This window comes from Phascolarctos cinereus, unplaced genomic scaffold (assembly GCF_003287225.1).
Source record: "Phascolarctos cinereus isolate Bilbo 61053 unplaced genomic scaffold, phaCin_HiC Scaffold_3;HRSCAF=262, whole genome shotgun sequence".
NCBI classification, from domain to species: Eukaryota; Metazoa; Chordata; class Mammalia; order Diprotodontia; family Phascolarctidae; genus Phascolarctos; species Phascolarctos cinereus.
In genome coordinates, this window is record NW_027555736.1 from 190,575,566 (window position 1) to 190,719,744 (window position 144,179).

General features: G+C 39.9%; 2 protein-coding genes and 1 long non-coding RNA gene across 11 annotated transcripts; 2 read left to right on the top strand and 1 right to left on the bottom strand.

Annotated features, from left to right (window-relative positions):
• Positions 1-1,136: 1,136 nt before the first annotated feature.
• Positions 1,137-4,522, bottom strand: LOC110223656 (uncharacterized). Its single transcript, XR_013485110.1, has 2 exons — positions 3,777-4,522; positions 1,137-1,941 (listed from the first exon to the last, which is right to left on the bottom strand). It is a non-coding gene; the product is annotated as an uncharacterized LOC110223656 (long non-coding RNA).
• Positions 4,523-17,438: 12,916 nt separating this feature from the next.
• Positions 17,439-37,661, top strand: BLOC1S6 (biogenesis of lysosomal organelles complex 1 subunit 6). Its single transcript, XM_021009290.2, has 5 exons — positions 17,439-17,709; positions 25,584-25,725; positions 29,694-29,781; positions 33,908-33,994; positions 34,754-37,661. The coding sequence occupies exons 1-5, from the start codon at positions 17,610-17,612 to the stop codon at positions 34,871-34,873; spliced, it is 537 nt and encodes a 178-aa protein (XP_020864949.1). The 5' UTR covers positions 17,439-17,609; the 3' UTR covers positions 34,874-37,661.
• A 607-nt stretch (positions 37,662-38,268) lies between these two features.
• On the top strand, positions 38,269-109,916 carry SQOR (sulfide quinone oxidoreductase). Of its 9 annotated transcripts, none has more exons than XM_078151392.1 (11): positions 38,269-38,401; positions 77,699-77,745; positions 85,280-85,530; positions 92,689-92,859; positions 93,733-93,786; positions 101,048-101,242; positions 103,063-103,272; positions 105,046-105,229; positions 108,105-108,172; positions 108,377-108,555; positions 109,279-109,916. In XM_078151392.1, the coding sequence occupies exons 3-11, from the start codon at positions 85,297-85,299 to the stop codon at positions 109,334-109,336; spliced, it is 1,353 nt and encodes a 450-aa protein (XP_078007518.1). In that variant the 5' UTR covers positions 38,269-38,401; positions 77,699-77,745; positions 85,280-85,296; the 3' UTR covers positions 109,337-109,916. The 9 variants fall into 9 exon arrangements, with proteins under 9 accessions (XP_078007518.1, XP_020864945.1, XP_020864944.1 ...); XM_078151391.1 differs by lacking the exon at positions 38,269-38,401 and adding an exon at positions 48,476-48,597; XM_021009286.2 differs by lacking the exon at positions 77,699-77,745.
• Positions 109,917-144,179: the final 34,263 nt, after the last annotated feature.

The window sequence follows — 144,179 nt, forward strand, 5'->3', positions numbered from 1 at the left end:
TATGTGTGAAGAGGCTTTATAAGTTAATTACAATGTGAATCTTTTTTTTTTTGAGCTGCCTCCAAGGAAACAGAGAGAGAATTTGAGAAGCCAGACATTTGATCCCCTCTTTCAGCTAGTCACGTACCCTAGTGCTACTGGAGAAACCCAGAAGTCTGCCGCGTGATCATATAGGTGTATGTATGTGTGTATACCTGTATACATGATCGTATGCATGATCACATCAGTGTCGGGAAGGGAAGAAACATCTGTATAGTGTCTGCTATATGTTAGGCACTGTGGTAAATGCTTTACAAATATCATTTCATTTGCTTTTCACAACAACCCTTGGAAGTAGGTGCTGTTAGTATCCTCATTTTTACAGCTGAGGAAACTGAGGTAGACACTCTCCCAGGATCTCACAGCCAGTAAGTGGAGGCCAGATCTGATCTCAGGTCTTGCTGACTCCAGGCCCAGTGACTTTTAGTTCTGATTATGAATGGGGAGGATCAAGAGTTACATGGTACCTCTGAGCTGAGTTGAGTGACATTTAGTCAGTCAGTCAGTGAGTATTTATTAAAGGTCTGCTATGTGCCAGGCATTGTGTTAAGCTCTAGGGATACAAAGAAAGGCAAAAGGCAAAAGATATTTCCTGCTCTCAAGGAATTCACTGTCTGATGGGGGAGACAACAAGCAAACAACTATGTGCAAACAAGATAACACAAGATAAACTGGTGCTAAGTCAGGGAGGGAAGGTACTAGCAGTGAAGGGAATCAGGAAAGGCTTCTTGTAGAAGGTGAGGTTTTATGCGGGGCTTGAAGGAACTCGGAGAAGCCAAGAGATAGAGATGAGGAAGAAGAGAGTTCCAGATATCAGACACAGTCAGTAAAGATATTCAGATGGAGTGTCTTGTGTGAGAAATAGTATGGAGGCCAGCGTCCCTGGCATTTAAAGAATATTTGTGGAGAAATCCCTATGTGTTTTAACAATAGAGTATACAGAAGTATGACATAGGCCTTGATCTTGAAGAGCTCACATCCCAAATAATCACAGAACATGATCACATGGCATGTGATCAAATAAGAGAATACAATAGTTACATAAGGCATAATAGCTGTTCAGAGAAGGAATAGTATGAGCTAAGAATATTTGTTAAAAAAAAAAGGTTTTATTATTCCCTTTTTAAAATATCAGTCATTTACCAATATATGTGCCCCCACTAAAACAAAAAACAAACAAAATGTAACATTAATTGCCTAGCCTCCATTGCCTAAAAGCCAGGTATATTACATTTCACTCCCCACCCCCTCATTTCCTGTCCCATCTCAGATTCAGAGTTGGGGGGGGGGTCTAGGCTCTCTATCATTGGCTTTAGTCCCAGAGTTGGGGGGGGTCTAGGCTCTCTATCATTGGCTTTAGTCCCAGAGTTGGGGGGGGTCTAGGCTCTCTATCATTGGCTTAGTCCCCCGATGGTGTTCCCTTAATTGTAGGAGGGGGTTTCCCTTGTACCCCAGTTCCATTTGACTTAACAGCCAGATTAGCTTTCACTAAGGAATATTCACGTCAAAGGTACAGTAACATCTACAAAGATACTCCCCAATATGTGAAACATAATCTCCTTCCTCTATCATCAGCATCACTTCATATTCTGGAGAGGGGAGCCTTGGAGGATGCGGATGACAGCTTCTCTCAGTTCCTTTATAGTACAGTCCCAAGTTCCAAGTCCAAAAGCCCCCTTGGGCTTGAGTCCCAGGCACCTTGGGTTCTCAAGGCTTCCCTGCTAGGTTGGCTGGCTGCAAAATACAGCCTGGAATCCTGTCTCTGAGGTCACCATGAGTCGATGATTCAGGCTCCCAGTGGGGAGTCTACCTTCTGCACTTGACACTGAGGACAAACGAAACTGAAGAAGGCAAATATCCCAAGCCAGTTTCTCAGGGCAAACCTTCACCCCTTCTGGAAACCTAGCAAGAAATGAACACACAGTAAAGAGCAGTCTGGCAGTTTTAAAGACACAGCCTATTCTGACTATGCAGCCAACTGAAGGAGGGTACTCCCATACAAGTGGTAGTGGAATAAAGAATATCTTCTCCCAGAAGCTGGTGCTTCCATTTTAGGTGACTTGAGTATGTTCCGGCTTGTTATACCCCATTTGAAATATGACATCTCTGGCAAATAGGCAGGGGTAGGTACATTTTTTTTTTTGTCTAGGCAATGGGGTTAAGTGACTTGCCCAGGGTCACATAGCTAGTAAGTGTTATGTGTCTGAGTCTGAATTTGAACTCAGGTCCTCCTCAATCCAGGGCCAGTGCTCTATCTATTGCACCACCTAGCTGCCCCATAGGTAGGTACATTTTGAACATGATCCTTGTCCCTAGTTCTGAACAGTTCTCTGGGGAGGCATAAGCAGTATCTTTTCACTTGCTTCCTTTAGTTTCATATAGTAAAGTCTCAAAATGGCCAGTGATGCACAATTATATACAATCCCACATGTAAATATGTAAATCACAATTATACACATATACAAAGTTTTGCAGATTCAACAAAATAAGGAACATTTCACAAAGCTTACCAAATATTTCTGCTTGTTCAACTTTAGTCTTACAGAGCTTTTCTCAACTCATAAATGAAAGAAAGAACAAAGACAAAGAAAACTGGCTTCTCCTCTTGGACAGAAACCTAGTCCACACTGAGCTTTCCAAACATGGAGCTCGATCTGCAGGGATTTGGAACCTGGCATCAACTAAGTGTTACCTCCATTTCACAAGAGAAAATGGTTCTAGGAAGAAACTCTTCCGTGATTCCCTCTGTGCATAAGGCCATCCAAACGAGGTCTGATAAGTGTCCCTTTCAATACATGGCACATTGGAATTGTCCAGGGATCCCATTATACCATAAGTGATTCCCATAGACATCTAGGCAAATTTATTTTGGGTCCTTATTCCAAAGGGCAGATGAAATTCCCTCACAGATCCCTGATAGTATAGGAGTAAGCCAACTGGAATCATCTACTCAAATAGACATGAAGACTAGTGGGTCCAATTAGAGAAGAAACTAAGAATGCCAGCTACCTATGGATTTTACAGGCATTCTTACCCTTACAAGTTGTAGGGCATTTTGCTCTCACAAAAGGCAGTCTCGGTGCTGTTTAAATGCAAAAAAACAATATGAACATTTCTAATAGATAGTAGCAATCCACTGATTCCAGATTTGTCACATTAAACTTAATAACAATACTTTATATATGATTCAATAACATTTCAATAATACAGAAAGTATTAGTATTTAGACAATCAACTAATCAATAAATGAAAAGTTTACAAAATTAAATCAATAGATCTGAAAATACACACTGAGAAAAAAAATCAACCATCGATTTACAGCCAAAAAAATATAAAATGCCAATTTCTTTAAGATCAAAAAGACTTAAGGTACCTAAAATTAAAAGTCCTGGGCAGAGAATCTTTCTAGGGGGCTACAAAAATGTGAGGGACCCAATTTTATCTCAGACAAACCCTGACATGTAACAATTATTACTCTGGCCTTCACTGCCTGAAGGCCAAGTATGTTACATTCCCCTCCCACACCCGATCCCAGGTTCTCAGGTACCTTAAGGGAGTTTTGTTTTGGGAGGGGTCTAGGTTCTCTACCACTGGCTTTAGCCTCCTCTGATGGTGATCCCTCAATTGTAAGAGGGGGCTCCCTTGTACCCCAATTTTATTTAACTTATTAACAGCTAGATTGGCTTTTACAAAGGAACGTTCACTTCAAAGGTATAATGACAAATATACAAACATACTCCCCAACATGAAGGGCATAATCCCCCCACTCTACCATCAGTACCACTTCACGCTCTAGAGAAGACAGTCTTGGAGGATGAGGTTCACAGCTTATCTCAGTTTCTATTTTGCATAATCCCAAGTTCCAAGTCCAAAGTTCCCCTTGAGTCCCAGGCACCTTGGGTTCTCAGGGCTTCCCTGCCAGGTTGGCTGGCTGCAAAATCCAGCCTGGAATCCTGTCTCTGTGGTCACCATGAGTCAATGATTCAGGGTCCAGTGGGGAGTCTACCTTCTGCACCTGAAACTGAGAAGGAAAAATGAAACAGAACAAGGCAAACACAACTGAGCCCATTCCTTAGGACCACAGGAGAACAAGGGAAGGGAGCCCTTCTCCCTTCACCAATTCAGTTTGTGGCACCTGCACTGTGGGTGAACCTCACCTTCTCTGGACAACCAGCAGGATAAGAGCACATAGGAAAGAGAGCCCAGGAAAGACAGTGAGACTTTCCCAGTCTGGCAGTTTTACAGACAGTCTGTTCTGGCTAGATAGCCAGTCAAAAGAGGATACTCCCACACAAGTGGAAGAGGAATGAAGAATGTCTTCTCTCAGAAGCTAGTCCCTCTATCTTAAGTGATCTGGGCATGCTCCAACACTCTGTAACATAAAAGACAACAACCTGCCCCTTCCCCAACAACAACAACAGCAATAACTAGGAGCTCACTTAAACAAAACTAGTTCAGCAAAATTCACCAACAAAAGCAATGATCTCCCACAATAAGTTAAGTATTTTGTAGTTGCAGTCCCCCATGGAAGTGTTTTATCGTCTATCCTTTGGAACCAAGACTGCTCATTGCATTTGAGCTGACATCTTTTGGTGATGTTTTCATTTATGTTACCGTAGTCACTGTGATATTGTTTCCTGGTTCTGACTTCTTTAGGATTCACATAGGCCTTAGATGTTTTTCTGAATAGTTTTTTGAATACTGTAATGAATTCATCATTCTTTAAGAGCAAAATATTATCCCATTACATTCACATATCCACAATATTTTCAGCAATTCCGCAACCGACGTGCAATAACTTTATTTAATTTGCCACTACAAAATGTGCTACTATGACTATTTTGATATATGTGGGATCTTTCTATTTATGTCTTTGACCTCCTTGAGAATTAGATTTTTAGAACAAAGGGTATGAAGAGTTTACTGGATTTTCTTGTATAATTCCAAATTTTTTTAAAAAAAGTATTTTATTTTAAATATTAATATTTATAGAAAAAGAGAAAAACAAAACCATTTTAATGAATATGTGTAGTCAAGCAAAATAAATTCCTACACTGGCAATGTCCAGAACTGTGTTTTACTCTACATTTTGAGTCCATCACCTCTCGGTCAGGAGGTAGATAACATGCTGCATCATCTGTTCTTTGGAATCATGTTTCATCAGAATTTTCAAGTCTTTCAAAGTTGTCTCTATGTTGTTATTGTATAATCATTCTCCTGGTTCTGTTTACTTCACTCTGCATTAGTTCATACAAGTCTTCCCAGCTTCTCTGAAATCACTCCTTTTGTTATTTCTCCTGGCACAATATTTTATTACATTCATATGCCAAAATTTTTCAGCCATTCCCTAACTGATGGACAGGCTCCATCCCTCCCTGCCCTCCCCACTAAAGATGACGGAATCAATTCTCAGCTCTTTCAATAGTGTATTACTGATTCTATATTCCTACAGGTTCTCCAATATTTGCTATTTCTGATCTCAATATTTTTGCCAATGGAATGCTTTCATAGGATTTAGAGTTGGAAGAGGCCTTAAAGATCATCTAGTCCAATAATTTCATCTTAGAGGTAGAGAACCTGAGATCCAGAGATATTTAGAAAGTTCTATAAATAGTAAGTAGCAAAGGGAGTATTTGAACCAAGGACTTTAAATAAATAAATAATGCTTTTTTCAGCTATACTACAAAACTTCAAGAAGGGAGACAGGATCTATATATTGAAAGATGGGTAAAATTATCATTAAATTATTTGACAAATAGCTCCCAGTTCCTTAATCCTTCAAACAAAGATCCATAATTTCTTCATTCTACTTGGTTGATGTATGTTAATTATTAACCACTTATTCATTTCCAGTCTCCAGTCCCAAATCTCTTCTTCCCTCTCCATGGAAAGAAAAAATAAATATGTTTTTGAAACTCCTCATTTTGGGCAACCTATTAATGTGAAATTTACTGAGTTCCATTCCTTGATGATATTTCCAGAGTAGCACCGATCATCATAATAGAAACATGAACCCTTAGTTTGTCCAACCCAATTTTGTAGTTTTTCTGCCCAGGAAGTAATATTAGAATATGAAATATTACAGATGAAAGAGACCTTAGAGAAGACTTCATCCAAAGCCCTCATATTACATCAAAAGAGAATAAACAGGACCTCAAAAGGGATGGTTAATTAATGCTATTTTGCTTTCTGATTTTTCTCAATATGAAAAGGAGAATTGATTAAACTTTCCTACCCACTTACTTCCTACTGTTAGCAACAAATATCTTTTTATTTTATTATCATTTTTTTTTGAGCAAGGCAATGGGGTAAAGTGACTTGCCCAGGGTCACACAGCTAGTAAGTGTCAAAGGCCAGATTTGAACTCAGGTCTTCCTAAATCCAGGGCCAGTGCTTTATCTACTGCACTATCCAGGTGCCCCTAGCAAATGTCTTTTTAAATGAGAGGTTTGTGACAAATCAGTGCCAATGCTAGGAAAGGAAAAGTACAGTCCAAGAACAAAATCAGATTTATGAAAGGATGTTCTTTGCAGTCAATTGAGACATCAGGAGGGATGAAAATGGATGATGCTGTCAGTTTTCAGGTCTATGTCTAAAGTTTGGTCTCCATTAGCTGTCTGCGTAACTGCTTGAAATTGCAGATCAGCTCGTAGGACTGCTGGTGAAGAAAAGGAAGCCAGCAACAAAGATGGCTCCTTAGCTTCCCCTTTTTATACAGAAAGGTCCAATTTCTGATGTGTGTTTTATAAATTTGCCTTTGATCCAGGGGGTTGTAGAACAGAGGTTGGTAGGAAAGCAAGGTATTTTATGTTACTTTTGCTCCCAGATCTTTGAATACTGTAACTGGTTGAAGGGTTAAGAAAGAAAGGCTGGCTTATCCCAGGGTTGCCTTTGTCAATTTATTGGGTCTGTTCTCACAGAGAGAGGCTCTTATTGCCTCTGAGAAACTTCCCCAGTGAACAGAGGCTCACCCTCCTACATAGGCAACTATTAGTTTCTAGGGACTTCGTAACAAAACAAAGAACAAATGTCCTTTTAGGTTTGTTTACGATCTGAATTTATAACTTAACTATTAACTTTTGAGTCACTCTCTAGACTCTAAAAAGTTGGGGCTGTTAAGCTAGGATCATGAATAGATTTTAGTGAATCTGTGAATTTGGCTGGATTGAAATTATTTTTTTTTCATCAACCTCTAATTGAATTCCTTCAGCTATGAATATAGGTAACAAAACATTATTCTGAGAAGGGATACATAGGCTTTATCACACTGCCAAAAAAAGTTCCATGTCACACAAAACAGTTAAGAATACTTTTTCTGAAGCATTCAATGGTGGGTAGGGGTGGGGAGTGGTAAACAAGTGAACTCTTAATCTGGGTTTTTGTTTAATGCCTCATACATAGGGGGTGTGTTACACATCAAAATTAGGTGGGCCTAAACATAAAGGGAAAACTAACATGCTGGACAACAGAATCTCCATCCAAAGACATCTTGGCTGGCCAGAATAAGCAAAATCTAATAAAAGATGAAATTTAATAAGATTAAAGACTGAAACTGGGTTTTAAAAAATCCAGTTATACAAATACAGGCTAGAGAAGACATGCCCAGATCACATGGAAATTGCCTGTGAGTTTTAGTGGACTGCAACCACAATATGAATAAACAGTGAGATATGGTAGTACCCCCTCCCCCAACTGATGTTAGAATGCATAAGTAGAAGCAATATCCATGCGCAAGTACTGTTTCATTGCTACAGGGATTAATTTTCTCTAGGAAACAAAGCTGTCCCTGGGACCTGACTGACCTCTGCCTCACTTGAAGTAGCTTCCTGGTGACCTAACAGCATAAAAATTCCCACCCAAATGGATTCAACATCACTCTGACTTGGTAGATATCTGAAGACCACTCAAATTGATCATAACTTGTCCTATTGACCCGACATCTTTCCACATGAAGATGGGGGAGGGAAGGGGGTCTACATCCAGAGAAGTTAAATGCCATTATATCCTTGTTATTGGTCTTGTTGTGTTAGGGCAAAGTAAAGTACCATTATTAACTTATCAATGACTTGTGAGTGGCTTCATTTTGTCCCAACATGAAATTTGATCTAACAGGGTGCTGGTGTTAGGCTTACCCCTAAGAGTCGAGAATAAGGAGATGATTGTCTTTGATGCCTTTTACCCCAGTCAGACCACATCTAAATAACCTTGTATTCAGTTCTGCATACTACATTTTTTTGGAGACTAGGTCTCCCTATCTAGTCCAGGTTGGAAATGCAGCCACCACTACTGGGGCTAATCTCATTATTTATTGCTATAGAAGCTTTGACTAACTTCATTTCTGGCCTGGCACAAGAAGCCTGGTGCCTTCCTGCTCCTGGGGCTTCCTATATTAGTGCTGGATGTAGTGTTGACACACAGTCAACTTAGCTTAGATGTCCTGGGCTTATGCAATCTACCATCCTCAGCCTCCCCAAGTAGCAGGGATCTTACAGGCATGCACCACCATATGGCTAGATACCATATTTTAATAAGTATGTTCAGAAGATGTTAAGTAGATTAGAAACTGTACCCTTAAGAGAATCAATTGAAGTAACAGAGGATGCTTAGTTTGGAAAAGAGATGACATAATTATCTTCAAGTCTTATTAGTAAGATTATCTTGGGGAAGAGTGATTAGGTATATTCTGCTTGACCCTATGGGTAAAACTAGGAGTGCATAATATTTAGAATGATCCAAAAATGGGATGAGCAAAAGGCAGGTAATTACTTGTAAGTAATGAATCACTGAATGAATCAACAAGCATCTATTAAGTGCCCATTATGTGCCAGGCACTGATCTGGGTACCAGGAATACAAAGACAAAAGCAAAACAGTCCCTACCCTCAAGGAGCTTATATTTTAATAGGGGAGACAACATATACAAATGCAAGTATATATGAGATAGATACCACATAGGTACAAGCTAACCTGAGTAGAGGGAGAAGGGGACAATCAGGAAAGGCTTCCTGGAGAAGATAGCACTGAGATGAGTCTTAAGGAAACCAGGAATTGAAAGGTGGAGGTAAAGACAGAGAGCATTTCAGGTATGTAGGCTAGCTAGTACAAAGGCATGGAGATTGAAGATGGACTATACTGTGTGACAAAGGCCAATACAGCTGGCCCATAGAGTATATGGAAGAAGAAGGCTGCTAAGGTACAAAGAGGCCAGGTTGTGAAGAGGTATTTTTTATTGTAACAAATATGCATAGTCAAAACAAATTCCTTTATAGGCCATGTCCAAAAAATATATGTCTTAATCTAAATTCTGAGTCTATCACTCTGTCAAGAGGTGGGCACCATGTTTTTGTTATGAGTCTTCTGGAATGTTGGTTGGTCACTGAGTTGATCAGAGTTCTTAAATATGAAGAGCTTTCAATGTCAAGTAGAAGATTTTATATTTGATCCTATTGAGATTCCCCTCCAGTGAGCCACTGGAGTTTACTGAGTAAGTAGGTGAGTGACATGATAGATTGGAGTAGGGAGAGACTTGAGACAGGGAAACCAATCATGAAGCTATTTTGGTATTTCAGGCAAAAGGTGATGAGGGCATGAGTTAGAAGAATAGTTTTGTGAATAGAAAGAAAGGGATAAATGCTAAAGACATGTTATGGAGATAGAAAGGACAAGGTTTGGCACCTGATTGGATATGCAGGATCTGTGAGTAAAAAGTTGAAGATGACAATGAAGATGAAAACCTGGGTGACTAGAAGGATAGTGAAACCTTCTGATAGGATTCCTAGTTATCAGGGTTTCCCCTCCTCTTACCAGGCTTAGTTTTTTCCCTGAAATCTGACAAAGCTGTCTGAGACTTGATTGGCCTAGGGCGACTAAGGCTAAGATATGGCTTCCTGGTGGACTCCGGCCACATTGAAGTGGATTTCTTATTGCTTAAGAAAATAAAAAGGTCTACCCACATGGAGTTGGGGCCATTTAGACTTGGAGGATATCCCAAGACTGTGTGAGTTGCCAGTGTCTTCCCTACTGTGTTTCCATATGGAGGCAAAGGGCATTCGTGTCTATCTAAGCTAAGCACTACAGCGTCCTTGCTAAATATCCTTTCTATGATATGGCTAAGGAAATCTCCTTTGCTTAATCATTTAATGACTTACAAGTGCCCCATTTTATTCCACTTAAAATAACAGTTTGTCAGCTTGAGTCAGGCACACCCATTATATATTAAAACAGTAATAGGGAAATTCAGAGGCAGGGCAGACTTTTGAGGAAAGACATCAAGTTCTGCTTAAGATATGCTGCATTTGAGATAACTTTGGGACATTTGATTTGGAATGTACAATAGGTAGGTAGTGATGTAGACTACATCTCAAGAGAAAAATGGACTAGATATTTTGATCTTGAATCATTTGCAGAGAGATGAAAACTGACCCATGGGAGTTGATTAGAGGTCAAGAAATAAAAAGAGAAGAAGGTCCTAGAAAACTAACAAGGAGACTGAGAAAAATGGTAAGCCAGTTTGGAGAAGAATGAAGAGAGCAGCATCAGGAAAACCCAGAAAAGAAATCATATGTTATATGATTTCAAAGGTCAATGATATCAGATGATGCAGAGGTCAAGAGGACTGAGAAAAGGCCATTAGATTTAACAGGTAAAATCTTATCACAGGTTGTTTTTTGACTAATTGCTGAGGACAGACAATTAGCTTGTCTCTTTTTAACCCCTTTTGCTCCTTGGCAAAAAGGAACCAGGAAGTAAATTGTCAGGCAGTTAAATGGGAAATGGCAGCTGTGTTAAACTCCAAGTGAGCTCTAATTGCCCTTGTAATCTCACCTAACATGCCTTTTGCTTCTGTTTCTCAGCTTCTAGAATTCTCTAGCTAGTCCCCTCTGCTGCCTGTGACGAGTACAGGGGATAAGGGAGTAATAACGCCTTGACTTCCCATCAGTCTGTTATGGCAACTCACTTTTTTGTCCCTCCAAGTGGGTAGACAAGATTGATCCTAGTGCTCATCTCCACCCCAGCATCATTTTCCCACATTAAGTTAAATGTCATTACTGCTTGGGAATTCTGAGTAGGATCGGTTGGTTAGACACCAGAATTTCCTGAACGTCACATTATTGTGGCAGCACCAAGGGAACAGTAAACTGAGGTAGGCTCCAGTTTGTATGCCTGATTCTCCCTACCTCATCCTCATCTCTCACTCTTTTACCCCTCTCCGTTCTCTTGACTACTCTCCTGATTTACAAAATAAAGGAAAGCAAAATATGGCCACTTTTAAAGGATTTAGATGAAAAGTACTTACAAAAAAAGATAACCCCACACAAATAAGATATGTAGTCCCTTGTGTCCTGTTGGCTGACCTGGCTCCAGGTGGCAACTTTTAAATTATAAGAGGATAGGAAATTCAGAGGATCAGGAAAAAAGCTGCTATCACTTCATATACAAATGGTGACTGAACTTTTTAACCAATACATAGGGAACTAGGCCAATGGAGGAATGCTGAGTAGTACCTTCTTCAGGGCCTTCTTGAATAGGAGGCATGCAGATGGGAAGGGTAATAGTGAGGGTGTGAAGGTAGTGCTTTTTTACCTACTTCTGACTGGCTGAGACTTTAGCACAGGTTATGAAAGGAAGGACAAAGGTATAATGCTATGTCAAGGTTAAATTCAACAAATATTTATTGAGCGCTTAGCGTGTGCAACACACTGAACGAGGTGACGGGAACCCAGAGACAAAACTGAAAACTTCCCTGACTTGAGGAGCTTCTTTTTCATGCGCCTTCACATCTCCTTTTCTCACAGTGCATCTCACTACCTGGGTACTTAAAACATTTATGGACTGAGTGAGATTCACACATTTTTAGGACATGTTCCTGCGTTGGTGTACTGTCATCCCAAATAGCTCCTGTCACCAGAAGGGACGGGATTTCATGGAATTCTTAGTTTACCACTCTCGGTTGTGCCTCAGCCACTTTAATACCCAGTCTCTAAAAGTTTAACCAGATCTTTTGAAACTGTTCTGTTTAATCAAGAATTCTTAGTGGGGTAGGGGTGGAACAAATCTTCAGAAATCCCAATGATAATTTTATAGAGCTATAGTAAACTACTCATTACAATTCTAATATTTTGCTACCTCCCCCCCATTTTGGAATTCATTTATGGCTTGTTCAATTTCTTTTCTGAGGGTGGACTTTTAAAATTCTTTATTTCTTATTCCGTTAGTCTGGGTATTTTATAGTTTTACAAATATTACTCCATTTAATTTGTCATGTTGTTGGCATATAATTGGGTAAAATATTTCTAATAATTCCCTTTATTTCTTCATCTATTGTTAATTTTCCTTTTTGATAATTTGGTCAGTCTCTCTCTTTCCCTTTTCCTTCCTCCCTCTCAAATTAGCTAATAGTTTGTCTATTTTATTAGTCTTTAAAAAAAAAAGTAGCTCCTACTTTTATTTCTGAAGTCACTGGGGTTTTTTTATCTTTGTTTTTTTAATTTTCTTTCTTCTTTGATTCAGCGCATACAAACTCTGGAGCTAATCTCCCAAACCTCCCTTCTAACTAGAAGGTCAGGTTCCCAGAATAAGTTTCATACTTGTCCCTCAGATCTGAGGGCAGCCTTGAGGGGTTGGAGGCAGAGTGTTTAGTTCTATAGCTCAGGAACTCCCCACAGTGATTTCCCCCATGATTATCACTTGGTATCAACCAGTCAGGCAGACAATTAGCTTTTAGAAAGGGCTATTTTTTAATGGCACTATAATAAGAATAGTAGGCACAAAACATTCCCCTAAAAGTCTGTGACAATTTCCTATCAGTACATACAAATTTCAAGGGAAAGAGGGCTCAAAGTTGCAGGGCACATAGTAAAGAGCTAACTCACATTCTGAAAGTCCTTTTGCTAGAGTCTTCACAATGTTCCCCTTAGGAATGGTGTAGTTTTCCTGGTTTTTGTTTTTCCTTGCTGGACTCATTGTTTAGCTTTGAAAATGTGACCAGTCTATCTATGGATTCTGATGCAGAAAATGTCACCAGGTGCTAATGTTCCAGAAAGACGGTAGTACGCTTAATCCTCTAACCTGCCAGAGTTTACAAGTTCCTTCTCTAACCAGGGGGAGGGTGGAGAAGGGAATGAGGTACTCCCTCTCTCTACAAGCAGTTCATTTTCAGAATTAGACTGGAATACTTCCTCCTGACCCATTCATATTTCTTGGGTTCTGAACAAGCTCCTGGTTTTATACAGTCCCCAAATGATGAAGGGGTCTTAAGTCCATTGCATATAAGAATCAGTTGAAGACATCAGGTATGTTTCACCTGAAGAAGAGAAGGATATGTTAGCTGTCTTTTAAGTATTTAAAGGGCTGTCATATGGAAGAAAGATTAGATTTGTTATCTTTGGCCCCTGAAAGCAGACCCAGGAACACTGGGTGGAAGTTGTGAAAAAGGCTTGATGTCAGGAAAACTTCCTAACAATTGGAACAACAATAAAAGTGGAATGAGCTGTCTCAAGAGGTGGTGAGTTCCTTCTTCTTGGATAACCACCTGTAAGCTATGTTAGAATTGGATTCCTTTCATGTATGTGTATGTATGGATGGAGAGTTTCTTCCAACTCTCAAATTCTTAGAGAAAAATAATCCTAACTTGCCTGGAGGAGGAATAAGGGGGGGAAGGAAAGGGACAACGGGAGAAGAAAGGATAAGATATTGCTACTACCGCCTATAAGAATATGATAGTAGTTACTACTACTCAAGTTCTCTGCTAATGTGTAGTATGAGCCTTCTGTGTTATAGTAATTCTCACGTGTAGGAAATAAATATCTGTCCCACACTTGCAGAAAAAAAGGGTACAAAATTAGAGAATAGTCACAAGTGAAGCAAATTACACTTCTGAAGACAGATCGTAAAGGGGGGATTAAAAAGAAAAAAGTTAAGAACCAGAGATTGGGCCTAACTTGGTGAAGAAGTGGGAACAGACCACTTAAATTACTAATTTACTAGTGTTGAACACATTCCTTTTCTTTCTCTACTCCTTTCTTCCTTGTAAAGAGGGAGAAAAAAGGAGAGAAAAAAAAGTTATTGATGCAATCTAGCCACTGCCCCCAGCCCCAATCTAGACACTACCCCCACCCCCAGTATCCCAACTTCCTCATATGCTTTACTAGAATAGAGGTGTGCCCATGTTTTCAACCACATCATCCATTTAGCCTGAGACAGGACCACAATAGCCAACCAATCAGAAAGCGTCACCAACAGGACACTGACCAGGATGTTTGACCATTAAATCACAGCCTAAGTGGATGCCTGTACAGTAATAGCAAAGGAATGTCCTAAGGTGAACTTATGAAGTAGAGAAGCTTATCATAACACCATTATTATACATAAATACCCCCCAAAGTGGGCTTTTCTGTATGAACTATGGGCAGCTCATGCATAGTTCCACCAAGACTAAGTCCCTCCCATATCAATAAACTCCTATATTTTAATATTCATATATTCTGTAATGATGTAATTGCACCTTTTGCCCTATACAAATCTCTACCTTGCCTTGATAACCTGCTGATTCCTTCTTGGAGCTTAGCTCACTTTCTGAGAGGTGTAATTCTCAATAAATGCCTTTGCTTGGGTTGGAGATGGTCTGAGTCTGTGGAGTCTTTTGAGACGACCCCACAACACACCTTGAACCTCAACAGTTATAATGGAGAGAAATACAAAGTTAACCATCAGAACAATAAATGCAAGTAAGATGAAGTCATCCACAAAGTAGAAGAGTTTTAGTATGATGATTAGAAAGCTGAATCTAACAGCATGTTATTTATGTTTTAAGAAACACTTGAAACATAAAGATCCAGAGTAAAATGAGAGATTGGAGCAAAATTTATTATACTTTTGGCAAATGTTTAAAAGTAGGGGTACCTATCATGATCTAGTAAAATAAATAATACTGAAATGAGATAAGCAGGGAAACTATTATGATTAAAAGCAAAGCATCTGAATACTTGAAGGAAAGGGATAAATTTTTTTTTTTGGGGGGAGGTTAGGCAATGGAGTTAAATGACTTGCCCAGGGTCACATAGCTAGTAAGTGTTATGTGTCTGAGGCCGATTTGAACTCAGGTCTTCCTGAATCCAGGCCCAGTGCTCTAACCACTGCACCACCTAGCTGCAGGAAAGGGATAAATTACAGGGGAAAAAAGGAAGCAAAACTATAACTGTAAGGATACTTCAATATGCCCCTTTAAGACACAGATAAATGTAAAAGAGAAAAGCATAATGAATCAATAAAAACATACACAGAAGACAGCCAAAGGCAGTTCAGAAAGATAGGCTGCACAGCATTGAAACTACCATATAAAATTCAAAATATACTTTATGAAGCCAAGCTGTACATACTGGAGATTCATGGTTTCTTATGCTGTCCTTTTTTCCATTCTTTGTATGAGGGAAATATTTATGTCTATCTCACAACAAATAAAAAGGAAAAATTACAAAAATAAGGGGGTTGGAGCTGATGAACCTGAATTTCCCTTCCTGTGTTAAATCTTTGATTCTTATGATTTTATGACTTTATAGGTAGTTTGGCATAAAGGAAAGAACATTGAATATCACTGAGTCTTGGATTTATATGTGCTATAAGGCTATGATCAAGTCATTTAGCCTTACAGTTTCCTTATCTACAAAATGGGGATAATCATGCCTATACTACTTACCTATTTACACTGATATGAGGAAATGTGCTATTATGTCTCATTGCTTGGGTAGGCTCTGACAATCTTCAATGGATGTGTGAATACTTCAATGTGGGTATTTCCTTCATTAGTGTAGGTTGTAACTGTCTCTTCCTCCTCCTTGTCTACCCCTAACTCTGGGTTTTGTGATGGTAAAAAGCTTGGGATAACTGAGATTGATATGTGAATTTTGGGTAAGTAAATGAACTAGTATATGAAATTGTAATGGATATGACTTTTGGATAAGTCATGTAACCTCTGGGTCCTTCTATATTCATTCAAAATAATTTCATAAATTTAACAAAATTAAAGTGTTGAAAATCAAATCATTTGAACAGTTTAAAAATAATTTTTCCTTAAAGTAAGAATAGGGAAGAAATGAGGGTATAGGTATGTGTGTGTAAATTGGGAGGAGGGGCAAGGTATAATTACAAAGAAAAAAAAACTTCACCTATGTTTAAACACAAGTATTTATCTAGTCCATGGCACTTTACCTACATAACAATGAGTTATCTGCTAAGTGTTGTGGGCCATAAACAGTAAAGGTTCAAATAATACCCATAGCAAATATGGCACACGTTCATAATTAAGTTCTAAACTATGTGATTAAAGATTTAGTGTTTGTTGACTAAATGTTCCAGGGGTGGGGAACCTGAGGCCTTGAGGCCACATGTGGTCTTCTAGCTGTCTGGCCTTTTGACTGAGTCCCAAGTTTAACAAAACAAATTCTTTTATAAACGGGATTTATTTTGTGAAGTTTGGATTCAGTCAAAAGGCCAAGCTTGAGGACCCAGAGGGCTACCTGGAAGCCTCAGGTTGTACCACCCCTGCCTTAGGAGATCAAAGAAAGACCTGGATCAACTTGGGCTACAGCAGTCTCAAGAGAGATGGCAGGACGAGTATTTTTAGCAAACAACACTCATTTTAAGAGTCAGAATACTGGTTTAAGTGACTTATCTAAAAGCCACATATGTATTTACTGGTATAGCTTGGCCTCGACCTTTGTTCCCAGTGTAAAGTTTTTTCCCATTAATCTATACTGCTGGGATTTCCTCAAGGTCCATCTGGAAGCAGAAGTCACCGAAACCTACAATCACTGTATCTATGAAATGACAATTGTCTTAGATTTCCAATACTGTTGGGTGAGGCTACCCAGAACCTCTGCAAACGATGCCTTAAATTACTTATGTAAAGAAGGGCTAACCACGGATATTGAGTTCACCTCAGAGTTCGTCTGATTGCATCTACACATTTTACTCGTTAGGAAGCTAAGGCTCACTCAAGTCTGCAGCTGTACTACAAGCCCTGCCCTCCAGGAGCTAATGGCCGGCTGGGCTTTGCCAGGGTCTGGGGAATAACGGGCCTTTACGACCTCATAACGGAAGAGCGGAGGTAGCGTTTTCTCTCTTCTAGGGAACCGGAACGCAAATGAGCAGCGGAAGCATCGGTCTCCACTCTTAGGCGGACTTTAAGATAAGCTTCCGATTAAAATCCGCCGTTAAACGGTTCCTCCGTCCGCTTCGGGCCAGAACCAAACGTTCCCCTTCTCACAGAGCACCCACCCTGCGGCCAGGCAACGAACGAATGAAGCCACCGAAGTCACGTGGCCCCAGGACTTCCGGCCGGCCGAGAACAAAGCTGCGGCGCCTAGGCCGCCTTCCGGACCCTTCCTTCCACGTGACCAGCGCTTCCGTTCCGTAGTTTCCCGGTGCTACAGGAGTCCGTGTCCGGGCTGGCGGGAGGGTTACGGTGGTGCCTCCAGCTGTCACCGGCGGGGCGTGGCCTGACCATCCCCTCACTCTCCTTTCCTCTACGGTGTCCGGGGCCTGCGTCTTCTACTCCCCGCCACGCCGACAGTCATGAGTCTTCCTGAGCAGCAGCCGGCGCAGCTGCCCCCGCAGGACCTGGCCCCGCTGGAGCCGCCGTCCCTCGGCCCGGGCTTGGGGCCGCCCGCAGTGAGTACGTAAGGCGGAGTGGAGCGGGGGGCAGGTGGGCCTGCAGGGCGCGGCTCTGGGGGTCCGAGGCCTGGGCTCCCCGAGGCCCGCGTGGTGTGTGGGCAGAGGGCGCAGCATCGCCCAGCTTCCGAGCGGGAAGGGATCTCGTTCTACCCCTCATTTTACGATTGAGGAAACTGAGGCCCAGAAATGACTTGCGTGAGGTCACGCGGGTAATGAGCCCCAAAGACGGGATTGAAGCCCAGATCCTCCGACTCCAGAGTCACTGCTCTCTCTGCTACAGGGTCTGCAGGTTTGCCTCCCTCACTCCTGCTGGGGTGCTTGTGAATTCTGCTGGAGAAAGCCACCGTGCGGTGACATTTTTCCTTGATGAGGGACCTGAGCTCTGAAGATCACTTTGGCGTCTTCACATGTATCCTCTGGCCCGAGCCAAGCTTACTGTGTCTGAATCTACAGCTAAACTAAACACTTCTCATCCCCCCCCCAAACAACAACAACAAAAATCCCAACCCAAAAAAACCAAAAACAACTCCAAACTCAACAAATTTATTTTGTCTAATACCAGTTAGGCTTCATTGTTGTTTGACAAGTCTTTTTAATTTTAGATTTTATTTTTTCATTATGAGCTTAACAAACAGACACAAACATGGATAATTCCATATATTCTGCAAAGAACCGAGAAAGAAGATTGAACATGAAACCAATCTCTATCAAGTGCAACTTTTTAAAAAAGCATACTTAATATTAAGATTGACATGAGAGCACCACTACTACCTTGCTTGTCTGAGTCCCCTTCTGAACTTTCCTTTGCTCTCTTTTGCAGTTTGTTTGTTTTTAGACATTATTTACTCACTGAGAGTCTCTTTTTTACAGCACTATCAACTACACATCCGTATCTCAGAAGAACTACAACTACTCCCTCCCCCAAGCTCTCCCTTATTTTTACCAAGATGGTCAAGCAAAACAAGTTCATTTATTTGTTTCTTTCCTGATTGATTCTCTCATGCTTCCCACAGCAACTATTCCAAAGTTCCTCTTTCCTCAAATCCATTATGTCACTCCTTCCCTCTTCCCTCATTGGAAGACCTTGCATCTTACTTTCCTAAGAAAACAGGTCATTTATCTTGAATTGTTTTCTCTCCTACTCTGCCCATCCACCATCCTCCATTCTCTCCTCCTCTTCTCCATTCTCTGACAAAGGGTGGCTTTTCTTGCCAACTCTTCTGCTTTTTCACTTGATCTCCCTCCAGTCTCCTCTGGGAGTTTGCCACTTTGATGTTTCTCTCCTCTTTTTTTCTCTCCTTTTGCACTGGCTTCTCTACTATCTTCAAGTATGCATAAGTCCCCCATTCTTAACTGTTCACTTGACCTTGCCATCCCTCCAAGCCTTTTAAAAAATTTTTATTAATTTATTTTGATTTATCAATAATCGATTCTATGTGCTTTTGAGTTTAAAATTTTTCTCCCCCTCCCTCCCCACCACCTTCCCCAAGCACACAATCTGATATAGGCTATACATTTACATTCCTATTAAACATTTTCACATTAGTGCTGTTGAAGTAAAAGTTAAAACCAATAGGAAGAACCATCAGAAAGAGGGAACAAAACTCAACAGAAGAGAACAAAAAATAGCAATTCAGCTTTCATAGTTCTTTCTTTGGATGTGGATAGCATTTTCCATCACCAGGCCTCTGGAGTTGTCTTGGATCCTTGTATTGCTGGGAAGGGTTAAGTTTATCAGTATTAGTCACTGCACAACATAGCTGTTATTGTGTACACATTCTCTTGGTTCTTCTCATTTCACTCAGCATCAGACCATACAAGTCTTTCCAGGTTTTTCTGAAGGCAGCCTGTTCATCATTTCTTATAGCACAATAGTATTCCATTACATTCATATACCACAACTTGCTCAGCCATTCCCTGGTTGATGTACATCATCTCAATTTCCAATTCTTTGCCACCACAAAAAGAGCTGCTATGAATATTGTTGTACATGTGGGTCCTTTTCCCATTTGTTAGATCTCTTTGGGATATAGCCCTAGAACTGCTGTTGCTGGGTCAAAGGATATGCACGTTTTTATAGCCCTTTGGACATAGTTCCAAACTGTTCTCCAAAATGGTTGAATCATTTCACAACTCCACCAACAATGCACTAGTGTTCCAATTTTCCCATAACTTCTCCAGCATTTATCATTTTCCTGTTTTGTCATGTTGGCCAATCTGATAGGTGTGATGTGGTACCTCAGAGTTGTTTTGATTTGCATTTCTCTAATCAATAACAATTTAGAGCATTTTTTCATATGACTATAGATGGCTTTAATTTCTTCATCTGAGAACTGCCTGTTCGTATCTTTGACCATTTATCAATTGGGGAGTGGGCTTTTTTTTTTCAAACAGCCAGACTCCTAGAAGGAATAGCAGAAGCTCCATCTCTAGTTCCTTACTACCAACTCACCTTTTAACCCTTTCTGACTCCATTACTCTGTTCAAAATGATTCCTTTAAGGCTACTAACAGGCTCTTAACTGCTAAATCCAATTGTTTTTACCTTTTGTAGCTTTTTCCCCTGTTGACTGATCCTTCTTCTTAGATATATTCTCTCTTCTCTTGGCTTTCTTGATGTAGTTCTTGATTTTCTCTAAGCTGTCTGACCTTTGCAGGATCATCATCGTCATCATCATCAATCATCTGTATCCTGCCCACTAAACATAGATGTCCCCCAAAACAGTGTCCTAGGTTCTTTTTATAGGTGATTTCAAATTCTTAATCCCTAACCTCTCTCCCAAGTTTCATTTGTGTGTTTCCAGCTTTCTCTTTAATACTTCTCTATATCCAGCTGTCACCTCAAATTTAACATGACCAAAACCAAATCATTCATTTACCCCTCTCCTGCTGTTGCAGAAATCTGTCCTTTCTTCTGATTTTTCTCTTAAAATACTACCATCATTCTCCCAGTCATCTGGACTCAAAACCTTAGCATCATCTCTGAACCATGGTTTATAGCTTCTGTTTTCACTGTATTGTCTTTGGTATGCCTCACTTTCTGTTTTCACTGTCATCAACCTAATCCAGCCCTTTATTGCCTCTTGCAAGGACTTTAAGTCTCTTTCCCTTTCTATCTATCCCACACATTTAACATCTAATAATTCTAAAGCATAACCCTGGTAATTTTGCCCACCTCCTCATAAACTTGGTTCTCCACAGGCAAATTTGGATCATGTCCAAATTCCATAGCTTAGCATTTAAGATTCTTCACAATAATCTTGTCTCAGCCCATCTTTGTTAGACTTCTTTGCTGTGATTGTTTTACTTGTAGCCTGGGCTCCAGGCCAACTGGACTGCTCTCTCCTTTCTAAACACAGCTAGGCTTTTCCAGTTATTACTACTTTTGCTTTCATGTTCCCTTTACTTGGAATGGTTTAACTGCTGAAACCATTTGTTGTTGTTTCAGTGGTGTGTAACTCTTCATTATCCCATTTGGAGTTTTCTTGGCAAAGATACTGGAATGATTTTCCATTTTCTTCTCTAGCTCATTTTACAGATGAGGAAATTGAGGCAAATGGTGTTAAATACCTGACCCAGAGTCACACAGCTAGTAAGTGTCTGAGGATGGATTTGAATGAAAGAAAAGGAGTTTTCCTGACTGCTGGCCTGGCACTAATCCAGAGTGCTACCAACCATAGTCATATCTTAATACTCTCATTAAATGACATCATAGAATCATAGATTGAGAGATGAAAGGGCCTTCAGAGATAATTTTTTCCAGCTTTTTCATTTTTCCAGATGAGGAAACTGAGAACCAGGTTGTTAAATAGCTTCCTAAAGGTCATGCAGGTAGTAAGTAGCAGATTTGGAATTTGAGTATCTGTCCTCTAATTCCAAATCCAATGCTTTCCCCCCAACTCCCTCCTTAGCAAAGTGATCATCCTGAGCTGCCACCAGGTTGTTAAATAGCTTCCTAAAGGTCATGCAAGTAGTAAGTAGCAGATTTGGAATTTGAGTATCTGTCCGCTAATTCCAAATCCAATGCTTTCCCCCCAACTCCCTCCTTAGCAAAGTGATCATCCTGAGCTGCCCTAGGACTTTTTGGAGGTCTTATGACACATAGTATAGTCTGACTTCTTACTTTGCCTATTTGAGTGTTTGTTTCTTAAGCTAAATTATAAACATCTTGAGGGCATGGATTAGGTTTTCATTTATTTATCTTTTGACCTTCATAGTGCCTTGTAGTAGGAACTCAGTAAACATGTGAATGAATGATTCCTTTGGGGTATGCTAAAGTGGTTAAGGTTTAGGTAAAAATTTGAAGACTTAGATTGGAAAATGAATATATGGGATACGTATATATGTATGCATATATATATATGAATGAAGGTACATGAATTATTATTCAAAATTGTTAGAAGGACAATAATTGAAGCATCTTAAATTGAGATTAGCATGGCTTGACGTAAGAAGCACTGGCTTTGGAGTTAGGAGACCTGACTTTTGTCTGAGCTTTTTTACTTAACTGCATGTGTAAATTCAGGCAAGTCACACATAATGTTAGCTGAATATTTATATGTTATTTACATGTGCCAGGCATTTCACAAAGATGACTATCTCATTTTATCCTCACAATAACTTTGGGAGGTATGTGCTATTATTATCCTCATTTTTCACTTGGGTAAATTGAGGCGGACAGGTTAAATGACTTGCCCCTAGTGTCAGAGGCTGGATGTGTAATGTTATTGACATGAATCCCCCCTCTGACTCATCCTTATCTTGTCCCTTAGGACTCTTCTCCATGTCCCTCTGTTAACCTTTCACATGGGGTCTAGCCCATGTGCTTGGAGCTTTCCTCTTAAATCTCTTGATATTATTTGATTAAAGATTATCGGTTTAAAATGTTTATCAGTATAGTATTAACTGTAAAGTTATTATCAAAGTACATACCCCAATATTCTTCCATAAACTGATTCTTTTATATTCCAACACCTCTTCTAGCTTTGAAATCCTATGATTCTATGACTTTCCACCTGGCATACTTCAAGATTTTAAAAACTTAAATTTAAAACATTTATTAGATTTATTAGATGCTTACTGTGTGCAAAGACTATAACTTCAAAAGGGCAAGTCTACTACACCTTGCTTAAATTTTTGGCATCTTCTTCCTCCAACAGTGTTCTGTATACAGTTCTTGGGCTTAACAAATTTTTTGAATTTTGTCAAATTTACTAAAAATAGTTAACATATAGTGCCTGTTATAAAAGAGTTTTATATGTCCTAATAGGAAAGATAAAACAGGAATATAAATTAGAATGTAATTAGTGCACAGGGCAAGTACCTTCAAAGTGTAATAAGAGGTTCAATAAAGGAGAAATGGTTTTCTGCTGAGGGTGTTAGGGAAGGCCTTTTGGAACTTGACTGGGCACCTAAGCTCGATGTGGAAGGATTTCTGTGGAAAGGGGGAAAAGAAAAAGAAAGGATAGGAGTATATTCTAGGTATGAAGGGTTGTATGAGCAAAAAGGCAAGGGGCATAAGTTCAGAGCCATTAAGTAGTGGTCTAATTTGGCTGGAACAGAGAATGATTTGAAAGGGAGTGGTGAGAGATCAGGTTGGAAAGATAAGTTGGAGTCATTGTGAAGGGGCCTTGAATGCCAGATTAAAGTATTTGGATTTTATTGTTAAGCCAGGGGTATTAAATTTTTTATTGGTTTCCCACATATCCATATGTGTGAAGGATTCACAAATTTAATATTCAGTTTCTATTACAGCTGTTAATTAATTTAAGCCTACTAGCATGACATCTAGTGGTAATCAGTTGTGCAATATTATCTGTTGACCAGTGGTCAAGCCTCAATTTTCAGGTGTGCTTACTTGCTAAATAATTAGGTGAACTTTCCCGTGAAAAACCCCAAATGGGTTGTACCTCAGGGGTAGGTAGGCCACATTTGGCCTGTAGACTCCATTTCGTATACCTAAGTAGTTAACAATCTTGTGTTTTTAAGGTTTTAAACCAGCTCTAGAGGTTTTTGAGCAGGGATGTGACATTGACCAGAGTTGTACATTGAATATAGATTAGTTTAGTGGACTCAATATTGACTGTTAGAAAGAGCAGGTCCTGGAGGTAGGGAGGGAAGAATAAGCATTTATATAGCACCTATTATGTGCCAGGCCTTGTGCTAAGCACTTTGTAAATATTGTCTCATTTCATCTTCACAACAAACCTTCAAAGTAAGTGTTTTTAAGATCCACGTTTTATAGTTTAGGAAACTGAGGCAAACAGAAGTGACGTGACTTGCCCAACGTAAGTAAGCTAGTAAGCTATCTAAGCTAGTAAGTATCTGAGTTCTGATTTGAACTCAGGTTTTCCTGCCTCCAGTTAGCTATTGAACTATTAAACTAGTCCTCACAAAAGGTAATATTGGCTTGAACTATGGCGATAACTCTGGAAATGGAAAAGAGAAGGCAGATGGTAGAGACAACATTCAGAGAATATATAGGGTCTGACCATTGGTTGGCTGAAGGAGAAGATGACTGATGGTTGGAGCGGGGGTGATAAGGGTATTAACCACTAACAGAAATAGGAAAGTTAGGAAGGCAGTTTGGGGGGAGAAGATAATGAGTTCTCTTGTAGACATGCAGTATTGGATGTGCTTATGCAAGTAGTGATTTGTAGACATTTGGAATGATTTTCAGTGTGTTATTTAGGAATAATTGTTCTATACTATTTCTGTAAGATTTGTGAGTTGCTACAGATTTTTTCCCCAGTCTTCATATGCTTGAATAACTATCATATGTATAATATACCTAGTACTTTTTTTTTAAGGTAATTGGGGTTAAGTGACTTGCCTAGGGTCACACAGCTAGTAAGTGTCAGGTGTTTGGTCTGAGGCTGGATTTGAACTCAAGTCCTCCTGACTTCAGGGCCAGTGCTCTATCCACTGCACCATCTAGCTGCCCCATACCTAGCACTTTTCTAGGCACTTTGGTGATTACCCCTCCCCCCCAATAACACATGGTTCTATGCCCCAGAAAATATTTATAATCTAGTTAGAGAAATGGGGAAACTAGGTGGCACAGAGTGCTGGGCCTGAAGCCAGGAAGACTCATCTTCCTAAGTTCAAATCCAGCCTCAGACACTTACTAGCTGTGTAAACCCTGGGCAAGTCACTTAACCCTGTTTGCCTCAGTTTTCTCATCTGTAAAATGAGCTGGAGAAGGAAATGGCAAACCACTCCATTATCTTTGCCAAGAAAACCCCAAATGGGGTCATGAAAAGAGACATAGCTGAAATGACTGAACAACAGAATAACAGATGGAGAAATAAGAGTAATACAGGGCAGTTCACTGAATGCTGTATTTTTATGATGGCTTTCATTTGATGGAAACAAGAATTTAAAATATGTTAAAAATCCAAAGGAAAGAATTCTGATATTTTCTCACTTATTCAGCTTTACACTGTCAACCACCTTCTCTTTGATTCTAAGCTAAAGAAGACAGTGAGGTCCTGTGGAAAGAACACTGTCTTTGGAGTAAGAGGACTGGGTTCAGATTCTTTCTCTGATTGTACTATTAGGATCTTGGGCAGGTCACTTAACTTCCCTGGACCTATTTCCTTATTTGTGAAATAGATGACCTTTGAAAGTACTTTTTAGCTCTAGATATATGAAATCTAAACACTTGAAAATGCTTTCTAAAATTAGATTTTTGTTTAAGTATCTGGTCATGCTGTAGTCAAGTAAACAAGCAGTTATTAAGTGCTGAAGAAAGAAATACGTTTACTTTACATTGGGCTTAGCTTAAATTTTAACCATAATATTTTGTTCTGGTGGAATATTTAAGACTTAGCAACAGTCTCAGCAGTTTTTCAATATTTTTCTGCTTGGGGCATAGGTTCAGGTGATGCTTCTCCAGATGAAGGACTAATAGAAGACTTGACTGTTGAAAATAAAGCTCTGGAGCAACTAGCACAAGGATTACTTTCTCATTATTTGCCAGACTTGGAGAGATCAAAGCAAGCCCTTCAGGAACTCACGTAAGCAAACCAGAAATTGTTATGAGCTCATTTCTTCATCCAGGCACCATGCTTTATTTACTGAGAACACTTGAATAAAAATCAGGAGATTTGGGTTTGGTATAATATTCAGGAAGCCACTTTTAAGTCTGAATCTGTTTCCTCATCTGTAAAATGGGGATAATACCTCTCTTGTTTGCTCCACAAAATTATTGTGAAGATCAGATAACATGTGAAAATGCTTTGTAAATTGTAAAGTGTTATTTTGCCTCTACAGTTCTGTCTAGCATACAGTAACATGGCTGCTTTTGATGTAATCTTTAGGATGTATTTTATAGCATTTAGTTTTGATTATTTCTAATAATTTAACAAGTAGAAGTGGTAATAGCAGAGTAATTTATAACTTAACTGCAAGAAATTAATGTCTTTAGGCTTTTTTTCTTCGTGTTTTGGGCAGTTGTCTCTAAATCACAAGTGGAACCTGGAATTGTAGTTGTCATTATTTTATGAAATAATGAATTTGCTTATCTAATAGCAATTTTTGCATATGCATTTGTTTTAGAATAGAATTAAAGAAAATGCCCCATAACACCTTTACTTGAGAAGACAGATATTTCTAACAATTCAATAAATTGTGGCTGTTGGTGAGTCATTTCAGTAGTGTCCGATTCTTCCATGAATCCATCTGGGGTCTTCTTGGCAAAGATACTGGAGCGGTTTGCCATTTCCTTCTTCAGCCTATTTTACAGATGAGCAATTGGCAAATAGGGTTAAGTGACTTACTTACCCAGGGTCACTCAGCTAAGGTCTGCACCACCTACCTGCCCACATTCAATAAATATCTTGCTTGAAAAAAAAAAGAGAGTGTGGGCATTATCTAGACACATATGGCTGAGGACAATAACTCTTACATAGAAATCAGACTTAGTCGCTGTTTCTTCAGGGGGATAAAAAGGAGCCTGAAGCCTCTATACTCCCTGTTTTTCAGAGTGAGAAGCTAAATATATTGAAGGACTGCTGCAAGCAAATGATTTACACTAAAACTCAGTTCAGAAGTGGCAGTTTATCAGTGGTCAGAATTGTCAACGTCTATTCCTGTAATTCCATTAGCCAGTGTTTTTGTAGGCTTTATACTTGAGTAATGATCAACTGTGAGTCAATAAGGAGCAAAACTTAATAAAGTAGGACTTTTATGACTAAATATTACAGTTAACAAACTAGTGAATCTATTTCCCCAGTAACACAGTGTGGTTTTGATCCTCTAACAATGGTTTTCAATAGAATTTTGGAGTTAGGTATCCTTAGGTGATTAGTTCATTATATTGAATGTGGGTATAGAGGGAGAGTATGTGTTGGCCAGAGGGGCCTGGCTGTTGTGGTTTTTTTTTTTGTGCAAAGTCAAAGAAAATGCTTTTTGTGATTCTAAGTAGCCCTTCTATTTCAGTGGGGGTATTGATCTGCTTATTTTCAGCTCACAGACTTAAAGGAGCCCAGAATGTGTTTGAACTTGGAAAGAGTAATGAAAAGGTCTCTTTATATTGTTGAAAGTGGATCACGGGCATATGTTTGTAGCATTTTTGTTGTGTCTGAGGGTTCATTGTTAACCTTCTCTAACGCTTATAATGTTTATAATAACCTCACTCTTTTTTCTGGGTGCCCCAAATACTCTTTAAACAGCCAAACCATATAATTTGCTGAATAAGTTACTTTGTTTCTTGAGAGTTAAGAAGCAGTGCAGAGAATGCTGTACTTAAAATTTTCTGTGTCTTCATGGATTTCATTACTGATAATTGTGTTGTAGAAACAGCACTGGATCAGAAATGGGAAGTTTGGGGGTTTAATCTTGGCCCTGCCACTCACTGTGTGAGTTTGCACAAGTCGGGGAAACCTTTTGGGCCTCAGTTCCTTCATCTATGGAATGAATCCGAACTTCTTTCATCTTTACAATTCCGTGATACTGAGTAGCCCTTGTGGCTTAGTGGAGGCTGCAAATCTATTTATTTTGTAACTCACAAAGGGTGAAGGGTCCCAGAAAAAAATGTGAGCATATTAGTACTTAGCAGAACTCTACTTGCTTACAGGCATTTATGCTCAGCCTTATGTCTTCATTCCTGGAGGGGACATCAGTTACTACTTCTGGAAGCAGGTTATTCAGTGTGACTCATGTTGAAGAACCTAGTTATGGCATATTTAAAATGAAAATTTAAAGATTGATTCTTACCATCTTAATGATTCTATAATTTTTCACTATGAACTTTATTGATGGTTTAGGCAGTTTCACTGTTAATTTATGGTCAGCCATAATAATTTTTTCAAATAATTTTTTATTTTTTCCCCAGTTACATGTAAAGACTATTTTTACATTTTTTTTTTTAATTTTGAGTTCCAAATTTTTTCTCTTCCTCCCTCATCTTCTCCTCCCTAAGACAGTAAGCAATTTTATATAGGTTATGCATGTTCAATCATGCAAAACATATTGCCATATATAATAATTTTAAAAAGCTCCCAAAAGTACTATATTACTTTAATATTGTTTTTTAATTTCATAAATTACTGATTTCTGTCTTCAGGTTTATTGTTGAAATCTGTAGGGCAAGATACTGTGTTTTGGAGACTTCTCTTCTAATTGTTTCTCACAATCAGTCTAGTAACTCAGGCTGCTGAGTAAGCCATCTTATTGGGTTGTGCCATAATCCCCTTCTGGCTTCTGAACAGGTTTTTCCTCTTCCGAGGTCAGTAAGTGGAGCAGATTGTAGGGGATCAGGTGAGCTTTTGGACTGTTGTGATATGCTGGCTACATAGGAGAACAGACAATTTGTAAACCTGTATTCAATCTCATCTTTTCCATTTCTTTTTTTTCCACATTGTTGTATATTTAATACAGGTTTGTAAGTAAGCATCCTATTAATGATCAGGTGGCTAATCAGATTGAATGAGTGCCTTGCAGGTACTTCCCTTGATGTCTTGGCCCAGGGTGAGAGATCCCTGGAGATAAGCACAGGAGTCTGTTGAGTGTTATTGCAATTACTGGAGGCTTATTTGCTCCTGCTTTTTGTTTCTTTGACATATTCTTTGACAAAGCATCTTTTTTGGTGAAAGAAAGGGGGAAAAAATGGAGTGACTGAAGCATGTTTTGTCCTCTTTGTCTCTGGAAATTTTAAAGACTACGTTGCACAACCAGATGTCCACAGGGCCCTTGGGCTCTTTATGATGTTTGACCCAGGTTGCAAAGTGTAGTGAGGTCATGTGAAAGGGAGTTTGGACACTGATTTGTTTGTTTTACCAGATAGATTTAGAATCACCATATTTGAGAGATCTAAGAGGCTTAGAGATATTGTCTAGTCTGATTCTTCCCTTTGTCCCCCCCTTTTTTTTAATAGTTAAGGAAACTGAAGGCCCAAGAAGTGATTTTTTCAGGGTCACTTGGCTAAATAGTGGTAGAATCAAGAACTCTTGGTTCCTTGTCTAGGGCTTCTCCCCCTCTACCAGACTGCTTCTCTTCTGTGACTTTTAGCTTTAACTTCTTCTAATACCATAAATTTTCCATACTTAAAGTAGGAAATTTCCCTGTATTTTCATTCACAGGATGTTGTATTAACAGAAGTGTGTAAAGCACTTAGATTAGAATCTTGAGGAAGAAGGCTCAAAAATGCATTTTCTTTTTGATTCTGAGTTGATAGAAGGTAATGATGAACTAACTTTAAATGATTAAATTGACTTTAATGGTGTCTGAAAGCTGGAGTTTGTCAAGAATAAGGGGATAGTTGACTATCAACTGCTTTCTGTGATTTTGTAAAAGATTTTACTGACAAAGTAAACCTGGAAAAGATTAGATTCTCTCTAGACTTGTTCTCATACTCTTCCAGCTTAATTTCAAGCTCATAGTAATAACCAATATTGAAGTGTTCAATTGAGATATAGAATTTTAGGTGGTTGTATTTAAATCCAGGATGTGTAAACCTCATCTCCACTATTTGCTTTTGTTTCAGACAGAACCAAGTGGTATTACTAGATACATTAGAGCAAGAGATTTCAAAATTCAAAGAATGTCATTCTATTTTGGATATTAATGCTTTGGTAAGTCTGTTCTAGTGTATGTGTTTTAATAATGTTACATTTTAATGTTAGCTGAAATTAATTTCTCCAGTGTAATATTGTTTAGATGCAGTCTCCAAATTTTTCTCTACCTTTTAAAAATTCAGAAGTAGAATTTTAACAAAAACTCTTAAATGAGAATACAACTAGGTTTTTTTATCTGACAAAGAAACTCTTTCAAAATATTAACTGTCAGAGATGATAGTTTCTTTGGTAACTTAAAAGCAGATCTTTCTAACAGTTAGGGCCACGTGAGGAGGTAGTGAGTTCCTCTTGGAGGTATTCAGAGAAAACTGAATTATTTCTCTGATGAATGTGTCACACATAGTGTGAGTCTATCTCCAGTACAGAGTTGGACTAGATAGATCTTGAGGTCTCTTCAGCCTGAAAGTCTAAGATTCTGTGAATAACAACTTGTTTTTGAATGGGTCAAATGCATTCGTTTGCTTACTCTCAACATACATATAAAAGAGAACTTGGGGAGGGGGGGATTTGGGGAGAGAATATCTTGTAGCCGCCTTTTTTCTACCTCGGAAGGAAAGACCGTATATAAGGTGTCCCAAAAGTCTTAGTGCCTATTTAAGCTTTAATAGCTTTAGTACCTTAAAATTGCACTAAGGCTTTTGGGACACGCTGTATAAAATCGACTGCTGATTACATTTTTCAATACAAGCAATCAAAGTCAAACTTTACACCAAAAGAAGTGTATAATTCTTTGGTGAGAGGAGCTATGATTATATTTCTGGGAAGCTTCAGTAAACCTAACCATCCATTCACATATGAAGAAATAAGGAACTTGTGTCTGCCGTTTTGCCACCCCTAGAAAAAAGTCCCATGAAGATTTGACTGCAATGTCCATGAAAGAAGGATTTTTTTAAAAGAGAATTTGGGACTAGAAAATTATACCTTTGGACTGATTAAAGTATGACATCATGATGCCGTAGGAGGTCAGGAAACAAGATTCCAGCTCAGGTTCATTTAGTACTTAACTGTGACTTCAGATAAACCACTAATGCTCCCAGGGCGATAGTTTCCTCTTTTGATGAATGAAGGGTTGAACTAAGTGGTTTTTCAGAACCCTTCCAGCTAAAAAATTTTAATACACAATATATGCAATTGACATTATGTACAGTGCACAATATAGTAGACTTTCATAGAAGGAAAGAAGAAGGAGTAGTCAACTCTCATTCGGAACAACAGTTTCAGGAATTCAAGAAGAGGAATAAGTGAGAGCACCCCATGTAGAGGCTCCGTCCTGGGTGGGTGGGGGGTTCCAATATCTTCGTTACCTTCCGACTGTAAAAATTTCTGATTCTGTTATTTAAAGGCATTATCTATCTGATACCAGCCCACCTTCTCAGACTTAATTTGTTTTACTCTCCCTTTATGTACTCTGTGTTCCAGCCAAATTGGCTTACTAGCTGTTCCCCACATTGGCATCCCATTTCTGCACCTTCATGCTGGGCAGCCTTCCTGTGTATACATTGTATACATTTCTTTATCTCTGCCTCTTAGAATCCTTAGCTTCCTCAAAGGCTCACCTCAGCTGGAGCGCTACCTCTTACTTATTTGGTAATGCTTTCTCAAATTCCCTTATATTTACTTATTTGTGTACTTGTGTTTTCCTTATTTCCCACTCCCCAGATAACCACTTAGAATGAAAAGTTCTTGAAGAACAAGGATTGTTTTGTGTCTTTGAATCCTCAGAGCCTAGATCAGTGCTTTGTACCTAGTGGGTGTTTAACAAATGTTTTTTGAATTTTCATTTAAATTGGTTAATTTAACTAATAGAGTAGCCCTCTCGACACTTATCACCTCCCAGTTTGCTTTGAATATTTCTAAAGATATTTTATTTTGAAATATATTTACATATGCTTGTTGTATTCAGCAGTTGCATTCAGTAGACATTTGGTGTATAGTAGGACAAGCCCGGAAGTTTTATATCCCCTCCGAAAAACAAATAGTAGATGTAGTGAAGTGGTAGATAGAATATAGTTCCCTGGACCTGAAGGAATAAGAGGGAAGTCATTCTCTTTTAGATCTTTTTGTTCAGTGGTTCGTGTTACAGCCTTACATACAACCTTTGACGAGAAACATGAAAGACCTTTGGCTCTCAGCTAAGAACTGAAAACTAGAAGGCTGAGATCTGTTTGCACACAGAATTACAGTATGTCATTAGTTCATATGGCCTGAAGAAGAATCTCTTTTACAGTATCCCCAAGAAGTGATCCACTTCTGAGAGCTCAGTGTTAGGAAGTTTTTCTGCACATCTGTCCCGTATCTGTTTGGAATGTTGACCCTTTGTGCTCCTGATTCTGCCCTCCAGGGCCAAGTAGACAGATGTCATTCTTCTACAGTACTTGAAGATAGCTATCAAGCTTCCTCAGTTCTAGAGCAGTCCTTGGGGCATGATCTTGAGCCTCTTCATTGTCCTGGAAGATTCTCCCTCCCTCTTATCATAGTTTTTCTAAAACGTGTCATCCAGAGCAGAACACTTGTTCCACTTGTGGTCTCACCAGGGCAGAGTGTATTGGGACTGTCGCTTCTTTTGTTCTTAATATCATGCCTTTCTTAACATAGCCTACGATTGCTTTAGCCTTTTTGGCCACCGTATCAGTTTGTGCACTGTGGACTCTAATATATTCAACTTGCAGTTCACTAGACCCTATTAAGTGTTTTCCAAATGAGTTGTTATCTAGCCAAGCCCTTTCTGTTTAGTAATGTGAATTTTTTTTTAAATCAAGTAAGTGTAAGTCTCCACATTTAGATTTTAATTTCATTTGATTAGATTCAAACTATTGTTTTAGGTTATCGAAATATTTTTGCTCTTGACATTCAGTGTGTTTGTTATCCCTCCTAATGTTTCACTTGCAGTTTTGATAATCATGCTGTTTATGCAGTATTGTGCTCTCGAAATAGTGTTGGCTCTGGAGTCAGAAATCCTTCTAATCTTTCCTCTGCTTGCTGTCTATATGACACCTTGGGCAAATCACTTAACCCTTTTGGGCCTCAGTTTTCTCATCTGGACAATAAGTGGGTTGGACTAGAGGACGTCTTAAGTCCCTTTAAGCTTTAAATCTGTGATCCTATTCCATTATCCGAATCATTGATTAAAATGTTAAATAATACAAGCCTGTCTACATCTCTGGGGCACTCCACCAGAGAAAGTTCTTTCCAGGTTTACATTGAGCCATTAATGTCAGCTCTGGGTGCAGACACACACGTAGACAAAGAACATTAAGCCGACAATTACTGAGATCTGATTTGAATACAAGATTAGAAGGTTAAGATTGCTGTTTCTGACTCTTGTTAGTTTGGACTATTTTCTTGACTGCTAATTCTTTCCTTCTCTTCTTTATCCTTTATCCTTTCTGAGGGAGAATTGTGCTTTTTCAACTACTTAGACCTATATTACTTCCTGTTCTCCTCTAACTCGGGATCCTGCTTTTTAGGAAGTCCATCCATCCTAAGATGTTGGAGGCTGTCCAGGAAGAAGCCTTTCCATGGGCATACTCAGCTCCTTGGTTATACCTCAGGAATAAGATTGGCAGATGTAGAAAGGGCTAGTCTTATTCCAACTTCGTGTTTCTTGGGTTATTGAACAGTGGTTCATAAGACCCAGGCAGCATTGTTCAAGGTCCATAACTTAGTTCTTCTTGTCAGGCTCTTAAATTAACTTTTGAGACTCTTCACTTACAGCTAGTACAGTGTAAGCATGGATTTAAAAAAGCTTTTAACTCCTTCTGAAGCTAACTAGTAGCAACTGAGCGGTCTTATTGCAACTTTAGGCCCGTATAGGATACCTATTTGTCCAATGACTAATTGTATAGCAGATTTTTGATAAAGAAATGTTGTCTTTCCATTATATAGTAGGTATTATCTGTTTGTACCAATGTCATCACTTTTCTCCCTCCTCCCACCAATGGTTTTTAAAGTATTGCATGTAGATTTTAAATGTAATTTGTAGAGAATAATTAAAATATGAAGATAATGGATCATAAAGCTGGTCCAATTTAGGAAGAATTGTTAAGGGTTGGGACCACAAATTTGTTTGGCTATTCCAGTGAATTTTTAACTTGAATCATAATTTAGTTTTTCCTGTTTTAAGTTTACAGAAGCTAAATACTATCACAACAAGTTAGTGAATATAAGAAAAGAGATGCTGATGCTTCATGAAAAGACATCAAAGTTGAAAGTGAGTTGAATAACATTTAAATAATATTTTAATTAATAGAGCAGGTTTAATGCTTTGTTTTCCTTTTTTGATGGCTGCTAATAATGAGCTTTTAGACAATGATCCTTTTTTTACATTTACATTTTGAATGAACTGAAAGTGTTATTTTTATTTATGTAATATCCCATAAAATTTATTGATGCTATATTAATGTATTTTTTAAAGTAATAAACCTTTTAGGTATGAATTACTAGATATGTACACTAATAATGTTGATAGGTTTTGGAAGAGATCTTGTTCTCTGATTATGAAACTTCTAAGTATTCCATTTAATTGAGATATTGAAAGTAGCAATTCCTTTGAGATAGAGAATCTTTATAAGATAGGCTGTTGGAATTTATTTAAGATTACATAAAACAACTGAATTTATGTAAAAAATGAAATCTAAATGTGGAGAAACAACATGGTATGGAGACTTCCCTATCTTGCTATCAGGAAGACCTGTTAGTGCCATTGGATTCCCTCTCTGACACATACTGTCTTGGTAACCCTGAACAGGTTTCTCAGTGTCTAAGATGATTGGGTTTCAGAGCAGGTGCTGACTTCTCATGAGGGGTTTCTTACACAGATGAAATCAAAGGTCTAGATTCATGCCCCCCTCATCCCCCTGCCCCCCAAAAAAGCCAGCCTCATAATAATTTATTGCTGTGGCTGTTTAGTGAGGTATATAAACCTTGGTGCTTGGTATAGTTCCTTGATTTTGTTTCTTTTTTGACTTAGAAAAGAGCACTTAAGCTCCAGCAAAAGAGACAGAAAGAAGAGTTGGAACGGGAACAGCAACGAGAAAAAGAATTTGAAAGAGAGAAACAGTTAACTGCTAAACCAGCTAAAAGGACATAAAAAGCAATTAGCAGTCATCTTGTCAATGTACATATATTTATTTTTATATGCATATATGTATGAGTGTGTACATACTTTTTTTCTTTCCTCTATTCCCTATTCTTTGGATTTAAGAGAGCTTGATTGGTAGGGTCAGTTTGATGTAGTGCCTTATGCCATTGTTCAGAATTCTAATATGCTTTGCACTCATTGAATTGCCATGTTTTCTTTCTAGCCATTTAGGATGCCATGTTTTTCTTTGGTTATGAAAATGTGAATTTATTTTAATTTCATATGATATTTAACTTTTTTTTAACTTAGCTTTTCTTATACTTTTAAAAATCAACTGGATTTTTGCCTTGGTACATCTATTGATGAATGGTTGCTTTTCATTCATTTGACACATATTAAAAGCACTTATTTTATACAGTGCCCTTGGGGTTGAAAGAATAGTCCTGTTACTGAACATGTACAAAATTTTAAATTTGTTTCTTGTTTATTGGAGTGCCATGCTCTTTTTTTGAGCCATATAATGACGACTTTTGATTCTCTGCCCCATGATCAAATTGAGACAGCCTCTTCTGTTGCTTTTGTTAAGAAAGAACTCTAGGGATGTTATCACACCAACTGCCTAACAATACATGCCATTGACATGAAGTACATTGTATAAAACCTACATTAGTGTGTAGGAAATTTTTCATGGGAAAATTTGACACAGTAAATAATGGCATAGTTTTAGTGGCATCTTTGACCTAGAAAAATGAGCAAAAGAGAAAATTGTTTTTATAGAATGGAGACCACTTAGTTTTTCTTTTCCCGCCATTTTTGGACCTTATATCCTTAAAGACATCAACATCTTAATGTGCTTTAAATTGGACTGCTTGATCTGTAAGCTGGATTATAGGGCTTATGTACATCCATTTTATTTTGCCAGGACATAAAATAGTGTAATTTTCCAAAGGCTCTGAGGGCTATGACCATTGGCCCTTCTTTACTTGAATATTTATGATATTTAGTAATGATTTTCAAACACTGAAATGATAATCAAGTAGATAGGGTTATTTAAGCCCCGTTTCTTGATTTGCCAGTGTGGTCTCTAGCTCTGTCTTGTGATTTCATGTGTCTCATTAGTGGTTACCTTATCATCCCATGCTTTGCTTCATTTATAAAATGAAAATAATATGTTGCTTACCCATTTTATAGTGATATTAATGGATCAGAGAAGGTTGGTAAAGAAAGTACTTTGAGATCTTCTAAGAAAGACACCCACCATTGTGAAACTTAGTTTTTTTAGAAATTTTAAAAATACACACAGGAAGATATTATGTGAGGGAAATTATAGTTTCACTCTCTAAAATCCAGTGTGCATATCCCCCTTTTAATGTTAAGGGGTATTTAACAATTGTCTAATCTCTATCATACAGAGAATAAGCAGAAAACTAGGAGGGTATAGGGTATATGATGAGAATGTATATCTTTTCTAATTCACATTACAATTTGCAGGTGTCTTTTTATTAAGCTAGAATCTACTTTTGATCACATATCAGGCTAATACTCAAGGATAGGAAAAAATTTGATTTTGGAAGAATACAAAGAAACAGGTCCATTAATAGACTTTGATTATTTTTCTTCTCAAGTGAATGACTAATCATAGTACACACCTATGTGACTTTGATTTTAGACTTATGAATGTTAGTTTCACATGGCCAAATGTTGAGATCTATACACTGAAATTGCCCAGGCAGGATTTGGATAAATTAAAGATTCAAAGGAATAATGTCACGTAAATTTCTGTGTATAGTTTGGTCTAATTTGGTAGAGTTGATAAAGTCTTAAGTTATTGAGCTAGTTTAAAATTATTACATGTCCCATTGTTGTGTGATCAGTTCTATCACCTAATTTTTTTTTAAAGAAAGGCTGTAAGACTGAGCCCTTGGGGGCAGCTAGGTGGCACAGAGGATAGAGCACCAGCCCTGGGAGTCAGGAGGACTTGAGTTCAAATTCGGTCTCAGATACTTGACACTTGGTAGCTGTGTGACCCTGGGCAAATCACTTAATCCCATTACCTAGCAAAAACCTCCCCCAAAAAACAAGGGAAAAAAAGACTGAACCCTTAACAGGTAGTAAATATCTTGAGAATTCTGGGATATATGAGTTAATTCATTTAATTAGCAATATTAAAGTAAATGATGAGTTATATGTATGGCAAGGTACTTAACGGCTTAATTTTTTTGCATTTTAATAACTTAAAAGTAGCAAGTTGGAAAGCTAATATATAAGTAACCAACAATTTTTAGGTCAGCTTATAAATTTTAAAAATGCAGTTATTTAGTAATTAAAACATAGCTTACAGATTTAACTTTTTCAAAATTTTATATAGCTCTTGAAGTGTATATAAGAATGTAAGTGTATAAGAAATTGAAAGTTACTAACAGAAATTCATTTGGTACTGTATTGAGCACAAAACCAATAAAGAAGCAGTGAATAGCTTGGTCCTTAGGATCTCTCCATATTGTACTTTAAAAAGAAATCACTGCCTTTATTTCAAAACTATTATGTATGTATTGAGGATTATTTTGTTTTAACTTGTGAAATTTTAAAAATATTGATTTTGTAGCTGGTCTCATATAGTTTATATGGACATTGAATGTAATTCAAGTTGTGAAGGTACTGAGATTTTTCTGAAAAATGTTGTCAAAAGTTATTCCAGGTGTACTGTACATTTCTTCATACGTTAGTCTGGTTTTTGAGCTTGTAAAACAAGGAATATTTTTTACATGTTTAATAAAAAGTGGCTTATGAAATTTTATGATGTGCTCTTTGTCAAGTATACTTTGACCCAGCAGTTCTCACCAACTGCAGTCGCTCAGACATTATCTAATTCTCATGTCCATACCCCTCCCTGCTTTTCTCTCCTTAGCTTTTTCCATTCATCAGTCTTCTAAGTATATACAAGTTTTACTTAACTATTCATAAATTGTTTTTCAAGAGGGTCATAGGGTATTCTGTGAAACAAAATGATTTTGGTTCCACCAAAAGTTTCTGCCAGAAATATTTGGGGACTTTTACTTATGAAGATTAGCAGCTGCTACCTGGCCTGAAACACTTGAAGTCTAGGGGTTGTGGCAACAATGGTGGCTTCTTACCTTGTTCTGCACAACTTGATGGCAAATATAATCAATCTGATGAATTTGTGATATGTTACCCATCCCCTCAGACCATAAATATATCCACAGTATTTAGAAATGTAGCGAAGTTGGAATTGACTAAACACACATGTATAGGGGTTCACCATAATCCTAGACTTGAATTTCACCAGCCAATGGGAAGAGATATGCAAATGATCGGCAGTGATGAGGTAAGCTTTTAGCATCATAATCAAATATTTATTGAGCTGCTGGTATGTCCAAGACACTATGCTATATAGTCTTGGGGATGGGGGGAATACGAAAAGTAAAAGATGATACAAGAACTGGGGGTTCCTGTCCTCCCCAAACTTAAATCTATTTGAGGAGACTTGAAATGTATATGTGAAAAAATAACTACGATGTAAGTACCAAATGAGTGGTATGTTACAATTATAAAAATTACAGTTCTATATGTTAATTTGGACATTCTTAGGAAATGCTATTATGGTCAGATCAGTGCTCCCAGGCCACCTCTGCCCTATCACTTTAGCAAGTGGCAAAATGAGCCCTTTGTGTTATTTTTTTGTAACTTTGTGTTATTTTTTGGTGTGATAGCATTTTCTGAGATTCAGGGACTAAAGCAGATCCTAGTGGCTCTGAAGGAACTACTCTCCAACTGAGATCAAGATGCTGGATTTGAGTTAGAAGCCATATGTGCAATTTACATTATAATGTCCATCAACTTTATGCAAAATAAATAGCTTGACAGCGATGCTGATGGGATGGGGAGGCCATGGAGCAATCCCAATAGATCACTTTAGGAGACTATTCTGAATATGGGATGGCAGTAGGAATGGCTCTATCCTTCAACCCAGTGCTTGGGAATAGGCTCATTACAAACTTAGTAAATAGGGTATGACAATGGCTTATCAGGCTTATAATAGGTGACTTTTGCTGCCATCTGCTGACTATCTAGTGTCTCTACTATACTTGTTATATTTGTAATTTGTAGTTTGTTCTATTAGAACTGGGCACAGTGGGATTTTCATCATTCAACAGATTTTCTTTGTGGTCTGAACTTTAAAAACAACAACCCAACCCACATCTTGTTTGGAATTATTTATTTTGAAGAGTATGGAAAAGTTTTTATTTTTTTATTTTTTTGATAGGCAGTAGGGTTAAGTGACTTGCCCAGGGTCACACAGTGGAAAGGTTTTTAAAGCAATCTCTTGTCTGAATTTGAGCTTCTCTGATGTGCTAGAATTGAAGTTCTTTTCATAAGCTTTCTTGTTAGCTGTTAATTCGTTCCTCTAGTATTAACAAAACTTTCCCCTATACTTGGGCTACTTTTAATCTACCTTCTTGAACTTCCCCAAATGGGCAGTTGACTGGAACTGAGCAGTTGATTCTCTAGAAATGACTGGAGCAAAAATATCCCAGAACTTACCAATGACTTGACTTGCCCTCAGGCCTGACTTCACTTGCAGATGTATACTTAGCCTTGTGCCAAGTCTCAGTTATTGTTAGGTCACTAGTTCCAAAGCCACATCCATGTCTAGACCTGCCCTATGCCTGATCTCTAGGGTTGAGCCACCATCATAATCTACTTCTCTATCCTGGACTGTGACTTTCAAATTCTAGGTTATGATACTGTTATGATACTGCTCTGAGACAGCACTCTGTATGCATGTAACCAGAGCCAAATAGTGACTTTGTCCCTTCCCCAAAGTAACTCCCGCAAATTCTTTTTGCAGGGAGCTGAAATCAAGTAAGCCTAGCGATTTATTATGTGAGGTTTTAATTTTAGCTAAGAGCCTTCATTGTCATTTCAGAAAATGACAGTTCTCTTTAGAGTTAATAAGCATCAAATGACAAAATTCCAAACTCAGTTATTGGTCTTGATTTCTAGAGATCTCCCCTACTTTTGCTCGGTATTGCAAACCAAAGAGTGAGCATAATAATGATATACAGCTATTATTATATAGTGCCTTTTATGCTACAAATGCAATTTACATACATCTGGTCCTCACAACAACCCTATTAGGTAGATTTGGACCAGCCAAATCCCTATACTGATTGATATAAAGAACTCATGTTGAGAAACTTAACTAGCAGAGCAGATCAGCACCTCCTCTGCAACTTGAAGTCTTGTAGAATCGTGTGGGTCACTGAGAGGTTAAGAGACTGGTGCCCGGTGCCACACAGCCAGTATGTGACAAAGAAAGGATTTGAATTCTGGTCTTCCTGGCTTGGAGGCTAGTTTTTTTTTTTTTGAGGCAATCAGGATTAAGTGACTTGCCCAGGGTCACACAACTATTAAGTGTCTGAAGTCACATTTGAATTCAGGTCCTCCAAGGTCAGTGCTGTATCCACTTTGTCACCTAGCTGCCCCCTGGAGGCTAGTTTCCTATCCAGTAACCCATACTAGATGATACAAGTAATACCCTTATTTTACAGAAGAGGTAATTGATTTAAAAGGTCATGACAAGGTCATCCAGCCATTGAGTGGCAGAGGGGTTTGAACCTAGCTCTTCCAAATCTAGTATTCTTATCAATCAACCATTCTGAGAGCTGTAACAGTTACCTTTGAGCTTGGAGACTGGTCATTGTAACTTTTCCCCTCCAGTCTTCACTACATTTTTTTCAAGGGGATGTCAGCACAGTTGTGATGCTTTAAGAACCAGAGAATCATTAAACTCATTTTGCTAGGATACAGAGAACATCAAAAAAGATCAATTTTATGTATTATCAGACATTAAAGATATTAATGAAGATGACTAATTACACAGCATAATGTGCTGATATCATAAAGGGCTAAGTTATGCAATACAGACAATTGGAGAATAGAATTGCTTACAAATATGGTATTTTCATATAAAAAGAGCCAAGTAGATTTTAATGTTGTACTGCCATCTAGTGTCTTTGTCTAGTACCTCTCTGAGGCTCTATAATTTAGAGTATGACCCTGGTCTTCTTTCCTTCATGACCCCGAGATGTTGGTGCACAAACTGATTGTCACTACAATGGTAAGGTGCTTAAACAAATTTTCTATATAGCCTGAATTTTTACTTAGAACAGTAGGTTGGAAATAACTGAAGCATGTGGAAAAGTTTCTCAAAAGTCTAACATCTGAATCCTCATTAAACTACGTGCCCCCTGCTGACCCCCACAAATAAGTGCATGTCTAGAATGCATTCCTCCTCAATTCTGCCCCTCGGGGTCCTTAGCTTCTTTCAAACCATCTAATGTACCACCTGTTCAGGGGAACTTTTCCTGATCCCTCCAGTTGCTAGTGCTTTCTTCCGCTTCAAATTATCTTGTTTTCACTAATCTGGGGAGATGTTGCATCCCGTCAGGGCAGGCTGTTTTGTCTTTGCATCTCAGTGCCTAACACTATGTGCAGCGCCTTGCACGTAGTAGATGCTTTAAAGATAGGGAACCAGAGAAGTTTTTTGAGCAAGAGAATGATATGGTCAGATCTGTGTTTTAGGAATACCAATTTGGCAGCTGGTCTCAGAGAACAGACTGAAGAGGGGGAAGAGAATAGAAGCACTGACTTTTGAGAACAGTTTTAGCACAGTGGTAAATGCAGAAGTCAAATCCTAAAGAGTCAAATAAGTGGGAGGTCAGGAAGTAGATAGGGAGGGGCACTGAATCTACAGACTAATGCAAGAAATTTGGAAGTGGATAATAAGAAAGGTGGGGTAGTAACTCCTTAAGGGGATACTAGAGTCAAGGAGGGGCAGTTAGGTGGCACAGTGGATAGAACACTGGTCTTGGAGGACTCAGCTTCCTGAGTTCAAATCTGGCCTCAGATACTTACTAGCTGTGTGACCCTGGGTAAGTCATGTAACTGTTTGCCTCAGTTTCCTTATCTGTAAAATGAGCTAGAAAAGGAAATGGCAAACCCCTCCAGTACCTTGGCCAAGAAAATGACTGAAATGACTCAACAATAAACAACAACAAAAGAGTCAAAGAAAGTTAGGATTTAAGTAAGGACCTTAAAGGTGTGACAGGTTCTACCCGCTCATTTTACAGATGAGAAAACTGAGGGTCAGAGAGTTTCTGACTTGCTCAATGACATACAGCTAATAAAAGAGCTAGGATATTTTTTTTTTAGGCAATGGGTTTAAATGACTTGCTCTGGGTCAGACAACTAGTAAGTGTCATGTTCTGAGACTGGATTTGAACTCACATACATCCTCCCGACTCCAAGGCCAGAGAGCTATCCACTGCACCACCTAGCTGCCCCTAAGAGCTAGGATTTGAACTCATGTTCTCTTACTCCAAATCCAAAGCCCATAGATAGGAGGTGGGGAGGGAGAATCTCAGGACTAGGGCTTCAAAACATTTGAAATCATAATATAATTTGATCACTGTATTTTAAAAAATTACTCTAGTGTTTCCCAGAACTATCAAAACCAACAAATTTAAAATTCAGCTCACCCAAGGACAACATCGATTTCAAAACCAAAGATTAGGAAAAAAATTAATCAAGCTGCCAGAATTAGAGGCTGATTTTGCAATCCCAACTCTGTTGTATTTATTTCAGTTATGCTAGGAATCACTAGTGACAGGTCAGACCAACCCAGAGGGCAACTCTGAGATTTGCTCTGAATGTAGCCTGTAGGGTGATGTATACTTTTTGAACTATTGGACTGTGGAGGATGGGAAGAGAAGAGGAGAAGAGAGGAGCAATGGTTGCTATCCCTGAAAGTCCTTCCTAGTAGCCTGATACTGGAGAATCTGCAGCTATGTGGAGGTAGCTGAAGACCGCTCACAAGATCCTTTATTGGGTAAAGCTCTTAAGCCGATAAGCATTTACAGTTATCCCTTACACGTTGTGACTTTCCCTACAGAGGTTTCAACATACTGTGGGTTGGCATAAGAAATTAAATGGGGATTCTTGGGGAGTTTTACGGAATTTGCCGATGACACAAGCAGGCCAGCAGATGACACAGAAAAGTTCTTTTTCATATAGTAATTTTCACTTAATATTGACCTACATGTAGCCTATGACCAAATCCTTAACCCAAATTTTACAATAAGGTACTATAAATACCCCATTAAAAAAAAAGAAAGAAAAAATTCAGACTTCTCTGGTACGAAGGGAGGGCCAAAAAATTTTACATTTGGTTTTTCCAGATCATGGGGGTGCCATACCCTTAACTCTCGACATGTGGAAGGGACAACTATATTAAGTAATCTATGTGCAGGCCAGGGACTGTATTAAATGTGAGAGATACAAAAAAAAAAGCAAAACATCTCTTACCCTCAAGGAGCTTATATTCAAGTGGTGGAAGATAACATGTGAATAACTATATACAGACAAGATACTAAGAGTAATCTTAAAAAGAAGAGACTGGGGTAGCAGTGGGGAGGATGGAACCAGGAAACCTCCAGAAGGTAGGATTTGAGCTGAATCTTGAAGGAAACCTGGAGGACAGGTGGTGGAGATGAAGAAGAAGAGTTTCAGATATGGGGGACAGCCAATGAAAATGCATGGAGTTGGGAGATACATTGTCATGTGTAAGGGACAGCAGGAAGGTCAGTGTCACTGGATTACAGAGACTGTGGAGGGAGTAATGTGTAAGAAAGGTAGAAAGGTGCCAGGGGAAGGCTTTAAAAGCCAGAGAAAGGGGTAGCTAGGTGGCGCAGTGAATAGAGTTATGGCCTTGGAGTCAGGAGGACCTGAATTCAAATCCAGCCTCAGACACTTAACACTTACTAGCTGTGTGACCCTTGGCACGTCACTTAACCCTGATCGCCTCACCAAAAAGCAAACAAACAAACAAAAAAAGCAAAAGCCATAGAAAGATATACAAAGGGTATAGATTCTGGCCAATGTCTTTAGCCCATCTCACCATCCTTGGATGAAGCCTTTATTCTGCCACTGAAGACAGAGGAAAAGGAGGAAGCATCCCTATTAACACTGAGTTTGAGGATGATTGACAGTCATACACTGTGGTTATACTTTAGATATAACCTTTAAAAGCAAGAGCAGACACAAAAATGAAGAGAACAGAATTGAGAGGAGCCTCACAAATTGGATTCTGTTACCTGGAGGGGGCAGCTAGGTAGATAGAGCAGTAGGCCTAGAGTCAAGAAGATCCAAGTTCAAATTCAGCCTCAGACACTTATAAATTGTGTGACCCTGGGCAAATCACTTAATCCTGTTTGCCTCAATTTCCTCATCTGCAAAATGAGCCTGAGAAGGAAATGACAAACCATTCCAGTATCTTTGCCAAGAAAATCCCAAATGGGATGAGGAAGAGTCAGACACAACTGAAAAATGACTGAACAGCACCATCACCTAGAGGGAAAGCCTGTGGATCTTTGAAGCCTTTCTGTGGAACTATGAAACAGTCCGTAGGTCCTGAGATGGCTGAGGCTGGAGGCAGTGGTAGAGCAGCCAGGAACCAGCTTGGAGTTTCAGAATGAGTCTGTATCAGTGACAGGAGGAGTTCCTGGACCACACTGAGTTCTCTGAGATTCTTGCAAAGGAGAGGACTAGTTCCTGGATGCCAAGTATAAAGGTTATAAGGTTAAGCAGGAGCTAAGGATTATCAAGAAGCAGCCACGAGTTGAAGAAGCAAAGTCAGACTTTGCCCATTCGATAATCCTGTCAGACAAGGAGGTAGACTGTATAGGTCCAAGAAGGTTGAATCTAGTAACCACAGGTGCTTTCTTTTTGCAGGGTAACTCAACCCTACAGTACTGTTACTATTGTTATCACTACTACTACTACTGCTGCTAGCATTTATGTTGTTCTTTAAAGTTTGCAAAATGCTTTAAAATTGTCTCATTCATGATCACAACTCGGGGAGGTCTCCCTGTCTTACAGACAATGAAACTGAAGGAAAGGTTAAATGACTTGTCCAGGGTCATACAGCTAGTATGTATCAGAGGCTGGATTCGAACTTAGGTTTTCCTGACTCCAGGCCCAGCACTTTATCCGTTGTGGTATAGTTCCTCAGGAAAGCTGAGGCCCATTTGGAGAAAGAAAGCAAGGAATGATTTGAATGTTCATGGGCTTGGGTTGTTACTCCTTTCTGTTTTGAGGTTTTTGGCTGGGTTTGATAAATTTTGATACATTGTAAGCCTGAGTGCTTGAATGGGAGCAGAAAGTCTTTTTGTGCTTTTCTGGAGATGTGGAGTATTTTGGAGTGGGGTACTTAGAACTGGGGGAGTCAGAAGAGGTGTTTTTTTTTAAGGATGTAGCATTGGAGCTGAGCCTTCGTTGAAGGGAGTTGCAAGGGGTTCCCACAGGTAAGGAGGGCAAACATCCTAGATTAAGAGGTGGGGATGGGGCAGAGATGGAGAAGGAATATCCCATCTAGAGAAAACCAGATAGTCCGGTTTGGCTTCAGGGAAGCGTATACAGTGTGTGAGGGACAGTGGCGTGTACTTGGTCTGCACAGATGGATTGTAGGCTAATTGCAAAGGGATTTAACTGCCAGAAAGAATTCACTTTATCCTAAAGGCAATAGGGAGTACCTGAAGCTTCTAGAACAGAGGAGCGACTGGCACTCCCAGGGACGTGGCATCATGACACTGCATCCCTGGCCATCCTTTCCACTACTGCTCTTCTAGTTCCTGGAGTCTGACTACCACTTACCACCATTGCCATTTCCAGATTCTCCCTCTCTTTAACTTCTACTCAGCAACTTCTCATTTAGATTCATGCCAGCAAATTTATCCCTCGATTCAGATCCTAGTGGCAATTACATGCCCATTACATTCTCCTTTCTCTGAGTGTTCAGTACTTGGCTAATAGTATTTATTCCTAGCCTTATTATCGCCTTTATACTAAGAGACTTCAACATATCATAAAAGTGTTCTTTCAAACACCCTAACCTTTCAGCTTACTAATCTATTAAACTCCCAGGACTTACTTCTCTGCTGCACCTAGACCATGGACAGGAGATGGTCACAATCTTGACTTTATCATTGCCCTTTAGGGTTCTATTCCAGGATAAAGAACTCTGAAATTCCTCTTATGTCATCATAATCCCCTTTCATTCCGTCTTTCTCTGTGCCTCTCGGCTCCTAAACTGATTCTTTACCCTCACCTTGACTGATGTCTAATTCTCTTTGGCTCAGTACTTTTCGAGGTCTCTAGGAAATCTTCCTTCCTATCCTTTAGTACTTTCTAAATACCAAGGTATTTGCAGCTTATCCCTTTCCAGTCTTAATTCTTTTAGTCAATAAGTCCCCGCTCCTCTAACCTCTTGCCTTCTTCCTTGTTCACCCTAGTGCTAAAGTATTCTTACTATCCTGCCTGTTACCTACTCAGGGGGGAGCAGGAAAGGGAATGAAGAATTTATATAGTACCTACTATGTGCCAAGAACCTTGCTAAGTGCTTTACAAATATTATTTCATGTATCGTTGACAACAACTCTTCAAAGTAAGTGCTGTTATTATCCTCACTTTACAGTTGAAGAAACTGGGGCACATCGGCTTGCCTTGTCAGGTCACGTGACTTCCTCTAGTCACACAGCTAGAGAGTGTTTGAGGCTTGATTTCAATCCAGGTCCAACACCCTATTTCACATGCTTCTGTTTTCAGCTGGAGAAAGTCACTTAACTTTGCTGACTGGGTCGGGGTGCAAATTTTTATTATCTCAATTCAACTGCCCTCACTGCAGCTGGTGGGGTGGAGGGTATGACTTTTACTCCTCTTTAATTGATTTTCTTTTCCATTTACCACAACAGCAATTCTAAACCTTTTCTCTCCTACAGCTTTTTTCATTGTATCTCCCCCCCCATATTTTCATTTGAAGGCCATTCATAGTTAGGTGTCCCTTTTCCTCCCTGCCTGCTTGTCTCACAACCCTTGATATCATCCCCAGTATTATCTTCTTTTATTTAGTCTTTTTTTTGGGGGGGGTTGTCTTTTGGCTAGGCAATGGGGTTAAGTGACTTGCCCAGGGTCACACAGCTAGTAAGTGTCAAGTAGTTGGTCTGAGGTCACATTTGAACTCAGTTCCTCCTGACTTCAGGGCCGGTGCTCTATCCACTGCGCCACCTAGCTGCCCCTATTTAGTCTTGTCTTGTATTCTTTCCCCTAGCAATCCACTCTACTGGTACTTTGATTCTAACCCTGCCACTCTTCTCTAATAGATTGTCCCCACTTATTATTCACTCCCTCCTACTAATTATCTTCAGTCTGTCTCTTGATACCTTCCCAGTTGCCTACAAACAACCCCAATGAGAGCTGATTGGGAGAGAGATGGAAAGAGGGAGAAGGTGTGGAAGAGAGAGGGAGAGAAAGAGAGGGGGAGAGAGAGAGAGAGAGAGAGAGAGAGAAGAGAGAGAGAGAGAGAGAGAGAGAGAGAGAGAGAGAGAGAGAGAGAGAGAGAGAGAGAGAGAAGAGAGAAGAGAAAGAAAGGCCCAGGACAGAACCCTGGGTACAGTCACACATAAGGGTTGGGACATGGATGATAAACCCTCAAAGGAAACAGAAAGACTGCTGACAGATAGTAAGGGAACCGTGACAAAATAATATCATGAAAACTTAGAGAAAGGATCCAGAAAGAAAGGCTGTAATCAGTAATGTCAAATGCTTCAGAGAGGTCAGTGAGGCTGACAGTGGAGATGAAGCCAATGGATTTAGCAATAGAGAGATCATTAGTAACCACGGAGAGAGAAGTTTCAGTGGAATGATGAGGATGGAAGCCAGACTGAAAGCAGAGGCAAAAAGTGGAAACAGCTTTTCTAGGGTTTTGCCTGTAAAGAGATGAAGAGCTGTGCCGTAATAGCTGGGAGGTAGGGGGGGGATAGTGTAGGATCAAGTGAAAGTTTTTGGTTTTAATAGAGGATGTTTGTAGGCAGTAGAGAAAGAATCCGGGGATAAGCAGAGACATAGTTGATTCCTGCCCACAACCTCTCCTCCCCTGCTTATTAAGAACAACCATTATTAAAAAAAAAAAAAAAGCACCCCCCCCAACCTGCCCCAAACAAAAATAACGAAAACCTGTTATTGAATCAGGCACTGTGCTAAGCTCTGGGTATACTAAAAGAGGCACCAGGCGGGCCACGGGAATGGGTAGGACATCAATAGGGTTGTCTGCAAACGAAAAACGGCTAGGACCTCAGAGTGATATCGTTCACTCGCTTTCCACCTCTACTGAGTTTTGGTTTCATGTCCGAGTCTTGTCAACATTACTCAATACCATAGCCTTCTTACTTCTCTTAGCAATTTGAGCCCTACTGCTAGGGAAGGAGAGGGCCAGTGTGTGTTTCCAGGAGGCTGTGGCTTTGGGGGTTACACAGCTGCAGGCTGAGACCTTGGGCTCACCCGGACCCTCAGAGAAAAAGGTATTTGTCTTTCGGGTCATCCCGATGACCCATTTAGCGCCCGGGGGCGTTTGAGTGCCGCGGTCCAGCGTCGGTAAGAACTTCTAGGGTGAGGTGGCGTGGCTCAGAGCTAGGATCTTTCCTCCCAGCCCCCGCCCCCAGGTTCCTGAGGCTGGGCTGGGCTGGGAAGGGCAGGACTGTGTAGGGATTGACGTCGGGTTTTGGCAGACGAACAGGCGGGGCTCGGTGCTCGATGCAGCCCTGGCCCTGACAAGGCGACACCCTGTTGCTCTGCAAACTATCTACCCCTCTCCCCTGGTAAGATGCACCGGGTCGGCGACCGCTAACTCGGAGGGAAATTTGGCAGGGGGATTCTACACTCTCCAGGAAGACGGATCTCATCCCTTCGGGCTGGGCTGTCATCCCAACTCCGCCCCCTTCCCACTAGAGCCAAAGCCCTGGGGATTCGAACTGTGTTTTTATTCCCCCTCTGAGGGGCCACTCAGTTTGCCTGGGCGGGAGCTTGGGACGGAGGAGCAGGTGTTTCATTTAGGTACCGGTTAAACTTGATTTCTTTTCTCCAGAGTGCTTAGCTATTGCTGGTCTCTTATCTTTACCCTTCTTTGGGGAGCTTCTGACCTGGGCAGAGTGCTGAGAACAGGGATTTGGGCTGAAGCATTTATGCTATTCTGTTGCGGTTTGTGTTTACAAGCTTTCTGTGCTGGCTTTAAGTTTTAAACAGGCAGAGAGCAAGGACCGTGTTCCTCAGGCTCAGTAGTGTTAATTACACAAACTGTAAGAAGCGCAACACTTCTCCCTGATAATCTAGAGGTCTGATGCTGTAATATAAGAGTCAAGAGTTCCTGGAGTTCCAACAGGGTAGAGTTGCAGACTCATATAGAACAGTGTGTTGGTAGCAGTTGGGAAAAATAGCAGCATGTGTGTGTGTGTGTGTATGAATGTATGTGGGGGGCGAGTGAGGGTAAGGGTGGGGTCAGCTGCATCTTGGTGTAGTGGAGAGAGCTTTGGATGCCTCAAATACTTCCCAGTCTTGTGACTTTGAGCAAGATACCTAACTTCCCCCAGCCTCCGTTTTCTTCATCAGTAAAATGGGGATGATAATAGTCTACCTCATTAGGTCCTTGCAAAGATAAATGAGATAATATACATAAAACATCTTGCAAATCTGAAAATGCTGTATAAATAAATGTTAGCTGTTATTTTTGAAAGTACAAGGAGCCTGGCTAGGTACTGGAAAGATAGAATTAGCAACTTTTTGGACTCTTTCTGTTTGCTCTCCATATTGGTTGCCTAATTTGAGATTGGCCATCCCTGAATGAGTGGAAGGTGATCTTGGCTGTACTCTGGTAGCAAGAGACAGCTCATGGACTTAGAGTCAGTAGGGAAATGTCTTTGAATTCTACACACTTCCTCCATGATCAAGAGCAAATCATTCAACCTCTTTGCTCCTCCTTCTTTATCTGTAAAATGAACATAATATTTATAGTGGGTTTATGGTGCATTCAGTTGTTTCAGTCATGTCTGACTCTTCATGACTCACTTTGTGTTTTTTTTTTGAGGCAATCAGGGTGAACTGACTTGCCCAAGGTCACACAGCTAGTAAATGTCTGAGGAGAGCTTTGAACTTGGAAAGAAGATGACTCTTTTTGACTCCAGGCCTGGGCACCACTGCAATACCCAGCTGCCACAATGTTTCATAACCTAAAAAAAAAAAATCTAAATCTGTTTACAATGGAGTAAGTATCTTCTGGTAAGAAAATTCCCTCTATCAGTGCAGTTCAACAACTGTTCTGAAGCTTAAAGTCTTTTTAAAAAATTTATTTCCCCTCAATTACATGTTAAAACAATTTTTAAAATAAAGTTTTGAGTTCCAGAGGGTCCAGAATACTAAGAGGTTCACTGCTTTGCTCAGGATCACACAGCCAGTAAGCGGCAGAGGCCTGACAGCCAGAGTTCTCCAGTCCATCTAGCCTCAGAGAGGGCTTATATTTCAGATATAACTAACTGTGCCCACCAACTGAGCAGAAACTTTTAGATCCAGCAGTTGGTCCTATTAAGCAATCTATACCTCTTTCCTTCTTTCTCTCTAAATAATTCTAAATAGAGAAAAGAACCAACTGGAAGCATTTGTGTTTTGAGAGGGAATGGTTGCTTTTAGCTGCTTAAAAACAAAACAAAACAAAACAAAGCTGAAAAGACTAGTGGCTTGGGAGCTGACAGCTTTAATTTTGTGTTGCTTTTTTTGGGAGGGGACAGGGAGGGTCCCTGAGAGGCATAATGTGGTGGAGTGGATCTAAGATCTGCCTTGAAGCCAGGAAGACCTCTATTCAAATCTTGTCTCTGTCATGTATTCACTGTGTGACCCTGGGCAAGTCATTTAACTTTCCAATGTCCTAGGCAACTCTTCTCATAATATAAATGAAGGTGATGACCTGCATTGGCAGAGGAAGTTTCATCATCCAGCGGCACCCTGTGCCATAAAATCACAGGATCAATCCCTTTCTATAGTCCTAACAAATGTTTAAATAGAAGTGGGAGTCCAGAGGGCTGCAGCTGAGCTGGGTCACATGTAGGATGATCTAGAGAGTCTGACAGGGGGAAAAAAACAACGTGTTGATAGAAAACCCACATTCCATGCTAGGACTATTTCCCGCTTCTATCTTGTGTTTTTAAGCTAGTTAATCCTATGAGTTATAACACAGGAAGTGGCTTCTAAGGCATGAGGCCAGGCTCATGACACAGGGTTTTGGTGTCCATGGTGTTTCAGCATCCCCTTCCCTTTTTCAATGAACTCTTCTTTAATCCCAAATCTCTTTCCTCCCCATAAACTCCTTCAGGTAGCAATAGAAGTGGGACTGGGCTGCAGATGGGAATGAAACCAGGGTTCTCTCTGCTATTCTTTATTTTTCTCCTTTTAAGTTCATTGGGCTCTAAAGCTTGCATAATCCAAGGAATGTTGGCAGGGGAAGGAGAGAAAGCATTTGGGAAGAAGAAAAAACAAGAGTTCAGTTAGCACCTCCTGTAGTGGTGAAATTTGCGAAAGTGGCCTAAAGTGGGGGGAAAGGAACTGGAGAAAGAGATCATTGCTCAAGATAAGTGTCTGCAATGTGCAGAGCACCGGCCCTGAAGTCAGGAAGACCTAAGTTTAAATCTGACCTCAGACATTTTCTGGTTGTGTGACCTTGGGCAAGTCACTTAACCCCAATTGCCTCAAAATTTAAAAGAGAAAGTATCCGGAGGTGATTCTCAAATGAGAGGTTCTCACTTATTTCAGACCAATCAACAAGTATTTATTAAATGCTTTCTATGTGCCAAGTAAGGGGCAGCTAGGTGGTGCAGTGTATAGATTGACAGGCCTGGAGTCAGGAAGACTTCTCCGTAAGAAACTTTTGTTCCTGGTTGCTTGTTATTCAGCCATGTCTACCTCTTCGGGACCCCATTTGGGGTTTTCCTGGCAAAGATACTGGAGTGGTTTTCCATTTCCTTCTCCAGCTCATTTTACAGGTGAGGAAACTGAGGCAAACAGGGTAAAGTGACTTGCCCAGGGTCACACAACCAGGAAATGTCTGGGGTCAGATTTGAACTTAGGTCTTCCTGATTCCATCTAGCTGCCAAGGAGCGTTTGGGATAGCTTTAATTGTTAAAAAGGTTTTTACTTATCCTGAGCCTAAATCAAACTCATTCTATCCTTAAGGGCCAAGCAGAAAAAGTCTAATCCATCTTCCACAGGACAGCTGTGTGCTGAGGCCTCTAGAGATAGCTTTCTATGTCCTGTTTTTGGTTTCCAAGCAACTTTAACAGAATAGCTCCTGTTGTCTCCAGGGACAAATACTGAGCTCTAGCCTGGATCTTATTTAAGTTTTATATAATCATTTTCTACCAGGGAGAGTCTTTATGCAAGTAACTTGACTGGCTCCAAGAGCAGCAAGCATTTATGTTTTAAGTGAGTGATGTTTTATCATGGCATTTAGAGAGCAGGGAGAGACCTTGAAGATCATCTGGTCCAGCCCCCTTCATTTATAAGATGTGTAAACTGAGGCTCAGAGGAGGTGAGTGAATTCCCATGAAGCAGGAGAGAAGGGGACTTGAACTCCATCTGCTGACTTACCAGGCAATGAGGTACAATAGTGGAAAGTGTACTGGATTTGGAGTCAGAGAACAGGGGGAGGGTGGAGAGGGTGGCTCTACTACTTGTATGACCTGAGGGAAGTCATTTAGCCTTTCTTGGTCTCAGTTTCTCATCTGCAAGATGAGGGAGATGGATGAAATGACCTCTAAAGTTCCAGTTTAAATCTATAATAATAAATAGCACTTATATAGTACTTTAATAATAAATAGCACATATGTAGTGCTTTAAGGTTTGCAAAGTGCTTTACAAATATTTTATTCTTGCAACTATTATTATCTCCATTTCACAGATGAGAAAACTGAGGCAGAGACAGACGTTAAGTGAATTGCTCAAGGTTGCATAGCTAATCAGAGTCTTAGGCTGAATTTGAATTCAGGTCTTCTAATTCCACATCTGGTGCTCTATCCACTGGGCTGTCTAGCTGCCTATAATCTAGGATCCTGGGCCTTCAGATCTTCTTTTCACTGTTATGCTACTTGCCTAGATTATTGCATCAGCCTCCTAATTATTATCACTACCTCATCCTTCACTATACCAGCCCATCCTACTGTTGTTAAAGTAATATTATTTAAGGAGAGAACTGACCATGTAACTCCCCTACTCAATTAACTTCAGTGTCTACCTTATTACCTCTAGGATAAAAGATAAACTTCCCTATTTAAATATAAAAACCCTACACAGCCTGATTCCAACTCACCTTTCCAGCCTCAGTAGACATTATTCCTTCTCCTATCCTCTAGAGCCATCCAAACCGCCTTGCTTTCTGTTCATCGCCCAGGATACTCCATCTCCCATTTTTCTGCCTATGTGTTGGACATCCTCCATATTGGAATATACTCTATCCTTACTTCCATCTCAAGAGTCTCCCTCTTTTGTTAGGATGCAACTCATAAGTACCATATTCTGCATGAATTTCCTGATCTTCCCAACAACTGGTGCCCTCTTTCCAAAACTACCTTGTAATTTAAGTGCTTTGCATATATTATTTATTTTTATTCATTTTATATTTGTGCTGCATCTGTTTTTATATGTACTTGTTATCTTCCCCATTAGAATTTAAGTTCTTTCCAAATAGGGATTATTTAATCCTTTGTACTTCTATCTCCAGTGCCTGGCACATAGTAAACACTTGATAAATAATTTTTGATTGATTTGATTGACATGGACTCCCCAGACCATCAGGGGACATAATCACTGGGCTTTAAGCCTAAGGTTTACTTTGTCATAAAATCATAGGGCTGGAAGGGACCATTTAGTCTGACCCCCTTATTTAACAGACAAGACAACTGAGCTGCAGAGAAATGAGATTGTTTGTCTATCTTAATGGGTGATGGAAAAGCTGAGACTAGAATTCAGACCCTCTGTCAATCCATCACACCATACTGCTTCTTATTGGGATTGAGAGCAGATATGTTCATGCCAAAGGATTATGCTTTTTACCCAACTAGACTGGGAGAAGATTTGGTTTTCCAGGGGTTTGAGGTGGAAATGTAGAAGCTCCCTGTGTTCCTTCATGGCTAGCACAGTTCTCAGCTCCTTAGACAGAAACAAATCCCCAGGAAACACTGGTGGGTGAGAAAAATGTTTCAATGGTCAAAATTTCTTAGAACATTTTGCTGGGATCTCTCCTTGGTACTTAACTTGCTCTCCCATCTGTCACAGTTATTTTTGTACTTGGTCTTTCTCCACCAGTTTGTATACTCCTTGATGGTAGGAACTATGCCCTCTATTTTTGTTTCACTTGCATCTAAAGACAGTGCTTTGTATATAGTTCTCAAAAGGAAAACTTTTCTCATTATGCTTAAGCCATTAAAGTTTGGACTCCTGAAATCTGTACATGCAGCTAATTGAAGACAGGTTATCTGAAACCATCATTTTTCAAGCTTTGCTCTCAGGACTCTCTTACACTTAAAAATCATTGAGGACTCCAAAGAGCTTTTTCATTTATATGGGTTATAGCTATTAAATTTTACCATATCAGAATTTAAAGTTGATAAAATTTAAAAACATTTATTAGTTCATTTAAAATAATATTAAAGTCACATATGCTAATGTAAATAATACATTTTTATGAAAAAATTATATTTTCTAAAATAAAAATAACTTAGTAAGAAGAGAGTGGTATTAATTTTATATATTTTTCAAATCTTCTTGATGTCTGGCTTAATAGAAGATAACTAGATTCTCATATTTGCTTCTGCATATTTTGGTTGAAGTATATGAAGAAAATCTGTCTTCACACAGACAAGGAAAAGGAATATTTTAAGAGGCAAATAATTTCTTGGTATTATTGTGAAAATAGTTTTGATCTTGAAGACCCATGAAAAGGTAACAGAGCCTCTCAAGTATCCTTGGGCTAAACTTTGGGAACTGTTCTTCCAGACAAATCACGTAAAACTTCATTGCATCCTTGTCTCATTATGCCTCCATTTATTTTTGATCCTAGACATTGAATTCTTGGAAATAATTTGACTTTTCTAACTGTCCAACTCTCTGTCTATACTTTGCTTGTTAATAATAGCACAGTTCAGCCAAGGATCTAAAAGAATTCTTGTCCCCTTAAAGGGGAGATAAACATTAGGATGCCCATTTTATAGGTGGAGGAAAACCAAGGTCCAGACTAGGAAATACTTTGTCACTTCAGTAAAATTAACTTTATACCAGAACTTTTGATTCCAGATTTCTCCCTTTTTTTTCTGTACATTTATCTGTAAAATGAGGGAGCTTGACTAGATAGCTTCTGAGCTTACTTCCAGTTCCAAATTTGTAGTCTTTTCCCTTTATCTGTGTTCCCCAGGCCAGTTATACATATGCTCTGATATTTGTAGGAACTGAAAGGGAATTTATAAGAAAATCCTTACTAGTTGGGCTGAAATGTGGCATCTGAAAGGATGGGACTGAATAATTTCTTCTGTACGTTAAATTGGAAGGGAAAACATCCAAGATGTTTTTTAAACTGAAACAGAATGAAGGCAAATATTTGCAAATTTATGGTAAAGAACACATCTTTATATATTTGAGTGACCCAATTAATTGCCTAATTTTTCCTTTTTTCTTGATTGAGGTTGGGGGAATTTTATTGTCTGAAATTTTGTTTTTTGTCCATTTCTTATTTATTGCATTGATTAACAATATTAGCCATTTTTTGGGCAACACTTGAACTTTAAAAAAACACCAAAAAACAACCCCCCAAATAATGCTTCCTCTCCAGTTAATTTACATAGCTCTTTGAGGTTTACAAAGAAGTTTTCTCCTAAGAAATAGGTTATTATCTCCATTTTATATATGAGAAAAATTGAGGCTCATAGTGCTGAAATAAGTGAATTTGCATTGGGATCATCCAGCTAGTAAGTATGGGAGTTGGGGATGGACTCCTGGTCTTTAGATTCCAAGACCAGAGCTTTTTTTGCACTACATCAAGTTGAAGGAACAGATGCCTATGAAGGAGTGTTTGGGATAGTGAATTTCTCATTGGGAAATGGGAGGCCTGAAAGAGAGCAACGATGGATAGAGTATGGGGCCTGGAGTAAGGAAGACCTGGGTTAAAATCCAGCCTCAGACAAGACACTTCCTAGCTGTGTGACCTTGTTTGCCTCAGTTTCCTTATCTGTAAGATGAGCTGAAAAAGGAAATGACAAACCACTCCAGTATCTTTGCCAAGAAAACCCCAAATGGGGTCATGAGGAGTCGGTCGGGCATAATTGAAATGACTGAACAACAACAAAGAACAAATGATTTATTGTACGTACATACATACATGTATGCACATGTGTACACATATGTACATATACACACATACATATGTGCATATCTATAGTGACTTTACTGTCCTTCGGAAAACCATTGCCCACAAGGGCTCATAATATGGAAGGGAATGAAGGAATCAGAGATCTTCAAATCTGGTTCCCCACCCCCACTCCCAGATCACCATCCAAAACATTCAGGCTTTTTGGTCTTTGGCTGTTGCTTTAATCTTGTTCTCTTACTAGAGCAGTCACCTCCAAGATTAATGTTTAAACAAATGTTCAACGTTTAAAATTCTCTGTGGCAGAAATCTGCCATATTCTCCCACAGGGCTGAGTAAAAGAGAAAACTGTGAGATTGCTCCATTTAAAAAGCTGTGGAGTGATCCAGTGGCTAAACATATAAGACATTGATACCATTAGTCACGAAGAGGCAATGATACCATTAGTCACAAAGGTGGATTGCCAAAAGACAGGGAGTAGCGTGGTGAATTCCTGAATTACAACATATTCTTGATTTCCATGACCCAGCACTTTTCTCATCTCATACCCTGGTGTAGGACCTTTAGTATATATTGAGTAATCAAAATTCTTCCTTCCTGTTCAGTAAAACCATTTATGTGGCCTGGATAATTACCAGGACTCTTCCTTCTCCTTTACTGTAGATCCAGGGCTGGTAGGGACTCCAGGGGACATTTAGTCCAATCTATCGTTTTTGATGGTCAGGGAGTGCTGCCCTGTGAGCCAACTTGGCATCAGGTCCTATTGATTCTTCAAAATGTAGCTCATTTATTTCTTCCTCAACATTTTTACTATCATCATCTTTGTTCAGGCTTCTCTGACCTCACTCACACTTGGACTACTGTGACATTCTCTCTAACTCTATTCTCCCCCAACCTCTCATTCTTCCTGCACACGTATCATGTTAATATTTCTGGAATGTCAATTTCATCCTGTCTCAGCCCTGCTCAGGAATCTCTATTGGTTCCCCAATGCCTCCAGATTAAATGAGATATGTAATGGACTGTGCAAGTCTTAAAGTACTATGTAAATGTTTATTGTTGTTGTTATTACAGAATAGAGTCTAAAATCTTTCGTTTGACATTCAAGGCCCTTCACAATATGGTCATATCATACCTATCCAGTCTTTTTGTCTCACCCCTCCCTAACACATTCTCTTTTTTCCAGTTGGGTCTGTTTTCATGAACAGACACTGCTCTTTCTACCCAGATCCCCTGACTGACACTTAAAATGATAATACTTCAATCCTCCAGTGTATCTATGACCTTGTCTGTCCCCTCTAGATCACAAATTATCCAAGCCTTCCCATCCTGTGCTATTCTTGTCCACGTCCTCCCATTAGTTCATCACAAAGAGTCTGCTCAAAGATTCTGTGTTAGGGGACTTTTTGGTGTTCTCTTGGTATTGCAGGGATCACAATAGGGAACTTGAGTTGTCTAATCGTCATCCCTTGTTTAACAATTTTTTCCCCTTTTTTATTCTAGTAGAGATACCATGGTAAGATTACAGGGGCTGGTGTCCTATACCATACTCTGTTCTGTTCCTAGTCATTTGTGCCAGATTCAGTGCTAAAGAAGCCCAACTTTCAATTAGGGAGATTAGGCTCCCCATTCTTTTATTCACTGGCTTGATGACAAATCTCCATCCTTAGGGTCCTTAGGGCACTGATAATTATAGTAAAAGTTGTGGCTCATACGTGCAGGAAAGTGATGGGAAAGGGAAGTAAAAAGGTTCTCAGGGAACCAACATGAATCAGGTATGGGGGAAGGTAAACAAATGCTAAGTGCAGAAAGAATCACAGTGTGCATTAACAGAATAATTTAAACAAGATTCAGTAACATAACTACTGTTATAGTTTGCTGGGAGGTCAGTACAGTTGTGTCATCAGGACATAAAACAGTTTAAAAGGCTGCTAATTAGTCACTTTATATTTTACCTTGCTTGGGCACTATTTGATCAACTCTTCTGGTAAAATGGACCGAGCCCCTCTCCTATCACTGGTCATTTTTTCTAAGGACATTAGAGTAGCTGTCAGGTATTTCTTTCTTGTCTCTAGCCTGCTCCTGTTAATGCCCAAGCAATAGCCAATAACTCCTTTGGATGCGATTGCTGCCATCATGTTAGTGGAGAACTCATAAGGTTAGTAGGTACCCTGTGAAGAATCACAAAGAGGCAAAGGCCCTCAGGGGCCCCCAGCAAAAACTTGCTTGGTTAAGTTCCCTGGCACCAGCCGCCATATGGGCCGGCTCACCAGGACACCAGGATGGAGAAGTATGCTGCCCTTCTTTACCCCTTTACTGGAGTCACATCTTGTCATCTGGAGAGCCATAGGCAGGACAGTGCCAGCTAGAAATTGCCTGTTCTTTTAACACACGCAGTACCTTACCCTCTGTTGCTGTCACATATGTGTGTGTATGTATATATACATACATATACACATACACATATTTACAAATATGGCTATAAGCGGGCTCCTCCTAAACTTCAATGTGATTGACTGGTGCCAGGCAGGGGCCAAGCACCTGGTCCAAGAATTAGTCCCTATAGGACAGTTCATCCAAGTTATACGATTATTATGAGCCTGATGAACATCAGTAAACATGAACATTTATCATACAAAGAAGAACAGGAAATGAGGACTGCATAGGAAACTCTGAATCTTTATAATGTTCATCTTATTTTTTAGAATATTTCAAGTTTGACATGATAGTTTCCATGCTTCCTTGCCTGTCTATGTCTTCTTCTGAGCTTCCTAATTTTCTACTCTGCATGTTTTAAAAATGATTCATTGGTTCCCTTAATTCTGACTCCATTTTCTTTATTTTCTTCTTCTTCTTTTTTTTGGTATCACTATTACTATACATCTCTACTTCCATAGCTACCCTCATATAAGTTTTCCTTCATAGCAAATAAATATAATTAACCTTTTTTCCCTAACTTTTGCAGCCTTTTCCCCCAACCTCCTCCCCTTAGTGAACTCCATGTTCCAATCAAACTAGACTAAGAATTTTGAGATTTTGTCCTACACGTTTCCTCCTCTCTGCTTGCATAGGTGATGCCCATATTTTGAACAAACTCTTTCTTCCTTTCCACCTGTTTAAATCTTTTCCCAATCTAGTTCCAGTGAAGGTGCTACTTCTTCCAGGAAGCCTTCCCTGATCCCACACCAGTGGAAACTGACCTCTTCTTTCTCAGAATCTCCTAGAACACCTTTTCTTGATCTCTGCTTGGCTTATCTTAACATACTACCTTGTTTCATGCTTATTTATGTCCATATTATATCTTCTTTCCTTCTATGGTAGCATTATAAGCTCCTTGGAGGCAGGGACTGTGTCCAAAGGATCATAGATCTAGAGCAAAAGGGACCTCAGAAGTCTTCCAGACCAACTTTCCTATTTTATAGATAAGGAAACTGGAGCTCAGAAAGGTCAAGTGATTTGTCCAGCATCACACAGCTAGTAAGTGTCAGAAGTATGACTCAAATTCAGGTCCTGTGGTTCTGAGTTCAATCCTATTTCCAGCTTAATTTTTGTATTTTTGTTGTCAGTACAATGCGTGGTATAAAGCAGGCAGTATAATAAATGTTGGGGGAATTGATGAAACTTTGATTTTTCACTAGTTTACAAGAAAACAGCACCCTTTGGACCACACAGAATTTGAAGTCCCTTATTGGTACCATCTTGTCCTTGCTATTGTTAACAGTCGGAGAATTTGGCCTCCTCCTGTATTATGGCTGAACTCTGATGAGCTGGCACATAGGACAAATATCAAAGCTTTGTCAATTTCAACAAAGTTTGATTAGATATGCTAACATCTCCTAATGAGGATATCATCCATTAAGCACACCATTAATATAATGATCAACATGAACATAATCTAATTTCCTGATGGTTATCAGCCAGCTAATTAGCTGGTACTAATTAAGCTTGATAATGACATGTCTCAGCAGACATTGGGTTGAGCTTTCTTTCATAAGCAGTACCAGACATGTGAATCCTTCACTTTGCAAGCATCTCCATCATCTAGTTGAAGCATTCAGTGAATCATAACAGCAGCTGACAATTTCTCTAGGACTTTAACATTTCCAAAGCACTTTATGTTTATCTTCTCATTTCAGGCGCCCAACAATCCAGTGAAGTAGGTTCAACAGTTACAAGTATTACTTATCCATTTTTTTAAAAAGTCAGCAACAAACATGTGTTAAGTGGAAAACCAAAAAAAGAAAACCAAATATATAATTCCTGCCCTTAAGGAGCTCACAGTTTAAAGGAATGACAGCATGCAGACAGCTATTTACAGTATATAGAAGATATATACAGGGCTGGGAAGGGACCTGGAAAGTCCTCCTATAGCTAAGTTTTGAAAGAAACCAGAAAATGTAGCAGGTGGAGTTAAAGAGAGAGAGAGAGCATTCCAGGCATGGGAGACAGCCAATATTAAGAGATGGAGTGTTGTGTTTGAGGGACAGCGTGAAGGCCAATGTTCCTGACTCATAGAGTATGTGCAGGAAAGTCAAATATAAGAAGAACTGGAATGGTAGCAAGGGGCCCAGTAGTGAAGGACTTTAAAAGTCAGAAAGTAGAATTTATATTTGATTCTAGAGGTAATAGGGAGCTACTATAATTTATTAGAGTTTATTTTTTGGGGGATAACTAGTTAGTTGATACAGTGGATAGTGTGGGCCTGGAGTCAGGAAGACCCATGTGAAAATCTGGCCTAGATACTTTTTAGCTGTGTGACTCTGGGCAAGTCACTTAACCTCTGTTTACTTCAGTTTCCTCATCTATAAAATGGGGATACTAAAACTCCTTACTTTCCAGAGTTGTTGCAAGAGATCAAATGAGATGATAATTATAAAGCACTTAACACAGTGCCTGGCACGTAGTAGGTGCTTAATAAATGCCTATTTCCTTCCTTCCTGATCCCAAATCCAACAGTCTTTCTTTTCCACTACATTGTCTCTGCTCAGTGGAGATTATAATCTGTTTCTAGGTAAAGATATGTGTAAAGGGGACAGTAATTTCAAATGACAGAAAAACTGGGAAAAAAGAAAAGTAATTGTTTTGAATCCAAGGTTAGAGAGGAAGTATGGCATTGTGGCTAGAGAACAACCAGCCTTGAGTAAGGGTTCGAGTCCCTCCTGTGATGCACACTGGCTGAGGGACCCTGAGTGTCAACCTTCAGTCCTTCCCCTCCCCCCTCAACCCCCGCCAAGGCTCTGAAAGTATAAATGTGGAGTCATAGACCAGACTTGGTAGAGGGAATCTCCACACTGGAAGTTCTCTTCATAAATGAAATCTTAATTCCAAGACAAACCTGGAAATTCTAAATCAATCAATCAAACAAACAAGCAAAACCCCTAACCAAACAAAAATAAAACCCAAGCCAAAGCAAGGTTAGAAATGTGAAAACTATTCAAGGCAGGCAAAACATTTACCCAAAGCTCCTAAAACTTTAGTTTTCCCTCCTATAGTGGTTTACTCCCAGTGGTTCTCCCTGACAGGAGGACCTGGCTATGATGGAGAAGGCAGGCTGTACTGCTAGAATTTATGGTGCTTCCTTCCATCTCCTTTTTCAGCATTTTAATCTTTGAATACAACATCGTACTATTGTTAATTTTTTGGACATTAATGTAAAAGGAAGCTGGGCATGGTCTGTTGGACTTGGTGTCAGAAAACCTGGGTTCAAATCCAAGCTCCCACACTTAATTGTGTAACCGTGAGTGAGTCAGCTTCCTCATCTACAGTATGGGAATAATGATACCTCTTGTGCCTTCCCCACAAGGTTATTGTGAGGCTTCAATGAGATGATTAAAGCTTCATGTTGCAAACCTTTAAAATGCTCTATAAAAGTCAGCTATTACTCCAATGAAATATTTCTAACTTGCTAGAAAGTTAAAAAAAATTGACAAAAAGAAATGCAGAACCAGAGTTATTTGGATTTTATTTTTTGCTGTCTTGAGTCTTGTATTTTAAGGACCAAAACCCCTCTCTCCAAAGACTGTCCGGCTTGAAAATTGAAGTCACTGGGAACATATAAAGCTCTTTCACATCTGATTCCAGTGTATACACCTAGGCTGGTGACCCATTACACTTCCTAACATAACTCTGTTTCAGTCAGACTAGCCTATTGGCTATTCCCAGCATATAACATCCCATCTTCTGCCGTCCAGCCTTGGCCTGGGAATGCTTTCCCCTCTTCCCTCTGCCTCTTGGAACCTTTTTTCTTGTTGTTCAGTTGTTTTCAGTTATGTCTAACTCTTGTGACCCCATCTGAGGTTTTCTTGGCAAAGATCCTAGAGTGGTTTGCCATCTCCTTCTTCAATGGATTAAGGAAACAGAGGTTAAGCGACTTGCCCAAGATCTTGTTTTTCGGTCATTTCAGTCATGTCATGATCCCATTTGCAGTTTTATTGATAAAGATACTGGAGTGGTTTGTCATTTCCTTCTCTAGCTCATTTTATTGATGAGGAAACTGAAGCAAACAGGGTTGAGTGACTCCTCTAAGGTCGAACAGAGAGTTAGTATATGAGGCTGGTTTTGAGCTCAGGTCTTTTGACTCCAGGCCAGCATTCTATCTACTTTATAGCTCAGCTTAAGGGCCATCTGTTAGAAGATACTTTCGCTGTTATTGTTGTTATAGTGTTGTCCTTCATAATTACTTTGTGTTTATTTTGTAAATATTTAAAAAAATGTGTTCATGCCCCTTCCCCAAGTAGAATGTAACCTTCTTGTGGATTGGGACTTGATTTTTAATTTTTTGTCACCATTTCAGTACCTAGAACAGTACCTGATGCACTGATGCTTAATACATATTTTTTTAGTTGATTCAAATTGAAAATAGAAATTCACTTCTTACAGGCAAGGGGATATTTTGTAGAGACTTTTTATTTCTAAGAAGTAGTAGTGTGAGGTAGTGGCTAGAATGGTAGCCTCAGAGCCAGGAAAAGCTGGATTCAAATAAGGGGTGTCCTTGTCAGTTGGACCAGTTTGGGAGAACCAATTGTGAAGTTTTTAGTGGGAACATTTACAGCTCCATAATGGGCAAGTCATGGGCTTGATTTATTCTCTGGTTTGTTGTCTAAAGTAGATTTAAGGTGGTGTATAATGCAGATTAAACTGAAAAGTAGATGTACAATTTTTCTTGGAAGAGTCATAGTTAAACATTGACCAGCACAGCTCTAGTTCAAGTTCCATTTCTGACACATACTGGTTATAGGACTGACTCTGGGTAAGACATGACTGAAATGACCAAAAAACAAAATCCTGGGCAAGTCACTTAACCTCTGTTTGCCTTAATCCATTGAAGAAGGAAATGGCAAAACACTTCCGGATGATGGGTAATTCTCTTAAGCCTCTAATTTTCAGAGAAAGTGAGAATTACATTGGTAGAGAGCATTTCCTCACCTGAAAGTTCCAACAGAAATGAAATTCCAGGCCCAGACTTTACCCTATTTATTTACAATGAATTGTTTGAAAGTACTTGAACTGAGAGTTGGAAAATCTGAGTTCTAGCCCTGGCCTCTTCATCTGCTACTGGCTGAGTGATCTTGGGCCAGTCACTTTTTTTTTTTTTGTCCAGACAATCGGGATTAAGTGACTTGCCCAGAGTCACACAACTAGTAAGTGTCAAGTGTCTGAGGCCAGATTTGAACTCAGGTCCTTCTGACTCCAGGGCTGGTGCTCTATCCACTGAGCCAACTACTTGTGCCTGGCCAGTCACTTTCTGATACTGTTTTCTTCACATGTAAAACAGGGACCATGCTACTTGCTCAACCTATCTCAAATGTTAGTGAGAATCAATCAAGATAATTCAATCTTTTGAATGTTTTTAAGTGTTATACAAATAAGAGGTACTGTTTTATTTTATTTTTTAAAATTTTTATTAATTTATTTTGATTTATCAACAATCACTTCCATAAGCTTTTGAGTTTAAAATTTTTCTCCCCGTCCCTTCCCACTTCTCTCCCTAAGACGGTGTGCAATCCTATTAGGAGGTACTGTTTTAGAAGAGTTTGTGGGGTATTCAAGGAAGACTAGCACATCTGGTATGAGGGCTTGCTGAACTTTTTTTCAGGGCTGCTCATCTACCTTTGGTGCCTAACTGACACTCAACTCTCACCTGTGATTCTTTTTTTTTTATGATGTGATGTGAAAATATCAGTGATTTTATTTTTATAAATTTATTTATTTTTAGTTTTCAATATTTACTTCCACAAGATTTTGAGTCCCAAATTTTCACCCCATCTCACCCCTCTCCCCACCCGAAGATGGCATGCATTCTGAATATCCCTTCCCCTAGTCTCCTCTCTTCTATCTCTTCCCCCCTTCTCTTATCCCCTTCCCCTTCTATTTTCCTGTAGGGCAGGACAGACTTCTGTACCCCATTTCCTGTATTTCTTATTTCCCAGTAGCATATGAAAACATTTTTTAAAACATATGTTTTTAAAACTTTAGGTTTCAAATCTTCTCCCTTCCTCTGTCCCCACCGACCCTCATTGAAAAGGCAAGCAACTCAATATAGGTTATACATGTACAATTATGCAAAACACTTCCATAGTATACATGTTGTGAAAAACTAACTCTATTTCCCTTAATTCTATCCTGCCCTCCCATTTATTCTATTCTTTCTTTTGACCCTGTCCCTCTCAGAAGTATTTGCTTCTGATTACCCCTTTCCCAATCTGCCCTCCTCTCTATCATCCCCCTGTCTCTTGTCCCTTCTCCCCTATTTTCCATAGGGTAAGACAGATTTCCTTACCCAATTGAATGTGTATGTTATTCCCTCCTTAAGCCAAATCCTATAAGAATAAGATTCACTCATTCCCTCTCACCTTCCCCCATTTCCCTTCCACTATAAGAGCATTTTCTTGTCTGTTTTTTTTTGTGAGATTATTTGCCCCATTCTACCTCTCCCTTCTTCTCCAAATATAATCCTCTCTCATCCCTTAATTTTATTCTCTAGATATGACCCCTTAATCTTCAACTCACCCTGTGCCCTCTATCTATCTGTCTATCTATCTATCTATCTATCTATCTATCTATCTATCTATCACCTATCTATCTGTCTATCTGTCTATCTATCTATCTATCTATCTATCTATCTATCTACCTATACATACATATAATTTTTTTCCTCCAACTACCCTAATACTTAAGGTCCATGAGTTATAAATATCATCTTTCCATGCAGGAATGTAAACAGTTCAACCTTAATAAGTCTCTTATGATTTCTCTTTCCTGTTTACCTCTTCATGTTCCACTTGAGTCTTATATTTGAAAGTCAAATTTTCCATTCACCTCTGGTCTTTTCATCAAGAATGCTTGAAAGTCCTCTATTTCACTGAATGACCATTTTTTCCCCTGAAGGATTATACTCAGTTTTGCTGGGTAGGTGATTCTTGGTTGTAATCCTATCTCCTTTGCCCTCTGGAATATTATATTCCATGCCCTGTGTCCCTTAATGTAGAAGCTGCTAAATCTTGTGTTATCTTGATTGTGTTTCCACAGTATTTGAATTGTTTCTTTCTGGCAGCTTGTAATATTTTCTCCTTCACCTGGGAACTGTGGAATTTGGCTATAACATTCCTAGGAGTTTTCCTTTGGGGATCTCTTTCAGGAGGAGATCTGTGGATTCTTTCAATTTCTTTTTGCCCTCTGGTTCTAAATATCAGGGCAGTTTTCCTTGATAATTTCTTGAAAGATGATGTCTAGGCTCTTTTTTTGATCATGGCTTTCAGATAGTCCAATAATTTTTAAATTCTCTCTCCTGGATCTATTTTCCAGGTCAGTTGTTTTTCCAATGAGATATTTCACATTGTTTTCTATTTTTAATTCTTTTGGATTTGTTTTACAGTGTCTTGATTTCTCATAAAGTCACTAGCTTCCAATTGCTCTATTCTAATTTTTAAGGAAGTATTTTCTTCAGTAATCTTTTGGACTTCCTTTTCCATTTGGCCAATTTTCTTTTTAGGGCATTCTTCTCCTCATTGGCTTTTTGGACCTCTTTTGCCATTTGGGTTAGGCTATTTTTTAAGGTGTTATTTTCTTCAGTATTTTTTTGGGTCTCCTTTAGCAAGCTGTTGACTTGTTTTTCATGATTTTCTTGCATCACTCTCATTTCTCTTCCCAGTTTTTCCTCTACTTCTCTTACTTGCTTCTCAAAATCCCTTTTGAGCTCTTCCAAGGCCTGGGACTGATTCATTTTTTTGGAGGCTTTGGATGTAGGAGCTTTGACTTTGTTGTCTTCTTCTGGTTATATATTTTGATCTTCTTTGTCACCAAAGTAAGATAATATAGCCTGACTTTTTTTGCCCTGTTTGCTCATGATCCTGGCCAATTACTTGAGTTTTAAACTCTTTGTTAAGGTAAGGGTCTGCTTCCAATGTGGAGAATGTACTGTCCCAAGCTTTCGGGATTTATATAGGTGTTTTCAGAGATACTTGTAGGGACCTGTAAATTTTCAGTTCTTTCAAGGTGGTATGATAAGGGGCAAGGTGTTTACTCTTTTCCTGGCCTGAGCTCTGGTCTTTGAGTGACCGGCCACAAGTAGTCTTTTCTCTCTTGGAACTGTGAGGAGGGTTTCCTCTTCGCCTCCACTACAAGCTCCACCACACCAGTGCTCCTCCTCACCCTGGCACCACCGCCCAGAACTGTGACCCAGATCCAAGCATGGGCAAAGCAAGAGATTCCTGCCTCAGCACTGGCAAAGAGATCCCTGCAATCCCTCTCTGATCAGCCACTGGATTCCCCCTCAGTCTGTGTGCCAGAAGCTCGGGAAGCAGCTGCCCACCCCAGGGCCACGCTCTTGGGGGATGGATCTGAGACCCCACCTTCCTCTCTCAGCACCGCAGAAACAGACTTTTCCCACTGACCTTCTAAGTTGTCTTTGGCTTTCGTGGATTGAGGAATCTGGAAACTGCCACAGCTGCCCACGATTCAGTCCTCTGAGGCCTGTTCCAGGTTTGCTGCGGCCTACGTGCCCACGCTGTGCTGTGCTCCTCTCCCAGCCTGGCAAGATATGCCTTTCTAATCAATCATCCAGGTTGTCTTGGGCTGGAAATTTGTTTCCCTCTGTCTTTTTGTGGGTTAAACTGCCTTAGAATTTGTTTAGAGCCATTTTTTATAGGTATTTGGAGGGGTTTGGGGGAGAGCTCAAGCAAGTTGCTGCTTTCACTCCGCAGTCTTGGCTCTGCCCCCAACCTGTGAAGCTGTAGCACCTGTAGTGGTCACACTTGGGTACACTGTCTTGGGTGATGAGCTAAACCAGATTGAGGGTAACCAATGGGTCAGAAACCCATTGGTGAGTTAGGGGGTGTCCCCCAAGCATGTGAAGATTTCCCCCAGTGGAATGGGCAGATGAGAACAATTTGTTCCAATGGCCATGAAGACAACTGAAGCAGGTGCTGTGGAATGTTTAGCTTGGTTAGACAGGGAAGATGCCAACGTCATCCACTGCTTCCCTGACTTTTGTCCTGCCACTGGACTTGGATGACTGTGGAAGAGAGAGCGAGGTTTGATTTTGTGCAAGTCTGTCTCACTTAAATCCAATTCATGGGCAAGTCAAGACACCATGCCATGATGTCATTGGTCCTTTTCAAAAAAAAAAAAGACAAACTACATTATTATAGATGAGGGAATAAAAGCAAAGAAATCAAATGATCCCAAGGCCCCAAATAGTAGTGAGAAATAGAGCCAAGATCTTAGGCCTGATCACCTCCCTTGTCTTTTTTTTTTTTCTTTTGGTGAGGCAGTTGGGGTTAAGTGACTTGCCCAGGGTCACACAGCTAGTAAGTGTCAAGTGTCTGAGGTCAGATTTGAACCCAGGTCCTCCTGACTCGAGCTCTCTATCCACTGTGCCACCTAGCTGCCCCCCTTGTATTTTTTCACGACCACATTTAAGGTTTAAAAAAAAAGACCTCAATATTGAGGTCTTAATATATACTGGACTAGCCCTCCCCTTTCTGGCTCTGAGCAGCTGCAGCTAACAAGAGATTTAAGAAAGCAAGACTTAGGACTGGGATGGAATCTGCCCTTTAGCATTATGTTTTGTATGTACTGGACAGCTAGGTGGCACAATGGATAGATTGCCTACCTTGTAGTCAGGAAGACCTGGGTTCAAATCTACCCTCAAACACTTCCTAGCAGTGTGACTCTGGGCAAGTCACTTAACCTTATTTGCCTCAGTTTCCTCATCTATCAAATGAGCTGGAGAAGGAAATGACAAACCACTACAGTATCTCTGCCAAGAAAACCCCAAATGGGGTCAGCAAACAGTTGGATACAACTGAAACGACTGGACAGCAGCAACAACTTGTACGTGCTATGTACAGTAGGCGCTCACTAAATAGATGTTGATTAATTAGCTCTTTAAATAGCAGGAAGGGGGCAGCCAGGTGGCACAGTGGACAGAACACTGGGTCCCAGAGTCAGGAGGACCTGAGTTAAAAATATCCAAAGAAGCTTACTAGATGTGTGACCCTGGGCAAGTCCCTTAACCCCATTCGCCTCCAAAAACAAACAAAAAATAAAAGGAAGGTTGGCCAGTCTGCCATGTATGATTAGGAGGAAAAAACTGTACTCTTCCCCTTTTCCCCAGTTTTTGTATAGAAAAATTCAGGTTAGCCTACTGCTGGGTCAATTTAGGGGTAGGATAGGGAATGGGCATGTGATTTCATTAACATAGGGAACTCCCAGGCGAGGAAACTCTCTCTACCAATGCAAGTCAGCACGTATTTTGCAACTTAGGGTCTCTTTGAGAGTAACTTATATCTCTGAGATATCGCATGACTTTTGCCCCTGGTTCACAGACACCATGTGCTAGTGGTAGGACTTGAACACAGGTCTTCTTGGTTTAAAGGCTAGCCCTTTATCCAACATGTGACAAGCCTCTCTGGGTTGACTTGTTCCCCATAATGTGTAATAATAAAATAGTAGCATGTGTTATAACATGCAAAGTATGTGGATTTTATAACTACATTTAGATTATATTTTTCTATGTATTTATTGTCTCCTCCATTAGAATGTAAGCCTACTGGGGTAGCTAGGTGGCACAGTGGATAGAGCACCGGCCCTGAAGTCAGGAGGAGCTGAGTTCAAATCTGGCCTCAGACCAAACACTTGACACTTTCTAGCTGTGTGACCCTGGGCAAGTCACTTAACCCCAATTGCCTAAAAGCAAAGAGAGAGAGAGAGAGAGAGAGAGAGAGAGAGAGAGAGAGAGAGAGAGAGAGAGAGAGAGAGAATGTAAGCCTACTGCAAGTAGGGATTGTTTCATTCTTTGTCCTTGTATCCTACCACAATGCCTAAAATATAGTTTGTTGTTGTTTAGTCATTTTTTAGTCATGGCCGACTCTTCGGGGTTCTGTTGGCAAAGATACTGAACTGGCTTGCCATTTCCTTCTCCAGCTCATTTTACAGATGAGGAAACTGAGGCAAGCAGAATTAAATGACTTGCCTAGGGTCACACAGCTAGGAAATATCCGAGGGCAGATTTGAACTCGGGTCTTCCTGATTCCAGGCCTGGTGCTCTATCCACTGTGCCACCTAGCTGCCCCTGGTATATAGTAGGTACTTAATAAATATTTGCTGATTGATTGAATGTCTATACTAATTAATTTTTCCAGCATTTTTGAAAGTCTAGCAATATGTGCCTCTTTCCTCCCCAACCTTAATTAATGGAAAGGTAATATATGATTTTTCTGGGTGAAGGTGATAGATATCTAGAGTTGATGTAGAGCAGAAGGTCTAGAGGACAATAACAAAACAGAAGTTCGGACCCTCTGCATTTAATATGTTCCCTATCTTCTGATTAAGAATTTTATTCCAAAAATTTTACTCAAATTAATAAACATAGTGAAAGAACTGACTTGAGTCAGAAGCCCTGAGTTCAAATTCTGATTCTGCCATTTATTACTATTGTGACTTTGGGCAAATACTTAACTCCTTGGCCTCAGTTGCCTCATCTGTAAAAATGAGAGCATTGGACTAGATGACCTTTAAGGTCCCTTCTAGCTCTGTATCTGCGATCCTATGATCTCATGATCAACATGCAATATTAAGCAATTATTAGATGTAGAATATTGTCTTAGTTGCTGATGGAGTCACAGACTTAAGTAAAAAATGGTTTCTATTGAGGTTATACTTCATTAAACTATATTGAGATTCTACTATAGCTATGTTTTAAGACTATGAACCTTCTAGCTGATAAGTATACATAATTACAGTATTATGTTAATACTTCCACATTTCAGTAAATTTCTGTGATCTTCTCAATGTGGGGCCTCCCTCCAGAAATATAGATCTTGTCTCATCTACTCCTTATCCTGTGAGATTCTTGTCTGGATCTTCCCATTAATCTTCCATCAATGATCCACCCAACATCCTGGAGAGCTTTAACATTCCATAGGTACCAGTTCTGTTCTTGGGTCATCCTTCTTCTATTCTCGTTCTCCCTACATGATTAGCCCACCATCTTTTGTATACATTTGAATACATTAACTGGATGATATCTTTACTTCTTAAAAGCCCTGGAAATACAGTACACTCTACTTATGTTCACCATGGATCTCTCCATTGCTTTTTTGTGTCAACTGATAATCTGATTTTTTGTACACACACGCATCCATCTATACATTTATTTAGCTATAGGTGAGTGTGTATACACAAATGTATGTCTATATAAGAGAGTATATCTATGTGTGTGTGTATATATACGTACATGTATGTGTATATGTATATATGTACATGTACACATATATAATATACACATACATACACATATACCTTCCATCTCTTTTCTCTTTCAAGCTTCTCTCCAGTCATGGTAGGAAATAAAAACATTTCCTGAATCTCTTCCACACATTCACTCATAGATATTCATAGATCAAAAAAAGTAAAAAAACCTCACATAGTCTGTCCCAGGCTCCATAGGCAAAGAGGCTTACCGCCCCCCCCAAAGACAGAAATCTTTTTCAACAGCTGCTTTCTAGTTACCAGTTTAGACTGCCTTTTCCACAATGTTTTATTTGGCTTTTGAGATATAGTACTGGCATCTATAGTTTTTGTGATAAAGCCTTGTGAAACAGCTAGGACAATTCTATTAAGCCTAAAACTGCCTTTTTATCACTCCTTTCCATTGTTCCAAGTTGTGCCCTTTGGGACAAAACAATCTAATCGTCTTTCAAATGACAATCTTTCCAGTACTTGAAGATAGCCATTGTGTGCTCCTTGAGTCTTCTTTCTGGGCAAAACATCCTCAGTTCCTTCAACCAATTCTGATAGGACCTACATTTGAAGAATTTCATCATTCTGTTACTCTCCTCTAGGCATCGTACATTTTGTCAATGTCCTTCCTAAAATTTGGTACTTAGAGCTGAGCACAATACACTAGATATGGTTCGAGCATGGCAGAGTGCAGAGTACAGAGGCAGGGTGATCACCTCTTTATTCCTGGAAGCTGCTATCTCTCCAAAGGCATTTGAAAATGCATTCCCTTTTCTTGCCTTTCGTATCACACTGTTGGTTTCTATTTAGTTTGCAGTCTCGCTCTCTGTTGGGCAGCTCAGTGGCACAGTGGATAGAGTGCTGGTCTGCAACAGGGAGGACTTGAGTTCAAATTTGACTTCAGATACTTACTAGCAGTGTGACCCTGGGCAAGTCACTTAACCCTGTTTGCCTCAGTTCCTCATCTGTAAAATGAGCTGGAGAAGGAAATGGCAAACCACGTCAGTATCTTTACCATGTAAATCCCAAATGGGGTCACGGAGAGTTGGACTCAACTGAAATGACTCAACAACCAGATCTTTTTCAAACTGCTATTTTAGCATGACTCTTCTGTATTTTTACTTGTGACCTGGATTTCTTGGACCCAAGCCAAGTATAAGACTTAACATTTATCTCTATTATGTTTCACTTATTGCAATTAGTCCAGTTTTTTTTTGGAATCTAATAAGATCTTTTAAATATACTAACATTCTTAGATAGCTAGCTTTCTTAGCTTTGTGTCATTTGCAAATATGATGAATATGCCATTTATGCCTTTATCAAAGTCATTGATAAAAACATTACATAAAGCCAAAGTCCAAGCCTAGATCTCTGGAGTGTTCTACTGGAGCTCTCTGGCCAAACTGGGACAATTAATACTGGGAACCATTAATGATGATTCAGATTCTTAGAGTTCAACCAGTATATAATTTGCATATTTATTCTGTTCTCTAATTCCTTTCTCTTCATTCATTCCATGGGAATAACATGAGGTCCATTATCAAATACTTTGCTAAAATATAGGTAAACTATAGCTATAACATTTTCCTGATCTACTAGTTAAGTAACCTTGTTATAAGAGAAAATAAGGTTAGACTGGCATGACCTGTTCTCCATGAAGTCATGCTGGCTCTTTGTGTTTACTGCTTTCCTTTCTTGATGTTCACTAACCCTGTCTTTAATAATATGTTCCTGAAAAATGAAGACAAACTCCTTTTTCCTCTAGTTTACAAATTCCTTTCCCCTTTCCCCTTCTTGTTCCCTTCCCTCTCCTTCCACTTCTTCCTCTTTCTCTTTTCTTCCTCCCTCCCTTCTTTTTCAAATTCTTTCCTTTCTCCCTCTTTCTCTCCTTCCTTCCTTCCTTCCTTCCTTCCTTCCTCCTTCCCTCCTCCCTCTCCTCCCTTCCTCTCCCTCCCTCCCTCCCTTCCTCCTTCTTCCTTCCTTCTTCCTTCCCTTCCTTCCTTCCTTCTTCCTTCTTCCTTCCTTCCTTCCTTCCTTCCTTCCTTCTTCTTCTTCTTCCTTCCTTCCTTCCTTCCTTCCTTCCTTCCTTCCTTCCTTCCTTCCTTCCGTCCTGCCATTTCCTATTCTCCGTGATCTTTCAGATAACTCTGACAATGGTTCAGCAATGGCATCTGTCAGTTAACACAGTACCTGAAGATGTAGCCCATCTGGCCCAGGTGACTTGAATTTAACAAGAGCAGCTGAGTACCTCCTTATTCTCCTTATTTACCTTGGGTATCAACTCCCTATTGTCTAAAGGTCATTCTCCCTGACAGAGAAACAGAAGCAAAATATGAATCAAACAGCTTTGCTGTTCCTGTCATCAGTTATTACAGTGCCCTTCTTATGCAGCACTCCTATCCCTTCTTTGATCATCCTCTTTCTCTAAATATCACTTTTAAAGTCCTTTTTAATTGTCCTTCGCTCTCCTCGTCAGCCTCAGCTCATTCTGAGGTTCAACAACCTTGGGTCTAATTTGACAGGATCATGTCACACTTTTGTATTCATCCTCCACGCTGAGCTCCAGTCTTGCTCCCCCAACTTCCCATTAGATGTTTCAAACTGCCTCAAACTCAGCATGTCCAAAACAGTACTCCCCCAAATCCACTCTTCTGAATTTACCTATTTTGTAAAAGGCACCACCCTTCAGCCACCCATGTAATCTTTAAATTATCTTTGCTCCCCTTCCCCTCATCTCTAATCAATTGCCAAGTTTTATCCTTTAAAATTTTTTTTTTAATCTCTACAACATCTCTTGCCTTCTCTTTACACATACAGATATCATGGTAGTTCAGGCCCTCATCACCTCTCATTTGCACAATTGCAATAGCCTTCTACTTGATCTCCCTTTTTCAAGCGTCTCTTCTACTCTATTGTTCCATAGCTTGCAAATTCCTAAAGCTTTGTCATTCCTCTGCTTAACTTTCCCCAGTGGCTCCCTCTTACTGCTAAGATCAAACAAAAACTTCTATGCTGGGCATTCATAGCCCTTCACAACCCAACTCTGGCCTGCCTTTCCAGCCTTATTATACATTTCTTCCCTTCATGTACTCTTTGATCCAGTCAAACTGGCTTTCTTACTACTGTTTCTTATACACAACATTGAATCTCCCTTCTTCTTGTTCTCACAATCCCTCCCTCCCTCCCTCCCCTCTTTGCCTCTTAGGATTCCTAGTTTCTTTCCAAACTCAGATCAAGCACATGAGGCCATGTGTGATCACCTTAGCTGTGGGTACTTCCTCCCCCTCCAATTCATCCCACCCATAGTCCCTTATTTTTTATATACTTATATGCATACATGTTGTCTTTCCTTATAGAATATAAGCTCATTGAGGATAAGAACAATTTCATTTTTATCTTTATATTCCTAGCACCTGGCATAATACCTGGTACATAGTAGGCACTTAATAAATTCTTGCTTACGAATTGGTTGTTAACTTCTTCTCTCTTCTGTATTCTGTACATGGCTTTTAGATATTTTGTTTGTTTGTTACATTTTCTGTGTATCCACATTGGTCTCTTTAGACAGCATCCTCTTACTTTCCGTTGGTACTGTTTCCCTTTGTCTCTTCGGAATTTCATTCTTGACTTTCTTAGGATCATAGAATCATAGATTTAAAGCTGGAAGGGACCTTAGAGGCAATTGAGTCCAGTCCTCTCATTTTGCAGATACAGAACTGAGGCCAAGAGAACTTAAATGACTTGCCCAACTTCATGGAGCTACTAAATGTCTAAGGTGGGATTTAACCCAAGTTTCTCTGATTTCAAGTCTAGTACTCAATTTACTATGCTTAGCCTATCAATATCCCTGAGTTGACTTAATTTAGGAGTTAAAGTATCTTCCACTAGGAAAATGAAGGATTGTGTCTTCTCAATGTATTGTTAAATGACAAATAAAATACTATTAATGTTTAGTGTGTGTTCAGTGAATGTTATTGGATTTTTTTTGTGCAATTAGATTCAATTAGATAAAATCATGTCATTTGTTGTTGTTTTTTCATGTTCAACACTTCATGATCCCATTTGAGGTTTTCTTGGCAAAGATACTGGAGTGATTTGCCATTTCCTTCTTCAGTTCATTTTACAGATATGGAAACTGAGGCAAACAGAGGTTAAGTGACTTACTCAGGGTCTCAAAGCTAGGAAGTGTCTGAACTTAAATTTGAACTCAAGTCTTCCTGATTCCAGGCCATGTGCTCTATCCACTGTGCCACCTAACTGCCCACATTAAGGGCCTTCAAATAAATTCACACATGTTAAAATCTTGCATCGTGTTGGATACTGTAGCACGTTCTTGGCCACCATCATGGTGTTATTACAGTAGCATTCCAATAGATTTTTGAGGTTCAACCACCTTTGAAACATCCTTCTTCATCGGTCATGCAGGATTAGAATTTTCAGTAAAACAGATCCAAGTGATGGAGGCTAAAGATTTATGAATGAGGTAGTGAATATAAAGCGCTTTGTCAAAGCAAAATACTGACTAAATATGAGTCACAGCAGAATACAATTGTAATACAATAGTAATTAGTAAGAGCCCTGAAACCTAGGATTCACTTTTGGCAAAATGTAACAGGTGAGTTTGTATATGGCAAAAAGCTCTGGATTTGGGGTATATGGGCCCCAATTTGAATCCCAGCTCCTCAATTTATAATCTGTGCTGTCATGAGTAAGTCACTTGTCTTTTCTTGGCCTCAGTGTCTCAATCTGTAAAATCAGGGCATTGGCACCTTCTGACAGAGAAGTGATAGACTCAAGCTTCAGGATAAGACACTCTATTTTCTGATGGTCAGCTTGGGATTTTGTTTTGCTTGACTATGCATATGTATTTTAAGGGTTTTATTTTATTTTTCAATGGGAGTTGGAAAGGTATGATAGGAATAGGGGAACAGAAAAAATGGAAAGAAAAAGAGGGTCACTGAAACATTTAAATGCCCAAGAGAGAATAGAAGGAAGGTTAGAAAGAAGACAGACAAGCAAGATTGTTTTGAAAGTTGCATGTTGAGGGGCAGCTAGGTGGCACAGTGGATAGAGCACTGGCCCTAGGGTCAGGAGGACGTAAGTTTGAATCCAGCCTCAGACACTTCCTAGTGTGACCCTGGGCAAGTCACTTAACCCCAATTGCCTCCAAAAAAAGTTACATGTTAAATTTATTATATAGTTACAAAGAAAAGAGCATTGTACATTAGAGATTGTACACTGCTTTTTCTGTTCTATTTATGTAGGAACACTCATTTTACTTGCTGTTTGTCAAGTTCAGAATGAAAAAAATAAAAATTGAAAAAATAAGGGATCTGTACTACAATGATTTCTGACATTCCTTCCACCTTTAAATGAAGTAATTTAATGATTTGTCTTTGTTGCTACTGTGGTTTAGTTGTTTCAGTTGTGTCTGACTTTCTGTGACCCCATTTGGGGCTTTTTGGGCAAAGATACTTTAATGGTTTGCCATTTCCTCCTCCAGCTCATTTTACAGATGAGAAAACCAAGGCAAACAGGGTTAGTGACTTGTCCAGGGTCATACAGCTAGTAAGTGTCTGAGGTCTGATTTGAATTCAAGTCTTCCCGACTCCAGGCCTACCACTTTTATCCACTGTGCCGTCTAGATGTACATTATTGTCATTTGACTCTCCAAATTTTGTTTTCCCCTCTATTTGCTAGGGTATGAAAAGCCCTCATATTTACTCCTGACTTGACCTATCAAAACATGCTTTATGGGAAGAATTTGAAAGTCATCTACCCTAAAATTTAAATTGAAAACATCTTAAAGTATTGTTGTTGAGTCATTACAGTTGTGTTCAACTCTTCATGGCTCTATCTGGAGTTTTCTTGGCAGAGGTACTAGAGTGGTTTGCCATTTCCTTCTCCAGATCATTTTACAGATGAGGAAACTGAGGCAAAAAGGGTTAAGTGATTGGTCCAGGGTCACACAGCTGGGAAGTGTTTGAAGCCAGATTTGAACTGAGTGAGATGACTTCCTAGTTCCAAGCCCAGTGTTCTATCCACTGTGCCTCTTGTAATTCCCTCCCAAAGATACATGCTGCATGAGATATTGCAGCAAAACCTTAAACTGAATTAGTGACGCTCTACCTGTGGAATTTCAGGTATCAATTACGCAATCATGGATCATAGATTTATAGCTAGAAGATATCTTAGAGGTCATCTAGTCCAGCTTCTCTTATTTTACTTAGGAAGAAACTGAGGCATAGGGAACTTAAATGATTTGCCCCAAGTCACACAAGTAGTAAGTTGCAAGGCTGGGATCTGAACCCAAATCCCTGACTCTTAATCTCACACACTTCCCATTGTATGAAGAGAAATGTTTTTTGGGGCCAAGGGGACCTTTCTAGAGCCCTTGAAATTGTATTATGTCTGCTCTTTTGGTCCTGCTTTCTTTTTAAAACCAAAACTTTGTAGTTTATCTTCAGACTACAAGACTATGGAAAAGAAAAGTTCTTGTCAAGGATATAAAAACCTAGTAACTGTGATCTTGGACAAGTCACTTAACCTTCTGGGCCTCAGTTTCCTCATTTGTCAAATGAGAGGGTTGGAGTAGATGGTTTTTGAGGTCCCTTTTAGCTCTAAATCTGTGATCTTATGAGCCTAAAACTATAAAGTGGGATCAAAGTAATTAACTGCTGATATGTGAGAAGCTTTTGATTTTTCCTTTGTTTATGTTTTCTTATTTGTTTTGAATGCACATGTCAAAATACTAATAGCTGTCATTTATATTGTGCTTTAAGGTTTGTGAAGTGCTTTACATATTTGACCTTCACAACAACCCAGTGAGGTAGGTGCCATAATTATCATCATTTTACAAATGACAAAGGGGCAGCTAGGTGGCACAGTGGATAGAGCACCAGCCCTGAAGTCAGGAGGACCTGAGTTCAAATTTGGCCTCAGACCAAACACTTGACACTTACTAGCTGTGTGACCCTGGGCAAGTCACTTAACCCCAATTGCCTAAAAGCAAAAAAACCCAACAAAAAACCAAATGACAGAACCCGGGTAGAGACAGGTTAGGTGACTTGTCCAGGGTCACACAGCTAGTAAGTATATGGGGCAGGATTAGACCTTGTGTTTTCATGTATAGTATAGTATAGTATAGTATTTTATCCACTGTCACCTAGGTGCCTCAATTAGTGAATGAAACTGAAGAGCATATCTGTATTTGTGCTCTCAAGATAAAAACAATCCATGAATCTGTGAAAGGTTTGTATTGTAGAATTGTACAATTGTGTTGTAGAAAGAACTCTGAGGGGCAGCTAGGTGGCACAGTGGATAGAGTACCAGCCCTGGAGTCAGGACGACCGGAGTTCAAATCTGACCTCAGACACATGATACTTGCTGGCTGAGTGATCCTGGGCAAGTTACTTAACCCTGATTGCCTCACCAAAAAAACAAAACAAAAAACCCTCTGCATTGAGAATCGGAAGACTTAGCTTCAAATCCTGACTGTAATTTAATACATTTATAATCTTGAGCATGTTACCTTGTTTCTCTGGTCTAAGGCAGGGGTGGGAAACCTACAACCTTGAGGCCACATGTGGCCCTCTAGGTCCTCAAGTGCAGCCCTTTGACTGAATCCATACTTCATTTGACAAATGAGGAAACTGAGGCCCAGAAGGTTAAGTGACTTGTCCAAGATCACAGTTACTAGGTTTTTATATCCTTAACAAGAACTTTTCTTTTCCGTAGTCTTGTAGTCTGAAGATAAACTACAAAGTTTTGGTTTTTTTAAAAAAAAAGCAGGACCAAAAGAGCAGACATAATACAATTTCAAGGGCTCTAGAAAGGTCTCCTTGGCCCCCCAAAACATTTTGTTTTCTGGTTCTAACCCAGAGGGCCACATGTGACTTTGAGGCTGCAGGTTTCCCTGAACCCCCTGGAAGGTTTCCTTATGTGTAAAATGAGGGGGCTGAATTAGATGGTCACTAAGATTCTTTGCAGCCCTAAATTTATAATCCTATCCTGTTTCTTGCTAAGAAAATCCCACATGGGGTCACAAAAAGTCGGAGGTGACTGAAAAACAACTAAACAACGAGCAGCAATTGAAAGTAGCTCTGGCTGATTCTAGCACTGGCTTGTTTGGTGGCCTGTTTAAATGTAGCCAGAGAAGGACTCTGTCTCTCTGTTCATTCCCTTGGATGAAGGCCAGTGAGGTGTCTTTGCCAACTCAGTCTGAGTACGTATGATGTCATGTGATGGGGGTATTAGGAAGCATTTTAAAGGAAGAGATTGAAATAACTCCTTGGCACAAAAGCTGGGTCTTCTGGAACAGTGAAGCATTAGAAAAGTCATGTTAAGTGCCTGAAACTAACAGGAATTGATGTAAGTAGGAGTTTCTTATGTATTCTAATCCTATCTTTTAGAAAAGCAACAAGTCATTTACTATTTTCCTATTTGGACTGCAGATGAAAAAAAATTATTTGAGTGCTTGATTTTGAGGAAAATAACTGCTTTTCTGCATTTGAGGATATAGAAATTAAAGAATTTTTATCTTATTTAAAATCAAAACTATTTTGCACTTAATATAAAATAGAGCATATAGCTTTTATTAAATGATTGATATACATTAAAAAATTACATTTCATAGAAATAACAATGACTGTAGGCTCAGAGTAAGTATTATGAGGGTGCAAAAGTGGGATGGATTTTTGGGGAGGGCAGTAGATTCTCACTCGCCAGAGAGAAGTGAAGGTTGGATGCCCACTTGCTGGATATGCTTACAGGCAATTCTTGTTCAGTTAAGAGTTGGAAGAGGTGACCTCTGATATCCCTTTTAACTCCCGTATTTTGTGAATTTAAGCCTTTTAAAAAAAAATCTAGATGTGTGATTTCATTCACATAGGAAACTTCCAGGGTAGGAAGGTCCTCTGCTGATGCTGATCAATACCTGGGTCCTAACTTTTCATCTTATCTTATTGCCTATGGCATTGAGAAATTAAGTGACTTTTTTTATGGCCACATGTATAGACTACACAGAGGCTATACATATGATGTATACATACATAAATATGTATGTGTGTATATAGTGTGAGAGAGAAAAAGAAAGAGAGAGAGAGAGAGAGAGAGAGAGAGAGAGAGAGAGAGAGAGAGAGACACAGAGACAGAGACAGAGACAGAGAGGCAGGGGATTGTAGAGAGAGACAAAGATAGAGACAGAAGGAGAAATGGGTGTGCTGGTAAATGTTTGACAACTGGCTTTAGGTGAAAAGTATAGACAAGACATAACCTGGGGGCAGCTAGGTGGCACCGTGGCTCGGGAACTGGCCCTGAAGTCAGGAGGACCTGAGTTCAAATCCAGCCTCGGATGCTTTCTAGCTGTGTGACCTTGGGCAAGTCACTTAACTCTGCCTCCAAAAAAAGTTTAATCTGCATTATTAACATTTTCTCTATTGCTTTCTTAAGTCTAGACAATGAACAAAATAATAAGTCAAGCTCTGATTTGTAGCATTTACTGATTTGTGAGGTATAAATGCTCACACTGAAAATCTTAACAATGGGCTCCTATGTGCTGGCTCCAGGAGATTTCTGTTAACATGGGTCAAAGGCAGGACTTGAACCCAGTCCTTCATTCGTCCAACACTGGCCTTCTATCTACCGTGCCAACTGCTATGTGTCTCTACAAACAATGATGACAGAAATATCAGCACTGAAAACTACTTTGTGTTTTTCACCTCAAAAGAACTCAGGAATAAATGAGAAATGTGAAGAAGAAGCACTAGGAATCAGTTTGTTTACACCCTAATAGATAGGTCTGCCATACACATTCATAGGTAGATGAGAGAGCTGGCAAAATTAGGGGTTCAGGGCACTTCTCAGCGCTATTCAGTCATTCATTATTATTGATACCTTTTGTTTTTATACCATGTTAATTTCTTTTTTGAACATTTTTATTTCATTAAATATTTCCTAATTACATGTAAATTTTTGACATTCATTTAAATATTTTATTCCCCCAATTGCATGTTAAAACAATTTTTAAACATTTTTTAAAGTTTTGAGTTCCAAATTCTACCCCTCCCTTCCTCTCTCACCTCCCCACACTCTTAGTGGTGAGCAATCAGATATAAGTTATACATGTTTAACATTCATTTTTAAAAATTTTGAGTTCCAAATTTTTCCCCTCTTTCTTGTCCCTCCCCCACCTCTTGAGGAGGCAAGCAATATAATATTGATTATACATGTGAAGTCACGCGAAATGTGTTTTCATATTATGCATGTTGCAAAAGAAAACATACCCACAAAAACAAGAAAAATAAAGAAAGTTAAAAAAAAGTATGCTTCAATCTGCACTTCAGAGGTCATCAGTTCTCTATCTGGATGTGAATAGTATTTTATATCATAGGTTCTTCAAAATTGTCTTGATCAGAGTAGCCAAATCTTTGACAGTCAATTACTTTACAATATTGCTGTTACTGTGTACAATACTTTCTTGGTTCTGCTCACTTCACTTTGTATAAGTTCATATAAATCTTCCCAGCTTTTCCTGAAAAATCCTGCTCATCATTTCTTATGGAATAATGGTATTCCATCACAATTATATACCACAACTTGTTCAGCCATTCCCCAACTGATGGCCATCCCCTCAATTCACAATTTTTTGCCACCACAAAAAGAGCTGCTATCAACATTTTTGTACAACCACATTCATTTCTAAATAACTCTCCTGTACCAGGGTGAGCATTCCTTTGTAGAAAAGATTAAAAGAGAGGAAAAAAAGTTCCTGTAGCTAAAAAAAAAAGCCAGCTAACACATTGATTGTATCTGACAGGATATGCACATTTTCATACCCATAATGCCCCATCTTTTCAAATTAGGGATTGAGGTGCTTTTTTTGTAACCATTCTCTTGGGTGGGGTTGTAATTATATTTACTGTGTTCATTTTTAATTGTTCTTTCCATTTGTACTCTTATAATCATTGGACATTATTTTCTTAGGGAATTTATTGGTACATTTCTTATCGTGTCTGTACTGACCCCAAGACAGAAATTGATATTTTGTGAGGTTGGGGTTCATGAGTATCTTTGTGCCTCTGGCTATCAGTCTTGGCCAATGTCAGGAATGCATCTTGATTCTAATGTTAGGTATTAAATTTTTTTCATTATTATTATTAAGTGCTGTTAGTCTGCCTTGTTGCTTCTAGTAATTTGTGGGGAGAGTTTTGCATAATTGAGCTACTAATGACTTTGAATTATGGTCCCTGCTTGTATGGCTTGGATGTTCTAGTTGCTAGGAGGAGTTCATAATCTTGATTTGCAGTAGCTGTCAGAAGTTATTTGAAACTTGGAACAATTCTCCCATAAATCATTTGTTTCTTTAAAAACTTGTTTATTTTTTAAAAGCCGGTTGGCAATATCTCAGGATAACTTGGTCTTGAGAAGTTTCATGTCTCTACCCACCTATTAACCCATACTGCTAAGTGCTGAAATGAGGCAGGGACCAGGGCTTCTTAGCTAAATCAGAGAAGTCTATGGTTATCTGCTGCAGCTGCTCCCTCAAACAGAAAATCACAGAAGGTCAGAGCCAGAAGCTATCGTAGAGAGCATTTAGTCCAATCCTCCCATTTTACAGATGAGGAAACTGAGGCCCAGGGAGGGCCTTAAGTCTACACAGATTTGGTTATCTGGGGACTTTTCTTCTATACTTAGTTAATTTTTATTCACAGTTTCCATTCCTCAGGGTTAAAATCAGGGTCCAGGATTGGAGAAAAATGGTTTGCCTTAACCCACAAAGTAGAGATTGTTGCAGTCATCCTACCCCTTGGAAGATTTAAGTTAATTCGACAAACATTTATTAAGCTCCTACTATTGTTTTGAGGTACTGTGCTAGTTGCTGGGGATATAAAGACCAATGGTATGATTAGGGTAGGAAGGGACCTTAGAAGTCACCTAGTCCACTGTTGTCTCTTCCTCCCCCCTCCTCCCCCAGCCCCTTAGAGAGGAAACTCAGGCCCAGGGAAGTCAAGTGATTTGTTTTAGATGTAGTTAGCTGGTACGTGGATAGATTGTTGGGCCTGGAGTCAGGAAGACCTGAGTTCAAATCTAGTCTTAGACACCCACCAGCTGTGTGATGCTGGGCAAATCACTTAACTTCTGCTTGCCTCAGTTTCCTCATCTGTAAAATGGAGATGATAATAATAACATTTACCTCTCAGGGTTGTTGTGAAGATCATGTGTGACAATATTTGTAAATCCCTTAGTAGAGTTGCCTGTCACATAGTAGATTCTTTATAAATGCTTATTCTCTTCTCTTCCCCCTAGTCCCAGGACACAGAAAAATAACAAGCAGCAGATCTTGGATTTGAACTCAGGACCTGAGACCCTAAATATATCACATTACTCTATCAAACAACTCTCTATTTAGTTACCTTCAAGGAGCTAATATTCTAATGGGAGGATATAATTTAGCAGATAAATAAATGCAAACTCACTTCAAGAAGAAGATATTAAGGATTAGGGGAAATCAGGAAAGGCTGTTTTTGGAGGCAAACAGGGTTAAGTGACTTGCCCAGGGTCACACAGCTAGTAAGTGTCCGAAGCCAGATTTGAACTCAGGAATATGAGTCTTCCTGATTCCAGGCCTGGCACTCCATCCATTGTGCCACCTAGCTGCCCCAACTCTAGTAGTATTGATCTAGCAGTGGCCTGGTTAAAGCTGTATTTTAGGAATTTTGGCTTGGTAGCTGTGTGGAGGATGGAGTAGAAGAGGGGAGACTGTAACAAGAGAGACGAGTTGGGAGATTTTTGCAATACGCCAAGGGAAAGGGCCTGTATTAGGTGGTGAATGTATCAGTAGAGAGAAGGGGATGGGTCCAAGAATTTTGGAGGCAAAATTGACAAGCCTTGGCAAGTGTTTGGGTATGGAAGTTGAATGAGTCAGGGCCTATTCTTGTATTTGTAGAGGTGGAATATGAAATAGTGTATATGCTGTCAGTCAGAGTCAATGTGTTAGTTGATTTTGCTGAACTTTTTTCTTTTCTTTTTTAATCTTTGCTGAAAAGGAAAACTCACTTGTAAGAGAGGCATATATTTGGAAATGAATGTGGTGTAAAATGGGGCAGCTAAGTGGCACAGTGGATAAAATGCTGGGCCTGAAGTCAAGAAGACTCATCTTCTGGTCTTAGACATTTACTAGCTGTGTGAACCTGGGCAAGTCACTTCACCCTGTTTGCCTCAGTTTCCTCATCTGTAAAATGAGCTGGAGAAGGAAGTAGCAAACCACTCTGGTATCTTCACCAAGAAAACCCCCGATGGGGTTGGGCAAGACTGAAACAATTCGACAATACAGTACACTTTGGGAGGTGCTCTTAATGTAGAAATTGTCTCCTGAGCTAGTTACAGTAAAATACTTTTCTTTAGATTGTTGACTTTGTACATAAAATACATTTTTACAATCCCAGGTCTAGATCAGTTTTATTGGCATTTTAACTGAAATTGCTCAAGGTGTGGATGGCCACTTGTCAGTCTGCATCCGGTGATTTGATTAGCTCACACTTCCTCACACAAGTTGAATTGGCTACAAGTTGGAATAAAGGCTTTTTTAAGGCAGGGAAGGGCTGGGGCTGAGTCACTGACTACTTACTGTAAAGTCGGATTGTGAAAGTTTGATTCCTGGGAGGTCAACTTTTGACCCATTGTTACTTCTGGTTTACATTTATTCAACTCTCACTGGGTCCAAGGTAGTCTGAGAGAAGAAACTCTCTATGGTTTCTGTAAGGGCTTTCACCGATGGGATTAAAAGGGAAGGATGGATAACAGCTGAGTATAGCCGCAGATAAGCTTAGCAGCAGCAGTCCAATGGAGGTGAGGGTGGCGGTGGTTTAGAAGTGACAGGAAGGGGACCTGGAAGCAGAGGAAGGAGAGAATTTGTCTAAAGAACAGTAGGAAGTTTTAGTAGGGGTACAGAGATACAGCATTTATCAAACACTTACTGGTCTCGTTGCTTCGTGGCAAAGTCTTAAAGGTAGCTAGGTGGTATAGTGGGTAGAGAGTTGGGCCTTGAGTTAGGAAGACCTGAGTTCAAATCTGTCCTTGGACACTTACTATGTGAACCTGGGCAAGTCACTTAACTTCTGTCTACTTCATTTCCTCATCTGTAAAATATTTTTTGTGGGGATAATAATAGCAGCTACCTCAGAGGGTAGGACCAAATCAGATAATATTTGTAAAGCAATTTGTAAACTTATCTATTGTGATTATGACTATTAAGTTCCCAGCTTAGCATCTGTCACTTTTGTGTATTATTTAAGGAAAATATTATATATGGGAATTACTTATTATTTATAATGACGTCTTTCCCCTCTTTCTTCACCTCACAGATTGACCAGGACCAAGGATGACTTCCCTGGTCATGGTGGTATCCTGCCCCACAACTAGGCTTCTTTCTTCTTTCCTCCAGCGGGGAACTCAGCAGGCTAGCAAGTTTCAACTGCACACAGGAACCCCCTCTGCTGCCAAGGACTACTATGAATTCCTGGTCCTGGGTGGGGGAAGTGGTGGGATCACCATGAGCTCCCGAATAAAGAGGAAAGTAGGGGCTGAAAATATAGCCATCGTTGAACCTAGTGAGGTAAGTTGGAATTAGAATCCTAGGGGTGTGTGTGTGTGTGTGTGTGTGTGTGTGTGTGTGTGTGTGGAGTGTGGTAACGTAGAGCAATGGTTTCTAAACCTTTTTGTTCTTGAACCCCATTGGTAAAAACATTTTTGAGCACGTATTCCCAATATGTATTTATCTACTTAATTATCAAAAGAGATTACATATGTAAAACCCTTTGCAAACCTTAAAGTGCTACATAAATGCTAGATTTTATTTATAAATCATAGACACGTGTGTATATTAATAATTGTGCATTTTATAAAATGTATGTGAAATAAACATTTAAAAAAATGTGAGAAAGATGAAATAGTACTGATCAGTAGCGGACCACTGGAGTTTCTTGACTTCATGGTCAGACATGAGCTTTAGGAAAATCATTTTGGCTAGAATGAGAGGGATAGATTGGAGTCGGGAGAGACTTGAGACAGGGGGATGCATAGAAAAGATATCGTGACAGCACAGGGAAGAGATGATGAGGGCTACAGCTAGAGCAGGCTGTGGTTGTAGTAAGAAGGAAGCAGTTGTGAAATATGTGGGGACTGAAGTGGTAAGATCTGGAAGCTAGGTGGATAATAATAGCTAATATTTACAAAGCACTTAAATATGTGCCTGTCATGGTGCTAAACACTTTACAAATATTATTTCACTTGATCTTCAAAAAAATTTGGGAGATAGGCGTATTATTATCATTCACATTTTACAGATGGGGAAACTGAGGCAAAAAGAGGTTAAGTGATTTGCCCAAGGTCATATAGCTAGTAAGTGTCTGAGGCCAGATTTGAACTCAGGTCTTCCTAATTCCAGGCCTCGTGTTTGATCCATTGCAATAACTAGCTGCTTATGTGTGTGAGTGAGGAGTCAAAAAAAAAATTTTTTTTTTGGCTAGGCAATGGTGCAACTGAGGGAAAAAGAGGTTAAGTGACTTGCCCAGGGTCACACAACTAGTAAGTGTCAAGTATCTGAGGCTGGACTTTAACTCAGGTCCTCCTGACTCCTGGGCGGGTGCTCTATCCACTGTACCGCCTAGCTACCCCCAAGGAGTCAAAGTTTACACTGACATTGTGAGTCTGAGTAACTGGAAGGACAGTGGTACCCTCAACAGAAACAGGGAAATTGGAAAGATGGTGATTTTGGGAGGGAAAGAAAATGTAATGAGATCTGTATTCAAAACATCCATGTTGTTGTTTAGTCATTTTTCAGTTATATCTGACTCTTTGTGACCCCTTTTGGGGTTTTCCTGACCTTTCCTTCTCCAACTCATTTTACAGATGAGGGAACTGAGGCAAACAGGATCAAGTGACTTGTCCAGCGTCACACAGCTAGTAAGTGTCTGAGGCTGGATTTGAACTCAGGAAGATGAGTCTTCCTGACTCCAGGCCTAGCACTCTGTGCACTATGGCGCCACCTAGCTGCCCCCCAACCTATTTATGCCTGAACCTGAGTGTCTCTGACTCCAGGCCCAGTACTCTATCCACTGCCCTACCTAGCTGCCTCTGGTAGTTCTGCAAAGACATCCTTAAGAAGTATGGGAAAGAGCAGAGAACAGAAGGCTGCCTAATAATCTTTATAATGAGGAGGATGAGCCTGATGCTCCTTTACAGTTCTAGATCCATGATCCTACGGGGAATCATACAGAAAAGTTTAGACTGGAGTGGAGACCCTGCGACTTTGAAGCCACATGCGGCCTCGAGGCTGCAGGTTCTCTCCCTTGGGTTAGATGAATGTAGCAGTGGTTTTCTTGATTCAAGGGAGAGAGACACTACTGACTCATACTCCCATGTAACTTAAGAAAATTCGTCTTGATATCCAGCAGTTAAGTAGCGTAATCAATAAAAATACTGGACTTAGAATGCTGACTCAGGTGCTTACTATATGTGTGACCTTGGGAAAACCTCTTAACCTCTCTCAGCCTTAGGTAGAGTACTAGGCTTGAAGTCAGGAAGACTCATCTTCATGATTTCTAATCTGGCCTCAGATACTTAATAGCTGTACAATCCTGGGCAAATCACTTAACCCTGTTTGCCTCAGTTTTGTCATCTGTAAAATGAACTGGAGAAGGAAATGGCAAACCACTCCTGCATCTTTGCCAAGAAAACCCCAGATGGGGTCATGAAGAGTCGGACACAACTGAAATGACTGAACAACAATAAAATGGGGATACTAATAGCACCTACTCATAGGGTTGTGGCGAGAATTAAGTGAGATAATTTATAAAGAGCTTTGCAATCTTTAAAGTGCTATGTCAGTGGCAGGTATTATTATTATTCTTACATAAAAACAAAGGTCACGGAGAAGCTTGTGACATAGCCACCTCGGTCTCATTTGTTCTGATTCTGGGATATGCCACGGTCCAAGGGAGAGCCAACCAGCAGCTGGACAGCTCCTTCGCTTCTCCACCTTGTTTCCGAGAGCCTACCTCCCAGATTGTTGTAAGGATCAAAGAAGAGAATATTTTTCAAGCATTTAGAACAATATCTGGCACATAGCTGGTGCTTAAGAAATGCTTATTTCCTTCCTTCCTTTCCCATCTCCTGCTACAGGTCTAGCAAACAGGGCTCCACCTGGGGTGCTGGAATTTTTGTGACCTCTGACAGTATTTAAAAGTTCTTCAGCAATGTAGAAAGGACTGAATTTAGCCCCTAAATTTATTTAGCAGAAATAATGAGTGAAAATAGGAACTGCGGATGGCATACTCTCTTTTCTAGCTGCTGTACCCCAGGTGAATTCTGCCTTGCCTCAGATCTCCAACTTCCTGTGGCAGTGACTTCCCCAGAAGTGACTTTTGTAGAATCCCGGGCTCTCCTCCTCCGTGCTCTCCCAACCCCCATGTGATTTGAGGGCAGCATCTCTTGTTGTTTTCCTTGTTTCAATTTTATACCACCTGCCCTAGGCACAAAAATTGCTAGATTAGGCTCTGGGTCCATCCCATTTACACCAGCATAAGATTACTCAGACTTTTTTTTTTTAATTAAAAAATTCTGAACTTAAAACACTAAATAAAAAGAGAACTTCCATTATATACATGCATGCACACACACATATATATATATATGTATTTATATATCTATATACATATGTATATGTGCACGTATTAGAACAGAATGAACCTGAGAATTCAGAAACTTTTAAAGAGATATACCAAAATAGGGTTAAGAATCCTGTGTGCCTATGAGCATGTCAATCAGAAATAAATCACGATAATGTGGACCTAGATTGATATGATTTTTTGGTGGCTAGGTATTGAATATAGGGATAATTTTGGCTTTTTTTTTTTAAAAAGCAACTCTTTCCTCGATCTGGGGAAAAGCATATGACCAGATTGCCTCAAATGGGTTTGAGAGAGTTGGGTATAGTTTTAGTAAAGAAGATGGAGTAATAATAATAATAACAACAGCAGCAATAGCAACAACAACAATAATAGCGTTTCCATGGTGCCGTAAGATTTACGAGTACTTTATGCACATAATCTCATTACTAACCAATAACATTTATACAGCATTTTAAGGCTTACAAAGCACTTACATGGATTATCTCATTTCATCCTCTCATCAACCCTGTGAAATAGGTGAGGAAAATGATGTTGAGAGACGTAATTGACTTCCCCAGGGTCATATAGCTAAGCAGGCATCTGAGGCAGGTTTTGAATTCAGGTCTGCTTGGCTCTATTTTCAGAGCTTAGTCCACTACATTTTGTTGCCACAAAGAGAAAAGGAATGAAATAAAGAAATTTGATAAATATTAGAAGGTAAGATCAAATAGAAATATTGATGCATGTTAAGAATTTCTAAGAATTTTAGTGAAATGTTCCCAATCAAACTTTTTTAGGTGTTCTGGGTGCAAAATGTTTTATTTCTGAATAATAGTAGGAACTATGTGAAGCAAACTATTTGGAAGATTAGGGGAGATGATAAGAGGGGTGAATTGAAGACAAGAACAAAATTTCCGGCTCTTATCTCTGTCGTTGACTGGAGAGAGCAGGTGAGGTGGCTAGGAAATAAATATTCCTTGTCAGGATATTTTCCTGAAATCAAATTGTGCTAGTTAGGATTCACTGGTTGGTAAATACTTGTGACCTGATAAGAACAAGTGAGAAGTTTTCTCATATTTTCCTGTAAGTATGTTTTCATTTTTTTTCCTTTCAAAGTGAATGACAATAGAACGTCTATGTCTGAAGTATTGTAGGTCTCCTTTTTGACCTTCACTCCATAACGAGACCAGAAATTTGGGTGACGCAGGGCCACCATAAACTGGAGAGAGCAAGGAGACTCCAGAGACTAGCTTTGATAGTTGGCTATGAAGCATCAGGGAATCTTTAAGGAACTTTTAAAACTGTAAACTATATGAGCCAGGACTGTGGTTTTTATCAAAGTTCATATTTTTCTTGGAACAATGTTCTGCATAGAGTAGGTATTTGATGTTTGAATCACAGTCTTTGGGGCTCAGAATAGCCGGAAGCCACTCCCTTCTGATGCTTGGCTCTTGGCCAGCCTCCCATTTCTTGGTTCTCTTTGCTCATGCCCATATGCCTATTGCCGGTGCCTGAACTATTGTTCGTGCAAAGCTGAGCTTGAAACGAGAAACCTATTGCTTCCCATAAATGCAGGCAGCAGATTCAGCAATTTCACAGCCACTGCTTCTGTCTACTTCTAGCCACAATGATATTAGGAAATAATTACAAAATGTACCTTAGGGACTACTGGCTCACAAATTTCTTGATATTAGGAAGAGTGGGGAACTTTTCAACAATTTTTTATTGTCAGGAGCTAAGCAACTAAACCTTTGGAATAGTTTTGGGGTCTATGAGGATGTCCTGGGATGTTTATTAGCATTAAAGAGACTCCACGAGATTCATAGCTACCCCATGGCATTAATTATGGTCCTTGGCTGGTTCTGAGACCAGCCAGAATCCTGATTTGGACTATATCTCTTAGGATCTTTTCCTCCTTTCTTAGAGTACTTTTCTTATAACAACGCTGTATAAAAGGTAGTCTGAATATCCCCTGGTGGTGTGATGGGTAGTATATAGAAAGACCTTGTCTTGAAGCCACGAAGACCTGAATTCTTGGAACCTTTTTGAAACGAGTGACTTTAACTCTCTAAGCCTCAGTTTCCTCATCTGTAAAATGTAAAGGTTGGACTAGACGCCTTTTATGTCTCTTCCAATTCTAAATCCTATGAATGGATTGCAATTCCCAAAGTGCACATTAAACTGGGTTGTTTCATCCTTTATCTGGATACCTGACAGTTTTCCAGATCAGTTTGTATTCAGAGTAGCTGCCCCTAGAGTAGTTGCCTTTCCAACTTATCCATTCAGGGATTTTAGGCTGATAGGCAATGAAGTCTAGTAATATCCATATATTAAAATATATATGCCTGCCTTATATACAATGCATAGTTTGTAAACCTCAAAGCACTTAGAGGTAGCATGGTAGAATGTGGAAGGAGAGAAAGCCTGGGTCTAAATTCAACCTTTGTGGTTCATCTGGAAAAATTACTTAAGCTCTCAGTGGGCCAGCCAGCTCTCTAAAACTAGTAGGTTTGGATGCACATTGATGGGGGCAGTTTCTTCATCAGTTTCCTACAACAATAAAATCGCAAGTCTGGAATCCCCAAAAAGGTACTATGTAAATGTATTATCTTGATATGTATTACTAATATAGTTTAAAATTATAATGAATAAGTGATGAATTGATAGATAGATAGATGGAGGAGGAGGAGGAGGAGGAGGGAGAGAGAGAGAGAGAGAGAGAGAGAGAGAGAGAGAGAGAGAAAGGTTGAGAAAGGTGAGGGAAGAGGGGAAGAGGAGGTGGGGAGAGGGATCATATAAAGTAGAGGCAGCATGGAACACTAGATAAAGAGCTGACCTTGATTGAGGCCAAGAAAACCTGGGTTCAAGTTTCACATATGACACAGATTGCCTTGTGAAACAGGGCAAGTCTCTTAAGCTCTCAGGGCTCCATGCAATTCTTTAAAACTGTAAATTGTTGAGAAGGTGCTGACCTGCATTGGTAGGGAAGTCTCCTCATTCTAGAGTTTCCTGTACTAATGAAATCTCCATCCCTATACCTATAGTACTCAATGAGATTTCAGCCAGTTGTCATTCATTGTCCCTGAAATGAGTTTTGTCATCAGGGGACCTGATAGATGGAGCCCAGTTCTAATTCTCTATAATGGCATGGAGTGAATGGATTCTTCTAGGCTGTACTAGCAGAAGGTAAACTCTGGTAGGGGCCACCAAGCTAGAAAAGTTTATAAACCCATAGGAAGTTAGAGCTGAAAGGGATCTTAGAGGAGAGGCAGGCAGTATAGGCTGGGGAGAGTTCAGAGGGAGAAGATCTATGTTTGATAGAAAGCTCTGCTCCCTACAATGTGTGTGATCTTGTCCCTTGCCCTTTCTGGGCTTCAGCTGAGTCATCTGTAAAATGATTGGGTTGGGCTAGGTAGGTAGCCCTATCTACCCCATTGATGGGTGACCTATCAATGAATGAATCATAGGATTTAGAGCAGTTAAATCATATTATTTAGAAGGACCTTAGAGATCATCAAGAATGACTTCATAGTTTTGCTGATGAATAAATTGAGGCACAGACTGGTGAAATGACCTACCTAAGGTCACACAGCTAGCAAACAACAGAACTAGTACTTGAATTTAGGTCTTCTACTTCCAGGGCCAGAGCCCTTTCCATCCTACCAGATTGTCTTAAATGTGGACATGATGATAGGATGTCTACTAAGGAAAATCCTAGCCAAATTTGAGAAGTCTCTTTTACCAGAAAGTTAATCTCCAGGGGATGGATATTTTGGAGGCCACAATAGCTCATCGAGTCATCTGCAAGGTGATGGAGAGTCTGAGATCCACGGAGGAGAGAATATTCATATCGATAAAATCGCAGAGCTCTTGAAATACGGCTGTCTCCGGGAACCACTTGTGGATTTTCTGTTGTGATTCTGTGGTTGGGAGCGTGCCTGTCTTTCAGGAAGCAATACCTAGAGAGTCCTGTAGGACCAACCCTCCAAGAACTTTCCCTTGTGACCCATTCCAAAGTTTAGTAATTAGTGCCAGGGTTCTCCTTTTTCCGTCCCTCTAGAGCAGCCCCACTGAGAGGAATTCTTAAATGTTTTGTTTCTTAGAAACATTTTTACCAGCCCCTGTGGACACTGGTGGGTGCTGGTGCCAAAAAGCTGTCGTCATGCAGCCGTCCCACGGCAAGTGTTATTCCATCAGGAGTAGAATGGATCAAATCCGTAGTGAGAGAGCTGGATCCAGATGACAACTGCGTCTGCATCGATAATGGCAGAAAGGTAACTGATCCCTCCAAGGCTTTTCTGCCTAGCTTGCTCTTAACAAGCCTCCATTTTCAAGTTGAAACTGCATTCATCTCAATCACTTTGGAAAATAGTGTAGTTATTTGTGTCCCCAGACCAGAATCTCTCTAACTATTCTCTTACCTAGACTTCCCACAGTTATTGTCAATTCTTTGATTCTCCAACTTCCAGTTTTGATTGATTCAATATGCTTGTTCTTTTTCTTCTTCCAGCTCATGTCTATAGTTGTTTTTCTTTTTTAAACTAACTGTTTTCTTTCTTTCTGGCTTCTTTCTCAACTTCTTTCAAATCCTCCCTTTTCTAGTAGGTTCTTTACTTATCCATTTCTTCTTGGTTACATTCTCCTTGTTTATACTTCTTGACGTGTCCTTTTGTTCTGTTTCTGTCAATCAATCTGGGTCAATATAAAATTAACATACCCCAAACCCACATTTCCACCAACATAGTTAAGATGAATTTTTTTATCCCCAATGGAAAAGGGATATAATTACAGTGCACATAGTTATGTTATGGAATGTTATCCATCACCCAAACATTATTAAATAGGAGCAGATAACTTGTTACTTAATTCACCTCTGGGATTCTCCAACTATGATGACCCAACTCTGAGGTCACCTATATACAGGCTCTCTCTCTGTCTCTCTCTGTGTCTCTTTCTCTGTCTCTCTCTCTCTCTCACTCTCTCTCTCTCTCTCTCAGCACTCTGCAGAGAGCAATTTGTCTCCTGGGATGATGGAGTCCATCCTACCACAGGGGAAAGTGTAGTCCAGTTCCAAGGGTGCTGTCTGATCTATTTTGTGCTAAAGTTCTACTCTGTCTGAAATACCATCTTTTTTTTTTGCGTTACAGATTGCTTATAAATATCTCATCATTGCTCTTGGAATCAAGTTGGAATTTGAGAAGGTATGTCTTAAACAATTTTTCTGTTAGTGGGACTAATTTATGCTGAAGTCCAGTCTTGTATTTTGGTGCTCTGTCCCAGGCAAGGTGTTCAGAAATTCCCATCTAACTATAATTGATAATATCCAGATTTTTTCCCCCAGTTGAAATGAGTCATCCTGAAATTTTGTCAATGAAAACATACATGTTCTAACTTTTAAACTTAGCCAGAAATTAAATATATCCTTTTTATAACAGCGCTTCTTGCAAAACAGTCCTTTCGAATTTAAAAGAAATGGTTCTTTGTATGGAATGGAATAATCTCATTATAGATGAAATTTTTCTTCAGATATTGGATTCAAGGTGTAGACCATAGCAAACATTTCCCTAAATAGAAGTGGGATCTAGTTTTTGCTTAGTTAAGGGACCTGGAGGTTAAAAATTTTTTTGTGTGTGTGTGTGGAAACAAAACTATTACTCAGGAAACATAATCCCTATGGAAGTAGTTAATTAAATTTCTCTTTAAAATGAACTAAGAGGCTAGGTGTACATTGAAGGGTTGCTTTTGAGTTATAATAGAAAGAATCTCAGATTTGGAATCAGAAAATCTAAGTTCAATTCCTAATTCTGTCCCTTACTAACTGTGTGACCTTGGGCAATTCACTGTATCAATGCAGATGCTCCCCACATCGTGAGAAAGGTACCAAAAGGATGCTGAGATACTGGAGAAGGAGGGGCCTATGCCAGCTTGGTAGTAAATAGCCTTTCCTGGGCAGTGGCAGGACAGTGGCAGACCCCTTAACCACACTTAGGCCAGGCCAGTTATTATATAGAAACAGAACCAAGAAGACTTAATGCCCAGAGATAGTCCATGGTCACCTGTAAATTTTCCCATTGGATCTATTTCACCATTTACAATAATCTTGATGCCATAGGTCATGTTCTCAGGCTCTTGTTCCCACCATTTCTTGTGGGCTCAGTTTCCTTATCTATAAAATGAGGTGATTGGATTTTTTGGACCTCTAAATTCCCTCTAAGCCCTAAATCTATGATCTTATGCCAGACACAAATATTATGAAATTCAAGTTCATTCTTTCCTGATGTAATAACAAACTAAGATACATTTTGGGACAGATGTTGGTAAGAAAGGCATTGTGTTATAGAAGGATATAGGAGGAATGATCTGGATTCAAGTCCTGCCTCTGAGAGCTGGGTAACTCTGGGAATGCTTCATAGCCTCTCAGTGCACCAGGCAACTCTCTAGCACTTTAAGTTATAGGTGAGCTGCTGCTAATTTGCTGGTATGCACTGGGGGAGAGAATGCCACACCAAGAATTCCTCTATACTTAAAGAAGCCACATCTCCAGACAAAACAAAACAAAACAAAAAACAAAACAAAACAAAACAAAACATTAATTCAATAAACTCTGTAGTGTCCAGAGGAGAGTAGCCAGGCCTTGCTTTCGTGCCATTTGAGGATCAGTTGAGAAGACTTAGAAGGATGGTATTTGAATGGTTATTGTCAACAAGAGATTAGGCTCGCTCAGATGGGTCCCAGATGGCAGAAAGAGGAACAAGGGGTGAAAGTTTTTTTATGAAAAAAAGATGAATAGCCACTAGAGAAATCTAAGAATGGAACGGTCTCCCTCAAAAGGTATAGGAGCTTTGAACCCTGTCACTACGGTCCTTAAAGCAGAGGTTGCTGAGCTCTTGCCAAATATGTTGTTTTTTTTTTTTGGCAATTGGGGTTAAGTGACTTGCCCAGGATCACACAGCTAGTAAGTGTCAAGTGTTTGGTCTGAGGCTGGATTTGAACTCAGGTCCTCCTGACTTCAAGGCTGGTGCTGTATCCACTGTGCCACTTAGCTGCCCCGCCAAGTATGTTGTTGAAAGGATTCTTTTTAGGTGTAGGTTGGATTAGATGGCTTCTCAGGTCCCTTCTGGCCTGAAGTTCAAGATCCTGTGATTCTGGGAAACACTGTTACTTCCAAGGAGCTGTTGGGAACCTGCTGTACCAATAATTGTGTCACACAACCCCACTATGATTGCTCAGGAAAAGCCTCAGGGATGTGGCCAAGCCAACGGTTTTATTTCTTGGAGTTCACAGATGATATCTAAGGCGTATGGTTGTTACTATACTGTAAAATGATTCTCATTGTTTGCCTTTAGTGCTTGGTTGGCCCCAGGATCCCAGGATACAGTCTCTGAATTTTCAGAGTAGCTATGAATTAGAGGGGAGGTTTGTTTAAATGTGTTTATACCTCTGGAATAGGGATCATTTTTCTCAAGCAAACTGCCCAAGGGTGGAGTTCACATTCTAATGCTCAGCAAAGCCAGACTCCCCAAAGAACAGCTATTGGAGAATGGTATTGGGTGCAATTTCTTTGGGAGAAAGTTTTCTCTGAAAAACTCTCTTTGGTTGTGGGTTCTGTCACAAGACTAGGTCTCTCAAGGCTCCCAGCCTTGCCTAGAGGCGTTAGTGATCTAATCCTGAAAAAGAAGTGTCGTATCAATACAGAGCCACCTGCCATCTTTGGAAATAAGATAAAGAGGGAGACAAATTCTTCAAAGTAGGGACAGACTAATTGCAGTTATATTTATAGCTGATGAAACATTCAGCCTGGGGTTATTGCCCTGAATATATGGGTTGACGCTCTATTTGTTGTACGACGTACAAGGAGGTACGTGTTTTAGTTCATATTTATTAAGAATTTTTAAAAATAGGAAAAAAAGGATACACACGCATATATATGTATGCACACATGGGTATATATGTATGTGTATACACATACATTCATACATAGAAAATATGTATACATATACACACATACATACACACATATACACATACATATATAGACATAGATACTCACACATACACACACACATATATATACTTTTTTATACACACACACACACACACACACACACATATATATTTCTAGAATAACTAGAAATGTGCCTGGCACACTTCTAGAGAAAACTGAGAAGATTTGTGTGAACTAAGGCAGAATGAAGTGAGCAAAAGTAGGACAATTTGTACAATGACAGAAACATTGTAGAGAAAAACAACTTTAAAAGACTTGAGAACTCTGATGGGTGCCATGATAAACTAGTCCAGAGGACTGAAGCTCAACTACACTGCTCCTCTCCTTCCAATGAGGTGATGAACTTAAGGGCTACGAAGAGAGGCATATATTTTCAGGCATGGTCAATGTGGGAATTTGTTTTGCTGGACTATGGAAATTGCTTTTTCCCCCCGTTTGTTTAATGGCTAGGGTGTTGTTATAAATGCAAATTAAAATTTGTTTATTAGATGTGCTTGGTGATGTAGGACTTGGACACACATACATACATGCACATAAACATATATACACATATACATATTTATCATTTCTCATATATATGTATGTGTGTGTGTATATAATATATATATATATATATGTATATATACACATACATACACATATATATTTGTGCATGTGAGGCAGTTGTGGTTAAATGACTTGCCCAGGGTCATATAGCTAGTAAATGTCAAGTGTCTGAGGCTGGATTTGAACTCATATCCTCCTGACTCGAGGGTCAGTGCTCTACCCGTTGTACTACCTAGCTGCACCCCCCCAACTAGACATATTAGTAGCAACCTTACTGGTCATTAGATTGACTAAATATCAGCTCATACTCACTAACATTTTTTTTCATCTAACCAAAGAAGAGAAAGAGATCTTGGGTACTCCCAAGCTGTTATCTCACTGTTTTGTATCATAATTTGGCAGTGAGATTTGACAGTATAATTACTGTGACCCTGAGTACTTAATGGACTGCTGCCTAATGGGATCCAAATTGTCACCAACAAGAGGACCAATATATCACAAAATGCCAAACAAGTCTTTTAAAGGATTCAGTATCAGGTTCTTACAGGATACCAATAGGAAATTATATAAAATGTCAAATGTTGGAAAGACTTCACTTACACTTCTGGCAGCTGATTATGTTTGCTTTATGAAGATGAACCTAGAAGCACATCGATGCTCATTGTCAGGAGCCTGGCTCCTTGGGAATGAATTTTTTTTTTTTGGGAATGAATTCTTTGGCTGTGGCAATCCATGGGTAAAGAAAAATGCAAAGCAGCTCTCAGTACAGTGTGGTTCCTTCCTGTTTCTTTGGTGATGGTGGCAGAGTGGCAAAAAAGAGAGCAGAGCACTGATGCTAAGACTTTCACAGGTTTTAGGCTGTCTGTAACCATTGGTTTAGCTTTTGGTCCTCTAAATGTGAGATGTTTTGATCTTTCTCCAAACACCCACCAGTGGATATCCTACTGGAAGAATTGGATTGTGTCAATCTTGACATTCTGATTATAAATGAAACCAGAGGACAGAAAGAATTTTCACTTAAATGGAAGAAGGGAGAGCTAAATAAAGGAGTTGGCAGAATTGGCAGCAAGGAACATTATCTTATGGGGCATTTGGTTATGTCAGTATAAAAATGCCTATGGTGTTTGCAAAAAGACAGCCACGAAAATCTTATTTGCCAGCATTTGCTGTGAAGGATTCATAGATAGAGAAACCAGATTTGCTCTCAGATCCTAGCTCTGCTAATTCCTGTTTGTATGACTGAAGGTAAATCTCAGGGATTCAATTTCCTCATCTATAAAATGAAAAGGTGGGACTAAATGAGCACTGATGCCCCTTCCAGCTTAAACTCTGATGATAAAGTAAAGGATGGTACAGTGGATAGAGTGCTGGGCCTGGAGGCAGGAAGATTCATTTTTAAGAGTTCAAATCCAGCCTCAGATACTTACTGGCTGTGAACCCTGGGCAGGTTTACTTAACCCTGTTTGCCTCAGTTTCCTCATCTGAAAAACAAGCTGAGAAGGAAATGGCAAAGCACTGCAGTATCTTTGCCAAGAAAACCCCAAATGGAATCATGTGGACATAACTGAAAAAGGCAGAACAACAACAAAAGAATTATAGAGCTGGAGAGGACATAGAGCAGTTATTTGGTCTAGACTCCTGGCGTCAATTGGATGAATGTAAAATCCAGCCAAGTAAAATTGTCTGTTTTCTTAAATATCTTTTAAGAATGTATGCTTCCTAGTCTTCCTTAGGCCACTGTTCTCTTTAATTTCTCAGACAGTCAAGAAAAGGTCTTCCTTATATGCAATTGAAATATCTGCTGTTTTAATGTAAATCCATTTCCCTTTTCCACTCTAACATGAACACATTGCTCAGTAGCCTCTTCATAGGCAGTTGGAGCACAGATTATAGGGCACAGTGGTTAGAGCATTGGGCCTGGTGTAGGAAGACCTGAGTTCAAATCCAGCCTCAGATACTCTGTAGATGTATGATCCTGGAACAAGTAACCTTGGGTTTGCCTCAGTTTCCTCAACTGTAAAATAGAGAGAATAATAGCACCTATCTTCCAGGGTTGTAAGGATCAAAGGTGATATTTGTAAATTGCTTAACATAGAGCCTGGTACATAGTAGATACTTCATAAATCCTTGTTTGCTTTCTTCCTTTCTAAAAATGCTTTTTAAACTTGAAGTAATCAACTCCCGCTTAGCCTTAGAGGCAGTGTGGTATAAAAGAAAGAATGCTGAATTTGGAGCCAGAGGAATTTGGCTCTGAATCTGTGATTCTTTTCTCCAGAACAAACATTTTCTATTCCTTTAACTTTTGCTCATGGGACAAAGACAGTTTTTATACCCTTTAAATCATCTTTGTCATTCATTTTTAAACCTCTTATTTGTACACATCTTTCTTAAAATGTAGGCTGACTAGATTCTTACCTGGTATTCTTTTTTTTTTTTTTTGGTTAGGCAATGGGGTTAAGTGACTTGACCAGGGTCACACAGCTAGCTAGTAAAGTGTTATGTATCTGAGGCCAGATTTGAACTCAGGTCCTCCTGAATCCAGGGCTGGTGCTCTATCCACTGCACCACCTGGCTGCACCACTTACCTGGTGTTCTAATAGAGGTCTTACTGATGCAAAGAATAGATGCATGATTTTTTTTTTTCTTGTCTCCTGCACCTCCTATTCCTTAATGTTATGAGTACTAGGACCTCTCTTTATCACATTCGAACAAAATTTTATTTCTACTTTTTGGTAATTTAAAAAAATTAATTTAATTTATTTTTGTTACGTTTTAAGTTAGAGGGTATCTAATAGAGGTGCTCAGCTCTGATTTGTCACTGCCTGTCAAGGAGGGGCTTGAACTCACTATGATGACGCAGAGCTATTCTAAATGGAAAAAAGCAGGCATCCACATGACTTCCCATCAAGTCTGTGCATCTGTGTACTTCTTCCAAGAAAGCAACTGATTTTATTTTTTATCAAAACAAGCAGCCCAATGGTTTCTTGCCAGATCCCTGTGTTTTGATAAAGAGGTTGACTCACTCCGAGGTAATGTTAATTTTTCAGGCTCAGATAATTTGGAATTAAACTCAAACTCTGGTCTTCCACTGACTCTTAGCATGACACAGCCAGGTTTTAGGAGCTCTCTTACTTTTCTACCCTTGCATAAAATGGACGTAATAATACTGACCTGCTGTCACTGCTTTCTTCCTGAACTCCCAGAAACCATGCCCATGTTGTCCTCATCTTCTCCCAGGCCATTTTCTCCCCACCCTTCATGCATGTAATTCTCATCCAGTTTTCCCCCTCTTGCTTTGAGACTTGTAATCAAATTACGCTGTTATAGCCTCTGAGAAGAAGGTACATCCTTGGATGGGGCCTGCTGGTCCACTCGTCACCTCTGTGACTTCCCAGCACAGATCATCCTTCCCTGACCATCACTCCATTAAATGTGTTTTGGGCAGAGACTCTGACTTTCTATTTATGTTTGTATCCCTAGTACTGAGTACAGTGATACCACACATAGCGAGCCTCAGTGTATGTCTTTTTATTTATTGGTTCATCAGAAATGAGGAAGAAATGCAACCTTAAAATTATTTGTTGTTTATCCTTCATTCTCAAAGAGAAGCAATGGCGTCACGAAGGTGATATCTTGATTTGCACATGAATTTAAGTGATGCAGAGCTATGCAAAAGTCATCAGCCTCACTTTCTCTTCCGTAGTCATTGAAGTCCAGTGGCAGGACAAAAGTCAAGAGGATGGGTGATGGCCCAGGATGCAGTGGGTGACCTGGGCATTTCTAAATTAAGGGCTTTCTCTAGCCTCAGTTTATCTGAGGCAGGTATGGTGCGGTATGTATGCTCAAACTTGAGAGCACTCTTGTCTCAAAAACGTAGTGTTTTTTTACCTTCCTCGTCTCATTTGTTTCAGGTCAAAGGTTTGCCTGAAGGTTTTAGTTATCCTAAAATAGGGTCTAATTACTCTGTTGGAACTGTGGAGAAAACATGGAAGGCGCTGCAGGATTTCAAGGAGGGCAATGCCATCTTCACTTTCCCAAACACCCCGGTTAAGTGCGCAGGGGCGCCACAGAAGATCATGTATTTGTCAGACGCTTACATGAAGAAGGTATGTTTCATTTCCAAGACTGAGAGTCGCTTGTAGAACTTGAGTTCCGACTGCCAGTGGACTATTTCTCTCTCTCTCTCCCTCCTAAGACTTCTAAGAAGGCTCAGTCCTTGCTTCAGAGTTCACTGGATTGTAAACCCCTTGAGACCAGGGACTGTGTCTTAATGACATTTGCATTCCCCAGTACTTAACAACATCAGGAAACGTTTATTAAAGACGATGTACCAGGTATTTGGGATCATGAAAAACAGAGTCTCTGTTCTCAAGAGGATTACGTTCTAGTGGGAGGAGAGGAAACAATATAGATACAGATAAGTGAATGCAAAATCTATTAAAATAAACAATAAAATGATTGGAGGTGGTGGCAATAATATCCTGGGGAATCTAGTGAGTGTGTGTGTATGTGTGTGTGTATGTGTGTAAGTGATAGAAGTGATCCTTATCTGATTGGGAAGAACCCTCCTGTTCCTTAATTTGATCTGTGGTGTTTTAGTAGGGCCCAGGAGTCTTTTAAGCTTTCAGAGGGTGTTTAATATCTGCATTCAACTCTAATTTGTCACTACTTAGCAAGGAGGGACTTTGAGCTCGCCATAATGGAGAAGAGCTATTCTACAGTGAAAAATATACATTCACATAACTTACCATCAAGACATGGACTTAATATGTTGTCCCTCCAGGAGGCATTTGTATTTTATTTAAAAATTATGAATTAAAAATTATGAACTTTAATATTTTCATATACAAAGGATAGTAAAAGATAATTATGTATGGAATTGTGAATATATCATGGATCACTATTTTTAAAAGTACATCAATTTTACTGTGGAATTTATATTTTAAAAGAGATCTGAGAGAGGGGCAATGGTTAATACAAAGAAATACATTGCAAAGAACTGAATTTCAGGTAATTATCAATTCTTCTTAAAGGCACAGATAATCATAGACTTTACCAAATAGAAGGCTGGTCTATGGACAAAAGCATATCTGCAATTGTAAGCATGGTACTGGCTTAGTTAGCCAGCTACTTAGTTAGTAGCTACTTAGCACAATAGACAGAATATGAACTTGGAGTCAGGAAGACCTGAGTTCTAATCCTGCATCAGACATTAGCTAGCTGTGTGATCCTGGACAAGTCATTTAGTTTCCTTATCTGTAAAACTGGGATGTTAGTACCTACCTCCCAGGGTTGTTGTGAGGACTGAATGGATTAGCATACGTAAAGTGCTTTGTAAACCTTAAGGCATGTATAAATGATAGTTAATATTATTATTGATTATTATCTGTTCTCATCCTTTTTGTTCTTGGCATAAAGTATGGCTTAAGATTTTAGAAAGAATGTGGTAGTATATGTACTGTGAGGCCTTTGACTAGGCTTGGGTTAATTTTGGAATTACAAACAGCCTGTAGTTCCTCTACTCACTTTGGGACTGGGGAGAGAATGCCATCTCCTTTGGGATGTATGACAAAGGTAAGTCCAAATTTGTATTCCTTTGTGTTAATACTTTATACTGTTTTTATTTCTAGCCTGTGCTAATGGTTTATCATCCCCTAGCACTGGGCATTTCCAGTTCAAACCTTCAATTCTAGTTTCCTCACCTTTGACCCCATCCCATGTTCTCACTTGGCCACCATGTTGTCAGCAGAGAGTAAGATGAGAGTAGAAGGTTATCACACTTGTCAAAGTACAAAGGTAACAGTGGCAGGGACTGAAATCTTCTGAGAAAACTAGACTCCTCTTCAAAGAGAAGAAGAAGAAGCCAGTTCATTCTTGGTAGTTACTAGTCCCACAGGCTCCCTCCTCTGCTATTTTTTTTTCTCAGACAAGAAAGCGAGCTAATGCCAATATAATTTTCAACACTTCCCTGGGAGCCATTTTTGGGGTTAAGAAGTATGCAGATGCCCTGGAAGAAATTATCAAGGCCAGGAACCTCCATGTGAACTATCGGCAAAACCTTATTGAAGTTCGGCCAGAAAAATATGAGGCAGTGTTTGAGGACTTGGACAATCCTGGATCGACCAAAGTGATGTCAGTGAGTACCCCGTTTCCCTCTTGAGAGGCTCAGGTAGTCTCCTCTATAGCTGTACCTGGAGTTAAAAAAGACCTGAGTTCATATCCTGCCTTAGACACCTAGTAGCTGTGTGACTCTGAATAAGTTGCTAAACCTCCGTGAGCCTCAGTTTCCTCATCTGTAAAATAGGGGTGACAATAGCATCTACCTCTTAGGGGTATGTGAGGATCCAGTGAGATAATTTATCTAATGGCAGAAGGGCAGAGCAGATTATGAATATCTTTGAATGCCAAACAGATTTTATATTTGGTCCTGGAGTTGATAGGAAGTCACTGGAGATTTATGTAGGGAGGTGACATGGTCAGACCTATGCTTTAGGAAGATCTATTTGACAGGTGACTGGAGGTTGTACTGGAATGGGGAGAGACTTATGGTGGGAAGATCAATAAATAGGCTTTTGCAATAGTCCAGGCATGAAGGCCTGTACCAGAGCGGTGACAGTGTCAGAGGAGAGAAGTGGGCATGTATGAGGGTTGTTTTGAAGGTAAAATTGATTGCCCTGGCAATAGATTGGATATGGAGGGTGAGAGAGAGTGAGGAATGGAGTGACTGGGATAATGGTGATACCCTAGACAGTTATAGAGAAGTTAGGAAGAAGGAAGAGTTTAGGGCAAAAGATAATGAGTTCAGTTTTGTACATGTTGAATTTAAGATGTCTTCTGGGCATCTGGTTGGAGATGTCTAATAGGCAGTTGGAGATACAAGACTAGGTGTCAGAAGAGAGGTTAGGGCTGGATAAGCAGATCTGAGAATCGTTGGCATAGAGATGATCACTGAATCCATGAGAGCTGATATCAGTAAGGGAAATAGTGTAGACAGGGAAGAGAAGGCAGCCAGGACAGAGTCCTGTAGGATTTATGTCAGTCTCTTACCCAGAGAAAATCTGTTAAGCAGCCCTTTAAAAGACTAGGGGCATGCATGATATCAAGGAAGTCTCTGGAGTGACATTGGGCCTAGGCCTTTTTGTGACCCTTTCCAAAAAGGATTTTTCTAATTCTCTTCGTTATCCATCTTTTCTGTTTACTCTAGATCCTCATTGTCTGATTCATGATTTCTATAATTATCTAGTCTCTCTCTTTTCTCTGTATTCTTCATGAAATCAAAGTTTCCGAGGTATCCATTCTAGGCTGTCCCCTCTAAATTCTTTCTGCATCTTCTAGGGCTTACTCCAGATGCTTTTCCCATTATGCGTTGCTCCCAGAATGATGTTAATTGTTGCAGACGTCAGAGAGACTACTTCCCCGTGGCAAGGTCCCTCCTCCACCATTGATTTATACCCTCTGTTGTATAACATTTTTCATACATTGGGTGGTCAGAACTGGCCCCAGCTGGGTGCTATGATCTTTCTCTCAGGCTTGATGGAGTGCAGCACAGCCCCCCATATGCTCTGTGCCCTGTCCTGGTTCTGTTACCTGTTCTTCAATTCTCTGGCCCTACACTAGCAATTCAGAAACTTGTTTTCCCTGGCATTGGCAGGTTAGAGCTTTGCAGCACTGGGTCCAGGTGAAAACAACAATAGTATACAGGATGGGCTGGAGTAGGGGGAGACTTGAGGGCAGGGAGCCCGTGTCAGGCCAGGAGAGCAGGTAAGTTTCTAGAGTGTGAAGACTTGTTATATGCCTGATATGGGTATGAATCTAATGGACTTGTCAGGGTGATGGGGCCCCGGCAAGAAGACTGGAGAAAGAATAAGGAACCACAAGTTTATTTTACCTTCTCCTTCTTTTTCCCTAGTATGAGATGCTTCATGTCACTCCACCCATGGGGCCACCAGAAGTAGTCAGGGACAGTCCTGTTGCAGATGCAGCTGGCTGGGTAGATTTGGACAAAGAAACTCTGCAGCACAAGAAATACCCAAATGTTTTTGGCATTGGAGACTGTACCAACCTTCCCACATCAAAGACAGCTGCTGCAGTAGGTAGGATTGAAAAGCTGCCATTGTTTTTCTAATTCAAAGTTAGGCTGAGAAGTTGCTATGAAAACTAATGAAAAACACTTGCTGTGTCTCTTCATACTGCAGTGGATCTGTGGGCAGCTGGTAGCATGGTGGACAGAGAGCTAGACCTGGAATCAGAAAGACCTGAGTTCAAATCCAGCCTCAGACACTTCCTAGCTGCATGACCCTGGGCAAGTCACTTAACCTCTGTTTGCCTCAATTTCCTTATCTGTAAAATGAATTGGAGAGTGAAATGGCAAACCACTCTAGTATCTTTGCCAAGAAAACTCCAAATGGGATCATGAAGTGTTGGACACCGCTGAAACGACTGAACAACAAAAATTGTTATTATTAGCTCATCAGTTTGTTGATGTGGGTTGTAGCCCATTCATGCCTGCCTTTCTTGGTCAACTCTTGTCTGTGTCTTCTTTCATATACTCACCTACCGGGGTCCATCCAACATACCTGAGGCTTAGAGCCTTCCTCATGTTTTCTTCACATAGTGTAGCCCAAGTCAGGCAACTTAAGTCTATTAATGGAATCTCCTTCTCTCTCTGTCTCTGTCTCTCTCTCTCTCTCCCCTCCTCTTCCCCTGTTCTAAAGAGAAAACAATGAGTCTGAGTCAGAGGACGTGGGTCCATCTCTGCTTCTGACTTGCCTTGGTCATGTCACTTAACATCTCTGGGCCTCAGTTTTCTCATTTGTAAAATGAGGGGGCTGAGCTAGAAGACCTGTGGGGTCCTTTCTGGCTCTAAATCTGGGATCTTACGTAGGACTGTTTCTTCCAAAATCACAAACAGACTACTTATTAATTTATTATATGGAATTTCCTGAAACAATAGTAAGTGCTTAATAAATGCTTGTGCACTAAGTGACCAAAGAATCTAGCATCAGTCAGTAAATATTTATTAAGTGCCTACTATGTGCTAGGCACTGTGCTACAGATGAGGAAACTGAGTCTTGGAGCAGTTAAAAGGGTTCTCTTAGGTCACGGAAGTGGTGAATTGCAGAGCTGGGATTCAGCCCTGGTCCTCTTGACTCCAAATTGATTTTCCGTCTCCCCTATACCACACTGCCTCTTTTCAGTTGTCTTTTGTGGTGCTGGAAGACAGCCACCATGCCGCCAATGCTGGTGATGTGGTCAGGAATAATATGCGAAGTGCTTGAGTGTAAGCACTTCTGGTAATTTTATCACCATTTAATACATTAAAAAAAAATAACCTGAGGCTTGCAGAGGTTAAAGGATTTATAGTAAAAACAAACTAGTAAGTACTCAAGGGAGGATTAAAATTTAGTTTTCTTTTGACCTCAAGTCCAGCACCATACTGCCTCTCCATATGCATGCCTATGAGATCGTATTATGTTACTTTCATTGAAAACTTCAGCAGAAATAATGGAGGGTTCCCCCTTACACCCTTTTATTCTAATCTGATAAACCTGATGACCTTAACATGCGAGAAAATCTTTGCTGCTGAGTGAACCAGATGACTTCTCTATGGCTCTGCTCACCATCCTTGTGATTTCTAAAACTAAATTTCCCTCTCTGGGGACTACTTCCTTATAGGCATTACCTCCTCCTGCTAGAAGGTAAGCTTCTTGTGGTCAGGGACCGTCTCACTTTTGTATTTGTTCCCTCGGCCCTTAGAACACTGCCTGACACATAGCATGTAATAAGTGTTCCCTTCCTTCATTTGTATTTTGTCCTAAAGTTGCTATTCTTTTGTTTTCAAAAGAGGACCAATGATATCATGAGGGTGTTGTCTTGACTTGTGTGTGAATTGGATTTAAACAAAATCGAGCAAAGTAAGACTTTGCACAGCCTTACTCTCTCCTAGAACAAAAATATGACACCTTGTTATTGTTTAATCCTTTCAGTCGTGTCCAACGTTTTGTGATCCCATTTGGGGTTTTCTTGGCAAAGATAATGGAGTAGTTTGCCATTTTCTTCTCCAGCTCTTTTTCCAAATGAGGAAACTGACACAAACATGGTTAAATGACTTGCCCAGGGTCACACAGCTAATAGGAGTCTGAGGCTGGATTTGAACTCAGGAAGAGGAGTCTTCCTGACTCCAGGCCTCGCACTCTATCCACTTTGCCACCTAGACACTCCATAATGATACCTAAGAGGGTTTATTTCAAAGAAGTAAATTGCAAATGTCCAAGTTAAATATATGTTGGCATTCTCTCCCAAAAAACTGCTACTGATATCCATTAAAAGAATGAGGAATTGGGGATGGAGAGATACAGCCTGAATCTCTCCTTTTGTTTCCTGTTGTTTGAAATTGACAACCTTGTTAATTCCTCCTTCTAGAAAGAGCAGGTAGATCTGTTTCCTACGGGAGAAGAGAGGTGGGGCATGTGCAGGGGTGTTCTGTAAATGTTTAACACCCAGCTGTCTGGGAGGAAATATGCATGACATACTTTAGAGTTTAGTATACATTATTAACATTTTTCTCCATCACTTTCTTAAGTCTAGAAAATCAACAAAACAATAAATCAGGCCCTGATTTGTAGCATTTATCAATTCCTAATGGATAAATAAATGCTCATGCTGAAAATTTAACACCCAGCTTGCCTGAGCTGATACAACTGACTCCAAAACATTTTCTGTGTGTGTATGTGTGTGTGTTGAAATGGATGATTATGAACCTGCCTCCACCAGTCGCTAGAGATTTTTGGGAAACCAGAAATGGAAAGAATAAGAAAGATGAGGGGGTTTGTGAACATGAGGATGTATGTGACCTTTTCAGGGGCACATCTTTTGCTCCCAGCCTAACTTGTTTACAATGAAATTAATTTACAAACTGATGAAATAAAATGAATAGTACTGTCCTGACTGTTCATTTCTTTCCTATAGCTGCTCAGTCTGGAGTACTTGACTGCACAATTTCCCTGGTAATGAAGAATAAAAAACCAGTCAGCAAGGTACCGTGTTGTTGTAAGAGTTACTTAGCCCAGAGTACATGAAAATCCTTCTTTCTTAGCTTACCTGGAGTTGCTACCCCCATTTTACACCATGATCACCTTAATTATCTTAAAAAACCCCACCAAACCTCTTTAAAGACTTTAGAAGTCCACTCTGCATGAGAGAAATATATGTGTTACTCTATTTCTGATTCTCTGTTTCAGTATAATGGGTATACATCTTGTCCACTTGTTACCAACTACAACAAAGTGATACTCGCTGAGTTTGACTACAGTGCTCAGCCTCTAGAAACCTTCCCCTTTGACCAGGGTAAAGAACGACTCTCCATGTACCTTTTGAAAGCTGATATGATGCCTTTTCTCTATTGGAATGGAATGCTAAAGTAAGTATTATTTCAATCACATACAAAGCTAGTTCTTAAGAACCTCTTCTAATGTGTTATTGTAACCTCATTGAGCTCAAGAGAAATACTTCCAGGGAAATGGTGCTCTTTCTTATAAAAATGGGTGAATTTTACATAACGCTTTATGTATGCTATCTCCTAATAGCCCTGTGGAGGAAGTGCTTTGGGTATTATTATCCCCATTTTACAAATGAAGAAACTTAGTCTTAGAGAAGGTAAGGGACTTTCCCAGGGTCACACAGCTAGTAATTGTCAAAGGTCCTTCAAGGCAGGCCTTCCTGACTCCAAGAATTGCCCTCTATCTTGTAGATTAGGAGGGGTATCCCAAGTTGGCTGCCTCGTCTCCCTCACACTATCTTTCCCCACAGAGAGGATCTTTTGGCTAAATCACGATATTAATAATGAGGGCTTATATTCATATAGCACTATATACCTTTCAGGTACTACTCAATATTACCATATTAGGCAGGTCAGGTTGACTGCTTGAGAGGTGGAGAAAATGAGGCACTGAGAGATAGCACAGTAAGTCTGTAGCAGGGAATGAATTTAAATCCAAATATTGGACTCTATACCTTGAGTAGCATTCTAGCCATGGGACTATGTTAAGTGTCTCCCATTGATCTGGAATTTCTTTTTTCAGCATCTTGATGGTTTTGTTATTAATCACACATCCTTTCTCTCTCTCTCTCTTTTTTTAAACAGGGGCTACTGGGGGGGCCCAGGCTTTTTGCGGAAGTGGCTACATTTGGGTAGAGATTAGAGATCATTGAAGACCTGAATTCCTGACCAGTCTCCTCCAGTGGAGGGTTTTTAACCCCAAACTACTGCCTTCAACCCAAAGCAGAATGAAGGGCTTAAAGCTTAATCCTATAAATAACTTGAAACCGTACAATGGCTTCCTCCATTATTTATCTTTGAAAAAGCCACCTTATTGGCTTGCCTACCTAAATGAAAGAGTCCAATACTTACTTCATGAGGCATGTGTACCAGTGTTGATATTGTTAGCAGAAGACCATTATCATAATGGTGGAATGAAACACCACACTGCTATTTTTCTCCATTATGAATATTCAACACCAGTCTTACATAATTTATTTCAACAAAGCAAGTCACAGATCACCAAGTTAACCATAGATTTTTAGAATTTTTATGGATTTTAGGTGAGGCTGATTCTTAGATAAGTGGCCAGATTGCCAAACTGAGATGTACATTGTTTACATGTACTAATCATGTCTAATCACAAAACTGTTGAAATGGTGAGCATTCCTGTCTCATCACTTTCAAAATCTGTCCCTGAGGATGTTTTATTGAAGCACATTAAATCACATTGGTATGCTGGGCCTGTGCATGTCCTTAGAGTCTTTTATTGACACTCTCCTGTCTCCTATATACGTATTCTTGTTGTTAAGCCATTTTCACTCTTTGTGACATCTTTTTGGATACACACACACACACACACACACATATGTGTATATATGTATACACACACAACAGCTACATGTTATCCTTGGGAAGGAAGACATTAGTCATTGAAAGGACCAGGAAAGGTCCCATAGAGCTTGAGCTGAGTCTTGAAGGAGAACAGATTCAAGAGGCTAAGATGGGGAGGGAATCTCTCTCTCTCTCTCTCTCTCTCTCTCTCTCTCTCTCTCTCTCTCTCACATGGAGGATAGCTGGTGCAAAGATGCAGAGATTAGTGACAGTGTTATGTGAGGAGGAACAAGAAGCATAGTTCATTTGGATTGTAGAGTGTATGAACAGGAGTAATGTATTCCAAGTTTAGCAAGGGTAGGATGGTGTCAGATTTTGAAGAGTTTTAAATGCCCCAAAGAAGAGTTTATATTTGATTCTAAAAGTAATAGGGGACATTGAGGTTTATTGAGGAAGTGGGGTGGTGGCGGTGATGTGGTTTGAACAGTACTTTAGCAAAATCATTTTGGCTGCTGGGGTGGCGGTGGATGGATTGGAGTTGAGGGATACTAGGGGCAGAGAGATCAGTTAGGAGGCTATTGTAATAGTCCAGATGAGAGGGAATAAGGGCCTGGTTTAGGGTGGTAACTGTAAGTAGAAAGAAGAAGGTAGATTCAAGCATTGTGGAAGGAGAAATGATAGGATTTAAGTAACAATTGATGGGGTGCTTGGGGGTGAGTAAGAATGAGGAGTCAAGGATGACACAGAGATTGTGAACCTAGGGCGCGAGAAGAATGGTGGTGCCTTGGTAGAGACTGGGAATTTTGGAAGCTGGTGAGTTTAAGGGAGAGAGAATGCATTCTGTTTTGGATTTGCTAAGTTTGGGTTGCCTATGGGATATCCAGTCGGATGAAATATCCATTTGGAAGTTGGTGATGCAGGACTGCAGGTGAAGAATGAGACTGGGGCTAAATATCTACAGCTGGTAGTCATCTCTATAGACGTAGTGTGGTAGGACTAATATCTTTCAGCACTTCCCTCCAAAACACGGGTTAAGCTCATCTTTTTTTTTTTTATAATTGATTTATTTATTTTTACTTTTCAACATTCACTTCCATAAGATTTTGAGTTTTAAATTTTCTTCCCCTCCCTCTCCTCCTTCCCCAACATGGTGTGCAATCTGATATAGGCTCTACTTATACATTCATATTAAGCATATTTTCTCATTAATCATGATGTAAAGGAGAATTAGAACTAATGGGAGGAACCACAAGAAAGAAGAAACAAAACAAAACTGAAGGAAAAAAAGAGCAAATAGTATGTTTCAATCTGCATTCCGACTCCATAGTTCTTTCTCTGGATGTGGATAGCATTTTCCATCATTGTATTGCTGAGAAGAGCTGAGTCTATCAAAGTTAGTCATCACACAATGTGGCTATTACTGTGTACAACATTCTTCTGGTTCTGCTCAATTCACTCAGCATCAGTCCATACAAATCTTTCCAGGTTTTTCTGAAGTCTGCTTGCTCATCATTTCTTACAGCACAATAGTATTCCATTGCATTCATTATGCCACAACTTGTTCAGTCATTCCCCAATTGATGGGCATCCCCTCAATTTCCAATTCTTTGCCAACACAGAAAGAGCTGCTATAAATATTTTTGTATATGTGTGCATCTTTTCCCATTTTTATGATCTCTTTTGGATATAGCCCTAGAAATGATATTGCTGGGTCAAAGGGTATGCACATTTTTATAGCCCTTTGAGCATGGTTCCAAATTGCTCTCCAAAATGGTTGGATCAGTTTACAACTCCACCAAGAATGCATTAGTGTTTCAATTTTCCCACATCTTCTCCAACATTTATCATTGTCCTGTTTGTCATGTTGGCCAATCTGATAGGTGTGACGTGGTACCTCAGAGTTGTTTTGATTCGCGTTTCTCTAGTCAATAGTGATTTAGAGCATTTTTTCATATGACTATAGATGGCTTTAATTTCTTCATCTGAAAACTGCCTGTTCATATCTTTTGACCATTTGTCAGTTGGGGAATGACTTGTATTCTTATAAATTTGACTCAGTCCTCTATATATTTTAGAAATGAGGCCTTTATCAGAGACGCTGGTTGTAAAAATTCTTTCCGGGTTTTCTGCTTCCCTCCTAATCTGGGATGCATTGGTGTTGTTTGTGCAAACCCTTTTTAATGTAATGTAATCAAAATTATCCATTTTGCATTTTGTAATGTTCTCTATCTCTTTTTGATCATAAATTCTTCCCTTCTCCATAGATCTGAAAGGTAAACTATTCCTTTCTCCCAGTTTGCTTATAGTATCAGTCTCTATATCTAAATTGTGTACCCATTTTGACTTTATTTTGGTATAGGGTACTAAGATGTTGGTCTATGCCCAGTTTCTGCCCATCTGTTTTCTAGTTTTCCCAGCAGTTTTTGTTAAATAGTGATTTCTTATCCCAGAAGCTGGAGTCTTTGGATTTATCAAATAGTAGATTAGTATAGTCGTTGACTGTTGTGTCTTGCATACCTAACCTGTTTCACTGATCCACCACTCTATTTTTTTCATTAATTTATTTTGATTTATCAACAATCGCTTCCATAAGCTTTTGAGTATAAAATATTTTCCCCCTCCCTCCCCACCTCCCTCCGCAAGATGGTGCGCAATCTGATATAGGCTAAACATATACATTACTATTAAACATGTTTTCACATTAGTCATGTTGTAAGGAAGAATTAGAACCAATAGGAGGAACCACAAGAAAGAGGAAACAAAACAAAACAGAAGAAAAAAAAAGAACAAATAGTATGCTTTGATCTGCATTCAAACTCCATAGTTCTTTCTTTGGATGTGGATAACATTTTCCATCATGAGACTTTTGCAGATGTCTTAGATCCTTACATTGCTGAGAAGGGCTAAGTCTATCAAAGTCAGTCATCACACAATGCACCACTCTGTTTCTTAGCCAGTACCAAGTAGTTCTGATGATTACTGCTTCATAATAAAATTTAAGATTTGGTATAGCTAGGCTACCTTCCCTTGCATTTCTTTTCATTAGTTCCTCTGATATTCTGGACCTTTTGTTCTTCCAGATGAATTTTATTATTGTTTTTTTCTAGTTCTATGAAATAACTTTTTGGTAGTTTGATTGGCATGATGCTAAATAAGTAAATTAATTTAGGTAGAATTGTCATTTTTTATTATTTTAGCTCAGCTAATATAAACAAAACAAAAACCCAGATCAGAGAAAATATCCAGGAGGAAAGGGTAGTCAATAATGTTAAATATCATAGAGAAGTCAGTAAGGATGAGGATTGTGATAAGTCCACTCAATTTGACAATTAAGAAATCATGAGCAATCTGAAGCCAAATTGCAGAGGGTTCAGCAGATTGGGAGAGAAGTGGAAGAAATGTGTGTTACCACCTTTTAAAAATTTTTTTTATTTTTATTTTTATTTTTTTGTGAGGCAATCGGGGTTAAGTGACTTGCCCCGGGGTCACACAGCTAGTAAATGTCAAATGTCTGAGACTGGATTTGAACTCAGGTCCTCCTGACTCTAAGGCTGGAGCTTTATCCACTATGTCACCTAGCTGTGCCCCCCCCCCCTTTTTAAAGGGGTTTGAATGATAAAGGGCAGAAAGTTATAAGATGATAGATAACAGGTTTGATAGATAATAGATAGATAATAGGTAACTGTCTACTGAGAGTTTTTTGAAGAATGGGTGAGACTTTGATAAGTTTTTATATAGCAGGGAAGGAGCCAGTAGATACAGAGAGATTAAAAATGAGAAAACTTGGTTTGGTACCTTTTCTATACTGGAGGGCACTGTTAAAGTAAGTTTGGTTCCATTGTGTGTGTGTGTGTGTGTGTGTGTGTGTGTGTGTATGTATATATCTGTCTATCTATATTTATATAGATAGATAGATAATAGATAGAGGTCTGGCTGTAGAATCTAAAAGATCTCAAAGTCATGCTCTGATACACACCAGCTTGTGTGACAAGTTACTTATTGTCTCAAAACCCCGGATTCATCTAAGACTAGCGTAGAAGCCATATTTAATACCAGATGGATGATTCATTTATGTGGATGGAGAAAGTTCCCCCATCAGGAGCCCCTATACTGGTTACACCAGCAAGGTGAACACCAACAAAGAAATATGCATAAAGCTGCTTGCCTCTGAGGGGAGAGAGGAGGAAATAAGCATTTATATCATACCTAATATGTGTCAGGCATTGTGTTAAGTGCTTTACAAATATTAGCTCATTTGAGCTTCACAGCAACCTTGCAAAACAGATGGGTACTGTCATTATTACAGTTGAGGAAATTGAGGCAAAGTGCCTTACCCAGGGTCATAGAACTACTAAGGGTCTGAGTCTGGATTTGAACTCAGATCTTCTTGGCTCCAAGCCCAGTGTTCTATCTGCTCTACCACCTAGTTGCCACTGAAGAATTTAATTTCTCTCTCTAGACGTTTTTCACTCTTCATTTACATCTCCACCAAGAAGTTGAGGCAAGGAATAAATAATTATATTCACGTTCATCAATTTTACTGCTCGCTACACATTCTGGGAAAGGTTAAATACTTAAGAATGACAATAAGATTTGTATGTAGAACTAGCTCAGCTCTCTTTTCTGTCTACCTGTCAAACCATTTGGAAACAGCCAGAGTGAGTAGAAACAGAAATGAAAAGGAGAAGAGTGGGTTTAGTGAGGCTAAATCATCAACAATGAGGAGTGGGGGGGGAACCTCACGGGGGACAAGTAAGATTGGAAAAGAAGATTGGTCTGTCATGACAGAGAAACTGAGGCTCATTCACTTAGCAAAATTTTTTAAATTTATTTTTTATTTTTGGTGGCAATCATAGTTAAGTGATTCGCCCAGGGTCATACAGCCAGTAAGTGTCTGAGGTTGGATTTGAACTCTAGTCCTCCAGACTCCAGGGCCTATTCAGTAAATATTTTTTGCTATTTGCAAGGCATTTCAGGGGGGATGCAAAGAGGAATAAGAAAGACTCCCTGTCTCAGGGAGCTGACAGTCTAGTTGGGGAAATAAGAAATGGACACAGATACCTGTAATATATGGTAGAAGGTGAAGGTACAAAAGATAGGTACAAAATGTTCTTGTTTCATTGCCCAGAAGCAAGTAAGACTTTCGTGGAGAAGGTGGCTTTTCAGATGAGCCTTGAAGGTTAGGTAAAATTTAGAAAGGCAGAGAGAGGAGAGAAAAGCCTTTCAAATATGAGGAGTAGTGTGGAACATGAAAAGCGGTTGGGTAGGTTTAGATCACAGTGACATTTTTAGGGTTTGCTCTGGGCTTCAGATTTCAGCCCTCCTAACTTCTAGCTCACAGCTCTTTCCACTAGATTATTCTATGTTAGTGAAATTACAGCACAAACTTTGGCACTAGGAAATTGCTGACTCCATTTTGTATTATCCTGGGAAGTCTGTTGTAGACTTAGTTAGAGGGACATGTATTGTCTAGGAAGATGACCAGACACAATGGTCTATTCTGTGAGCTATGAAAGGTCACAGCCATGAGTTATGAAAGGTCAAAAATACGTTCACTTCAGAAAAAGAGAAATTTGAAATCTTATGGATGAATGAATGGATGGAAAAATATTTATTAAGCTCTTACCATGTGCAAAGCACTTAGTGCTTTATGCTTCAGACACAAATAGAAAATAAAGACTGTCCCTGTTCTCAAGGAACTCAGTCTAACGGGGGAGATAAAACACGTAAGGGTTCAGCTATAAGTCTGATGGGAAAATCTCATGGTTGCAGGAGAACTGATGGTCTCTAGTGTCAATTCCATTAAACTATATTAGTTTCTGATGCTGAATTATTTGGCAGTAGTGAGACCATCTTTGGTCATCCTGATCTATATCTGGCCACTGGACCCAGATGGCTTGGGAGGAGAAAGGAAGGCTGGTGACTTTGCACAGCCCTCCCTCACTTAAATACAATTCACTTTCAAGTCATGGCATCATCTTCCTGATGTCACGGTCCTCTTCGAGAATGAAGGACAAACAACAATTTGGCAGTACTATGTACCCTGGCACAGAGAACTTGTTTTCATTTTTATTTTATCTTTAATAGCTATGGAGGTGGGGACCATAGCACCTGGTGAGACAGTTGCCAAGTCCCCTAGCCACAAGGGTTACTTCCTTGGATGATAGCTGTAGGGTCAGGCTGGAAGCAGGGCTGGTGGTATTTTTGGGGAGAAGCTGCTATTCCTGGTGCTCCTGGGCTTACCTACCCTACTGTGACAAGTTATCAATAGTTAGTATAGGTGGTATAGGTCAATAGTATAGTATAGCAGAGATGGCAGGCCTCTTTGTCAAAGGGAATTGCTTCTGTGGTTGATGGCTCTGTGTGTGTGTGTGTGTGTGTGTGTGTGTAAGCAGAACAGATGGTTTAAGAATGCTGCTATTCCAGAGATCTTGAACCTGTACCACTAATTTAGGATTGGACAAGAACTTATCTATTCCAATCCTCTTATTTTATGAAAAAGGAAACAGCCAGAGAGATATAGTAGCCTTCCTTTGTGAGCTGGGGGCAAACAGCAAGAGAAAGGGAGGTGAAAACAAGCCATCTAATGAGAGTTATGCTTTTAATGTATGCCTCTATATATAATAAGGATGGGGTCACTCTGACTATCCTTGTGGATGTCTCTTTTCAGTTAAGGGGCAAATTAAAGGAAGTGAAATCCTTTTGGCAGGATGAAACTTCTTGAATTGAGCAAGTAGGAAACAGCAGCAATTTTTTCTGTAACTAAAGATTTCCTGTTTATCAATAGGGCTACCAGTAATCCTTCTAAAGGAGCAGTATATAAACTTACTACTCCCATGGGAGAGAGATAAAAGACCTTAGAGCTGGTTAAGAAAAGCTAACATTACTGAGTGTTGATTTTTAAAAAATGCCCTGATCTCCATAGTATAGGATTCTACATCAATAAAATCCCTAATTATTTTATAGCATGTAATATAAGAACCTATAGGTTACTGTTATTGGACCTCTCAAGTACAGCACTGGGCAACTCCCAAGAAATAATGCTGGGCAGAGGTAAGAACTTATGCTGCACATAGAGCAAAACTGACCTTGGCAGATATTTGTTTTCAAACATCTTGGCCCTTCCTTTCTGCACTCACTTCTCTCAGGGATCGGAGATGCTCAGGGATCTCTAATGTAATGTTTCCTATGGTCAGTGCCCCAAGTTCTAGGCCTACTTTTCTCAACTTCCCTCCCTCCATCAGACCTTACCTGACTAACATGCCATTTCATAAAATATTACAGCTGCAGAAAACCTCAGAATTCATCCCATCTAACTCCCTTATTTTATAGAAGAGGAAACTGAGAGCCAGAGAGGATCTATGGATCCTGGGGGTCTTACTGGGTAATAGAAGCTAGTTTTATAAAGAATTTGGTTTATGGTATTTAGTGTCTGATGGTATGTAACTGTGTTATCTCTTCCAGTAACATTTGTATCTTGTGTCTATGTCTTTACCCAAAGGTGTGAATAATATGGATAGGGCCAGTGGTGGCGGCAGGGTTCTTTCAGGGAATTGCCCCTAAAATTGCACGATATGCAGAGACACCCATTCTTCTTATATTTATGGCTGGCTTTGCCTTTATAGACCCAGTTTATTCCTCATATTTAGCCCACATAGAAACCAGAATTGTACAGATTGAGGAGAGTAGGCTGAATTGCTTTTGGGAAATTGCAAAGCTCTTCTCCTAACTCCTAAACTTCCCTTAGGAGACAGCTGGGTGACACAATGAATAGGGAACTGGGCCTGGAGTCAGGAAGAAATGAGTTCAAATTGAGCCTCAGATACTTAATGGTTCTGTGACCTTGAGCAAGTCACTTAAATTTTTGTTTGTCTCAGTTTCCTCAACTGTAAAAAATACACAATAGCATTTAACTCACAAGCTTATTGTGAGGATCAAATGAGATATTTGTAAAGCACTTATCACAGTGCCTGGCCTACAGTAGGCACTTTATAAATGCTTATTCTATTGCCTTCCCCTATACTACCTCTGTCTTTAGAAGAGTAAGCTCAAAATTTAGTTCCTCTCACCTGAGAGGAATGGTTATTAATAACCAGTAATTTGGGGACATGTAGAGTTCCCCCTTTTTTCTAAAGTCCTGATTTCAAAAGTTCCTTCTCTTGAAGGACAGTATTGATAATGAGTTTGGACTAACTTTCTTGTTCAGACCTTATGAGGCCATTGTGCTCTACTCAGGTTTGGATGGGGATAAATTATTTGAATAGATTGTCCAATAGATTGGAGGTAACTTAGAAGTAAATGACATAATCAAAATGTATTTGACTAGATTTGGCTCCTCATTGTAGTATTTATTCTCTTATTAATTGTTAAACAATCAGTTGATTGCCACCCTCAGGAATGCCCCCTTTTCTAATGGGCATATAACCCATGAGCCTACCCCCATGATTGTCTTTAGTCTAAGAGAGAGATGTCAAATGACCATCCTTTTTTTATTAAAATGCTGGCATTATTAATAAAATGATTAAATTACCCAGAAATTATGTCTTTCAATCCTTTTAAATGCCACACACCAAATTCATGTCTAAAGTTGGCATCACTACCAGATGAGTACTTCTGTGGGGTCCCAAAGGTCACTCATGAAGAGCACTCCTTAATAGGCTCTACATATACATTCCTATTGAACATATTTTCACATTAGTCATGTTGAAAAAGAAGAATTAGAACCATTAAGAGGAACTACAAGAAGGAGGAAACAAAACAAAACAGAAGAAAAAACCCCCCCAGCAAATAGTGTGCTTTGATCTGCATTCCAACTCCATAGTTCTTTGTCTGGATGTAAATAGCATTTTCTATTATGAGACTTTTGGAGATGTCTTCAATCCTTGCATTGCTGAGAAGAGCTAAGTCTATCAAAGTTAGTCATTACACAATGTGACTGCTCACTTCACTCAGCATCAGACCATACTAGTCTTTCCAGTTTTTCTGAAGTCTGCTTCCTCGTCATTTTTTGAAAAATATAAATTTATTTATTTTTAGTTTTCAACATTCACTTCCACAAGTTTTTGAGTTCCAAATTTCTCACCCCTCCCCCCACCCCAAGATGGCATGCATTCTGAATACCCCTTCCCCTGGTCTGCCTTCTCTTCTATCTCTCCCCCTTCCTTCTCTTATCTCCTTCCCCTTCTATTTTCCTGTAGGGCAGGATAGACTTCTGTACCCCATTTCCTGTATTTCTTATTTCCCAGTTGCATGTGAAAACATTTTTTTTAAAACATGTGTTGCTCATCATTTCTTAAAGCACAATAGTATCCCATTGCATTCATATACCCAGTGGGTCTAATAACTAAAGTAATTTTGAAGTAGCGATGAGTATAAATGATGTTCTGAAATATTTGCTGTGATGATAATATGTTATGAAAATATCTGTGATTTCTACTGGTGACAAAGTCACAGACACTATTACTACTACTACTACTATTGCAATTTTTTGCTTACATTCATATTTCAAGGAAATTTTCAATTTTAATTAAAGTTTAGTGAAGCTAAAGATGTAATTATCTTTTTTGCCCAAGCTCATGGACCCTCTGAAATCTATCCAGAGGCTCACTGAGTGTCTGTGGACCCTGGATTAAGCATTTTGACGCTAGAGGGAAGCTGAGAAGCCTCAGTTCTGTCAACTAGATTCAAGCAGAACAAGACCACCATTCCTGTTGGAGTTGGGGTTGTGCTTGTGCTTGTGCTTTGTCCTTCATTCTTGAAGAAGACCATGACGTCAGGGAGGTGATGACATGACTTGCAATTCACTTTGATTTGAGGGAGTGAGGGCTGTGTGGTCACCAGGCTCACTTTCTTCTCCAGAGTCATTTGGGTCCAATGGCCAGGTATTGATCAGGATGACTGGAGACAGCCCAGCCCTGAAGAGTAGGATAGGGACAAGGACAGAGATGTTGAAAGTAGAAGGAAAAAGAGAGGGACACTGTTCAGAACAGTGGGGAATTAGACCTATATTTCTTCTTGGTTACATTCTTAAAATTTTCATGTGTGCATGTCTTCTCTCCCCAGCTTGACAGTAAATTTGAAACCCCCGAATTGTCTCCTTTGTACCTCTCTTTATAATTCCCTAGCTATGCAGGTGAATAGTATGGACTCAATAAAATAATACGGGCTGAATTAACACTTGGGTACATTTGGTCAGATCCTACTGTGTTGATTCATTATCTGATAAAATAGAGAAGAATCGAGAATGATCTCCCATTGATGGGTGGGGGTGGATAGGATTTACTTTTTTAACTTTAGAGAAAAGGTGTATGGTGTTGGTACCTCCTATAATCCCTGCTCCTAGGGAAGACTGAGGCTGATAGGTCCCTTGAGATGAGGAATTCGAGCTTTTGTAGGACCAGAGCTGATTGGGGTGTTCATACCAAGTCTGGCACTAATATTATGAGCCCCAGGGTGGGAGGAGACACTGGGATGACTAAGGAGGAAGGAACTCCATGAATGGCCACTGCATCTCAAGCCCTGGGTGAGATAGGGAAACTGAGTCTCCAAAAAAATAGAGGAAAAAATGAGGGAGATAGTTCCTGTTAGGGAAAAATTGGCAGGGGGAACACTGGGAGTTTGTGAATCTCTTTCTCTCTGAAGTGCCATAGAAAAATGGTGTGATTTGGTGGCTGATACTTTTCATCACCTGTAGAATGTAAGGTTTATTGTTGTCGTTGCTGTTTTTGCTGTTGTATGCCCCATGCCAAGAACAATGCTTGGTATATAATAAGTTCTTAATAAATATTTGAATGGAACTGAACTGACTTTGAAAACCAGAGAGAAAATCATATTACGAATGAAGGATGTTTTTATTTGGGGAAAGGTAGGGAGAAGAGTAGAGCTATAATTCATCATTTTTTTTATGCCCAGGTCAAGGTGGTAAGAGAAATAAAAAGTGTCCTCAAATCATTTTGTTGAGTTGCTGGGGAGAGAGACTCTGGGATACTACCTGATCACTGCTATTGAGCAAATGCAGAGGTTGATTAGCCTAGGGAAAAATACATGCTTTTAAAAAGCATTCTAGCTGAATGGATTCTTGCTAAATAGATGCTAACCTCAGTTGTTTCTGCATTGCTGAATTCAGTTGTTTCAGTTGTGTCTGACTCTTTGTGACACCATTGGGGTTTTCTTGGCAAAGATGCTGGAGTGGTTTGCCATATCCTTTTCTGGTTCATTTTACAGATGAGGAAACTGAGGCCAACAAACTCAAGTGACTTGCCCAAGGTCACACAGCTAGTAAGTGTCTGAGGCTGGATTTAGACTCAGAAAGAAGAGTCTTACTGACTCCAGGCCTGGCACTCTATCTGTTGTGCCACCTAGCTGCCTATGTAAAGCACTATAGAGCCCCTAAATGTCAATATCATGAGACACAGCCTTAATTCAAGGCTGCCTTACTTTAGTTATGGCCCTGGAGAGAAGTGATCTAAATAACTATTTCCCAGCTACTGGTCTGGATGTGTAGGTCTGAAACAAATTTTTACCAACCTGTAAAATTTTTACTACCAAAAGTCCATACTTCTAAAAATTCATTCTCTCTGAAGAGAACCTTGGAATACATATGAGACACGGGAGACGCTGGCACAGGACTGCCCAGCATATATCATGCTCACATTAAAGAAGGCACTGTGCTCTATTTGCAAAGCAGAATTGAAGTGGCTCAAAAGAAATATGAGATGTGCAAATCTAGAGACATCTCCATTCCAAATGTTCATATGGACTATTTGTGACTGACCTGGGGTAGAGCCTTCCAAGCTCCTACTGGATACTCCATACATTGACCCCAACATAATGATGTCATTTTGGTCCTCTTTGAGTATGAAAAACAACAACCAACTTCTCAAAATTCATAAACTTGACAAGAGCTTTACTTCTCTTCTTCTTTCCTTCTTCCTGCTTCTTCTGCCTCTGGTTTTCTCCTTCCTGGCCCCTGTCCCGACTCCCTAAGCTAGGGATATCTGCTGCTCATAGGCTTCAGAGGGCTAAGGATAGAAAATTTAGCCTGTAACATATTGTGGTTTGGGAAACTGTTCTAAACATGCAATTAAAAAAAAAGGCAGATGGTCACTTGAAAAGTTTGCTATTTCCCTAAGTAGCCTATTGAGGCCTCCAGCTGGGGAGGTCCAGGTGGCCACAGAGGTCACAGAGATTTTGTACTGGCACCCTTGCAGATGGGCTGTGTGCTTATTAAAATGCCAAACATTCTCCTTTAAAGCCTCCCCATCCCTACCCAGCACAACCAATGTGGCTTTTGCTTTGGTCAATGTAATCACTCTTCACTTCCACCCTTTGAATGTCTACTTGCCTGCCAGACTCACCTCAGACACTACCTTCCACATGAAGTTGTTCCTGATCCCCCCGAGTTGCTAGTGCTTTGGCTGCACTGTCCCCCAAATTATCTTTTATTTATATACTGATATGCTATTGAGAAGAGCTTGACAAAATCACGCCACCAAGCCAACTGGGTCCATGACAAATTTATGTTATTTAATCTCAGCTGGCTGTTCCCTGCAGCAAGGCAATCCTTTTACCCATTCCTAATTGATTCTTTATCCCATTTTATCCCACTTAACATTCAGGGCTGTTCCAAATTTTCTCTTCTTTCCTCAGATTTCCCACACTACTGCCTTCTTCCACCCTCTCAATTGAGGACCTTGCTTCATATTTTACTGAGAAAATTGAAATAATTTCCTGTGAACTTAGAAATCATCATAGTCTCCTTTTTTTCATTTAATAGATGAGGAAACTGAGGCACAGAGAGATGATGTGATTTGTCCTGGGTCACACCATTGGTGAGTCAAGCTCTTCCTGACTTCAAACAAGTCTGGTGCCTACCCACTATGCCACATTTCTTGTCAACACTCGCTCATTGCCTCTACTTTCTCTCTTCTCACTCTCTCTTAAAGTCTCTAGTTTCTAAGTTTGTTACTTTACTGAAACTGCTCTCCCCAAAGTTACCAGTGTTCTCTCTTAATTGCTAGATCTGCTGGTCTTTTCCTAATGCTCATCCTTTTTGACTTTCTGAAGCATTTGACCCTGTTGATCGATCACCTTCTCTTCCTGACTATTTTCTCTTCGGGTTTTCATGGCACTGAGCTCTCTTGGTTCTCCTACATGTGTGACTGTTCTTTCTCAATCTCTTTTACTGGTTTATTTGTTAACATCTGCCTCCTAACTGTGGGTGTGCCCCAAGGCTCTTTACTGGTCCCTCCTCTCTCTTTTCACATTCTCACTTGGTGACTTCAACAGTTCTATGGATTTAACTACCTACCCACTTCACTTAGCCTATATAACAAAGGCAGACCCAAAATAATACCTTAGGCAAGTCATAAAATGTACTAAAATGCAGACATATTAAATATTGCATGATGATAATAAATGGAATTATGAAATGAAAAGTTAATGATAAAGTATGCATAGTACTGTACAGTAAACAAAGGTGTGCAGTATATTGTCCCTTCCATACCCAGTATATCCAGCCTTTATTGTGGGTTGTAGGCTGGAACTTCTTTCAGAATTCTTTATGTAAAGTTGAATTTGTGTAATGTAAATTTATGTAAACTGTGAACTATCTGTATATGGTATGTTCATACACATAGGCAGATGTGTGTATACAGGCATACATTCACATATGTGTATCCACACATACCCACACACATGTATTTTATGTATGTGTTATATATATATATATTTCTTAGTTGAATGTTTTTATAGCCTCAGATTCTATCTTGTAGTCCCTTGAAACCCTCAGATCTTTTTTTCAGACAGATTATTATCTAAATATCTCTCTTCTATCTTGTACTTGTAAGGCTGATTTTTGAGCCCAAGTATTAGATTTTGCAATTACCCCTATTAAATTTTAGTTTATTATGTTCAGTCCAATGTTCTAGCTTGTCAAGAGCTTTATGGATTCTGACTCTGTAGTCCAGCATTCTAACAGCTAGGTGGGGTACTGGGAGTAAAGCACTGGGCCTGGAGTCAGGAAGACTTGAATTCAAATGTGGCCTCAGACACTTACTAGCTTTGTGACCCTGAACAACTCACTTAAGCTTGGTTTGCCTCAGTTTGCACAACTGTAAAGTGGGAATAATAACAGTACCTACCTTGCAGGAGTGTTGCCAGGACCAAATGAAATAATGTTCATTAAGCATGCTTAGCACAATGCCTGGCACATAATAGGAAATTAATACATGCTTGTCTCCTTCCTTCTTAGCTTTGTGTCATTAGCAAAATTGATAAACATACAACTTATGCCTTTATCTAAGTCACTGACAGCAATGGAAACTCCAGCAGAAATCTCTTTCCAAGCTGACACTAAGCTTTTAGTGATTGCTCTTGGGTTCCAGCTGTCCAACCAGCTCTGAATCCATCTCATTGTACGATTGTCTAGCTCACAGAGCTCTCTGTCTTTCTACAAGAATAACATGAGCATAAGAGACTTTACGAAGTCATTTGCTAAAATTGTGGTAAACTGGATGTTCATTTCCCCCCAATCAAAAACTTTAGTTATCAAATCAAAGAAGAAAACAAGGTTAATCTGGCACAGCTCATTCTTGATAAAGCCATACTGGCTTTTTCTGATCATCCCTTCTTCTTCTTCTTCTTCTTCTTCTTCTTCTTCTTCTTCTTCTTCTTCTTCTTCTTCTTCTCTTCTTCTTCTTGTTCTTGTTCTTGTTCTTCTTCTTCTTGTTCTTCTTCTTCTTCTTCTTCTTCTTCCTCACTGATCAACCCTTTAATAATCTGTTCTAGAATTTTGCCAGAGATGATGATGATAATGTTGAGTTGCTTCAGTCATGTCTGGCTCTTTGTGACCCCGTTTGGGGTTTTCTTGGCAAAGATACTGGAGTGGTTTGCCATTCCCTTCTCCAGCTCATTTTACAGGTGAGGAAACTAAGGCAAGCAGAGTTAAGAGACTTGGCCAGGGTCACATAGCTAGTAAGTGTCTGACGTTGGATTTGAACTCATGAAGATGAGTCTTCTGCTTCCAAGATCAGTGCACTATCCACTTCACCACCTAGCTGCCCCTAATAATAATAATAATAATAATAACAACAATTAACATTTATATAACACCCACTATGTGTCAGGCTCTAAATACTTTACAAATATTATCTTATTTGATCCTCACAACAACCCTATGAGATGGGTGCCATTATTTTCCACATTTTACAGTTGAGGAAACTGAGGCAAGCAGAGGTTAAATGACTCACCCAGGGTCACACAGCTAAGTGTCTGAGGCCAGATTTGAACTCAAGTCTTTCTGACTCCAGGCGTGGTGCTTTCATTGTGTTTCCTAGTTGACTCCTGTTTTGGGGTCAAAGTCAACATCACCTGGTTATAGTTTTCAGATGCCTTTTACTTTCCTTTTCTGAAAATCAAGATGGCATTTTTCCTTCTCCATGTCCTGCACTCACTTTCCTTCTCTGGGATCTTTAGAATGTGACTTGACATTTTTCTTAGTATTCGAGGATATTGTTCTGCTGGGGAAAATAACTCGAATTCATAGATAAAGAATTAGGAGGGATCTCAAGGCTATCTAGTTAAAATCCTTCATTCTATACAGTCTTTTTTTTTTTTGTTTGGCTAGGCAATGGGGTTAAGTGACTTGCCCAGGGTCACACAGCTAGTAAGTGTCAAGTGTCTGAGGCCAGATTTGAACACAAGTCCTCCTGACTTCAGGGCAGGTGCTCCATCCACTGTGCCACCTAGCTGCCCCAAATCCTTCATTTTATAGATGAAGAAATTGAAGCCTAGAAAGGTTGTAACGAGCTCAAGGTTGCAAAGCTATTAAGTGGGAGAGCTGGGATTTGAAGTCAGGTTGAGCTAGGTGGTACCATAGTGCACAGAGTGCTGGGTCTGGAGTCAGGAAGGCACATCTTCTAGAGTTCAATTCTGGCCTCAGACACTTACTAGCTGTGTGACTCCAGACAAGTCATTTAACCTTGTTTGCCTCAGTTCCTTCATCTGTCAAATGAGCTGGAGAAGGAAACGGCAAATTACTCCAGTAGCTTTGCCAAATGGAGTCATGAAGAGTTGGGCAGGACTGAACAGCTACCAGACTTTCTGTCCTGTTGAAGGATATCAAATCTTCCCTAATTGCACAAGGAAAGATGATATATTTTTTGAGGGATGGCACCAGGTTAAGCTTGTTGGGGCTTGAAGACAAACAGGCAGCTATCCCAGGGGCTAATGGTATGAGCAACAACAGCTTTTCTTGTAATTAGACCTTCAAACTAACTCAGTGGGAAAGCTGGACTTCTGAATTTAACTCAAGGATGCAGAAATACAGCTTGAACAATCATACAAAGTGAGGCAGTAGTACAGAATAGGATCAATTACAGAATAAAATAAATTATAAATGATATTTACTCGTGTCTTACTCTTTTTTTACCCCATTTAGGCCATTTCCTTCTCTGGCTCATTTTACAGATGAGGAAACAGGGTTATATGACTTGTCCAGGGTCATGCAGTTGGTAAGTGTCTAAGGTCAGATTTGAACCCAGGAAGATAAGTCTTTCTGATTCCAAGGCTAGTGTGCTACCCATTATGCCACCTAGCTGCCCTGCTAAATGATACAGAATCAATTTAATTTCTTTCCCTCTACTCTAATGATCTAGGAACATTAAAGGCAGCTAGGTGTTTTCTTACTACTTCCTCATTTGTATTACATATCAGCTTCCTGTTAGGTATTTTTTTTATTCCATTCTTTCTAGTCCAAAGTTATGCTTTTGGGCAGAGAAAACAGAAGCCAGGAAAGAAGGTATTATTAGCTGGGACTTTTTTGTATGGGGGCAGCTCCTGGATGCTCTGATTAGGTTGTCCTGGATTGTATGCCTGGACTCTCCTATTCTAACCTGACAAGTTGATGCTCCCGAAACGCCCCTCGCAGCCCCTAAATACCCTCTTTCTTTCTTTCTTTCTGCCTTCCAACAATGACTACCTGTGTTCCACATTCAATCTCCATCCCAGTGTCTAATCCAGAAGTGTTAAACACATCTCCCAAATACAACTTGGGCCAACATTCTGAAGTGCTGCCCAGTCAGATGAAGATGTAATTGGGAAGTAGTTAACAAAATAAATACAAATAGGATAAAACATGGATAACATCACACTTCAATACTAAGCCAATATGCTGACTGTAGGGAACCTTATGTAAGGATTCGTGATCTCCATTTCTATTTGAACTTGAACTTCCTGGTCTAAACAACCCTGCCAAGGAGACAGGAAATAATCAAAGCAGCTTTCAGTCTCCACTACAGTCAGAAAGGAGAAAGGAGACAATGGGTATCAGGCCAGTCAGTACATAGCAAACAGGGGGCTCGGCGGCCAATGACTCCCAAAAGTCTATGCATCTGCACAGTGGTGCTCAGTGAGTCTTACTGGTCCAGGTAATGTTTACTTGAGAAACTTGAGGTGATGTAGAATATCTCAGTGGAGAGGAAAAGGCAGAACAAACTGATGTTGGTAACACCGTCAAATATTAAGGGTAATGGGAAGGCTAAGTAGGAGTAGATGAATGTGTAGGAAGAGAACCAAGAAAGAGGAGAGCAGTGACCCAGAAATCAAGGGAGGAGAGAGTAACCAGCAGCAGTATGTGGCCAAGGAAGATGAGAATTGCATGTATATGCATGAGCATGTGCGTGTGCAGGTGCATGCATGTACATGCGTGCATGTGCATGTATAGACATGTGCATGTGTCTGTGTACACTGTACTGCATTGCATATACATACATGTACATATGCACACACATCTATGTATAATGCATATGGTCATGTATAAGCATACAAATGCCTATATGTATATATGCACATGTATATAAGCATGTATGTGTATAGGTGTGTATTCCTCTATATGTGCTTGTATAGACACACATATACATGCATGTATGCACAAAACATGCATTAATATAGACATGCATATATGTGCACAAACATTTGTGCACACAGACATATATACATGTATATGTATGTGTATAATAACAACCACAACATTTATATAGTACTTATTATGTGCCAGGCATTGTGCTTAGCACTTATAATTATTGTCTCATTTGATCCTCATAACAACCCTAGGAGCTAGGCGCTATCCCCATTTTACAGATGAGGAAACAGGCAAATAGAGGTTAAGTGACTTACCCAGGGTCACTAAGCTAGTGTCTGAGGCCATATTTGAACTCAGATCTTCCTGCATCAGATCATTTATTCTTTGGGTTGAAATGAGATCTGTTCTCAGCTGAAGAACTCATTATTCTTTGATCTGGATAATGCCTGTGATTTCTGTTTGCTGTTTTGCTTGTATAAGTAGGTTTATTCACTATTTGCTATTTGTGAAGGTCTTTTGTATCACCAGCATTTGGTGGGAAGAAGCTAGGTTGGTGAGGCTAATAAGTTAAGGCAGGGGTGGGGAACCAGCAGTGTGGAGGCCACATGTGACCCTCTAGGTCCTCGGGTGTGGCCTTTTGACTGAGTCCAAACTTCACAGAACAAATCCTTGGACTCAGTCAAGAGGCCACACCTGAGCACCTAGAGGGCCACATGTGACTTCCCTGCCCCTGAGCTAAGGGCTACCCTCCCCACTACGAGCAATCAGGGAAGCAGCTTTTGTTCTGAACCTATAATATCCCAGACCACCAATATTTGAAGGGAACAGATATATATAATTCTACCCCAATGCCCTTCTTGGAAATGAGAAAAAAGCGTATCCAGCTTTGGCAGTGCTCCTGGGGCCTGCCGGCCCCTTCTCACACTACACTCTGGGTCCAGCTACAGCCCTGGTTTTCCTCTCTGCAGAGGTGAGTTAGCCCTCAGAGCATGTCCATCTACATTTACGCTTAGCACCCCTCCAACCTCAATAATATCTTACATGTGGGTACATACAAATATTATGATTATATGTGTATAGTATTTCTTCTAAAAGAGTGTAAGTTCCATAAGGGCAGGTACTGTTTGGCTTTTGTCTTTGTCTCAAGTATCTATCAAGGTCCCTGGCACATAGAAAGTGCTTAATTAATGCTGATTAGTTGATTGATTAGTAAAGAGAAGAGGCAAGTGTTCTGAGGAAAGGGGATATTGGCAGTTTGAGGAGAAAGAAGGTTTGGGACAGCAGTTGTGGAAAATGTGGCAGAAAGTCAAATGTGAAAAAACTGAAGGCTTGCCATGAGGTAGGGAAGGCCCACTTGGATTAAATAGCACTAATTTGTGATAGACTTAATGAGAATGTGTGATGAAAGTTCCTCTGGAACAAGCCTGTGCTTGCTATAAATACTATGTTTTCTTTTTTTGGGGGGTGGGAGCAATTGGGGTTACGTGACTTGCCCAGGGTGCCTGGGGCCAGATTTGAACTCAGGTCCTGTGCTGTATACAGTGTACCACCCAGCTACCCTAATATTCTTTGTTTTCAAAGAGATCTCTCTGTAACTGTTTTTTTTTTTAAATAAGGGGTGAAGGCTATTGAAATACGTTGTAGGCAATGAACAATGTCCAGATCCCTGAGCAGGAATTTAGGAGCAGCCTAAGGAAAATAGGGTTAACAGTTTTCTGAAGGGCAAGACAGGAAAGTGCATGGTCTGCATTTCTCAGAGTTTGCTTTGGATTACTTGCATCGCCTCTTCCTCTTTTAGCTCAGGTGGGAGGGGGTGCAAGCAGAATTAGAGTGGCTGAGTTTCACAAAGGACTTTTTTTTCCCCCCTGTCCTTCCTGGATGTAATCGGGGCTATGGCCAGAGAAGGAGTTTGCTGCCCTGCTCTCTGGTGGCTCTTTTTAAAATGGCAGCTGAAGATTTAAAAGGGCATTCCTGGCACTTCAATCTCAGTACTGCCAAGGGAACACAAAAAAGTTCTTAGGGACTGTTTAAAGTGCCTTTCGTGAGATTGGTATCTATAAGGAAAATATCCATCTCCAGACTACAGATGGGTGACGTGCTTGCCTCTTTTGTAAGAGAATTGGAGTTGACCCTTGTTTGGGATGTAGTAGTAATGAGATCCCAAGGGATCATAGGTTTAGAATTCAAAGGGACTTTAGATCTCATTTAGTCCAGTTCCCTCATTTTTTCCAGATGAGGAAACTGAGGCCCATAGAGTTTAAAAGACTTGTCTAAGGTCACACAAGTGAGAGAATCTGGATTTGAATCTAGCCTGTTTGGTTCCAAAGGAAGCATGCTATTTCCCAAGGCATCACACTTCCTTTCTCTCTCTTTTTTAAAAAATAAGTTTTTATTTCTATTTTCTGTTTCTTATATCACCATAGTATTCCATATATCTCTTCTCTGTCCCAGAGAGCCATCTCAATATTGCAAATAGTATTTTTTTGTAAGAAAAGAAAAAAAATGTTAGCACAACTGATCGATACACGCGCGATGTTGAAAACTTATGGACCTCCTACCTCCGTGGGTAGGGGTAGGTTGGAGGTGCCTTCTCATATTTCTTCACCCACTGCCTTTTGATAGGAATTGTATTGTGTTGGATGTCAGAGGCCAGCGGTGGTTGTAATTTTTGTTTAGTGATTGACCTGCCTGCCCTTGAGTGACAGAAAAGCAGGACTGAGGAGCAGAGCTTGCAAATGCCAGGTAAAATAATGAAAATAGTGTGATTTTAGATAATAAGTGTGACCTCTTGTGCCAGAGACTCTCTTGGGATACAATGGGCCAAGATACACTTGGGGGTATTTTCTCTCTCACTTGGCATCTAGACACACTTGGATACATACATACACACACACAAACACATATGTATGTATGTGACAGGTGGTTCAGTGGACAAAGGTCTGGACCTGGAGTCAAGAAGATCTGAGTTCAAATTTGACCTTAGACACTTACTAGCTGTGTGACTCTGGGCAAGTCATTTAATCTCTGTTTGCCTCAATCCACTGGAGAAGGAATTGGCAAACCACTCCATTAACTTTTCCAAGAAAACCCTGTGAATAATATTGGAGTTCTGTGGTCCACAGGATCATGAAGAGTTATACACAACTGAATGACAGAACAATAACAACAGATGTATGTATGTATGTATGTATGGTACAATCCATACTGAGATGGACTTCCCATTTGTGAGTTCAGTTTACAAATTTAGGAAGACAGAGAAATATATTTAGCTGCCCTGTGGGGACTTGTGAGCTATGGCCATGAATGAATATGGACCTACAAAGAATCTTGATCCAGGGGTATCTTTTCTACGGGGTCCTATGTAGGAGAAGTGGGTGCTCCAGAGGCTGTAAAATGTTACAGGATTGTTTCACCAAAAGAAGAAAAACAAAACAAATCATTGAATAAATTTTAGGAAACTTTCATTGTGATTTGGGCTAGAAAATCAAGTACATTGTTCCATCCACCCAAGGCAAGGGCCCTGTCTGGATTGAAGGCTGCATTTTGATTTCCCTGTCCACTTTCTAGGAGATGTGGATAGGCAAGTAGAAGAGTGACTATGCAGAATCCTCTACCATTCACAGCAAATGTTTCCTCTAAGTGGACTGTTTTTTTTTTTTAAATCAAAGGGTATGATAGAATAGCTGCTCTTCCTTCCCTTAACAATCTATGAGTGGCTTACTTTTCTTGGTTTTGTGCTCTGGTATTTGACTCAGGATTTAAAAACTGGAATGGTGATGATGACAAACATTATGCAAGAGGAAAACGATTTGTTCTAGTTGAAAGAGCATTGAATGATTTGGAATCAGAAGACCCATTTGTTTCTACCACTTACTACTTCTCTGTGAGGGATTCTGGGATGACCTGGGTCCAGGGAGTGGGTGAGAGAGGAAAGCCACGGGGCTCAGTCATTCTTGGGATAATCCTAGGCTAGAGGAGGAAGCTGGGGGGAAAACAAAAGGGAAAGGAAGTTTCTTAGGAGCTGCTGTTTTGTACCGTTAGGGAGAGTTTCCTCATCTGGGAGTTCCCTATATCAATAAAATCATAGGTCCAGTCCTTATCTCTAATAAATAAATAAATACAATGATAACCCAGGCAGAAATTGGGGAGACAGTCAAGTAGGAGGCTAATTTGAACAGACAGATTAGAGGAAGGTCATGTTGCCTTTTGCAGCTGAGTAGTTTTAACTTGGGAAACACAGAGTTGGTAAAAAGGAAAGGAGAAAAAACGTCTCCAAAGTGAACTAGCAATGAACTTTTAGGTTTATTATGGGCATGGACCTCTTCTTCCCCGACTTTCACTTCAGCTCTGAGGTCTGTACTGAAGGATTTCCTGTAGTCAGAGCATTTCCTATGAGTATTCAGCCTTGCGGGGATTATCAAGAGAAGAATTCTGGGTCTTTAGAGCTCAAGACAGATTTATCCAGGCTATATCTCTAGAGAACAGAAGGAAGATAATAGGGGACTCCTCAGCAGGAGAGTTTTTGCAGATAATGCCCCAGGCCATTTTAGTGAATGCGAGAGGCCTTCCAGAGCACCCTTAGAGAACACAGAGGAGACATGCGATCAAGAGTGTCCTTCCTAGCCAGAGGTGGGGAACCTGCGGCCTTACATGTGGCCCTCTAGGTCCTCAAGCTCGACGCTTTGACAAAGATTTGTTCTGTGAAGTTTGGATTCAGTCAAAGGGTCAGACCTGCCCTTTAGGAGAATCACTTTGATAGCTGAGTGAAGAATGAGCTGAAATGGGGAAAGATGTGTGGCAGGCTATATTCTCCTACTCAAACTTCGGTGGCTCTCTGTCACTTCTAGGATCAAATGTAAAATCCTCTGGTGTTCATTACCGAGGGGCCTCCTATACCTTTCCAGTCTCCTTACACCTCACACTCTGCCCCCCACCCCCATGTACACTTTGATCCAGTGACATTGGCCTCCTTGCCTTTGCATGAACAAGACACTTCATCTCCTGACTTCTGACATCTTCTCTGCCTGTCCCCCACACCTGGAATGCTCTGCCTCCTCATCTCTGCCTCCTGGATTCCCTGGCTTCTTCCAAGTCCCAGGCAAAGCCTCACCTCCTACAGGAAGCTTTTCTCAATCTCTCTTAGTTCTAGTACCTTCCCTCTGTTGATTATTTCCTATTAATCCTGTACATTGTTTGTTTGTATGTAGTTGTTTATATGCTGTCTGCCCTGTTTAGATTGTGAGCTCCTCAAGGTCAGGGACCCTTTCTTTGTATCTTCTTTGTATCTATATATCTTTGTATTTTACTTTGTATCTATGTATCTTTGTATCTTTTTTTTGGTATCTATGTGCTTAGCATAGTGACTGGCACATAGTAGGTGCTTAATAAATGTTTATTGACTGACTGTCAAAAGTTAAGGATTGCAGAATGCCTGTGGTATTACCTGGAAGAAATCTTTCTCCTTGGAAGAAGAAAGAAATAGTTCTTCTCCCAGACAATCCTTTAGGAGCTGGGCTCACTTCTGGGCTCCAACACCGTCAGTTCCAGATTCACCCACCTCCTCTCTTCAAAGAGGAAGGCTGTCATAGGGCTAGCTGCCTTCCATCCCACCCTACTAGGTCTTTAATCTGGTAGGAGACCAACTCACTCCTGAAGAATGAGGGAGAGAGACTGGTTGAGGAGGCGGCAGATTCTGACAAAGAAAGGGGGCTCCCTGGAATGGAGGGGTCATAGGGATATTGGAAATGGAAAGGATTACAGAAGTGATCTAGACCAGCCCCTTAATTTAAGGCAACCAAGGTTAAGTGACTTATTCAAGGACACACAGATAAGGTGGGGCTAGAACTCAGACCCTCTGCCTCCAAACCCAGCACTCTTTCCACCAGCTCAAGGTGCCGCTGTGAGCTCTGGGACCCAATAGCTCTTGAAGGTTCCCCAAGTTCTTGAAGAGTAGAAGGAAGGACCTGGAGTAACACGCTGTCATTCTGAAAAGTCTTACCTTTATTGTCTGGGTGCCAAATGGCTCTGAGCACAATAGTCTGCTCCTGAATCCTTTTCCTCTTCTGAGCCCCACGATGGCATGTATTGTCCTGCAAAGATATGATGAGAGAGGCCCCAAGGAAGCAGGATAATCAATTCAATAAACATTTATTAAATTCCTACTATGTGCCAGGTTTGCAATACGCTTTACATGCTATCTCACTTGACCCTCACAAAGACCTTGTGAAGTAGGTGCTGTTTTTATCTCTATTTTGTAGTTGGGGAAACTGAGTCTGAGAGAGGTTAAGCAATTTGCCCGGAGTCACACAGCTAGTAACCTGCTCTCTGTAATTTCTCACTTACCAATGGACTAGGATCTCAGCAGGTCCTTAGAGATGGGCCAAAGATGTCTGGGATGTTGCAGAGAATAGTCTGAGACTAGGGCTCTGAAGACCAGCTAGGAGGGGTTTGGGAAGGAGGCATGAGATGGGTTATTGAGGGATAGTGGCTATTTTGCTTAAACTCAACTTTTGTGGAGTGAGAGGGATGAGAACTCACCAGCCTCAGTGCCAGGGAGTAGGACAAAGGCCATAGAGAAGAGGAACTGCATCTTTTCAGAGAGGCTTCCCAACGTAAGGGCTGCTTCTGTTCCCACCTCCCAGGCTTTGTCTGTTTCACAGGGGAAAAGAGATGTAAGCTGAACAATGAAGTCTCCTCCAGCCACATACACCTGTGGTCATCTTGGGTTTTAATATGGTTAAGAAGGCCACCTCACTGCCAAAATTATAGCAATCAAAGCATTAGGAGCTCAACCACAGGTGCATCGAGCTGATATTTACTTTATTCACCAAACCAGGAGTAAATGCCTATGGACCTTGAAGAAAGAGGCAGGGCAGGGTCCAGAGTGGGGTTTCATTTCTTTCTGTGTTTGGCAGTCCTTAGCACAGTGCCTTGCATATAGTAGTCAGTCAGTCACTAAGGACTTATTCAGCACTCACTATGTGCCATAGCTCCTGAAAAGAAAAAGTAATAATCCCTGCTCTCGAGGAGCTGGCATTTGTACTGGGGAGAGAGTCTTGAAGGAAGCTGGAGAAGATTCCAGGCATGGAGGTTGTTATTGTTTAGTCATTTCAGTCGTGACCCCATTTGGGGTTTTCTTAGCAAAGGCATTGGAGTGGTTTGTAATTTTCTTCTCCAGCTTATTTCACAGATGAGGAAACTGAGGCCAACAGGGTCATACAGCTAGGAACTGTCTGAGGCCAGATTTGAACTCAGGAAGATGAGTCTTCCTGACCCCAGGCCTGGCACTCTGTGCACTATGGTGCCACCTAGCTGTACAGTCTTCCATAGTAAATGCTTTTCAAATGAATAAATGAATGAGTGAACCTACGAAGAGTCACCCAGCTTCAGTCAATGTTGCCTCCTTCCGCTAAATAAAACCCAACAACAGCCCACAATACATCCCTAGTTACAGAGCCAACAGTGTTGATTTTGAAGCTTGTCCATCATCTAAATTGTTCTTTGAACCAATCCTATGAAGACAAATATTGATGAATGGGGCTAACAATATGAATATCTGCCAGTCTATTCCCATAAAGTTTCAGCAGCCCCTGCCTCACCGTTATACCTTCAGTCCTTCAGGTCAATCAAGTAATCAACAAGCGTTTATTAGTTATTAATCACCCCCTATCCACCACGTGCCAGGCCCTGAGGATACAGAGACAAAAATGAGACAATGCCTGCTCTTAAGGAGCTTACATTTTTTAGTGTGGTGGTGGTGGTGAATATATATATATACATATAGATATATATAGATATACAGATATATAGATATATCTATATATATCTATATATATATATCCATACATATATAGATATACATTTACATACATTCTTCCCCCCCAAATATTTATATATGTACATTTATATAAATATATTCTCTACCTTGAAATATGTATATGTAATATAAACATATATGCATATAAGTAAATATAAAATAATGCAAACATTTATATATCTATATTATATATGTATATGTGCGTATATATACGTATACCTATATTGCATATGTGCATATAGGTATATGTATATATATACATATATATACACACATATGTATATATTTCTCCCTGAAGTACAAATATTTGTGGGATGGATTGTTACAAATTAAGCATAGCTTAGCAACAGATGAGCATCACTGGAAGGACCATCTAGTCCTTGTTTGTCCTTCATTCTTGATCTAATCACTGGACCATCCCCATCTCTTCTTATCTTTTGGAGGCCTGCAAAAGGCAGGAGATGGGGGCAAAACCTGCCTTGGTCTAGGGTAGTCTCCCTAGGAGACTGTAACTTCTGCTCTTTCAATTGTTGACCTTTTTTCTTTTTTAAAAAATTAATTTAGTTTTAGTGTTCAACATTCACTTCCAAAAGATTTTGAGTTTTAAATTTTCTCCACCTTCTACTTCTTCTCCTCTCCTCCCCCCCAACCCCCACTGAGACAGCCTACAATCTGATATAGGCTTTACATGTACATTCACATTAAGCATATTTCCCATTAGTCATGATGGAAAGAATAATTAGAACTAATGGGAGGAACCACAAGAATGAAGCAATAAGACAGAATAACAAAGGAAGAGGAGAGCAAATAGATCTGCATTCAGACTCCATATTTCTTTCTCTGGGTGTGGATAGCAATTTCTATCATGAATCTTTTGGAGTTGTCTTAGATTCTTGTATTGCTGTGAAGAGCTAAGTCTATCAAATTCAGTCATCCCATAATGTGGCTGTTACTGTGTACAATGTTCTCCTGGTTCTGTTCATTTCACTCTGCATCAGTTCATATAAGTCTTTCCAAGTTTTTTTGAAGTCTGCCTTCTCATCATTTCTCATGGCACAATAGTATTCCATTACAATTCACATACAACAACTTGTTCAGCCATTCCCCAGTTGATGGGCATCCCCTCAATTTCCAATTCTTTGCCACCACAAAAAGAGCTGCTATAAATATTTTTGTACATGTGGGTCCTTTTGACCTTCTTTCTTATAAATTAAAGTTTCATCTGAAGGGAATCTTGCTTTCTGTCACCTCTTTGAATTTCTGATGGGTTTGGGTTTATTCAGAGAGGGGATAGACAGAGCAGATAGAGCACACAGGTGTATGTGTGTGTATACACATGCAAGAATTCATGTGGATAGAAAATTATCTGGGCCCAAATTGAGTAGGAAGAAGAGAGTGGACGGGATTGCCTTTGGGAAATTATGCAGCTCTTTCAAAGACCAAAAAATTCTGTGTGACACAAGAGTGGCCTTTTCAAAAGCAAGATTCTTCCTGTGGTATCAAATGATTGCAAACAATGGAACACAATTAACTCCAAAGAAACAAAATTGGTGGTGCTCCAAAGGGCAATCAAGACATGCACGGTGGACTTCTATAGAGCATATAATATTATAAGTTGTGATTTGCATGCAAGATGTGTCAAAAATACATACACAAAATATGAGCTTAGACAAGGAGGTCCATTTATTATATAGCAATAATAAAGGAAAACTGGTGAATTGCCTAAGTGTGTTGTTGGTAGCTTGGTAAGAAAAGACCTCTGACTTTTGAGTTGAAGCATCTGAATTAAAATCCTCCTTAGGCCTCATTTCCTCATTCCTAAAGAGCAGATGTTGGACTAGATGGCTTTTTAGGTCCCTTCCAGCTCTAGAACTGGAAATGCATGTCTTGAATAGGTAAATGAAGAGATGTCTTGGTAGATTGGCCAAGAAAGCGGAGAAGAAAGAAGTGGTAAAACCTAGCTCTCTCCCATAATTATTCCAATAAAGATAGAGGAAGAGTGCCAGGCTGAATAATCTAAGGAAAATCTAAGGAGAAACCACTGTGGGTCATTTTTTTTTCAGCCCAAGATCGTGAATTCAGCTCAGAGGTAAGTGGTTAGACCAAGAACACAGATAGGCTGGCAACTCTATTGCTTTGATCTGAGAGAAGGATCATGGATTCAGTGAATGGATTCACATGTCACAGGTAAGTGACCAGGCAAAGACTTATAGTCTTGGTAGGTGTATAGTTTTGTAATTCCAAACCTGTAGAACCTTCCAGCTGGTTAAAAAAGGCTAGGCGAGGCAACTGTCTCCTGGGGTTTGACCCAGGGGTAAGTCTATGTTTGTGTTGCCCATATCCAAACCAGGCTCTGGAGAGTGCAAAGCTCAGATAGGGAGGGCAGTCATCAGACTGTTCCCCAGATCACTTAGAGTGCTTGGAAAGTTTGATGCTCTTTGGCTTAAGCCACTCTGAGATCCTCGAAGAACACAGTGCTCAACACCAAGGGAATGTAGTGTCAAGACCCTTATAACACAAACCAGGACCAGATAAGGCTTTCAGGGGAGACATCATAGCTGTGCTGCAGTATTAGAAGGAATGTGGAAGAGAGATTAGATTTGTTCCGTCTGGCTCTAGAGGGCAGCACTAGGAGTGATGGGCAGAAGTTGCAAAGAGGTCAACTTAGGCTTGATATCAGGAAAAACTTCCTAACAGTGAACAGCTGCCTGAAAGTAGGATGGCTTGCCTTGATGGGTGACGGATCCCCCTCCTCAGAGATCTTCAAGCAGAGGCTGGATGGCCACTTGTCAGGGGTTTTATGGGAATTACTTCATCCATGAATTGGACTAGAAGTCATCTAAAAGTCCCTTCTAACACACTCTGTGAACCTCTCAGTGCACCAAAGCAAACGTAAGAATGTAAAATGTAGAGCAGGTGCTCATTTACCTTGCAAAAGGGACAATGCTTGCTGGGAGTTTTTTATTTCTTAATTAATTTTTAATTTTCAACATTTACTTCCATAAACTTTTGAGTTTTAAACTTTCTCCCCCTCCCTCCCTGCCTCCCTCCACAAGATGGCATGCAATCTGATATAGGCTCTACATATACATTCCTATTAAACATATTTTCACATTAGTCATGTTGTAAAGAAGAATTAGAACCAATAGGAGGAACCACGAGAAAGAAGAAACAAAACAAAACAGAAGGAAAAAAAGAGCAAATAGTTTGCTTCGATCTGCATTCAAACACCGTAGTTCTTTCTCTGGATGTGGATAATATTTTTCACTGGGAGTTCTTTACATCAACAAAATAACAGGTCTTATTAAAAAATGTTGACTTGACAACTTCCTTTTTGTGTTAGATGAGAAACGGGGTGATGCAGGCTAATGATAAATGCATATTGAATGATTGATTCAGCCATTGTTACATAGAACAAAGGCCCCTCCAACTTCCTATTTGACTTTGGGTAAATCATTTGTCCTCTCTGCCCCTACATTTCCTTATCTGTAGAGTAGGATGTGTGTATATGGGGGAGGGGAGGTAGATGATCCCTAAGGTCCCTTCCAAACTCTAGAACCTATGACCATATGGTCCTACCCTATTTGGATATGCATACACAGTGGCTGTTGGAACCTCAAGAACTAGGCCACTTTCTTCTTAGAAAATGAGTATAGTATTTGTCAATGTGCTTCAAAGGCAAAGGCAGGAGCTGCTTCCTCCCCTCTGGTATGGATTGACTTTGGCCTTTCTGGACATTAGTGTTGCCATTTCTTCTCATGACAAATAGTTCCATTTTCCAGTTTGCAGTTGCTGTTACTTTTCTGACACTAGATGGCGCTGTAATACTATGATTTACAGAGAAATGTTCATACCTGTTGGAGACTTCAGTTTCTTTACATTGTCAAATATCACCCCAAAAAGAAGCATTTTGATCCTGAGCATTAGCATAATTACTAGCTCAGGTATATGGAAGAAAGCATTCCATAACTTTGCCTTGATTTTCTGGAGGATGGATTGAGTCTAATGTTTCAAAAGGAGCTAGTATCAAGATGAAGGGATTTACCAGGTGATCTAAATCCAGGTAAAGTCTCTTTCAACTCTAAATCCTATGACCCTGTAATCATGTTGTCTCTGGCTCTGGACTCCATAGCTAGGGAAGGGCATGAAAAACCTGAACCTAAACTAACGCTGGGAGGAAGACACAGAAATAATGAAAGGATTAGAAAATAGGACCTAGGAGGAAAGGCTAAATAAATCAACAACCAATAACCATTTATTAACCACCTGTTAGGTAGCAGACACTGTGCAAGACACATGGGATATAAAGATAAATATGATATTTTCCTTGCCCTCAGGGAGCTTCCATTTTCATGTGGAAGACAATATGAGCATATGTGAGTATAGCACCCCCTTGGGGATGTGGGATGGAGGTGCCCTTTTCCTCCACACCCCCACCTATTCCAGAGTAAGAGCAGTTATCCTCTGACTACTTCCTATTAGCTACTTTGACATTTTTAATGTACTGTTGAGCTGGAATTCCGTGGGACAATGGACAACTCAAGGGACAATCCCTGGCCCTCAGGCCTTCTCCTTGCTGGACTTTTGGTATGAGGATGACTCTCTGAGCTCCAGAGTGTTGGTAGGGGAATGGCCTTCCCCTTCACTGGTTCAGGCCCCATGAGCATTTGGTCTCTTAGACAAGCCTGTGTTTGGGTTAGGGCCAACTCTTGTTTGTGTCTTCTTTCTTTTAGTATAGGGTTTGTGTGATCTCAAAAGGTAGCTATTGTCTTCCAATTGGTTAGGCATCTGAGCAGTGAAAGAGTCATTACCAAGAGCATTTGTGGCAAAGGCAGATTGGGAGAGACAGAGGCAGAGACAGAGAGACAGGCTTCAGGGGAAAAAAGACCTCACTTGCCTGTACTCAGTAGAGGTGAAAATAATTAACTTTCTGAAGACTCTGGTTCCTTCCCTTCTTAAGCAGCCTGGTAGACACCTTCTTAGGTAGACATACTGGATGATGCTGGCCTTAGTGTGGATACCCTATTGGCTTTATCCCTACTGTAGCTCAGAACTCCTAAACTCAGGCAATCCACCAGCCTCAGCCTACCCTGAGAGCGGGAGTTCTAGGTGGGTGTCATTATGCTCAGCTACTGTAGTATTTTTTTTTCCTGGCCAGGTCTGTACGTACCAGGACCACAATTTCCACCTTCTTGCTGATGCTCACAGCTTCTCTAGGGAACTCCTGGTTTATTCTGCTATAAACCAAGCTTGAGCCCTCTTCTTATTTAGTCCAGAGAAACTGAGTCCCCATATAGGCTGCAGAGTTATATGCCACAAATATCTTTGCTGAAATGGCTGGGATACATTGTCAATGGATAGAGTACTGGACCTGGAGTCAGGAAGACCTCAGCGTGACCTTGGGTAAGTCACTCAACTCTGCCTCAGGTTCTTCAACTGCGAAAGAAGATAATAATAGCATCTACCTTACAGCATTGTTGTGAAAGTCAAAGAGATAATATTTGTAAAGTGCTTGGTACACTGCCTGGAGAATAGTAGGTGCTGTTATGCTGGTTATTATTATGAATTATTATACCTTCAATCTTTCCTGTAGGAAGTCTTATGAATCCAGATGGAATAGATCCAGATCAGGTTGATGGGGCAGTTAGTAAATTATTTTGGGTCCAGGTGATCCCACATAAACAAGCCCCATCTTTGTCTGCTGACATTGGTTCTTTGGAATTTGGCTTCTGACACATCAACTCTAGATTCCTTTCAGTGGTCTCTACATGCTTGTGACATGTCAACAAGTCAACAAGCATTTACTGAATCTTTACTATGTGCCAGTCACTGTACTAAGTACTGGGAATACAAATAAGAATGAAAAAAAAAAGACATTCCCTGCTTTCAAGAAGCTTACGTTGATTTTCTTTTGGAGGTAATCAGGGTTAAGTGACTTGTCCAGAGTCATACAGCTAGTAGTGGATTTGAACTCAGGTCTTCCTTACTCCAGGGCTGGTGCTCTCTCTACTGTACCACCTAGCTGCCCAGAAGCTTACATTCTAAAGGGGAAAGAAAACACATAAAAGGGAGCTGGGGAAGAAGCTGGGGGAATATGGGGCCATGATGATGAAGTCTAAGAAGGTAGTTTGGGAAAGAAGGATCTGTAGCAAAATGCAAGTTGGTCTTTTTATTATGCTCTCTTGTTGATACTCTGAAGGTGCCCAGCCTGATACCTGAGTTCAAGCCTTCTTGACCCTCTGAAAGGGGGAAGCTCTGAGCAGTAGTTTGGCAATCACCAGGGCTGACTTAGTCTATGTCTACCGATACTTGAGTCGTAATAACTCATTCCTGAGGAGCCGTATTGTACAAATGAAAGGCCATCCTGAGCCAGTGTGGATAGGCAGGGAAGATGATGCACTGTGGGAACTCAAGAGGTAGCATTTGAACAGAGACTTGAAAGATGGAAGCATTTCATTCTTTTTTTTTTTTTTGGGTTGGGCAATGGGGTTAAGTGACTTGCCCAGGGTCACACAGCTACTAATTGTTATGTGTCTGAGATCAGATTTGAACTCAGGTCCTCCTGAATCCAGGGCTGGTGCTCTATCCACTGCGCCACCTAGCTGCCCTGCTGGAAGCATTTCAACAAGTGGGAAGGCATTTGTTATAGGAGCAATATCCTAACCCAGGGGTGGGGAACTTGCAGCCTCGAGGCCACATGTGGTCCTCTAGGTCCTCAAGTGCTGCCCTTTGACTAAATCCCCACCCCTGACCTAACTCCTTCCCCCTACAGATAATTAATTAGATTTGTTTTGAATAACTAAGAAAAATGTACATACATGTTTTACACACATATATAAAAATACATAAATATATATACACATACATATAGATTTATATATATATATATATATTTATATGTATTCATTGAATTATAAGTAGGGATGGGAAATCTAGTTGAATAATAACTATGATAGCTAATATTTATATAGGGTTTTAAATTTTACAAAATACTTTACAAATTAATTTGAGTCTCATGATAGCACAGTGAAGTTATGCTAATAATACCTCCATTTTACAGATGAGGAAACTAAGGCTAAGAAAGGTTAAATGAATTGTTTAGAGTTATACAGTTAGCCAGCAAGCATTTATTAAGCACTTAGTCTGTGAAGGTACTGTACTAAACTCTGGGAATACAAATTCAAACAAAATGAAAGTCAGCCCCTGCCCCTTAAGGAGCATATATTTTTTGTTTGTTTTTTTTAGTTTTTAGGCGATTGGGGTTAAATGACTTGCCCAGGGTCACATAGCTAGTAAGTGTCAAGTGTTTGGTCTGAGGCTGGATTTGAACTCAGGCCCTCCTGACTTCAGGGCTGGTGTGCTATCCACTGCGCCACATAACTGCCCCTGGAGCTTATATTCTAATGTTGGAGAACAACATGATGGAGAAGCCTGAAGTATAGCATGGTGAGAAATAAAGAGATGGGTGGCCTGGATGTCCTCCTTAAATGGACATTTGGAGAGGAGGCATCCAATCAGAGAGAAGGGTCTCCAGGGGAGGGGACATTCAAAGCACAACATCCAGGGTGGAAGTGATCTTCCAAGAGGAAGAGGTTTTTGGGCCATGATGGAGAGGTCTGGGAGAAATGAAGAATGCTGGTAAGTATATGAGGTAGGATTTGAACCCAAATTCTCCCTGGCTACAAGTTCAGCCCATCTACTGTGCTGAAAGTTTTACCCACAGTAACATCTAGACTTGCCTGTTCTCCTCCTTCAGGAGTTCCTCTGTACTTTTCTTCTTCCGAATTTATTTCACTACCCCTTTCTTCCTTCTTTCCTTGAGTACTGAATGAACAGCTCAGTCATGACCCCTCATTGCCTCCTACCTGCGTGGCCTGGGGTTGTCCAACTAGTTCTTTCAAGTTTCTGGGCTTTCGTAACTTCTTTTCCTATAGATTCTCAGTCCCTTAGACCTTTGAACGCCATTAGCCACAGTCTTCTCTTAAGGAAAAGCTTCTTTTCTTTGGTTCTGTTTGGTCCCTTTTCCTCCTTCTTTTAGTCGTAGTCATAGAACCCTAGAGGATTTCCAGTCCAAACTGAGAGATGTTAAATGATTTGCTTACAACCGTGTCATCTTAGTTCTTCTGTTAATGGAGCTGTGTTGGATCAAGTCCTGAAAGGTCATTTCCCCCTTAGTATTATGGGCAGCTTGGTGACGTAGTGGATAAAGTGCTGGACACAAAGTTGGGAAGACTTACCTTTGTGAGTTCAAATCTGGCCTGAGACACTTACTAGCTGCATGACCCTGGGCAAGTCACTTAACCCTGTTTGCCTCAGTTCTTTGTCTATAAAATGAGCTGGAGAAAGAAATGGCAAACACTCCAGTATCTTTACCAACAAAATCCCAAATGGGGTCATGAAGAGTTGGACACAACTGAACAACAATTTTGGAGCTGAGGTCTAGATCCCAACTGAGAGTTGGGAGAGAGTACTTGAGTAACTAAACCACAGTTGGAA

Excerpts from the sequence above, each read along its gene's own strand:
- SQOR (XM_078151392.1), top strand. The coding sequence starts at position 85,297 with ATGACTTCCCTGGTCATGGTGGTATCCTGCCCCACAACTAGGCTTCTT. Across the intron at positions 93,787-101,047 it reads TCAAGTTGGAATTTGAGAAG|GTCAAAGGTTTGCCTGAAGG; the intron begins GTATGTCTTAAA and ends CATTTGTTTCAG. Across the intron at positions 108,173-108,376 it reads ATAAAAAACCAGTCAGCAAG|TATAATGGGTATACATCTTG; the intron begins GTACCGTGTTGT and ends TCTCTGTTTCAG.
- BLOC1S6 (XM_021009290.2), top strand. The coding sequence starts at position 17,610 with ATGAGTCTTCCTGAGCAGCAGCCGGCGCAGCTGCCCCCGCAGGACCTG. Across the intron at positions 25,726-29,693 it reads CAAGCCCTTCAGGAACTCAC|ACAGAACCAAGTGGTATTAC; the intron begins GTAAGCAAACCA and ends CTTTTGTTTCAG. Across the intron at positions 33,995-34,753 it reads AAAAGACATCAAAGTTGAAA|AAAAGAGCACTTAAGCTCCA; the intron begins GTGAGTTGAATA and ends TTTTTGACTTAG.